General features: G+C 38.1%; 5 protein-coding genes across 13 annotated transcripts in view; 1 reads left to right on the forward strand and 4 right to left on the reverse strand.

The window, feature by feature from the left end:
* The window catches only part of LOC121371467 (pachytene checkpoint protein 2 homolog), a 17,583-nt gene extending 13,771 nt beyond the window's left edge, over positions 1-3,812 (reverse strand). The window contains exons 1-2 of the mRNA XM_041497388.1: positions 3,337-3,812; positions 997-1,162 (exon numbers count right to left, since the gene is read on the reverse strand). Of these exons, the coding sequence (XP_041353322.1) occupies positions 997-1,162; positions 3,337-3,425 (255 nt within the window). The 5' untranslated portion in view covers positions 3,426-3,812. The remainder of the gene's footprint in view (positions 1-996; positions 1,163-3,336) is intronic.
* Positions 3,813-13,212: 9,400 nt separating this feature from the next.
* LOC121391066 lies at positions 13,213-25,702 on the reverse strand. The gene is made up of 9 exons (XM_041522846.1): positions 25,624-25,702; positions 24,901-25,113; positions 24,317-24,366; positions 23,461-23,504; positions 20,615-20,857; positions 19,212-19,385; positions 18,292-18,402; positions 16,666-16,798; positions 13,213-15,178 (listed from the first exon to the last, which is right to left on the reverse strand). Exons 2-9 carry the CDS (start codon positions 25,077-25,079, stop codon positions 14,778-14,780), a joined length of 1,335 nt encoding a protein of 444 aa, XP_041378780.1. The 5' UTR covers positions 25,080-25,113; positions 25,624-25,702; the 3' UTR covers positions 13,213-14,777.
* Positions 25,703-34,409: 8,707 nt separating this feature from the next.
* On the reverse strand, positions 34,410-110,560 carry LOC121371482 (kidney mitochondrial carrier protein 1-like). Of its 7 annotated transcripts, XM_041497421.1 has the most exons (14): positions 110,285-110,560; positions 100,495-100,584; positions 98,953-99,008; positions 75,222-75,273; positions 65,757-65,893; positions 62,829-62,976; positions 59,998-60,092; positions 52,603-52,688; positions 46,217-46,321; positions 45,239-45,363; positions 43,688-43,748; positions 38,358-38,456; positions 37,336-37,416; positions 34,410-35,268 (listed from the first exon to the last, which is right to left on the reverse strand). In XM_041497421.1, the coding sequence occupies exons 4-14, from the start codon at positions 75,248-75,250 to the stop codon at positions 35,230-35,232; spliced, it is 1,005 nt and encodes a 334-aa protein (XP_041353355.1). In that variant the 5' UTR covers positions 75,251-75,273; positions 98,953-99,008; positions 100,495-100,584; positions 110,285-110,560; the 3' UTR covers positions 34,410-35,229. The 7 variants fall into 7 exon arrangements, with proteins under 7 accessions (XP_041353355.1, XP_041353346.1, XP_041353361.1 ...); XM_041497412.1 differs by lacking the exon at positions 100,495-100,584; XM_041497427.1 differs by lacking the exons at positions 98,953-99,008; positions 100,495-100,584; positions 110,285-110,560 and adding an exon at positions 83,907-84,227.
* Positions 110,561-118,026: 7,466 nt separating this feature from the next.
* LOC121391176 (ER membrane protein complex subunit 5-like) lies at positions 118,027-124,191 on the forward strand. The gene is made up of 4 exons (XM_041522909.1): positions 118,027-118,162; positions 120,412-120,464; positions 120,979-121,082; positions 123,639-124,191. Exons 1-4 carry the CDS (start codon positions 118,087-118,089, stop codon positions 123,721-123,723), a joined length of 318 nt encoding a protein of 105 aa, XP_041378843.1. The 5' UTR covers positions 118,027-118,086; the 3' UTR covers positions 123,724-124,191.
* Positions 124,192-131,447: 7,256 nt separating this feature from the next.
* On the reverse strand, positions 131,448-135,179 carry LOC121391279 (WD repeat-containing protein 53-like). 3 transcript variants are annotated; one of them, XM_041523079.1, is made up of 2 exons: positions 135,115-135,179; positions 131,448-132,905 (listed from the first exon to the last, which is right to left on the reverse strand). In XM_041523079.1, exon 2 carries the CDS (start codon positions 132,884-132,886, stop codon positions 131,864-131,866), a length of 1,023 nt encoding a protein of 340 aa, XP_041379013.1. In that variant the 5' UTR covers positions 132,887-132,905; positions 135,115-135,179; the 3' UTR covers positions 131,448-131,863. The 3 variants fall into 3 exon arrangements, with proteins under 3 accessions (XP_041379013.1, XP_041378967.1, XP_041378915.1); XM_041523033.1 differs by lacking the exon at positions 135,115-135,179 and adding an exon at positions 134,678-134,735; XM_041522981.1 differs by lacking the exon at positions 135,115-135,179 and adding an exon at positions 134,638-134,733.
* Between the last annotated feature and the right edge of the window lie 2,252 nt (positions 135,180-137,431).

The raw sequence follows: 137,431 nt of genomic DNA on the forward strand, positions 1-137,431 counted from the left end.
AACTTTATATTGAGGGTTGAAAATCACAATTGGTTATGTCCCCAGCCTTGGTTTTCAGGAAACAACTAGTTTTAACATTTAAAAAAGAAATAAATGTTTTTATAAAAAGCAATTTTATGAAAAGAAAATTCAAATTTGCATCCCTTCTATTATATGTAGGATTCTCCCCTCCTCCCCTCTTCTAAAATAACCCCCAACAAAAAAAACTCTCTTAAATAAAAGCATGAAAAATCATGGGACATCATTCATTTTACAAAGAATATAAAATGTAAGAGTTTATCTGTAATTATGTTACTTAAATGCACTGGCATAGCCAGAAAAGGGGGTCATGCACCTCCCTTAACACACACACACCTTAACTTTTATATTTACCTGTTACACCAAAACATGACTCATAGATATTGTGGGTGCCCTCCTTCCACATAGTCAGTATGGTATGAAATAGATGGTACAAAATTACTATGATTCACACATAAGTACCTAATATTTTTAATCTTTCTGAATTGTTTACATTGGTCACTTACTTTTTTCATTTTTGAATTCTATTCATTGTCAGTGTTAACAAGTATTCTAAGAGTACTGCTACAGCATTTTTTTTTTCCTACCAGGCCCCAAAACAATTTAATAACTCCTACAATCAAGGGCCATAACTTTGTGAAAAATTTATAAATTGCCATGAAAGTCAGGAAAAAACATGCGGAAAACAAACTTTCGTATCTCATAAATTCAAGGGTCATAACTGTCAAAAATTAGTAAACTGACATTAAAGTCAAACTTGATCTGCAACCATACATGATAAAGCTATACACACAATTTCAGCTGAATATCCCACGGCATTGTGAAAAAAACATCCGGAAAACTATATGTGGAACAGACAGACAGACCGGTACGGGACTAATAAGTAAATAAAGTTCTTAATGAATCTGATGCATTGGCCATTATATTGGATTTTTTTTTAAAGTATATACATCATCGTTAACAAACATAAATGGTTACCGTTTTGCCGTGTGATGTAATATCTGTGTCAGTTAAGGTCACAGACTTGACATGTTCAGAAAGAAACTGATCTGCGAATTCTGTGATTGTAAAGTCACTATACGCAACTTTCTGTTTGTGCAGCAGTTTACAGACATGGTCCTTCACTACAGAACTTTTAGCAGTGCTGGAAAAAACAAGTTAACATTTTTAAAATATTGGGGAGGGGGGTTTATCATTTTATTTCCAGCCCCTTGTTTACAATTAAAACACATGACAAACGTAAAACATGGGTTGTGTACGTAAAAATAATAAAGCAACACAATATAATTTAGGGTACTGGCTTCCACCACCCCTCCGTCCCTCCTGATCTCTCTCTAATCAATCAATCCATCTAACTATCCATCTCTCTCACTCCCTTTCTCTCTCTCATACACACACACAAAATGTTACCATGTAATTATTGATTTTCAAGCTTAATTCCTAAAATGTTAATGATGTAACCATTCTAATTAATAGTTTATGCATTAATTTCTAATGAGTTAAAACATTATAACATCAACATCAAATTTCAAATACATAGATAGACCTACAATATCGATAATCGAGCCTGTACAAGGAACAGGCAGGTAGGAAGAAATGTTTTATTTAGTGAGGCATTCAATTTCAACACATTTTAACTTTAAACTTATGTTGAACAAATACTTTTAACTTTATTACATAAAGAGGATACTATTTTTTAATCAAAATATAATCATTTACGATTAAGGTATTGTGCTACTTTTCGTTGTTAAATGTTACTTATTTTTGGAGATTTCAAAAATCTGTTCAATCAGAAGTATCCGGTATCAGGTCGTTTCATAACCATACCATTTCGTACCATACCGGTTCGTACCCAAAAGCATACCAGTTCGTAACCAGAGGAACATCGGCATACCAGTTCGTACCCACATTTGTACATATGTTATTTAATGAAAAACAAAACAACAAAAATCCAAGACAACTGCATTTTAATAATTAGCGATTAGAAACTGTCACGAAGAATCATATCAAGCGAAGTCAGCTTATTTGTTGATATATTTCAAACACATAGCATTTTTCTTTTTACATGACAAAAAACATTTTATGTACAAACATAATAATATTTACAAACATAGTAATATTAACATAATTATATAATTATATATAGAGATATTAAAACCCAGTACATTCATACAACTGTATTTATGGTAAAGGTAAATGTGAAATTAATAAAAACTTATATGTTGGTATATTTCTCAAAACTTTCAAAATGTGACTTATTCCCTATTTAGCACTGAGTCCTTCAATTATTGACAGGTGAAAGTAGCATTATGAACTTTTAAATCTGCATGACATGAAATATGCATACCGTTATTACACGGATTAATACAATCAAATATTAAATGGATTTATGACAAAAGAATTGCTCTTTGGCTACAAAAAGGTATGCTTTTTGGTTACGAAACGGCATGCTTCAGTGATGTACAGCACATAATTGCTCATTTAATGCTTATAAAAGATACTGAGTGATTATTACAACAAATGTTTTGCTAAATGTTACAATATGTTTGTAATATAACATTATAATTGTACAGGCATCGAAATAAGCATTGTGTCTGGTAACCCATTTACAGGTTGCCACAAAATATAGTCTGGTAACCTATAGGTTTCCACAACTATATGAAAGTTAGAATTGAATTCCTGTTACTACTACGCGGTCGTTCTGAAATTGTAACGGTGCGCGCGAACATCTGTACGAGAAACGAAATCCGGAAGTAAATTTGCAATTTTGTACGAGAAAACAAAACGCGAACATAAATTCATCTAGTGGATGCTGCTTAAACGCTGAGTGACTTGCGCGCGAACATTGATGCAATTCCTGACGAGATAATGAAACGCAGAAGTCCTGAATGCATTGCCTGGTTTACGTTCGGAAACGAAACTACCGTTCGTTGAAATTTTTGTCGAGAACGAAACACCGTTCTCAACTTTTCTAACATGTGGTAACCTCCCGGTAACCTGAACGACCATTCTCGACTTATTTCAATGCCTGATTGTGTATTTAAAAAAAAAATTAATGTTAGGTGTAATGTACATTATTTAATTGGTTACGAACTGGTATGCTAGTGGTTACGAAACGGTATGGTACAAACGGGTTTGGGTATGAAACGTCTAGAAACCGAAGTATCCTACCTTTACTCTTTATTATATAACGTTACTATAACATATCTGATGTTTGGTGATACCTGTGTGTGTGTGCCTGTAAAATGGGGGGGGGGTCTCAAATATTTTTACTGGTCTAAATGAACTATCCTACATCTTGATCACTTTTTAACTTGCCTACATGGATGAAGACAAATTTCAACATGATGTACGGCTGGTGCAAACAACGGAAGTGCATCACCCAATTCCGACACTCGATCAACCATGTTCAACAATCAAACTTCACTAATTTAGTGACTAAAACAAAAACGTGTAGCAATCATGTGTTCGAGTCTTCCAATTCCAGAAGAAAAAAAAACTTTTAATCAATTAAATATAAAACATTTTTACATTAGACTTTGTTAATTGTTATGTTTGACTTAATTTGGTGTGGTGGTGTTTAGTTATCGTTAAGTTCGTGTTAAACGAGCTATTTTAGATGAGAAAAACATTCTTTGAATCTGGCGCACGATTTCGATGTGACAATAAGCAGACTTGATTCGTATTTTGTTTCGCTTAATCTTTAAATATACAATGCGTTTAAAACATACGACAGATTAACAGTCTACCATAAAAGTCTCGCTTGTCATTAATGTTGACAATAAGAAAATATTTGATCGAGACTATAAAAAGTTGAACCTGAACCACAATTTGGAATCGTTTAAAAATATTTCTAAACAAAACACTTCGACTCGAGCTCACAATGAGACAAGACGTTGTTACTTGCGCTCTCGACTTACCCTACCCCACCTGGGGGGTATGATAGCTTCATTCCGCGTCGCGTACACCGGGTCACGGGCGACCGTGACTTTGGTTTACGGTAGTTCACCAAGGTAAACATCTACGGTCCGTTTTTTTAACATTTTGACATTTATTGGACCTCCGGCACAGCAATAAACATCACAATAATAAATATTGTGCCGGAGACGATTATTTCGATGAACTATAGTTTACGGCGACGCGGACTATAAGAAGAAGAGAAGAGGAGGAAGGAAGAAGGAACGTGCGCCAGGGGCGGCTAAGGGGGACCAAAGCGGGCGGCTCAACCGCCAGCGGCGGTCCCTTCTGCGTCGCCGCCCCCCACTACTTCACCGAAGAGGAAGACGACGCCACCGGCTGAGACTACCTTCGACGCTACGGCAGGCCCGCTGGACACCGCCGCCTCCTGTGTCTACTTCTACGCCCATGCCTGCTCCGGTGCAGCGGTCGACTTTACAGACCGCTCCCGTTGAGCCGCATGTGGATGTTGTTGGTGCGACGGCGGCTGGGAAGAGGAAAGCAACATCTCCTTCAGTCCATCCAGCGCGACAGCCTCAACCCCCACCCAACCCGCACCCCACCCCCCTGCTCGCAAGGATGACTGGCACTTTGCCTTGGGGAAACACAAGGCTCAGTTCCACGACTACACCACGGATACGGCGAAGCTGAGAGGCCGGTTTTCCAACCAGAACTGAAAGCCATTACCATGGCAGACGGATGCCACTATGAGCTCCACACACTCGGGCTACAAGAGAACAGGACGGGACTCATGGTGACCCACCGGCGCCAGAAGACGTACCGCCAAGCGATTCTACTGACAGACATGGATAGCCACACCATTCATAGAATCGTCAAGACGATCTGCGGCGCCGATTACGAAGTCGTCATGATAGACTTGGCCACGAAGCGACATCTGCTCCCGCCCATGAGTGTGACACCGCTCCTCCGCTTAGGCTCAACCTCTGCACCCTAACGGCCATAACGAGGCCACTCACGTGGACATATGGATCGGACTTTAAATATTTAAACCGTCGTTCAAAATTTTATGTCGAAATTACTTCTTTTTTAAAAATATTATTAAATAGTCCGATCCTCTCTTCTTTCTCTTATTTATTTTTGGACTGTCCTAAAATGCTCCAAATTATATAAATATTCTGCCGAGCAGTCAATTCTTTTTATTTTTGGCTCGTAACTTTTTTTACTTTTTTATTTATTCTATCAACTTTTTTACTAATTGCTATTTTCAAAATTCTGCCCATTTTCAACACTACCCACCAACACACACACACACACACACACACACACACCCCGAGTCAGGCCACCGATTTTATCGGAGATCGGACTCGGGATGAGCGTGTTCGAAACCCTTGTGGTATATGGGCACGTTAAACTAGTTATCATCATCATCTAAACAAAAAAAAGTTCGTCTTATTTATTTAAAAAATAAAACAAACAATAAGGTGTTGGTCAGTTAAGTTACCAAACACTTTTTTACAAAAACGACACAGAATGATGAATATCTTTATTTATCATCCATTAAAGGCTTTTGTAGGAGATACAGCTGGCACTATAATTTGCGATATCCGCTTCTTATAATCTTGATTGGTCAAATTTTAATCACAAGACAATGTTGTGTTACGTCACTGTGTTTCAGTGCTAAACCTACTATCAGTGACGTCACGCTACTGCCGTTCTGCTAGTTAACGAATCTACTGCTGACATTCATCCCACATTACTGACATTGTTTACAACTGTCGCAAATGAAAAGAATGATAAAGGATGATAAAAAGAATACCCCCTCGTGTCTTGTGATATCATCATTTATGAGCACTCGTTGATAAAAGTATAAAATCATCGGCAAGCCTCGGATTTCATACTTTTATCAACTGGTGCTGATAAATTATGATAATACAAGACACTCGGGGAGTATCCTCTATATACACTTTAGGGACGGTCCATAAATGTCAATGGTTTTTATAATCCTAACAATGTTAGGATTGTTAGACCCCCTCTCCCCCCCCCTCCCCTAATCCTAACATAAAAACATTGATATAATGTGTACGAAACATTGACCTTCGATGGACCGATGTTTTACCTGAAAAGCAATCCGAACATGGCTTTTACCCCCTCCGCCCCCCTTCCGAACATTTTCGGATTGTGAAGCACATCGATATTTATGGACCGTCCATTAGTTATGATTATCAGATGCAACCTCATTTGTGGGCTTACTTGAGTATTACTTGCTCTATCCAGTGCTCCACAATTGATGCAACTAAATATGTGGTATGTACTATTCTGTCTGTGGCATGTTGGATATATGAAAAGATCTGTGAATGCCACATTAAATTTGTTTAAATAAAAAAACATTTCTGAACACCCCCCCCCCCCCCGCTCGTGACCAACAAGCAGGATTTTGATAACGGGAATATACTTCAAATCCATCTTCAAATATGAAAATTTCCAATCGACGGGGGGGGGGGGGGGCCTTCAAAGGCTCAAGACTGGACACCCCCCCACTAAAATTCCTGGATCCGCCCCTGATTTTAAATAACGTCCAGTTCGCTTGTAACGCTCAAATTATAAGAAAAGTCACATGATCTGGCCCTATACATAATGTACCACAGACTAGACTTCGTGTACATCGTACGAGTTAACTTTATTTAGACGGCGGCAACCCCCAGTACTAACCAGTTATTTGCAAGTAAAGGCACAAGTAAAGGTACAGGTAGATCTACATGTAGATGTACTCCTTTCTATACCCGGACTCAGCTAAAGATATTTTAAAGTGAGATGCAACTCAGACGATGCACTGATGCTATCTATAGTTCAGACATTTTACAAATTGCCGCATTAAAACTTGCGATTTTCAAGTTTATTTATAGGTGTAAAATTAGTTCTCAAAGTCGCCAGAGTGCACCATATGAAGTCTAAATGCCCCCAGACCCCCCTACAACACTCGCACATTCGGTGCTCGACTGTAAATTTAGAATCCACATCAAAAATGGCTTGGTACGTCCCTGATAATAACTAAACAAAAAAACATTTTTATAAGAATTTATTTTTCTAAAGAACAACTAAATTCAACAATATATCCATGTTTTAAAACAACATATAAAACTATGAGTGCAAACACACAGACATAATCGTGTAGCACAGTGCAAGCAGTTCGTTAACAGGACAGCTAGGAAATATTAATACATATACCAACAAATATATGTAAAGATTATTACACCAGGAACTGTCACCAACAAAATTAATAAGGAACTGTCACCAATAAAATTAATAAACTTATAATAAAAATAAATTGACACAGATTATATATATATATATATATATATTCTCACGGAAAAAAGTTCCTGTGCATCATTAAAATTTAAGCAGGACATATTTTTAAAATTTAAAAATATTGTGATTTATATAGATGTACTATTTATCTGTTAAAAGTACGGTGATCCTCTCCTGCGCCGTCGGTGATGATATAACAGAACAACGTACTGATGTACGGTCATGGTCGTACTTTGTTATCACCTAATCAGTTGCTTTCAGTTCTTCCACTGATTGGCCTTAACTTAGAGATGCATTAGGATGTTAAACGTATCATTTCCAAATGATTCCATATGTGCACCCTCTTAATACTGACAATTTGCCGACGTGGCGTCACGTGTCGACTCCCTAAACATGGAAGATCCCTAGTACCCCATAACTGTCGAGAACATCTCCGCAGATATTGCATAGTGTTCTGATGAACACCAATGAATACCAAAATTACTAGCAACAGCGTTTGTGCCGTTCTAAACTCAACCATACCCATCGTTCGAAGGAGTCCATTTTTGGGGAGGCGTGGCATCACACTGACGACGATCAGATACCAACAAAAATATTTTTCTGAGTGATGAGAATCCATACAAGTTTTAAGTCCAATGATAAGAAAAATGACGTCAAACAGGAGCACGTGACCAAGAATGCTAGTAATGCAACATGTGATCACAAAGTATGAATAGTTCGTGCAATTGACAGGACACCGCTGGAGTATCCACGGGAGTGATTACACGTTCAGTTACTGAAATTTTTATAACCAGATTTCAAGTAAATTATATTCTATATGCAATCATTTGCTGCACAGGAACCTTTTTTCGCGAATATATATATATATATATATATATATATATATATATATATATATATATATATACAGGAGTTTGCACATGAACAATTGTTAAATTTGAATGTTGATTACCAAGTACATTAATTTCGTACACTGTTAGATTATCAAACTTGATATAATGAATGAAATGAAGAATAGATGGATAGATGGATGGATGGATGGATGGATGTTTAATGACACCCCAGCACCAAAAAAGACAAAACAACAACAAAAAACCACAAAAAATATCAACTATTAGGTGTTAAACACATTAAAAAATAATTAAAAACCAAATTTAGATTATGAATTTATAATTTATATAACTGAACTGTTTATGTCAGTAAAAAACGGTGTAATTAAAATTAGGGTTATGCAAACTTTTGAATTTCAGTGGTCTCTTAAAGGGACATACCTTAGTTTTTAAACACTGAGGCATATTTTTTTTTACTATTTTAGCCGTTTTTGATAACTGAAATCATACGTTACTTAAGCTTTTATGGTTTATTTTATCAATTTCTGTACATTCGAAGTGTTTTTGGCCATCCTGGTGTTTTTAATATCACAAAATGCATTTCTCATACATGTATCTTTAAAAACGCACATACGTCTGAAAAGTAACAGTTATTGAATCAAACTTTAGTCTATTTTGAGAGGGCATTTCACCATTTCAAAGTCACAGACTCCTGTTTCGATCAATTGTAACTTAATCCAAATATGTTACAGGTCTGTAGATTAACTAAACTTAGTGTTAATTTTCACGTCTTGAAAATACTAGGGTCTGTCTCTTTAAAGCTACAGCAATGTCTAATACAAACAGAACTACCATTAATAAAATCAAATTGTTTGCTATCAATGGATTTGTTTTACCTACCTCAGTGGTCATTGATTTATCTGGTACAGTGTATTTTTTATGTAATATAGATTGAAAATAACAGTCAACCTGTCAGCAATGGAAGAAACATAAAATGGATGATTTATTCTAAATGCTTAAATATTAAAAATGTACCTGAGATTGCAACTTTAAAATAAAATGTATAATGTACTGATGTTAATAAATAAAATAATTACATGATGACAATTAACATACATAGCAAACGGACAGGAATGTTTGATTAATGACACATTGGCACAATAAAAAATGAACAAGCATTCTGAGACTACTGCTATTTAAAGCAATATATGCCTCCTAATGGGTCCAGAAAATTTTCATATCTTCCAAATTCAAGGGCCATAACTGTTAAAAACTGGGTAAATCCCCATAAAAGTCAAACTTGATTTGTATCTCTACTGGCCTCGGTGGCTTCGTGATTAAGCCATCAGACATAAGCCTGGTAGGTACAGGGTTCACAGCCCGGTACCGACTCCCACCCAGAGCGAGTTTTAACGACTCAGTGGGTGGGTGTAAGGCCACTACACCCTCTTCTCTCTCACTAACCACTAACCAGCTAACAACTAACCCAATGTCCTGGACAGACAGCCCAGATAGCTGACGTGTGTGCCCAGGATAGCATGTTTGAACCTTAATTGGATATAAGCATAAAAATAAGTTGAAATGATATGTATCTCTATTGGATAAAGACAAGTAATTATATAACTGCACACAGTAAGCATTAGCACACTTACAATGACACGTCTGAAGAAGCATCAACATTTGGGGCCATTCAAATATTACGTAATGCTAAGGGGGGTGGGGGGGTGTAAGTCCAAGCACTGTGGCATTACAAGGGGTGGGTGGGGGGGTATTGAACAGCATTACGTAACACAATTTTGTTTTCTCTTAAACCTGCCATGCCATGACAACAATATATAATGTAGGTTTTTACAGGTAAGTGTAAACCCAAAACAATTATAAATCAAGCTGAAATGCTTTAATACACCAGACATTTTAATATTGTATTGATATGTTTTTCCAAAGAGATTCTCGGGATTCAGCTACAGCAATATGTCACTTTAATGACATCATTGTAGTACACATGGGTATAAATAAACATTGCCACTTGCTTTGTCTGTGTGTTGGGGGGGGGGTGGGGGGGGTATCTGAGCGTTACGTAATATTTTGGGTGTGTATGGTCTAGTGTTACAAGGGGGTGGGTGGGTGGGTGTCTAATTTTGACAAAAATAGCGTTATGTAATATCTGAACCGCCCCTTAATATATGCAACTACATATAACTTGATATAACTCATACACATAACCATACAGAGGAAGAATAAGATAGATATAATTAATATATAAGGAAGAATCCAGATGGATATATATTATTAATGAGGAAAACAGTACAAAGAAGAATAAAGACTTGATACATTTGATAAACAGACTCACAAAGGAAGAAGCAATTTACTGACCCAGTATCATTAATGTAAATACTGTACGAATCAAAACAGACATAGGCAATAGGCAACTATGTAGTTGAAGAATCAATACTGGTATTATTAATATATGGTACACAGCTGTACAGATGAAGAATCAAATTTTATATCATTAACATAAGTTACTATACTCCAGAGGATACAATAGAGATACAAAGAATCAACATACGGGTATATATATATATATGCAAGTACATGGGAAGAATTAAGCCTGATAAAATTAATTTACATATAGATACAGAGGAAGAATAACACATACTGGTATATAGGCAACTACATGGGAAGAATTAAGCATGATAAAATTCATATACATATAGATACAGAGGAAGAATAACACATACCGGTATATAGGCAACTATATGCGAAGAATTAGGCCTGATAAAATTCATATACATAAATATGCAGAAGAAGAATCAACACATAGGCAACTACATGGGAAGAATTAAGGCTGATAAAATTCATATACATATAGATACAGAGGAAGAATAACACATACTGGTATATAGGCAACAAAGTGGGAAGAATTAAGTCTGATAAAATTCATATACATATAGATACAGAGGAAGAATCAAGCTTCATGACATTAATATACAATTTGCTACACACTGGAAGAATCAGCATTGATATAGGCAACTAGTACATGGGGAAGAATCAAGATTGGTATAATTAACATAAGTGTCTACAGGATCATCAGTAATGACTGGTATAATTCTTATATGTAACAGTACATAGAAAGAACAACCAGTGATGTAAAACACATATGGAATTCAGGCATGGTGGAAGCAAGTAGACATTGGGTGGGGGGCTGACTGACACTGAGGAGCCGACTGAGATCGAGGATACAAAGCAAAGTTTCTAGAGGGTATGTCCCCCAATAAAGGTTTGAAAAGTAGATGTCCTGAAACGCAATTTCCTGCATTCTACAAGCAAAATTCATCTCTGCCTTAAGATTTACTACCATTAATATTTTTGATTCAGAATTATTGAGGGCGATAGAGCCCCCCCCCCCCCCCCCCCCCCCCCCAGTCCCCCCTGCTCGGTCATGCTTGGAATTACAGTTGGGGGAAAAAAACAACCCTGTTCTGGGGTGTAGCCAGAGAGGAAAAAAATCCCAAGACAAACCCAGACCTGTAAAATAAAATATCCGTGTCATGGGAAAAATAAAATAAATCTGGGGAAATTCCAGACGAGGCAAGTGCCTCATCTGCCTCATGCTGGCTACGCCATTGCTGTTATAATATGCAACTACAGTAGTGAAGAGTCAAAGGGGAAAGTTAGTATAATTAATAAATATATCAATACACAAGTGAAACAAGACCAATAACATATATACATGTCGTTATATCGAAATTGCTGTTGTATCGAATTGTCATGAGTTGTCTCCATTGCCAAAATGACGTAACAAAAAATACTACTTAATATTAACTGATGACTGAATAGCATTTAGATAATTAATGCATTGCAATCAGTATTAAAAACAACAAATACACGAACATATATAAAATGGGTTTTTTTAAAAACATTAAATATATTAAACAACGCGCATTCACCGTCAGTCTGATCATTCCTTGGTTAAAGACATCTACGATTGGTACCTGTTTCGTTTACAAAATATCATAAAAATAGAAGACTTTATTGTTCGAAGTTAATCCTTTAATTGGTTGACAAAAGGCTTATTTTCAAAAGTAATACATGTCTACAGATTTAGCAGACAACGGTAGCTCGGACAGCATTTGACACTTGGTGGCTCACTACAACATGAAAGATTCTAAGTGGCAGTGTGTGTACTGCCAGCGTGCTACGGTATCTGTGATATATTTAACATACACTTTCAATGAATACATTGATCAATGTACTGAGACAGGAAAAAATAATGGACGGATGTGAGACCATCGACATTAATAAACATTCAATAAATATATTTGTATAGAATATTTACAAAAATAAAAATAAAATCAATATATATCACATGACAGAGACTGTGTATATTAATTAATAGTGTAAACTATGTACATATTTTTTGACACATATGAACATGTACATGCATTTTACAATATTAAAAATAACCTACCGGGTAGAAGACTTCATGTACTCAGATGGTGTAGCAAAGTCATTTATTATACATATGGTTAAAAATAATGTATATAATATATATGTTCTAACAATACCACATGCAATGATAATGTCATAGTTCTATAGAATGTCTTTATGGTTTAGTCAAATTTACAATTTTTTTAAAGATGATGAAAATAACACTGGAGGAAACAAATGTGGAAAGCTCTAAAGGAACAAAACCAGATAGAGTTTTTAGGAAGTGTTAAAATGTGGAATTCTGGGAAAATCTAACCTTAGGATATGTTAGTCAGTCAGTTGTCTTTAGATACCTTTTAATGTATTGTACTGATGAAATGTCTGGGTGATGGTATCATTTTTGAATGAAGACATTCATTGCAGTTAACACGAATGGCTAAAATATTTTAAAGAATATCCTTATTTATTCTCTTACACAATGTATACCAATATAGCAAGAAATGTGGTATATTAAATGCATCATTTTTAATTCATATTTTGGCATGGATAAGCCATCAGACATAAGGCTGGTAGGTACAGGGTTTGCAGCCCAGTACCGGCTCCAACCCAGAGCAAGTTTTAATGACTCGATGGGTAGGTGTAAGACCACTGCACCCTCTTTTCTCTTACTAACCACTAACAACTAACCCACTGTCCTGGACAGACAGCCCAGATAGCTGAGGTGTGCCAGGACAGCGTGCTTGAACCTTAATTGGATATAAGCACGAAAATAAGTTGAAATGAAATTCATATTTTGCAAATGAATTAAAATTTACAATAGCTTCTGGTGTGCCATCAAGTGCTGGCTATACAGTTTTGTTTTGGGTGTTTTTGTAACACTGCAAAACTAAACATCATTATTCAGTCAAAAATCCTAACTGGGCAAGCAATATGACTACAACGTCATTTCATTTGGCAATCTGAGCATTTTCCTCTCTTCATAAAATACTTAACCTAGCCTCTCAACCTATGTGCATTCATCTACCCCCACTCCCACTCCCACCCCCACCACATAGCAACAAACTGTCTACAAACAGCCAATCAATGGTTAGCATCTTCTATTGTGTCCTAGTATGAAGATTAAAACAAAAAAGAGTCAAGAATTGCACAATGGTTGTAAGGAATCTGGTTTTATTCATGTATAAGAAGAAATTGTATTTCTACCATAATGTTTTGTAACATGTAAAGGGATCGAAATGTTGCCATCCCAGCCAGGTTTTGCCGGTCAACATCACCACACGGGCCGGGAATATATTTTTGCCTACCGGCAATTATTTCGCATTTATACTTTATGGTCATGTTTTGGTCTCGCAGGTTTTGATTTGGTCCGATAGAATTTGTAGCTTACCGGATAAAATATTCAGCAGGAATTTAGCTTACCAGACCAAATACTGTAGATCCTGAAATTAAAGCGATCATAATATTACTGCGAAAACTGCGAGTTCGCATTATTCACATTAATAATATTACGCATTTATTTCTATGTGTTGTCTATGTGTCACATATTAAACACAACCCCCCAAAAATTAAAATTCTAATATACATTGCATTTATAAAACAGAACTGGCAAACAATTCACTGTAGGCAAGACAGACTAAATATTGAATAATCCAACAAGTTATGTGTCACACGCGATTAAAATTATAATACATTTATAAAACAACTGGAGCATAATTAAACATAGATGAGACAGACTAATTGTCCAATAGTCCAGCCAGCTGCCAGCCATGTGGGACGATTGCAGGGTCTTTGGCCACCCTGTCAAAAGCCGACACGCTCCATCGCGCATGAATAGGTTTTAGCATGCTAATATTGCGGTCAATCTTTTCTTTGTCTTTACTGTTCAAGTTCCCTGCAACTGTGTTGGCATACAGTTGTAATGGTACATGTATGCTAATGTTTAGCCAGATTTAGGTAACTATACATGTTTGCCGCAAAAATAGGTTTTAAGTTCATTTCACCAAAAACACTAAGGACTAAACAGGTTAACTGATGTGTACACAGATACGTTAGTAAGTTGATCTCATTGAGGACGCCTGTAACTTGGATTTAACCAAAAAGTACACAGTGTTAGGAAAGTTAATATTTCAAAGGGAGGCCACTAGCATTAATTTCATGTCAGATTTTAGTCTGCCCACCATCACTCACATTAATTTAGGGACACGTTAATTTCAGGATCTACAGTATTCGGCAGGAATTTCAGCCAATTTCGACCCCGGATGTATCCCATTATTATTATTAAATCATTCCCTGTGTTGAGATGCCCAGCTTCTTCTGTAACTCAAGCGTGGTTCTTCTAAATTCATCCTCCATGGAATACATCTGCTTCAGATCTTCTTCAAACTTATTGAATGGAACGGGCCTGTTCACTGCTGATTTTGCTCGAGGTTTCTTGACATCTTTCTGGACAATTTCATCTTGAGCGGACCAGTATGTATCACAGGATGGTTCTGTATCCTGCTCTGGTGGAGAACCAGTTTGTTCTGGTGGAGAACCAGTTTGTTCTGGTGGAAAACCAGTTTGTTCTGGTGGAGAATGCTCTATTGCGTTGTTCGACCGATTTCCATCCTTTGATGGGAATGGCACTGGGTAGGTCGTTTCATACTTCAGAGGTCTTTCACATCTTTGTGGAAGGGACACTGAAAAACATTTTTTTTTTTTTTAAAATCTCTATTATAACTATTTGCTATCAGAGATAAAAATGCCCTTGAACAATTTGCTGCATCTTAAAAAGTAACAGGTTCTACATGACACAAAAATCTGGAATTCTTAAAGGAATGCTTGCGCAAGGCTTTTGGACTGGTATGTAGATTCGATATATAATGCACATTATTGCTTGATATCAACAAGTATATTATTATATTTAATTAATAAAATGGTTAAATGGGACGGCTATTATATATAACGGGCGCAATCATTTTGTACCATCCCAGTGAATAGGCACCCTGGTGAGCCAGTGGTTACGTAATACAAAATAAACCACCATTGTCAAAGTGTCGCAATAACTAAATCATGTTTTGTCCATGCAATAACATCACAGGGTATTGGGATATACCTGTCACCACTAATGTAAATCATTCTGTAAAACTCTTGTAGACTTTCCCATCTAAAATCACACAACTGACTAATTACATAGTCCCAAAGAAAAGAACATTATCATTTGGGTATTATGAGTGGTCGTTTTTGCTCTAACATACTCTACCAATAGGTCAAATAGTATGCATTTTTTCTTTGGATTTTTTAAGAGAGAACATTTCGTTCTATTAATGCAAATTGAAATATATTTATTTAAATAGTTTATTATATTATCAAGTTATTTATGTTGTTTTACAAGTCAGGTTGATGAAAGGGAAGCGCCTTGTTGTAAATTACTGCATTTGTTTACACTGCGCATACAGGAGTTGGTAGGAGCTGATGTCACTTCGCCCCAAGCTAGAGTACCGGATGCAATGAAAACAAAAGAAAATGGCTGCCCCCAGTTAGCAAGAATAATCATGTTTTGTTATAACTCTAAAATTATGTGTTTTTCGTTTCTTTAAGTGTCAATATGTGTTGGTGGTCCAGGTATGCATCTTTCAAACATATAAGGCTCATATTTGAGTTTAGTTCCCCTTTAAAAAAAAAAAAATCCAGAGAATTTTTTATTATTTTTTAAATCTTTGATGTATAACAAATTGTACAGTAAAACTTGTGGATTACAAAGAAAATGTATCAGAAGGTACACTTTCAGGTAAACCATTTCATTTGGCATAACCCGTTACAAATATATCACTAATAAATTATGTGAAAAGTGACAATAGTGTAAAATATTTTTAAAGTCTTTTTTTTTTGGCAAGAACAAAAAATGGGTTACATAAAACTAGACTTGTGCCAACAACATGCGAGTGAAACAATTGTTCATGCAATTCAGAGGGGTGTTAAAAAATAATGTTTTCTGTAGTGAAATTTGTATGTTGAAACATGTTGAGACCCAAATTCTGAAATGAATCGGGGTTTTTTTTTTTAATTTAACACTTAAGTTGTTTAAACCTTTAATTACAAAGTATATTACTTCATACAATCCACAAGTATATGGAAAAAAATTTTTTATTTAATAAACAAAAAAAAAATCCAATATGCTACTTACTTTGTTCAGCACCATGTCCAGCACTTCTTGGCCTTGACCTAGCATGGTCTTGTTGTCTCTGTAACACAGCACTACACGGTCGAACCTTCTTAGTTTGCGAATCAATCACAGGCCCCATTTCAAACAGGTTAGACTGTTAGACGAAAGACAGAAGAATTTATTAAAGGGACTGTTCTGATTTTGCAGATATTATAAGATATTACTGATTGTGTCTTTTTGGTGACTAAAATTATACATTAAATAAACTTTTTTTTATTTAAAATATCAGTGTCTATATATATCCAGTGTGTTTGTGATTGTGTGCTCATGTTTGTTGCAGTCATTTTTCATTTTACTTCGTAATATATATTTTTTCCATACATACAAAGTTATTGGAAACATTAGGAAGACAACAAACACAATCAGGGCTTTAGACTGCATCAAAGTCACAACAGTAAAGGGTGTTTTACAGACACTGATATTCTAAACAAAAAAATTATTTAAAGGGACATTCCTGAGTTTTCTGCAATTTTTAAGATGTTATCGACTAACAGAGATTTTTTAACGATTGTAATTACATAACATATATATTTTTCTGCATAAAATATTAGTGGCTGTATATTAAACGTGTTTCTGGTCGTTCTCATATTTGTACTAGGTTAAATTTCATTTTATTTCCTAAAATCCAGTTTGGGCTTCTTACAAATATCAAGATGACCAGAAACACATTGAATATACACACACTGATATTCTAAACAAGAAAATATATTTAATATGTAAGTTTAATCGTAGAAATATTTTATTAGTCGGACACATCTTACAATGCAGCAAACTCAGGAATGTCCCTTTAATTTTTTTGGTTTGTTTTTAAAACCACAAATATATAACACAGCGACAAAGACACTTTTTAGGGGGTTAGGATATCACAAACGTTATGTAGACTATGATAATGAGATCAGGGTTTTTTTTATCTGACAGGGCTGTGCTCTATGTTTGCTGTCTTTGTATTTATTTATTTTAAATATGAGCTAGCTATTAAGGTCAATGACAGTCACTTTTCGGACCCTTGTTTTGGCTTTGTATACAATAAATAAAACATATCCAATGGTGATTTTTTTTTTGTATGATATATTTGACAAAAGGTACTTTTAATTTTTTTCATCTTTTAAAACTTAAAATTAATATTTTGTACAGAATTATAAAAAATAAAACAATACTGACGTATGCTGCTGTTTATGCAGAATCAGGATGAATACAGATCTCTGTTTTATGTAAACAAAGAATTCTATTGTATTGGTTAAAAATCGTTCATAACCAAAATTCTATTAATAACATGTACAAATCTTTAAGACTTAAAATGACATGTATTAGAAATTGTAAGAATGGGCTGCATATGTGAAATCTCTACTTTATTAACTTGGATTTATAGAAGCCTGGAATAATGAGGATATATCATATTTATCTCCCCAAGTTATCAAACAACGCCTTAGAGATCAGTACTTACAAAATGCATTAGCGAGGTTATCTGATATACAAACTGATTACAAAATTTCATCCAGTTCCCATCAGCCTCGAATTGAAAAATATGACCAGTGTGTTACTGACAATAGTCTGATGTTCACGTTTCTGCACATTTCAAACACCCACCTGAACATATCTGTGTGGGTTGTCATATGATTCATGGCTCTTCCACTGTCTGACATTATTACCCTGTCTACTGAAGTTGTTGTATTCGGTCTCACAGGTGGATGCTGGGGCCTGCCAAAAATAATAACATTATCACTTTTTTAATTAATTATTATTAGTGGTTGCTGTTAACAAAAATTTTAAAAACATACAAATCATAGGTCTTTGGGGAGGGGGGAGACTTATTGTCAGCATATAAAAATAGCCCTGGCAAAAAGCAACACTGTGTAAATAACAAAATAAAGGTCATTTTTTTGGAGGGAGGGTTGGGATGGGTCGGAGTTGTCTTTTTACCATTATTACCCCAGATCCTTAACAATGCCAATGTTGGGAAGGAAGGAAATGTTTTATTTAATGATGCACTAAACACATTTTATTGACAGTTATATAGCGTCGGACATATGGTTAAGGACAACATGGATACTGAGAGAGAAAACCCGCTGTCGCCACTTCATGGGCTACTCTTTTAGATCAGCAGCAAGGGATCTTTTATATGCACCATCCCACAGACAGGATAACACATACCACAGCCTTTAATATACCAGTCATGGTGCACTGGCTGGAGCAAGAAATAGCCCAATGAGTCCACCGACGGGGATCGATCCCAGACTGACCACGCATCAAGTAAACGCTTTACCACTGGGCTACATCCCGCCCCAAGTGAATGTTGGGAGGCCTTGAATCATTGTCTTACAATGTACAACAATCATAAAGTTATAATTTACGACTGTGTGCACATATATAAAGAACAGTTTTATAACATTTAATTTTTTTATACACTTAATGGTTAGTAAAGTTTTCTTTCTGATTTTTGCAAGGTACATAGAAACAATCACGTACTAATTTAACCCACAAAAAACTGAACACTTAAGGTCATGTACCTTGCTATTACTATTGTTCATAGTGCAGTTTCTACTGGCCGTGGGCTGGATGAACAATTCTTTCAGTGTCACTTCAGCCTCCTGTTCCCTGTTCAGCTGCGGACGCTGCATGCCAGCTGACTTGGAGCGCGTTCTCTGTCTGTTACCGCTTGGGGGACGACGGACCAAACTCGGCTGAAAGAACAAATTTAACTCCAATCAAGCATAATTTATAGGACAAATAAAGTTCAGGTAAAGTTTGAAGTTTGGTCTTTGATATACCAGTCGTGGTGTACTGGCTGGAATGAGAATTTGTTACAGCCCAAGTCTTAGGGCCCGCACCATTTTTACATTAGTAGCGGTGATCAATCCACCCCAGACCGACCACTCATCAACAGAGTGCTTTACTATTGGGCTTCCAGTTAAAGAGTCTTGAGGTGTAGTTGCCAAACCTGAACTTCTTGTCTTCTTTCCTTCTTCTTTTTCTGTGTTCAGTTTCTTTATGCTTCTTTAAATTCACATTGCAAGTTTTATTTTATTTACAGTTATATGGCATTATATGGCGTCAGACATGTGATTAAGGACCACACAGATATCGAGGGAGAAAACCTGTTGTCGCCACTTCATTCGATGAGCAGCAAGGATCTTTTATATGCACTATCCCATAGACAGGATAGCACATACCACGGCCTTTGATGTACCAGTCATGGTGCACTGGCTGGAGCGAGAAATAGCTCAATGGGCCCACTGATGAGGAACGATCCCAAACTGACCGCGCATCAAGCGAGCGCTTTACCACTGGGCTATGTCTCACCCAAGTTGGTTGGTGCGAAATGATTTTAATCAATGATCAATGATTATATTCCAGCCAATTTCCAACACTACTAGATCCCCCCCCCCCCCCCCACATAGCTTTACATAAAGTTGTTGTCAACCATACACACACACCCATAGTTGTACAAGTCATTCTTAACATTAAAAAACAATTTGTTTTGTTTAAAGACACCACTGCAGCACATTGATTAATTAATCATCGGCTATTGGATGTCAAACATTTTGTAATTCTGACACGTAGTCATCAAAGGAAACCCGCTACATTTTTCCTGATGCAACAAGGGATCTTTTATATGCACCATCCCACAGACAGGGTAGCACATACCACTGCCTTTGATATACCAGTTGTGGTGCACTGGCTGGAACTAGAAATATTCTTGACATATGCACACACATAGCTTTACAAAAAAACACCCTACCCTACACCTATACAAGAACCATTCTCAACTTGCATCACTGAACTACTTTCGTCCACAGAAGCTTTATGATTATTTAAAATTTCCCAAAATTAAACTATCATTTATGAATTTTTCTAAATTTATTTTTCTGATTCCTCTCCTCAGCCAACATCGTTGGCCCCAAGTGCTTACCTTGTTGGTAAACCTCTTCAGAAACTGCTTGTCGACCTGGTCTAGATTATTTCGGCTGTTCGTGCGTCGGTGAAGAACAAACTGTGACATATCTTTCTGGTGTGAATCCATTAACTCCTCCATGTAGAGTGATCTCCCTTCCATGTACAGCTGCTGGCGCTGTTCGATCTCTCGCCGTACCATCTCGTATTCCCTTTGTAACAACTTCAGCGATAATCTCTCCCAGTGTTTAACAGAAGATGTCTGTATTTAAAGAGGATGTCTTGCATTTTTAGCAACTGTTAAGATTTTGCAGACTAAAAGACAATTTTAATTATTAAAATTACATATTAATTTAATTTTCTTGTTTAAAATATCTGTATACCAATGTGTTTTTGAGTGCCCTTATTTGCAAATGCTTCAGGAAGGAAATGTATTATTTAACGACGCACTCAACACATTTTATTTACGGTTATGTTGTGTCAGATATATGGTTAAGGACCACATGGATATTGAAAGAGGAAGACCGCTATCGCCACTTCATGAGCTACTCTTTTCGATTAGCAGCAAGGGATCTTTTATATGCACCATCCCAGGATAACACATACCACGGCCTTTGATATACAAGTTGTGGTGCACTGGCTGGAACGAGAAATAGCCCAATGGGCCCACCGATCGGGGATCGATCCCAGACCAACCGTACACTGAACGAGCGCTTTTACCACTGGGTTACGTCCCACCCCTGCAAATGCTTAAAGTTCATTTTATTTTCCAATACATGTTTCTTCGTTTATATGAAATTATTGAGAGATACAATCCAGTTTGTGCTACTACAAACATTATGATGATCAGAAACACATAGAATATACAGTCGGTGTGTTGTCTGTGCCGGAGTGTTGCTTAACTTTAACTGATTGATATACAGTCGGTGTGTTGTCTGTGCTGGAGTGTTGCTTAACTTTAACTGATTGATATACAGTCGGTGTGTTGTCTGTGCTGGAGTGTTGCTTAACGTTAACCGATTGATATACAGTCGGTGTGTTGTCTGTGCTGGAGTGTTGCTTAACGTTAACCGATTGATATACAGTCGGTGTGTTGTCTGTGCCGGAGTGTTGCTTAACTTTAACTGATTGATATACAGTCGGTGTGTTGTCTGTGCTGGAGTGTTGCTTAACTTTAATTGATTGATATACAGTCGGTGTGTTGTCTGTGCTGGAGTGTTGCTTAACGTTAACCGATTGATATACAGTCGGTGTGTTGTCTGTGCCGGAGTGTTGCTTAACTTTAACCGATTGATATACAGTCGGTGTGTTGTCTGTGCTGGAGTGTTGCTTAACTTTAACCGATTGATATACAGTCGGTGTGTTGTCTGTGCTGGAGTGTTGCTTAACTTTAACCGATTGATATACAGTCGGTGTGTTGTCTGTGCTGGAGTGTTGCTTAACTTTAACCGATTGATATACAGTCGGTGTGTTGTCTGTGCTGGAGTGTTGCTTAACTTTAACTGATTGATATACAGTCGGTGTGTTGTCTGTGCTGGAGTGTTGCTTAACTTTAACTGATTGATATACAGTCGGTGTGTTGTCTGTGCTGGAGTGTTGCTTAACTTTAACTGATTGATATACAGTCGGTGTGTTGTCTGTGCTGGAGTGTTGCTTAACGTTAACCGATTGATATACAGTCGGTGTGTTGTCTGTGCCAGAGTGTTGCTTAACTTTAACCGATTGATATACAGTCGGTGTGTTGTCTGTGCTGGAGTGTTGCTTAACTTTAACCGATTGATATACAGTCGGTGTGTTGTCTGTGCTGGAGTGTTGCTTAACTTTAACCGATTGATATACAGTAGGTGTGTTGTCTGTGCTGGAGTGTTGCTTAACTTTAACTGATTGATATACAGTCGGTGTGTTGTCTGTGCTGGAGTGTTGCTTAACTTTAACTGATTGATATACAGTCGGTGTGTTGTCTGTGCTGGAGTGTTGCTTAACTTTAACTGATTGATATACAGTCGGTGTGTTGTCTGTGCTGGAGTGTTGCTTAACTTTTAACTGATTGATATACAGTCGGTGTGTTGTCTGTGCTGGAGTGTTGCTTAACGTTAACCGATTGATATACAGTCGGTGTGTTGTCTGTGCCGGAGTGTTGCTTAACTTTAACTGATTGATATACAGTCGGTGTGTTGTCTGTGCTGGAGTGTTGCTTAACTTTAACCGATTGATATACAGTCGGTGTGTTGTCTGTGCTGGAGTGTTGCTTAACTTTAACCGATTGATATACAGTCGGTGTGTTGTCTGTGCTGGAGTGTTGCTTAACTTTAACCGATTGATATACAGTCGGTGTGTTGTCTGTGCTGGAGTGTTGCTTAACTTTAACTGATTGATATACAGTCGGTGTGTTGTCTGTGCCAGAGTGTTGCTTAACTTTAACTGATTGATTGATCGATTTCTTCATTCACCAATTCATTCAGCAAGTAAAACTTGTAACACAACTGAATACTTAGTCTTGATTATTATCAGTTATATTCAAAGTCTGTTTTGTTTAAAGCACATTGATTTACTAATCATCGCCCTATTGGATATCAATCATTTGGTAATTTGACATACAGTTTTAAAGAGGAAACCTGCTACATTTTTCAGTTAGTAGCATGGGCTCTTTTAGATGCATCATCCCACAGACAGGACAGTACATACCACAACCTTGGATACTCGAGTTGTAGTGCACTGGCTGGGACGAGAAATAGCCCAATGGACCCACTGACCGACAGGGATCGATCCTAGACCGACCATACATCAGGGGAGCGCTTTATCACAGGTCTACGTGCCGCTCCCCTGTGATATTCAAACAAAGGCTAACACAAGAGAACAACCTACCTTCTCAGACTGAGCTGTCTCCACAAGATCACTTGGCTGGATACCTAAAACAACAAACCCAAATGAAGAGAAAAATGACATCTTACCCATGTTCGAAATAAGCACTTGTCCGTTTGTCCTGACAAATGATAATCTGCTGGGACAAGCAAAATGTACCTCAAAGGTTGTCCAGTGGACAAGTAAAAATTTATAATACTGTTTCATTTTCAGCAATCAAAAACATTGTCCTTGCACTTGAATAAAACAAACAACTTATCTGGACAAGTGAAAATATTGGTGGACTTCTAGATTTCTAGGTTGTAGCTCAGTGATAGATTACCCATACGAGATGTGCTAGGTTATAGGATGATAATTATAATGTGGGATTTCTGTTTTGAATTAGTAATCAATAAACCAAGGGGGGGGGGGATGTGTGCATATAAAATTCACATAATTTTTGCCCAACTTCAACTCGTGTAATTTATCTGCATAAATTATTTTCTAGATACGCACTATAAAATGTTATACCAATGATTCTTTATGAAATTTACTCTTTGAGACTATACACTAAGAAAACAATTCCTGTCACAATATTAATCCAGTTTACAGAAGCGTACAATATCTGATAAAGATGTGGAAAGTCTATTAAAACGTGTACAATAGTATAGTGACAAAATTCTATATGAAAAAAACTACAATTTTGTTTACTAATAATAGTCTTTTAAAACTGTTACAATAGTAACGTTGTTTCTTTTTTAAATTAATAACCAATGTAATAATGGGGGTCTAAGTTTAACTTTAATTTGGGTTTTTTTTAACTCTTGCACCTAGTGAAGGCATGACAAAATTTAATATAAATTTTTTAAATAAACTTTACCAACAATGTTTGCCAAGTGTAAATTTGCAGTTTTGTCTCCTTTCCAGGACCTGAAAAAAGAAAAGGAATACCAGCTGTAACAAAGGTTGCATTAAAAACATTTCTACATACTTAACTTCTGTGTACTGTAATAACTTCACTCTTAAAAAAGCAAGTAAGGAATGGTCCAGTTCCCCCCAAAGAAACTTTAAGGGTGTCTGTGTTTATACAAATCAATCCGTATACGAATAGAAAGTATACAAGGTAGTTAAAATCTGTAGAAAGGAGATATGTGACGACAAATATACCATTGAATCGATTGATACCTAGCAGGGAGAAATTCCCCACCAAAGAAAAATATGAAAAAGTGTATTTGCTTAGTCATGGAAAACATTTACTACAGAAGAATTTTTTTTAAAAGTATATTTGCATAGTCGTGGGGAAAAAACATGTTCCAGTGTACAGTATACCATTGAATCGATTGATACCTACCAGGGAGACATTTCCTACTAAAGAAAAATACAAAAAAGAGTATTTGCATAGTCATGGAAAAAAAACATGTTCCAGTTTACAGTATATTGTGGTCAGAGAGAAAAACTTCTCACCTTCTGATGAGGGACACAAGAACATGCAGCTGATCTTCCATTTGTTTAGTCTCAGCTTGACTGATCTGAAGGTCGTGACGAAGTCCCTCGATAATTGTTAGTAGCTGGCCAGTCGACAGGCTCTCCATCATTTGTCCTTTCATCCTCGGGTCGATGCAATTACTGGTGACAGCAGGCATAATGACTCAAATTATGTAATGTTGAACTTCCAGGCTGCAAAAGTATTTAGATATGCTGTTCATATGTAAGATAATATATATAATGATAGAATAAATAAGAATGGCTCAAAAGTAATGTTGAATTTCGGGGCTGCGATGAAGTATTTACAAAAGAATAGCAGGTAGGGTAAGGTGTAAGAGAAAAAATAAGAACATTCTTTAAAATATTTTAGAAATTCATGTTAACTGCATCAAACGATAAAGCTATATACAAACATGTGTGTTAGGGGAAGGGGTGGGGGTGGTTGGGGGGGAGGGAATGAGTGCCAATCAGAGACCCAAGAATAGTATTTTTCCATACAAAAATTTTCTGGATCTTATGAATATTACTATTATGATATGACGGTGACTATGGCGTTTTAATTAATTTTATGACCAAATTCCAATCGCATTGCTATGCACAGAATGTGAAAAGACACTAGAATTAGGGCAGAATAGCACTAATCCCAAACATGTTTTATGAACATATATATTATAGGTACTTCAAAACCAAATCAGTTCTCACAATAAGATCAAACTGTTCCGTATAGCTGTCAAAATATTACACTGTTTAGCATTTTCGTTTCTTGGCGTCCATGTTGTTTACATTAGTTGCCTCGCACCAAATTTGCAACTTCCGGGTTGAAATCTTTAAGGAGTAAAAGCGAGCGCGGCTTTGAATGGTAGTAATGTGTTACTGTTTTTATTGGTAAAATATTATTATATACGTATAATAAATTCAAATTCTTTTATTTAGTTTTTCCATGTGTAGTTATCTTTCTAAACCTTTCGAAACAATTTGTTTTTCGCATGCACGGGGTTCGGTCTAGACTAACTAGAGGGTCAGTGCGGAAACCCACATGACATGCAGCAAGGTGTAATTTCCTTCTGCTCACTAGGGCCTCCACAAAACAATCTAATTAAAATTAGCTCCACTATTACATGTGGATCTAACACCAGCCAGTTGGAGCTCATGTCCACCAATCAAAACCTTACTTGCAGAATCCTGCCAGTGATTTAAAAATAATTTGAAAACATTCCGAATTATCCTGAGGGTATACGACATGTTTCGTGTGAATTACGAATGCGGTAAAACATGTTTTATTTTATAAAATAAATAATTTGTAACGTAAAACTGAAGACTGATTTAGTTTTTTATTTATTTTATAAATAAATAAATAATTTTTAATGTAAAATTGAAGACTGATAACCCACCCCGTACGTATTGGTATGGTTCGCTGTACTGCGGCCACTAAAATAGACTCGCCCAATATTTTTAGAATTTGTATGCTCCCAAATAACGTTATAAAAGGCGAAGTGTGATATTAACCGGCCTCGGTGACGCAGTGGTTAAGCCATCGGACTACAGGCTGGTAGGTACAGGGTTCGCAGCCTGGTACCGGCTCCCACCCAGAGCGAGTTCTTAAGGGCCTAATGAGTAGGTGTAAGGCCACTGCACCCTCTTCTCTACTAACCATTAACCAACTAACAACTAACCCACTGTCCTGGACAGACGACCCAGATAGCTGAGGTCTGCCCAGGACAGCGTGCTTGAACCTTTATTGGATATAAGCACGAAAATAAGTTGAAATGAAAATGAATGAAATGGTCAATATTATATCAGACCTAATGTCAAAAGCAAGAAAACACTACATTAGTCAATGGCAGGCAAACTGGGACCTGTCAACCAATACATGGCACTATAACATCAAGCCACTGGTCAACTCTATCCGACCTAAACACCCAAACACTTATGTGGATAAACTAATCACTAAACTATGCATAGGTAAATCTTCACAGCTCAACAGCTGCTCTTTCACCAAACTAAATCCTGACTGCGAATGTGGCACCCGGGAGGATATGAAACACTACCTCCTGGATTGCACGCTACACAACAGCCAGAGAAGACTAATGATAGAATCAATAACCGAAGCCAACCAAAATAAAACAATTACTCCTAATTTTTTACTTGAATCCTGATAAATTCCTCAAACTCAAAACCTTCAAAGCAGTATACCAATTCGTCCTGTCCACCAAACCAAAATTATAAAAGCCACGTGCCACTCACCGTGCCAGCGTTCGATCGGCGCGAACCACCAACTCGACCGATCGCAGGCAGGATGGGAAGCCGTAGCGCACCCACTGAGCTGGCAAGTCATTTAGTCAAAAGCTAAACAATTAGAAAAAGATCTAAGGGAAGAGCGACCTTCTACACTCAACCGACACGCACTCCAATCTGGGAGACCAACGGAGGGAAGGTGGCGATCTATATCTAAGATAAGTAATTAGTATACCTGTGACTCCCTGGAAGGAACATCCACCCTACGCACTCGAACAGACTAGGTATTCCAACCCGGGGGGAGAACGATGAAACGACAAAAGTACAACCATATGCCTAAACTAGTTAGCTGATATAAATGCAGCTATAAATTAACAATTGCTCAAAACCTCCCGCCTGTACATCTCTTGGATGGAAGAGCGACCTTAAGCACTCGACCAACAAGCACTCCAACCAGAGAGATCAACGGCGGGACGGTAGCGAGTGATTACTAACTACTAGATATGACAATACTGACAATACACCTGTGACCCCTTCGCGGAACATCCACCCTTCGCACTCGACCAGACTATGTATTCCAATCCGAGGGGAGAACGGTGAAACGACACAAGTAAAAGCATATACTAGATAGCTGGCATAAAATAAAATTATTAATCAACAATTATTCAAAACCACCCGCCTGTAAAACTCCGGGAAGGAAGAGCGACATTAAGCACACGACCGACAAGCACTCCAACCCCGGGGTTCAACGGCGGGACGGTAGCGAATAATTAATAACCATTGTTAACCTTACTGTAAATATTTATTCAGGTTCTGAAACTCGTGTGTTGCAATTGGTGTATACCACTCCCAAATGTTTTTGTGGCCCTTAAAACAAACAAGATAGGATACCACTAATTACCACTTTCTCTTGCAGCATTCTCACTGGTCCAATCCAGCCAATCGCGAACAAGGAACCTCACATGTAAATAAACTGCACAATTGTGTTTTGCACTCACACCATGTCTTTATTACTGATGCATGTAACCATGATTGACTAAGGTAAGTCAACTAGGGCAACTGAGGAAATAGCAAGCAGGAAAAACAAGATTGACTTAAAAGACTAACCAAGTAAGCCTACAAAATTATTCTACATTACTAACAGTTACCAACATATAGATACCGTTCATTTTGCCTCAATCATTTCATTTCTTTATAAAATAATTATTCAGGTGGCGGGAATCAAAAGATTCTTAATTACTTAGCTGTCAACTATACAACTGCTACTAGATACTTTAACCCTATTTTTCTTTCTTTCTTTCATTGATTGGTAATAAAGTTAAGTATGTCAAGCATTAGGCTTTTTAAACCAATACCTACACTATAAGGGTTCCACCCTTCAAATTAGATAGCCAGATTAGTCTAACTCCCCCTCCGTCATTGTGTTCAATGCTATATACAAAGACGGAGGGGCATGGGTGGGTCATGATGACCGTTGAATTCACTGGAGTAGGGAGTAAGACAATAAGTACAACCTTAACACCAAACTAGGATTTACATACAGACTACACGCTCACTGCAACAGTACACAGGATGCATTGACTAATGATAACAATGCATCCGCCCCCCATTTAATGGCCTAGCACGTGCTCTAATAAGGAACCGGACAAAAGAATACCGTTCCGAGTACACAATTGCAATGCACCCGGGGGAAGCTGAACAAAAGAATATCGGCCTCCCCCACCCAATACTTGCTGCTGGTAATAACTTGGTACTTGGTGATGCCTCGACCAGAAGCGGTCAGGCCCTTTATAAGGGCCCGATGGGCAACCTAGGGAGACACCACAGCATCGTAAAGGTCTAAAATTAACGAACTACTCTCGATTCACTAATATCAAAACCTATATTAGCTCGGCCATTTACCTTTCGACCGACCGTTCAAAATTGCGCCAAAATTTCCTCAACAAAATTCTCTTTGGCATTAACGGCTCCATTCAAATTCCATAGCACCACCACCACCCCCACCCGCCTGCTACCGATTCAATCGGGCTGCTGGTGCTCCCTTGCACCTGCCAGTGCAGGCGGTCCCTCTTTCCCCTACCCCCACCTTTCCTGTCATGGACAGGTGTGCGCTACAACAGCTTGCTCTGAATGTGCACGTAAAACCCAATGACATGAAATGACAGGTCAATATTTAAATTATTATTTACAGACGAAATGTTACCTGGACATTGGGGACTACACAGTGTTGTTAGTTTTAAATCACTGGCAGGATTCTGCAAGTAAGGTTTTGATTGGTGGACATGAGCTCCAACTGGCTGGTGTTAGATCCACATGTAATAGTGGAGCTAATTTTAATTAGATTGTCCACACAATATTAGACTGAGTACTCCAGGGTCAAAGTCGATCCGGACCCGAGTACCCGACATTTACACTAGACGATAATGAGACTAAAATAGCATTAGGCCTATGAATCTTTATTCCAGCGCTGAAACCGGCCTCGGTGGCGTCGTGGTTAGGCCATCAGTCTACAGGCTGGTAGGTACTGGGTTCGGATCCCAGTCGTGGCATGGGATTTTTAATCCAAATACCGACTCCAAACCCTGAGCGAGTGCCCCGCAAGGCTCAATGGGTAGGTGTAAACCACTTGCACCGACCAGTGTTCCATAACTGGTTCAACAAAGGCTATGGTTTGTGCTATCCTGCCTGTGGGAAGCGCAAATAAAAGATCCCTTGCTGCCTGTCGTAAAAGAGTAGCCTATGTGGCGACAGCGGGTTTCCTCTATAAAAAAAAACAGTGTCAGAATGACCATATGTTTGACGTCCAATAGCCGATGATAAGATAAAAAAAAATCAATGTGCTCTAGTGGCGTCGTTAAATAAAACAAACTTTACTTTTTCCAGCGCTGAAAGTGGATGCTAAATCATGCCATTGTATTGCATTCCACACATTTTACTTTTGTCTCCCCATCCCCTCCCCTATGTCTCGTATCGCATTTGTAACAAACATCACGCTCTCACGCAATGTTACTATAATCTCACACTTTTTCTAAAAATAAAAATATTTTAAAATTGTTATTTATATTTTGGAGCTGAATGGAATTATATGCTGATTATGCAGGTCTCTGAATTCGTTACCTATTAATAATAATACAGCATATTGAACCTACCCTCGGTTCATAAGGCAAGCGCTCTATTAACAGTGCCGGCGGTGCGTATTTGAAGGTGGAGGCGACTGTCGGTGCGATGGCCCGGCCCGGCCCCACAAGACTGTAAAGTTTACGTTTCGAAACTCTTATGGGGGCTTCAGGGGAAGGGGGGGGGGGGGGGGGGGGGGGATGATGAGCACAGTAAAGTTTTAGTGTATGGCCGTCGCCCCCCACCCCATATTGTGCAAGGTGCAATACAACCCTCCCCACACTTTAAAAAAAAAAGGGAGGTACGTAGACCAGTGGTAAAGCGTTCGCCTGATGCACGGTCAGTCTAAGCTCAATCCCCGTCGGTGGACCCATTGGGCTATTTCTCATTCCAGCCAGTGCACCACGACTGGTATATTAAAGGCCATGGTATGTGCTACCCTGTCTGTGGGATGGTGCATACAAAAAAACCTTGCTATTAACAGAAAAATATAGCGGGTTTCATCTCCGAGATTATTTGTTAAATTACCAAATGTTTGACATCCAATGCTCAAACAAAATTAGAAAAAAACTTTCATAAAAGGATGAACGACAATGGTGACATAATAGTCTGATAACTGTGTATGGGGTGGCAATAGCCCGTGTAAACTCTGTAAGAGCAAGACGGACATTTCGACAGTTAACTATAATGCTCTATAACTGTCCGTCTTTGCTCTCTTACGGTCAGAGTACTCGGTCACAGGCTAGGGATGGCACCTGCTAGGAATCTGCCGGGGATGGGGGGGGGGGGGGGGGGGAGGGGGCAGACTACCCACCCCAACTCGAGGACGCAAATATACGGGTTTTTGGGTCATATTGTATATAAATAAGGCTAAAAATATGGCTTGTGCTCACACACATCTATGGAGGTTTTTACCCCCCCCCCCCCCCCCCCTCCAATATAATGTTCCTACGGGCCTACTTCTACATATAAATGTGGATACTGCGTTACTGAAATACAAGGTACATACACACACAAGTATCACTCCAAGGAGAACATGCAGTTATAATTATAATGAATAACAAATATAGGAGTATAAAATACATGTAATGGTATAAATATAACTATGCACCTGTCGTACTAGACCCATTTTAAGGCAACACGTACATGGCAAGGATCGGGATCCAGCTCAGTCAGGTAAAGCACTCGCATGATCATAGGATCGAACCACCTCAGAGGACCAATTCTCTTAATGGGTTTTCCCACGTCCAAAACAGTGCACCACGACTAGTATATCAAAAGCTGTGGTATGTGTTGTCCTGGCTGTGGAACGTGGTAACAGATAAAAGATCCCTCGCTGGTAACAGACAAATGTAGCAGGTTTTATCTAAGACAAAAAGATTACCAAATGTTTGACATCCTGTAGCGGATGATTAAATTAATAAATCATTGTGCTCTAGAGGTGGCGTTAAACAAAATGTTCTTAACTTTTAATTTTAGGTTACTAAAAACTGTTTATTTTGCGTTGAATCCAGTGAATCTAACGTAGCTAAAATTAAGATATATACGTAAGACGATTTGTTAACATATTCATTGAATTTATTTCCATGGTTATCAATTGAGGTTCAAGCATGCTGTCCTGGGCACACAACATGCTCATAACGGGAACCTGTACCAGGGTGCGAACCCAAAACCTACCAACCTCAAGGCTGATGACAGCTAGTCTGTATAAACCACAAACTGGTTTTTATACAAGCTAGTGGTATAAAATGTATCTCTGATAACGTATGTTATGGCTAGAAACACCCCCGATGTTCCTTTGTTGCTCCTAGTACAAGACCCACATGGCTAGTATCCAAGTAGTTTTCATTCCATTTCATTTGGGGGGTGGGGGATGGGAGTGGAATGAATAATTATTAGAATTGGGGAAGACAACCCCCCACACTTCCAACAATAAAAGCAGTAAAGCAACAAGACTCATCTAATTATATGGTACCATAGCGTGTGTAAACAAAGTCCAAACAGACATGTCTTTAGGTTTTGTCCCCATCCTTCCGACCGTTTGTGCGACACAACTTTTTCCGGATTTTCTTTTTCTAAATACCTAAAATATTCAGCTATATTTTGTATATCGCTTTATTATGTAGTTACACATCAAGTTTGACTTTCATGGGGATTTGCCCTTTGCCATTTATGACCTGATCATGTTCAACTAACAATTTATTCAAGGGACATAACTGTCAAAAATTTAATTTATCTATATTTCACATTGTTATTACCCTTTAACTTTGAATTTTTGTGGGGCCCAGTAGGGGATGTATTGTTTTAGCAGTATCCCCAAAATGCTTGTTGTTCCTAGGAAACCAACTTTGTTGTAGCCTTTTTCTTTGTAAGACTACCATTTCTTCTTTTTTGTGTTGGTTTTATTGCTTTATAAAATTATATTTCAAAATGACCGAAGTAATTTTTGAATGGCATCAAATATGATGATAGCAGAAACAATGTTCCTTGTTAATATCAATAACCATTCTCATTCATCATTTCAAAACATTAGAATGTAGTTGAGACCATGACAACAACACTTGTAGGTTTTCATTTAGATAAAATGGGTTTATTCACAGCTTATCTCTTTATACAAGGCTGATACACAAATGGCAGCCATTTCCAGAAATGACATGGGGATGAGTTGGGCGAAGATCAGCGTCACCTGAAATGCAAATGATGCTACTACTATCCATACAACCAAGGATTTGATACCAATTTAAAAATACCATGTACCATGTTTACACAAAGGTCAGTTTTTCAGCATTTTAGATCAAATCCAATCTACTTATACTTATTTGAAATAAAGACCCAAAAGGCTAAAACCAGATTTTTAAAAATATTTTACAATTTAGGTTAGTATTTTATAATTTTTAAAAAATATTTTCAAAAATAATATATTTGTAAGAAAAGAAAAAAAAGGAAACGGCAATCATGTTTGAAAACCACAAGTTGAGTTAAGGCAGTTTTTAATAGCTGGTCAAGTTGTGGTATTTGTAAAAAAAACAATATACAGTGAAACCTCTCAAAACTGAACCCTCTGTATACTGGAATTCCTCCAAAACCAGACATTTTCCTAGGTCCTTTTTTAAAAATTCAGTACATAAAATAAACTCTCTAAACCGGATACCTCTTAAAACCGGGCATTTTACTTGGCTACGAGGGTGTCCAGTTTAGAGGTGTTTCACTGTACAGGTATTTCTTAATATTGGATTAAAATGTGTGTTACAGGATATGTGTTACCCCAACACTCACAAGTCACAGGGCTCGAAATTAACAGCAATACCAACAGCTGGCTGCGATATGAATTTCTGTAGGTCAGCAACTTTACCGATAGCAGTGTTTTGCAATCCACTGAACAGATAATTGTGTGTTTTGTAACTGTGTTTATTCGTTGCCGAGTTACTGGTTTATAATTGATGTATGTGAGCATTTTGTGTGGCAAAAAACTTTTCAAAATTCTTAATTTCCAACCCTGCTCACCCGTCAGTTTCTGGAAAAGGCTACATAACAAGCAGAGAGATCATAGACATGGATGAACAAGTCTGCGTACACAAATAAAAACACGTAAACATGGATAGTGAAAATATATAAATCATAAAAATATCTTCAAGACAACCTATACTAGGCAAACTTGCCAGTGATTAAAACATCTCTCTCTGTCTCTTAAGTATTATAATGACACTAGCACACTTTGTGTCATAACAATGTGGCAAGATATATATAGACTATTATAAAACTTCCCTTTCAATTCAAGGGCCTAATCCACCACTCCCTTAAGTTCTCTTAAGCAATATTGCAACATCTCTGCAAGTCTTTTTGCATTGCACTGCAGTTGCGAGAGTTTAATGAATTAAGCCCAAAGTTTACATCAAGAATCAACAATTTGCATTTGTCACGATCTATAAAATTATAAAGTTTGCCCTTTAAAGGCATATTGTCACAGACCACTGACCTATTTAATGGTTTCACAAAGTATTACCTGAACAAAAATAATTTGATTTGTCCCTAAATGTACTTTATTCAACCATCTTCATAACCACCATATTCCATTTAAAAATAATTGAATTATGGCAATGGTCCATAATTCAAAAACTAAAATTGCCGAGAGGGTTGACATGGATTTCACTCCATCATGGTTTAGTTAAGGTGATGCAATAGCTAGATTTTGTTTCCAACAATTAATGTAATTTTTAGTTATTATCCATTTTTAGAGAAATAAGGTCCTTAAATCCGTGACAATATGCATTTAAGTTCACTGTTCTGAGATTCTGTGAAAGTTTCGAAGTATTTCTATTTCTTATACACAGTGATAGATATTTGTTTAATTTTTGCTTCAACATTGGCAGTATTCACGTATGGGGTTTTTTTTGGCACCGGGTCCTTTTTAACTTTTGTCCAAGTTATTTTATAAATGCAAAAGCAGCCCATTCGCACTAGCTGCCTATATGCTATACACCTGCATGCCAAAAAAGAAAACAAAAGCACAACAGGCCAAAATCTCATAGGCATATTCTAGCGTGAGGATTTAGCTTCAAAAAAACAATCAAATGTATTAAAATCTGCCCTCAGCTACTAGATATGCACAGCAGAACAGTCTTCACAATTCGGAGCCACAATGGAGTGAGACGAACGCACGGTGACAGGAAGTAAACTGTTTAGCGAGACCTTTCATAAAATGCCAGAGGAATGTCTCTGCCTCCAATATGTTTTACAGAACCCGACCACGACATTTTGCTTGGACCATGGCCACTGGACTCCATAGATTTCAATCCACTTCGACGAGTTCTCTCCCCTTCTTCTCGTAAATGCGAATGAAATCTTTTTGGGTCTCCTTTTGATTTGAGCAACAGGCATACCACGGTCTGTAATCACAGCGTATAGCTTCAAGGGTCGTAGTAACTGAAACACTAAAGGGAGCTAACTCCAGCTGCATCAGTTCAATTTTTTCAACTGTTCATATGTCATAAAGAACTGTTATGGGTCAAGGAAATACAACAAGGTTCATGAATAATTCATTTTACTTTGCATCAAAAAAGTGTTTGGATCATTAATTTTCTATTTGATATCAGTACCTAACTGGAGAATAACCAAAGACTACGAAAAGTAGAGTAAAGTTTGTTTTGTTTAACGACACCACTAGAGCACATTGAATTATTAATCATCGGCTATTGGATGTCAAACATATGGTCATTTTTGACAGTCATAGAGAGGAAACCTGCTACATGTTTCCATTAGTAGCAAGGGATCTTTTATATGCACCATCCCACAGACAGGATAGCACATACCACAGCCTTTGATATACCAGTAATGGGGCACTGGCTGTGACGAGAAATAGCCTAATGGGCCCACCGACAGGGATCGATCTCAAACCGATCCAACGCACTACAAGGAACTATGAATTATCTGTCCCGAGTGAATGAATGTAGTAAACCAGAGCCGTTGACAAGGGTTTTTCAACATTCATTCACAAGGCACATATAATTCTTAACTCCTCATAACAAACTGGTTAGTCTCTTTATTACCCATTGTTACTTTAACTGTTTTTTAATATAAAAATTCCACTTCTATCTACAACATGGCCAACAGCCATTACGTCTTATGATCTCACCCGCTTTACATGACGTAATGTAAGTGACGTCATGGCATAACAGCATCCTTTTTACAGAAAAATGTTTACCATACAAAATAATACGACTGTGGCTCCATTAGAAAATCATTATTTTTCTATGCTATTGAATCCACCGATTATAAAAAATATACCATTTTATGTTTATGAAACAAACAAGTCAACATTTTTCTATACATCTTTGTAGATCATATAAGGTATGGGTAATCCATCTCATGAATGAAAACATTATATGAATGAAAGTAAAATTTCAACTGTGACAACCAATCAAATGTTATGATTTTTAAGTTAGCCAATCAGTGGCTGTAGTAGCAATCTGCACACTGAGCAGAGATCGAAAAAAATATTACCCCGTATATTTTGAACCCATATGGGTAATAAATATAAATATAAAGTCTCCAACTCTCGCTTTCTTTAATGATTTCACATGCAAGTTTATTAAAATAGGACACATGAACAGTACCTTTTCCATATGTGCATTTCCATGTGTGGGGGAAAAAGTCAATTGATGAGTAATTTTCCCCACATGGTGACGTCATAATGCACAATGATTACAGACAGGACAGATATGGAAATACATATTTTTGTGCATGCTCTTATTTTATTATGGTTTTAATAATATGTAAGAAATAGAGAATATGTAGTTAATGACGTTGGATATCTGCTTTATCCTGTGAAGGTAAGAATGGGAAATCCCAAGAGAGAGAGAGAGAGAGAGAGAGAGAGAGAGAGAGAGAGAGAGAGAGAGAGAGAGGGGGAAGGATTGAGGGATTGAGAGAGAGAGAGAGAGAGAGAGAGAGAGAGAGAGAGAGAGAGAGAGAGAGAGAAGAAAAATATATTTGTTATTTCAGCCAAATTGTACGATAACCTAGAGGTCAAATGAGCGATTTTGTAATATAGCTATGTGTGTGACATCACATGAATGACGTCAAAAGTCATATCCTGTTAGTAGCAGGATATGACTTTGCCTTCACCCGTCATCGTATTCTGTCAACTGGTGGTTGCAGGATACATACTGCTCTATGATTTCTTTATGTTCCTATGCAGGGATTAGCTATAGTAATCTATTTGCTGCCAATAATGCTACCAGCTACTTGTAGTCTACATCAGCAAATATATCACACTACTTCAGTGAAAAATATTTATTTTAATCCCCACTTGCCCCTATTTTAAATATTTTTATCCCCAACCCCCAAAGAAAAAAAGGAGGAAAATTATCCTTTAAACATATATCATGCTTGATGTGTTTTACTTTTAAAGTCCTGAAAATATAAAATAAAAAATAAAATTTTGAAAACAATTTTGATGAAAATCGAACATTTATTTTGTTATGACCTTATTTTGGTAACTGATAAATTTCTAGGACAAACCCTGTTTGTGGTATGATTTTTGTGAAATTCTGTAAAAGATACAATGATATTCCATGGACCTAGTCGCACCCATGTTGGGATAAATCCTTTATACAGTGCCATTGCTCCTTCAGTCTTGATAGTCTGGGGGTAAAAAAGGAGAAAAAAGAGAAAAATTAATACAGGGAATTAGCTATTGTTCACTAATATGATTAAAAGCCTATTCATCAAAATTATTTTTGTCTGTGAACCTTGCTTACAGACCTAAGGCCCAAATTCCATGAACGTGATTTTGCATACATATATATCGATACACTGTAAATGTTTAACAATCTGCATATAAGAAAAGAAAGAAAAGAAATGTTTTATTTAACGACACACTCAACATATTTTATTGACGGTTATATGGCGTCAGACATATGGTTACGGACCACACAGATATTGAGAGGAACCCGCTGTCGCCACTTCATGGGCTACTCTTTTCGATTAACAGCAAGGGATCTTTTATATGCACCATCCCACAGACATACATACCACAGCCTTTGATATACCAGTCGTGGTACACTGGCTGGAACGAGAAAAAGCCCAATGGGCCCACAGACAGGGATCGATCCCGGACCGACCGTGCAACGAGTGAGTGCTTTACCACTGAGCTACATCCCACCCAGAGAGAGAGAGAGAGAGAGAGAGAGAGAGAGAGAGAGAGAGAGAGAGAGAGAGAGAGAGAGAGAGAGAGACAGATAGACAGAGAGAGAGAAACAGAGAGACAGTGAGAGACAGAGAGTGAGAGACAGACAGGGAAAGGTGGATGGAGGAAATGGGAGAAAACCTACTGTTGCCAAAAGCAGGAAGTGATATTTTATACACACTTCCCAAAGGCAAGACAGGGCAGTATCTACCACAACATTTGATTTGTCAACAATGAAGTACTGGTTGGGCAGGAAAAGCACTCCATGCAAACGCAATCAATCCTGTGACCCATACCTCCTCAGGCAAACGCTCTACCACAGAGTTGTTTCCCACCTGTAAATGTTTAACAAGTCATAAGGGCACTGTTTAATAATAAACGTTTTTAACATTTATACCTGTGCAAAACAATCGAAGGACGATGAGTATATAGCCGGTGTCGCTACTCCGCTAGTGCATAGAGCCGTTTTGAGCTTCTGCTGGTTCATAAGCCGCGTCTGAAAGACCAAAAGAGAATTCTTAAAATGAAATCCAAAGAATTCTATGTCAGTCATGACATCTAAACGGACTAATGCATGAGAGAAACAAAACATCCACCAGTATTGTTGTAAACAAAATTGAAATTTAGATTTTCTTTTTTCAAAAAACTATTCTAGTTTATAAACATTTTAAAAAGGCAGAAAAATTAATAATAAACATTGTGTTTTATGTAATAAAGAAAAAAAACATACACAGCTTAGCTTATAAGACATCCTACGAGACGGAAAATGAAATGATGAACATCGTGTTTTATGTAATAAATGAAAAGAAATAAAAACAAATGCCTACAACTTATTAACATATTTTACAATTTTGTATTTTGTAGAAATACTTTTACATTCTGACATTTTTCTCTACTGTATGAGATGCATTTAAAAAAAAGTTATTTTGAAATCTTTTTTTTGCAAAATAAGAAAATGTTACCAAAATCTATGAAAGTAATTTGGCTCTTGTCGTAAGTAAAATGGAATCTCAAAGTTACAAACTTCCTTTTTCTTTTCTTCTTTTTGACCAGGGGCCTCAAAAACGTTTTTTTAAAATGAAACAAGATAATAAATTGTTATTCTGACATGCAGAAATACAGTGAGAAATATCAGACTGCAATTATGTGTCATACAAAATTAAAGAAAAAATAAATATTACATGATTTTTTTTTTTTTAAAGTTTAAACTAAGTACTACTTGCTTGTTTATGGTGGATGTTATTACCCTAACATAAAAACACAAAGTAGCTATCTGCACACAGTATGATCCATTTACAAGTAGTATATCATTCCCAAAGATGTGAAAATAAAATGAAACTTAACTCAATTGATTAACAAACCAATCAAATGATAACAGAGATTTAATTACAAACTTCCCACAGTTATATGATATGATTGTAATTGAATGATATCGTGAAAAAAACACCTAAATAATATGACATTTTATTATTCTTCAATAAACCTCAGAAAATGATGTCATTACATAAAACAGGTCAATGAATCTTATTTTCATGATTTTTAATAACAGAAAAATTCTTTGTAATTATAAAAATTGATTGTAAATTTTTTTGGTGAATTTATCAGTAACTATAACCTTCAAGTTGAATTTTTAAAAATCAATCGGCCTTTTAGTTAAGATTTGAAAAACAGTTCCAATTAAAAAAAAAAAAGAATTTTTTATTAACACTAACAGTTGATCCAGTGATCTCCAAATTCTCCGTTACTTATATTTTGGTAACAACCAATGAAAATTGATATCCCAAGCAAAGCGAGTTTAACAGTAGGGATGTTATAAATACTGAGGGACATAACTCAGTTGTAAAGTGCTTGTCTGATGCACAGTCGGTCTGGGGTCGATCCCCATCAGAGGCCATGGTATGTGCCATCCTCTCTGTGGGATGGTGCGAATAAAAAGGCCTTTGCTACTAATGGAAAAATGTAGTGGGCTTCTTCTGTAAGACTATTTGTCAAAATTACCAATTGTTTGACATCCAATAGCCGATGATTAATAAATCAATGAGCTCTAGTGGTGTCGTTAAAACTTTATTATAAATACCCACAAGCTTCACAGAATTTTTCAGATAAGTGAAACAAGGTACGGTAGCTTTACAAACAAAAATTCCTGCAGAATTAAATATTTTGCCTACCATAAACTTTATAAGTACGCTGTGATGAGCATCCATAGGTGCAACTATATACCATTGCTTTAGGACTTATTTTTGTTAAAAACACGAAACTTTGACATTAAATTTTAAAGCAAAAGTTGACCACATTATCAGAAAAGTAAAACCTTTTTCTGATTCTTGCCTTCTTACTTCATAAAGACGAAACATAAATGTGTGAAAATAAAAAATAAAAATTAATATTTACGTAACGTTTTTAATAACAAAACCCTCTCCCTCCAACCTCCACTCCATAAAACTCAGCATTTATTCAGTGCAGATACCTACTTGATGAATGAATATTAACATTTTTAAAAAATTATTAAATTGCAAAAGATTTAATAACATGTAAAAACAATCTTAAGATTAATGACAACGTGAAGGGCAGACAACTTAGCTAAAACCCACTACCGTTGCAGGTCGGTGGGCGTGTCAAGAAAGCGGGGCACTGGCCAATCCTAGTCCGGCAAGTGCCCTCTCGCCTCCATGTTAACGGTGCTCGTCCAACCAGCTGTCGGCCATTTTGGAAAACTGGTGCTACACCTTCAAAATAACCAACGAGCTCATAATGAAGACAGTGGTTCCAAGACCACTTTACAAAATTATCATCTACGTTCTTATCAATACAACTTAGCAACTAATACCGTAACATCTTAACAATGTCGTCCCCTACTGAAAAAAAAGAAAAATGGCTACCGTTTAGCAAGATGGTCATTTAACAGTGCAAAGTGATGTAGATGAAAACTTCAAGTGATGTAAGAAATGATAACCCTCCCTCCTGCATTATTACAGCTATTAAACATGGCAGCAGTTTTGTATATACATGACTACACACAAACAAAAAAATTAACAGCAAATACATGATACCGAAAACAAAGCAGACAGGCACAATAATGATAATTGATCAAACAGATTCACTTAAAAGCATAATTTTTGTCTAACATAAATAAAATTGAAGGCCCCGATGGTGTAGTGGTTAAGACATTGGATGTAAGGCTGGTAGGTTCTGGGTTTGCATTCCTGGTATCGACTCCCACCCAGAGGGAGTTTAACGACTCAATGGGGGGGGGGGGGGGGTGGTGGTTAGATGTAAGGCTACTATACAGACTTCCCTCTCATTAACCAGCAACAACTGACTCACTGCACTGGACAGACAGTTGAGGTGTGTGTGTGTGTGTGTGTGTGTGTGTGTGTGTGTGTGCCCAGGACAGCATGCTTGAACCTCAATTAAGCACAAAAATAACTATAAATGAAATTAACGTAGATTTACTGGTAAACATTGGTGGACAACAGATGACAAAGGTCATGGTGACCTAGATAATTGGTAAGCAAAATGCAACTTATTATTTCTTCAATGAGAACCTATTACAGGCTACTCATGACACATCAGCTATTTGCTCATGTTAGCTTCATAGTGTCTCCAGGAGAAGGAAACTGTTCTAGTACATGCAAACTGTGCCTGATTAAAAGATGGGATAACATTACATGACTTGTTTTTTAGCCATAATTTCAGTTGCAAAGGAAACAAAAATTACGTTCGAAAGGCAAGGGATAAACACACAAAAAATGGCTTAAGCAAAAATGAAGATATTTCCAATCCCTCTTCCCCTTCTCTCTGTCTTGATCTCTTATCCATCAATCCATCCATCCATCTTTCCATATGTTCTTTTCATGTCCATCAGTCTACTTTTCTTTTGCTCTTTCTCACTTTCTCTATTGTCTTTCCCACCCTTTTCTCTATCTGTCTGCCTGTCTGTTTGTCTGTCTGTCCATCTCTCTTTCTTTCTTCTCCTTTCTCCCAATGCATTTTTCTCTCTATCTATCTCTCTCGTTTACCCACATCTCCCAGGGCTTTAGATCTCAGTGGGGTTTTTTTTTGGTTAAAGTACAGCTGAACATTTCAGTGGTTTTGACATTAAAGGTTACAAGGTCAGCATGTTTCAGAGATAAAAGTTGGTCACATTTTTATCCAGAACTCCATATTATTAATTATCTCAACAGTGTTTCTGGGTTTTTCTCTTCTTTGTCCAACACGTTCCATATTCTTATTCATTAAAACTTAAAAATAAGGTTTTGGCATACATTTTACGATCCAAAACATACAATACGGTTTTAGCAGATACTTTGCATACATTCTGAATGGGGGATGCCATTTTAGACCAATGTGCAATCTAGGGCCTCCACGTTTTCAAAATATTGGACTCGAGTACTCGAGGGACAAACTCAACTCAGACCAGAGTACCCGACACTTACACTAGATGAGAATGAGACTAAGGAATAATGTAAAACAGCATTATGTATCTTATATTCCAGTGCTGAACATGGATGCCAAATAATGCCATTGTATTGCATTTTACATATTCGACTCTTTGTTTTCCCTCCATGTCTCATAACCCTATAATGTAACCGGCAGCAATCATATGACAAAGTGAAGTAAAAAAATATAATTAAATGATAGTGTTCTTCCTTGCACAGGTACTCGAGTCCTGTGAACTGACTCGAGTCTTGCTAGACTCGACCCGTGCCCGAGTACTCGTGGAGACCCTAGTGCAATCCTACCCCTCAGTATCAGATTACGAGTATTAAAATTCTGGATTTTGGTTTTTTTTTGTAACCCACTTTCATCTCGTTTGTAGTTAATTTTGGCGTGATTATTTTATGTATACTTATGTTAAGCACAGTGCTTATCGCCTTGACTTTGGTGCAATCTAAAGCCCTGTCTCCTTCTTACTATCTCTCTCTTTCTCTCTCTCTCCCTCTCTCTCACACACTAGTGTATCTCAGGGATTTATCCAAGCGTTCTGTGGGTTTGAACAGAGACCTCTTCCCTCAAACATGTGGTACTGAAAATTCCCAATATATAAACTGAATTATGTCAATTCTAATAAATTAATTTAACAGTAGGGAATTTTTTGTTTCAGTATCGCGTCGCAAGTTTCAGAAAGAAAGAATTTTTTTCTTTTATTTAACGATGCACACAGATATTGAGAGAGGAAACCCGCTGTCGCCACTTCATGGGTTACTCTTTTCGATTAGCAGCAAGGGATTTTTTATATGCACCATCCCACAGACAGGGTAGTACATACCACGGCACGTTTCAGAGATCGCTGCACAATTTTAAAACATTAAACAATAGTTGCTAATCAATTTTCATTTGACTTGAAATATTGATGATCCAAATTTTTGAAAACAAAATGTTCCCTGAACAGTGGTGTACTGCATCATTTAGTGGCCTGAAAAAATATCCGAAATATAATTTACTCATGCTAAATTTCCCAATCCCATCAGACACTGGATCACAGCGAAATATCGTGGATAAACCCCTGGACACTTCAGCACACAGTTTAATTAATGGCTATTATTATTTAGTGTCGATTACATCATAATGAAATATCTCAATGCTGATGATGAAACTAGCAGGGTACATGTTATCGTAATGAATGAACGATGGAGTGTAAAGTAATGTTCCGCTACGTCCGCTAAAGAGCAGTTAAGACACGGAAACATGAGCCATCTGTGGGACTACATCAACTGAATAACCCACCTTGACCACATCGATCGGGTTTGAGGCTATGGCTCCTGCCAAGCCAGCCAAAAAACTTGCTCTGAAAAAAACAAAAATTTGTTTTTATTAAAATGAGAAGTGTAATAAAAGAAAAGAAAGAAATGTTTATTTAACGACGCACTCAACACATTTTATTTATAGTTATATGGCGCCAGACATATGGTTAAGGACCACACAGATTTTGAGAGGAAACCCGCTGTCGCCACTACATGGGCTACTCTTTCCGATTAACAGCAAGGGATCTTTTATTTGCACTTCCCACAGGCAGGATAACACAAACCATGGCCTTTGTTGAACCAGTTATGGATCACTGGTCGGTGCAAGTGGTTTACACCTACTCATTGAGCCTTGCAGAGCACTCATTCAGGGTTTGGAGTCTGTATTTGGATTAAAAATCCCATGCCTCGACTGGGATCCAAACCCAGTACCTACCAGCCTGTAGACCGATGGCCTAACCACGACGCCACTGAGGCCTGTGAGAAGTGTAATATGTTTTTACAGTGAAACCTGTCTGAAAAGGATCACGCTGGGGACCTAATATTAATTTGATTTAGACAGAACTCAGTGTTTAGAGGGTTGTGTTTTAAAATTTAGAAAATTCAGGACCATTAAACTTGGCCAGTTTTCACAGGATTCTGGTTTGTTCAGGGTCCGATTTAGACAGGTTTCACTGTACTTGTTTTCACTTTCAATAGAGGAAAGAAACTTAAAGCCATCATTATAGACAAACTGAAGAGAATAAAATATTTTCTTTAAAAAATACTTCTAGGCTATGGTTGTTTAAGTTTGCACCCAATAAAAAAAATCCCTAAGAAATGGACCATAAACACAGATGTTTTTCACAGTTCGAACAATGTTAAGATTAAATTCCACCTTCCTTTCAACTAGCATGAACATGAAATCATTGACAAATTGTGTACTACATGATGAAGTGATCACACTACTTCATTCACAATTTTTGCAAACTAAATGTGATTTAACAGTAAATTACAGCGATATGTTTCAGACTCGATGTACTGCCATGACAAATAACTTTTAAAAGAAGCACAAAAACAGACTCTCGCTACAAAATCAATATTATCTGGTACATGTTAACTCGGTACCCCCAAAATTCCACTTTTTTCCTTTTGCCTAAAAAGAAATGTAACATGGCATTTACCCACCTTCCCCATTTGAAAGAAAGAAAAGACATGTTTTATTTAATGACGCACTCAACACATTTTATTTACGATTATATGGTGTCAGATATATAGTTAAGGACCACACAGATATTGAGAGAGGAAACCCGCTGTCGCACTTCATGGGCTACTCTTTCTGATTAGCAGCAAGGTATCTTTTTATATGCACCATCCCACAGACAGGATAGTACATACCACGGCCTTTGATATACCAGTCGTGGTGCAGTGGCTGGAACGAAAAATAGCCCAATGGACCCACCAACGCCTTCCCCATTTGAATACTGTTTAAAATTGAGAAAAAACACCATCAATATTCATGGGTTTACAGACTAATGGACATTAGTGAACTTACAAGAAATGTGTTGCTACAGTATCTCCTAAGAGACCTGACTGGATTATGCGTTTCTTGCATATATCGTAAGCTGGAAGCTCCACCCCACACACAGTTGCAGCCCTTTGTGCCGTGGGCACCACACCCTGAAAAACAAACATTGTTAAAGATTAGGTCAATCTACATACAAAATACATCAATCTCCAACTGGGAAATACCTCTTCAGATTGATTGTCTGTGCTGAATATCTACTCATCACTTTCTAATGCATACCCTGTTAATATGTGTGATATTCTAATTGAAAAAGAACTTTCAAAGGAATATTTTATTACTTTATATTTGAGCTATTTGGTATCTAATGTAGGCCCTGTTAAAATGTGGATATTTGAAACACGTGGAGAGAGGAAACCAGCTGCCACCACATCGGCTACTCTTACAAAAAAGCAGTAAAGAATCTTTTGTAAACATTTTTTCACAGAGATTGTTTTGCTTAATAACATCACTAGATCACATCGATTAATTAATCATTGGCTACTGAATGTAAAACATTTGTTACCACTTGGTCTTCAAAGAAATTTTTTCCATTAGAAGCAATGGATTTTTTTAATATGTACTTTCCTATGGACAGGACAGTACATACTACAGATATGATATACCAGTCGTGGAGCATTGACTGGGATAGGTAAACCCTCAATGGGTCTGTTGTGGAGATTCAACATTATGACCAAAGGACCTAAGCATTCTACCAATTGAGCTCTATGTTTATCGTTTGTTAATTTTAAACAGTATGTAACATCATCTCATGGAAAGGAATTTCTATAGGCCTACCACCTGTTTGCCAATCCACTTATTTATTGAATAAATCCTGTTTATAACAAAAAGAAACAAAAAAACACACAAATTCCACCCAGCTTTTCAACACCAAAGAACAGGAACAGTTCTCAGGGGTAACACAAACATACAAAATATCACCATCTCCCATAAAAGGTGAGTTCTTACCCTCCACAGCCCGGGAACTCCCTCGTTTTTATAGATGTTTTGAAAGGAAACCATCATGCTGCTGTGCACCGGACTTCCAGAGACTCCCGCAGCCTGCATCCGAACCTAAAACATATTTAGAAAATTTGTTTCTAATTTTCATTATTATTCATACTTACCTAGTACTAGCACAACAACAATGCTATACGACCCTGAGTTATAACCTCCACTGCAGAATTATCTCCTCTTGCCTGATGTATAACCTACGCACATGGGTAGACCGTATATCCTCGTTATCGATTCAAAGTCCGGAATGACTGAATAAAAAAAGACCTCCCTCGGGGCGGGTGGGAGGTAACAGTTGTTGTGCTAGTACTAGGTAAGTATGAATAATAATGAAAATTAGAAACAAATTTTCTAATAGTCTTATTCAACTTACCGTACTAGCACAACAACAATGCTATAACAGACGTGATATAACACCGTTAAAGCACGAGAATTTAACATTAAAGGGAGGAGGTAAGAAAACAAGGAGGACTTACCCATTCAACCAGTAGTGTTTGTCTCAAGTAATGATACAGTGAAAAGCAACCCACATCATACGAGGTATAAAATGTCAAAGTGACTTTTAAATTGAAGAACTACAACCCCAATTAAAAGTAAACAAGTTAACAAGGTGAGGAAACCCGCACACCAAGTAGTGGTAAAAGAACTACAACCCCAATTAAAAGTAAACAAGTTAACAAGGTGAGGAAACCCGCACACCAAGTAATGGTAAAAGACACTCGACTGCACCAGATAGTCAACCATCCACCCCCCACTCTCCAAATAGGAGGTGGAGAACTATCTCCCAGAAAGACTGCCGCTAGTGACCGGTCGAAATAAGGGTCGCCCCCTACTCGTGGCCCTGCGCACCGAAATGACTTGCTGCCCTGCAATGACTGACTGAATCCGCCGAGTTCCGTCCGGACCAACAGCCATATCACGAAAATAAAAATGTCCAAGAATCATGGAAATTAGGGGAAGCAGAAATCGCCCGAATCTCATGAGGTCGAATGGAGAAATTCTGCAGAACATGATCACCCGCCTTCTCATATGCCAGTTTGATGGTTGCAGCAATCCATCTCGACAAAGCATTCTTCGTAATGTCTCCTGGTTGGCGTGTGAAAGAGATAAACAGTCTCTTAGTGTTTTGCTGGAGATTTCTAGTATGCTCCAAATAGAATTTCAAAGCCCGCACCGGACAAAGAAGTCTATCAGAATTATCCGCAGAAAGCATACAAGATAAACACTGAATGATGGCCGGAGGAAACTCTTCCCCTGGCACCTGGTTCTTAGCCACGAAAACAGGATCAGAGTAGTGAAAATGGACGACCAGTGACTTCTCACTGTTTGAACCTTCAGCTGTCTTTCTTGGACAAGAGCCAGAAAGTACTCGGCCAAGTCATTAATAGTAGGCGACAAGGGATCCACGTCCCTCTCAGTGGCCCAACGAACCCAAGCGTGCCAGTGACACTGGCAGACCCTCTCCGTAGACTGGCGCTTCGAAGAGGAGACAAGCTCAGCAACCCATTTAGAAAGCCTCGGTTTCGGAGGGAAACCCCGACAACCGCCATGCGTGAAGTCGGAAAACCTCCAGCTTCGGATGCCACTCTGTCCGACACAGTCTCTGACTGAGCAGATCGGGTATCAATGGCAACCGCACTGGCTCCTGCACTAAAAGTGACAGGAGCGGAGGAAACCAGGCTTGAGCTGCCCAACTCGGGGCTACGAGCGTGACACGACGAGGTTGCTGTCTGATCTTTGCTAGAACCTTGCCAAGCAGAACCGGAGGGGGAAAGGCGTAAAAATCCAGTCCCATCCAGTCCATGCTCAACGCATTGTACTCCAGTGCCAGTGGGTCTGGTACCGGCGATACAAACACTGTTCAGGCGAGTGGCAAACATATCGAGTTGAGGACTCCCCCACAACTGAAGAACTCGATAAGCCACCGTCCGGTGCAACATCCACTCCGTCTGAACAGGGGAACGACGACTCAAAGCGTCTGCCAAGACGTTCACGGGCGAAGGAATGTGTTTGGCCGATAACACCACTCCCCAATCATCACACCATTCCAGAATCTCCTAGCCGCAAGACTCAATGACAGGGATTTGGTGCCTCCCCACCGATTGAGGTACGCAACAACCGACATGTTATCCGACCTCAACAAAATTCGACAATGTCGAATAACAGTCCTGAAATGGAGACAAGCACGATGCACTGCTTCCATCTCCAACAGGTTGATGTGACGACTCCTCTCTGAAGGAGTCCACACCCCTAACAGATGTTGATCCAAAAGGTGTGCACCGAACCCCTCGAGGGAAGCATCGGTAAACAGGACCAACTCTGGAGAAAATGGGTGTAAAGCAACGGCCTGGAACATACACTTGTCCACTAGACACTCTTGGATCGGAAGAATGAACCAAGGCCCCAACTGTATCACCAAATCCCAGCTGAGACTATCCCACACTCGGGACAAATGCCATTGAAGCGGTCTCTTGAACCGTCTGAACCGCACATTCAGCGCCGCCAGCGATTCGAGATGGCCTATCACAACACATGGAGCGTGCGCACCGACACACTTTGCTTCACCAGAAGACGTTGCGCCAACGTCATGAAATTGTGAAATCGTAAATCCGTCGGAAGAACGGACCCCTCCACAAAGTTGAAAACCATCCCGAGATAAGTGAAAACCTGCGTTGGCACTAATTCCGACTTGACCCAATTGGGAATAAACCCCAATCGGAGAATCATGTCGATCACGAACTCCACGCCCACGAGACATGCCGTCTGTGACGCCGCCGGAATTAACCAATCGTCCAAGTAATTGTGCATCCGTATACCCAACAGATGTACACGCCCCACCACTGCCTTTACTACCCGAGTAAAGACGTGAGGGCTTGTGGCCAATCCGAACGGCAGAACTTGAAACTCGCAAGCTCTGCCATCGTAGAGGAACCGCAAGTACTTCCAAAAATCCCAATGGATTGGAACATGCAGGTAAGCGTCCTTCAAATCGATGGACGCCGCCCATTCCCCCACCTGAAGCAAAGCGCGAACAGACTGAACCGTCTCCATCTTCATTGATGGAATAACGACGTAAGAATTCAGCAGCTTCAGGTTTAGAATTGGTCGCCACTCGCCATTCTTCTTCTGGGCGAAGAACAGATGGGAATAAAATCCAGGAGTGCCCAAATCTACCTGCTGGATGGCTTTCTTGTTGAGAAACTCGACAACCATCTTCTCCACCAGTACTCGTTTGTTGACAGATGGTACTGCAGGTAACCGGGGGAGGACGTCAGTGGAGGGGGTGATGAAAACGGAATTCTGTATCCGTTGCGGACAACCGACAAAACCCATGGGTCCAGATCAGGCAGTTCGCACCAACTTTGAACAAAATGGCGCAATCTGCCCCCCACAGGAAGATCTGCTAACGGAACCTCCGTAAGCAGATGTCGATTGTCCACGCACCCTCATCCCGGCTGCTTCCCACCCTTGGGTGCCTTGCCTCGAGTGGAACCACGAAAACGTGCTGGCTTCCCCCGAAAACGTCCCTGTTTCGATGAACCACAGCATTACCCGACTGCACGCCTGAATCAGAACCACAGGGATCTGATAACTGTCAAGAAAAGTCAATTTCTTAACAGGTGGAGGCTTAAAAGTAGACGCCGCCTGGCGCTGTACGAGCAGTTCGGGACTGAGCGGCAGGGACGAATTTCGCCGCTTCTTGGTCCATGACCAAGTTAAAATTGGTCCCCAAAAGTAAGATTTCCCTTACTGAGCGACTACGAAAGTAGGTTTTAACCACACCCGTTGCTCTCAGTACCGCTAGGTAGTGATTCCGACGCAGAAGTAGACTGTTGGCAAAAACACGCCCAGCAAGCTGAGCAATGTGATGAGAGGCTTTAGAAGCCACCAACAAACAACCCTTAGCCATCGGCGGAAGACCCGTGACTGCTTTATCTAACCCAAATAGGAACATACCTAAATGGTTATTGACTTGAAAAAGAAGTTTAGATAACCTCTCCAAAGTCTCTAAATCCGTGAGTGGTACACTGACATTAGGAGATGGGTGGCAGTCTGCCTTCACCCTAGTGTAAACGACCGCTGGATGTGAAAGGAAGGAAGCTCCCAATGTCTTATACGAAGAAGTGGACAAAACCTTCGCCGCAGACAACAGTTTTCCGGTAGCTAACACTGCCGGAAACTCTTCCACCACCGCCCCCAAAATACGATCGCTACCCGCAATCAAAGCATCAATCTCCGCAAGAGATTCATGCACCTCGTGCGCCAACGGCAAGCCGAAATCCTGTGGCGGAGCGTCCGTCGCTAAATGCCGGTTTCCAAATGAAATACCCTTGTAAGACTGAACAGCCTCCTCCGACAGAATTGCATCCGCGCACACCAGTCGGACCTATTCCCGTACAAAACCAAGAACCGCCTGGTAATCATAATCGCCGTCTGGCGTACCATCGGCCAAATTGGGAATCTCGTCAAGCACCGAACCTGGTGCCGACCCTTCCCCTGAACCACACACTGATTCGGAGGGAAAATCCTCTTCCAAAGAAGAATTTTTTTCAAATGACGCGCCATGCGCTGACCATACCGGAAATGAAACTGCATTGGCAGGACGATGCGGACGAGCCGAATCTGCAAACTGGTCCAACCCCGGTCTCGCTGGAAACCCCGGCGGTGGAGGGTCTGGTGGAGGGTCTGGTGGAGGCGATTCTCCTAGCCAGGCCATGAAATTCTCAAAAAGAGAAACATAGTCCCCCCCAAGTCCGCCCCTGAGTGCGACCCGAAACCATCGGACCCTGAACGAAAGGTTCCACCCACGCAGTCGAGGGATAACGCCTGGAACCTCTACTCCGATCTGACAGGTCCGGATTGACCATCGGTGTAGACACAGGCGCACCCAAGAAAGCTGCAGTTTCCCTGATCCCTGCCGAAGCAGACAATGGGACTGGTGGTGTCGGTTGAACCGGACCGTCAGGAAATTCGTACACGTACGAATCCTGCGCCAAATTCTGAACCCAACGTACCACGTGTGGATTAGCCAACCCAGTTGACATAGCCACATGCGAACGATCTAAAAGTTGATGACACTGTACAGGCGCTCCGACAACAGAAGGGACGCCCACTGGCGTCGCACCAGAAACAACGCTACCCGGCTCCGTGACCGAGACAACATTGTGAGACTTCGCGATTTCGCCAAGTGGCTCGATCACCGAAGTAGCGCCAAAAGACACGTTGGCCGAAACGGCGCCCTCAGACGCCACAACCAACCCTGCACCAAATATCTGGTGAGACAAACGGCGCCGCAAAGCGGACTTCATCCTAGAGCTAATCAACCCCTCCACAGAAGGACCGATAACCCTGCCCCCATCAGCAAGATGGGAGTCGGAACTGAGAGACACAGTCGTTCCTGCCACAACTGCACTCCCTCTGACTGACGCCCCCGTTACAACCGTAACCGGCGCCGCCTCCACCGACTGAGGAAAAAGCAAATCCCCAGGTGGAACGGAGCCTGACCTGGAAGAAACCTTCTCTGCTTCAGCCTGGGGCAGTCGTTTAAGACAACCCCCCTCGGCACACACAACCAACCGGTTGGAGCCCGAGGAAGCCGTGTCAGACATAAACCCCCTGTGTAAATCACCCAAAAGACCTCGTATGACAGAGTAAAACAAAATGACAAATTAATAAACAATTTAACAATTTGACAAAATTTTTACTACAGAACTCGAACACGACTGCAATGGAGGACTGCAAAATCAAAAACGAAGATATACGGTTTACCCATGTGCGGGTGTAGGTTATAACATCTGGCAAGGGGAGATAATTCTGCAGTGGAGGTTATAACTCGGGGTCGTATAGCATTGTTGTTGTGCTAGTACAGTAAGTTGAATAAGACTATATTATAATAACGGTTTACCAATGCTAAAATGACACAGCATATGTGTGTGTGTGTGTGTCAGTGTGTGTTTGTGCATGCATGTGTGCGATGTAGTTTGCATCGAATATGTCTTTTGGGTGGATATATGTATGTTATGTTTGTGTATGTTGTAGTTTACTTCGAGTACATTGTTGGTTTTTTGTATGTATGTATGTTGGGTACATCTATTGGTTTTTATGAGTGTGCATATTATATTGCAGACTTGATCAATATTACGACATGTTTCTGTTGTGAAATCGAACCTTAGTGCATGGTCACACTGTGTAAAATTCATGAAAAACCATTTGTATGTACAATTCATATCTGCAATGAAAATAACTAACATATGCATTTATACACGCGACTTGATGCAAAATTTATTTGCAGCAGCTAATTTTGAGTAGAAGTGTTGTGGTTTTTGTATGTTTTGGCTTACTTTGAGTACATCTGTAGGATTGGCAAAAGCACTGGATACTATTCCTGCTGTTATTCCACAAGCAACATTCATGCCTAAGGTCTCATCTGAAACAAGAACAAAATAAATACACGGTATACATTTTCTTAAAAATTACATTTAACATAAAAAGAACTCGACAATTCTAAAAGAACGTCACATTTTATCTACAGAATACTTCACAAGTCATATAAAAATTAATTTCATGTCACAAAAATGAAATAAATACTTCAGCACATTTTAAACTATAGCTTTTTGAATTTGTCAATAAAATGTCCAGTGCTTTGTCGATGAAATATCAAGTTCTTTGTAGATGCGACTTGGAAGTTCTTTGTAGATGTCATATTAAGTTTCTTTTCACAGGAAATAAAAAGTCCTTTGAAGATGAGACAATGAATTTCATCTATAAACAACTCCAAAGAACTTCAGGTTTCATGTACAAAGAACATCATTTTGAAGACTGTTTTGACCGGCCTCGGTGGCGTCGTGGTAGGCCATCGGTCTACAGGCTGGTAGGTACTGGGTTCGGATCCCAGTCGAGGCATGGGATTTTAATCCAGATACCGACTCCAAACCCTGAGTGAGTGCTCCGCAAGGCTCAGTGGGTAGGTGTAAACCACTTGCACCGACCAGTGATCCATAACTGGTTCAAAAAAGGCCATGGTTTGTGCTATCCTGCCTGTGGGAAGCACAAATAAAAGATCCCTTGCTGCTAATCGGAAGAGTAGCCCATGTAGTGGCGACAGCAGGTTTTCTCTCAAAATCTGTGTGGTCCATATAACCGTAAATAAAATGTGTTGAGTGTGTCGTTAAATAAAAACATTTCTTTCTTTGAAGACTGCTATTGCCACAGAGCAGCACACACTCTTTGAAAGATGAGTCAAAGTACACTGGTTGGTATGGAAAATCATGCAATGCAATCACTAACAATGACATATGAGAGATCAAAAAGTATCTTTCAAAGTACTTTTAATTTCAACATTTTATACAAAACAAAACAAAGGCCTCTCAGAATTGACAATGGCGAACAATCAGAGACTTTCCAACAGGTGGCGCTCGTGCACTATACACCATTCCTTTTTCTAAATTTGTATTGTCGTAAAGCACCGATCGGTATATCCACTCTATTATTCCCGACCTAATTGTGAGCATGTATGTGACTAAAGCGTAGAACGGCTAAAAATTAAAATAAATAATAAAAATCTACAAAATTCCGCAGTTGGTAGTGAAAAATAAAATAATGGAAGAATAAAAAAGAACAAAATAATGTCCAGCTAAATCGTGGGTTTTCCCCAACCACGTAGGCCCCTACCTACCATTCTTACAACTTTCTATCATATATCCACCATGCCAAAACCATTAAATGTGTACATATTTGACTGATAATACTTGAGTGTTTGCAATAAAAAAAAACGGTAACAGCATTTAATAAAGTTTTAATTTGTAAAACGCCACGCTCCATTCTTCGCTGTTTACTTCCAGGTTCTATTCAATGTTATTTGTTTACCATAGTTTGACACCCAGTAGCCGATGTATTTTTCGGGCTAGGGTGTCATTAAACATTCATTCATTCATTTACTATTCAATGTTTGTTATCGCGATTTAATATGAAGATATACGTGTTTAAAACCACAAATTATTCGTTTGCAGAGTAGAGTAAATTCAACCAAATTTGTCAACAATTATTTTTAATAAATTATTTCAATGAAAAAACCCAAAAAAACCCCAAACCTAACCCAAACAAAATAAATAAAATAAATAAATATATAAATATATATATATATATATATATATATATATATATATTCAATGCAAAATAAAAAAAAATAAAAATGTTTATATGTATACCAAAGGTGGGGAAAAGCCCTTTTTTACGGGTCTGGGGCCGATTCTCGATCTCTGAGACCGAAATTATTTTTTAAAAACGTGTTTTGCCGGTCCCACTTCTGTCATTCTTGTTGGTCCGAAGCACCTGTCCATTTCTATTATTGGAACAAATTCCTATCCATCAATTGGATCGGCCTGCCCAGACATCGGTATCTTGTGCATTATTTAAAATAATAATAAATAAATAGTGGTCAAACTGACTGGTGTTTCAGACGTCTGTGATTCTAAAGTTTGCCACAAGTCGGACCTACAATAGTATCAATTCACTGCCACTAGGCTAGACATTTGTCAAAGCCACTGAGCTGGTCACGGGATTAAACAGACGTTAACAATAACACCATTCTTGGTGAGAAGGCTACCAAGGTAATTACACTCCAATTAAAACAAAGGACCCAGAGTTTGCAACTGGTCACAATCAACACTTGTCAACACCTGTGTACGGAGCTCTGTCGGGTCGAGTGTCCGAGTCCGAGGCAAGAGGCTTTTGTGAAATACAAACCGCTTAAAATAGCATATAAATATACTGAAATAATCTATAAATGCATTTACTGTTGACTGTTCAATGTAGTGTATCAAATAATTATAAAGAATTTTAAAATTAAAAAAAGGTTTCCACCTTTTTTGTTACAAGTGGGAGTGAGCTGGAATAGCTAAACCGGCTATCTCTAGAGCCAGTAGAGGTCAAATGTCATCCAATCGGGGACACCGTTATTAATTGTTTTGTCTAAACGTGTGCTAGCTCACGCTCCAACGGTGTTATTGTTTATTAATTTTCAGGATACAGGACTGAATACTCGTACTTTTTTATACATATATGGGAGTTAAAATGCGCAACTTTATTCTTTATTTATTCCATTATGTAAAATATATACAATTTGGTTTTTTCGCTGATGTGATCAAATATTTTGTTTTTTTTTCAAGTTTTGATGTTTATTGTTTCGCGTTCATGATTCAAAATAAAAATATACAAATGCCACTATAATTTTGTTTTTAAAACACTATTTGGCAAATATCACCTTTTAAATGATTTTATAATTTTATTTGTATTCCTTTCTTCTTTTCCCCCCCTCCCTCCGGTAGTGATGACATCACATGGGACCGATTGACAATTTTATTTTTCCCCACCCCTGATGTATACATGTAATTAATTTTTAAAAATCAATAACATACATATATAATTACAGAAATAAATATTAAATTTTCAAATGATGAAAAATAAATAGGAAATTTTAAATATTAAATATCAATCTAATTAAAATTAGCTCCACTATTACATGTGGATCTAACACCAGCCATATATAGTTTTTTTGTTCTTAATTTTTTTTTTTCACATGCAAGTAGAAATATAACAATGCTTTTTCATACACATTTACATGAAATTAGAAATGATAGTGGTATTGTTTTTCAATATTTATAATTTGTTAATGTAAATAATTTAATTGGTGTGTACAAAATGACATAATCTGATAGGAATTCTGATTTCACTGAGCCTGTTTTAACATAAATCTATTTGACTTACCGGTATCTAAATTTTATACTTTTCAGTACTTATATTAAGAAAAGTCCAATGTAAATAATCTTTATTCAAGGTTCATACACTTATTTACCAAGAAAATTCATGACATTCCATGATTTCCACTGATAATGAAATTAACAGCAATTGAAAACTGCTTTAGACATTATACTATTTTTCCTCTCCAAAGGCTGCAAGAGTAATAAATTATAAATTAAAGAAACAAAATACTGCTACATGTATTTTACAAATATGGATTTCTAAAACCAGATGTAGCAAGAAATAATTATGACTATATATAAAAGTACACTTATGGTTTACTAATAGTTTAAAGTGAATAAAGGTACAACACCAATTAACAGTAATTACATTAATTTCAAGAGATGCATTACATGCAGTATTCACACATGGCTTGTTTCATGTTCAATGTATGATGAGTTACTTGCTTAGCATGTACATGTATTTGATAAACTGTACATAAACAATACCTATCTGGTATTTATATTTTCAGTACAACAGTGTGGGTTTTTTCAATGCCATGCTAGAATTTATCACAATGTTGTCAACATACTACCCCAAAAAGTAAAAGTATTATAAACTGTTATAGGCTTAAACAGTCACTGGAGTATAAAATGTTGGGATTTTGCTACATTTGTCCAAAATAGTCCAGTTAGGCAATAATTAAAAAAAAAGACAAAGAATAAAAAGAGACCCCCCCCCCCCCCCCCCTCAAAAAAATTACCTCTAGATTATAATTTGGAAAGTATTTTGTTATGGTTAGTTTGTTTTTGGGTCAGCAGCAAAAACAGTTTGTCCTGTTATGCCTCAAGTATTTAATCAAATCTCACATTGCAAAACAAGCTCCGCAGTCTCTTTAGAATAACCAATAATGAAAAGAAATTAATATTTTTTTTTACATCTCAGCACATTTTAAATTTGGTGCTAAACATCGGTGTTTCAAAAAAACAGCCTTCATAATTTTGACCCATGGTTTTGACACTTGGCATAGATACTGACTCACCAAGAAGGTAAACCCATGGCCATCACACAGGCTACTCCTATTTCAGCATTTTCATTTTCATTGGAGTTATTTGTTTACACCACCATCACAGCATCCTTTGGTAGTGTTTTTGTCAGTAATTTCAGATATGCTTAGTATAAAAAGAAAATGCATCCTACATACATATTGTGAGAATCCGGGATTACGATATTGCCAGTAAATTATTTTCTATAAATTATTAAGCTATAATTCAAGTTCGTTTTGTTTTAGCGCCAACGTGCATCGTAGTCTATATTTGTTTACATTGAACAGCGCAATTCTATGCGCCGAGTCAATAAAACAAGGCCTTGTTTATCGTATAACATTTATACACTTAATCATTAGTGTTTATATTATCAGTAGTCACAGATAACTTACCTTGTCAAGTGTTATTAAGTTGTTGAATTGGCATTTTTATACAGCCGCAAATGTAAAAAGATCGAAGCCATGCTTTTGTACGAGATTCGTTCTGGATTTTTGAGAGTTACTTCCGGGTTTTTGTCAATGCTATTTTTGACGTCTGTCACACTGTGTGAGTTAGGTAAATATTAGTCATTTCAGATATTACTATTGTAACTTATATCTAATTCGGAATGGATATGGAACTTATATTTATTTGTGTATATATGCTTAATTGTATTTATTTCGTTCCCATTATAGCATAGTAATTAAGGTATAAAGGCCTGTAGGGCCTAATGACGTTAGCCAGTAGTAAATGACGCCATGGTTTTCTAACCCGCACTGCGGGATTTACAAATTCTGCAATGCAGGATTGTACCCCGCACTGCTGGATTTTACCCCGTTTTGCAGAATGCATACTCGCTCTGCGGAATGCATAATTCTGCAGTGCTGGATATTAACCAGTATTGCTGGATTTTGGCGGGGGTATAAATACGAATCCCGCAAGGATTTGTCAGTTTCGGTCAGTCGTTCGCCCCGATAGGTGGGTTGGGTTTATTAACATAACACTAAATTATACGGGTTTTACATATGTGTATGTTATTGGGATAACTTGTAGAGACCAAACTCACAACCTTAATGATTAGATAATTAATAAAGATTAAAGGGTATTATTTTCGGTATTTATTATTCATAGAATTTAGGGAGATAGACAGCACCCATTACACAGAAGAAGTGTATGCCCCGGGTGTTGTGGTTTTTATGTGGCAAAGTTTAAGGCATATTATATAGGGAGGGATTGAGTTAGAGAGATGCCCATGTAGTGGAAGTAGGTCTGTGTACCCAGACAAAGTATTTAAAGTGTATATTCTTGCTGATATTGATGTTCTTGGTCCAAAATTAAGTTTGTGTATATCATAACGTTGGAGACTTAGTATACTAGGAATAATTATTATTAAGCAACTTACCTGTTTCAGGTGAATAAGACTCAGTCTTTTAAAGTAATTTAAGAATTGTGGTATATTTCAAAGCCTGAAAGTAACTTAGCCATGTTTATTCAATTATTTATGTGAATTTTATTACTGAATGAATCAGTGAACATACAGTTCAACTGCGAATGTAATTTGAGGTTATTGTTAAATAAATATTGTTGAATTTTAATCTTGTTGGTGATCTTTTGCCTTCATAGTTAGTGGTTATGGCCATTTACAAGGACACCCTCTAATCCAGGGTCGTCACAATATTACAGCTTACAAAAGAGATACCCAACTAATAGGCCTCCTATAGATAGATTAACAAAGGAACCTTTTAACAAACAGCACACTATAAGTACCCCCACCCCATCCCCACTTTCAAATACACTCCGCTGGCCCTGTACATAAAAAAAAAAAAAAGTGTTGTTTCTAAAACATTTTTTTCTTTTAGTCTGTGAAATTATTGATTAAAAATAAATAAATAAAATAATAAAATAATCGACAACAAACATGATCAATGCCATGGGGGGTAGGACGAACTCACCTAAACCCTCCCCATCACCAAAAAGCAGTGAACAAAACACACAAATAAACAAATGTCCACATAGCATACATAAAAGGAAGAAAATATAATATTTCAACTAGATTTTATTCAAATAATATATAAATAATTAATTTTGTTTTAAATCCACACACCGAGAATGGATAGGTGTTTGACAATGACATACAAACGCCTCGTTTTTCAGCGATTCACTGTTTGTTTTGTTTTTTGTTGTTGTTGTATTTTGTCATATACTAGATCCGTTATGCAGTCCAGACATTCTTTGTGCAATGCATCATTGTTAGAAAAAATATGACCACATTTCCTGTTCATACAGAGGTGGACAAGTAATTTTATATGACCACTGGCTTCAAATCACACTACTGAACAGCTGTTTAAAGCGAGACTCTAGGGTGTATAGTGACGACGCGACCTCTAAGGGGGAGATAATTTCTGGGTGTTCGCCATTGGTGTAAACCATTTATGTGTTATGCAACAAACAAATCAACGTAACCCATTTCTTGCTTGCGTAACCAGACCGGCCTCGGGGGCACAGTGGTTAAGCCATCGGATTACAGGCTGGTAGGTACAGGGTTCGCAGCCCTGTACCGGCTCCAACCCAGAGCAAGTTCTTAAAGGCTCAATGGATAGGTGTAAGGCCACTACACCCTCTTCTCTCTCACTAACCACTAACCAACCTACAACTAACCCACTGTTCTGCACAGACAGCACAGATAGCAGAGGTGTATGCCCAGGACAGCATGCTTGAACCGTAACTGGATACAAGCACGACAATAAGTTGAATGAATGAATGCGTAACCAGTCACAACCTGTTGAACGATGTCCTAAATTTAATGCACGACCAAAAAAAGAAAGGGTTACGCAAAACTTAAATTGTGCAAGCAATACACGAACAAAACTCTTGTTCTCGCAATTTTCAGTCTTGAAACAGAAAAAACAACAACATACATACAACAACCAAAAAAACATGATTAAAACTTATTTTAAACTTATTTGTAATTACCATTTGGATCCGGCACGAATATCCTCTTTAATGAATGATACACGCCAATTTTGATTGTTCCATACGTGGCCTGCCGCAACACTGCAGGGGCTAATCTAAATGGAAATCATGAACGAAAATGACAGAACATGTCCCAGGTATTTTAAAATGACAGGACATGTCCCAGGTATTTTAAAATGTGAACAAATATTAGTTATATAAATAACTTCTGTTAATTTTGTCAAAATAAATCATGTAACAATCTATCTTTGAATATACAGTGAAACCAGTTTAAATCAGACCCTCAAAAACCTGGAATTCCCTTCAAACCAGACATTTCTAACAGGTTTTTTAAAAACATCATAAACAGAACAAAACCGGCCACACCTTAAAGGAAGGGACAGTTAAGGCATTTGGCCTGGTATGCATATTCAACGATATATAATGCACATTATTGCTTAATATCAACAAGTATAATCGTATAGTTAATTCATAAAATGGTTAAATGTGACGGCTATTATATATAACGGGCGCAGCCATTTTGTACCATATCAGTGAGTACGCCCTCTGGCAAGCTGGTGGTTACGTAATACTTAATGCGTAACATCAGGAATGAGCTTAATACTAGAGAAACACAATGTTCTGCAATAATACACATCCCAGTAAGCCAGCAATAAGTATATCCAGCACTATATATATTATTTTCCAATACAAAATAAAATACCATTGTCAAAGTGGCTACACAACAAGTCGAAATAATTAACAATGTTTTGTCCATGCATTAACCTATGTACTGAATTGATACACAGAGTGTTTTCTTAGTTAATTGGTCTATGCTGTTAGTTGCTTCTACCTATGATTCCTGATTGGGTGGTGTGTATTTGATTGGTAACCAGACAAGCCAATTAACTGACGCTGTCTAGACACAAAAATACATACCGGTATTGTGGAATATTACTTGTCGCCCCTAAAATGGTAATGGACATGGTTTATTACTGTAAATAGTTCTGTAAAACTATTGATTAAGTAGACTTTTCCATCTAAAACCACAGAACTGACCAATTACGTAGTCCCAAAGAAAAGAATATTATCACTTGGGTATCGTGGGTTGTCGTTTTTGCTCCAACTTAGCATATCAATAGGCCTAATAGTGTACATTTTTCCTTTGGATTATTTAACAGAGAAAAATACCATAACCCCATTTTGTTCCGTTAATGCACTTGAAATATATTTAGTTAAATAGTTTATTATATTATTACGTCATTTATGCTGTTTTACAAGTCAGGTTGATCAAAGAGAAGTGCCTTGTCGAAAATTACTGCTTTTGTTTACACTGTACATACAGGAGATGGTCAGGAGCTGACGTCACTTAGCCCCAAGCTATCCCACCAGACGTAACAAAAACGAAACAAAATGGCTGCCCCCAGTTAGCAGGAATAATCATGTTTTTTTATTAACTCTAAAATTACGCGTTTTTCATTTGCTAAAGTGTCAGTATGTGTTGGTGGTCTGGGTATGCATCTTTCCAACACATAAGGTTCGAGTTGACCCTACCTTTAAAACTTAAGACTTTTCACTTGGTCTGGTTGAGATGGGTTTCACTGTAATTACTTGGGATTGTGTATGGTCCATACATTTTAGCAATATCCATATGTAATGCTTGGATTATGTGTAACAAGATTTGTATACAATAAAATCTCTTAAAACCAGTTTCTCAGTAAACCGGAATACCCTCATAACAGGATGTTTTTCATGGCCCTTTTTTCTCTTCCTTATCCATGTTTTTAGAGCAAATTCCCACTCTTCAATATTTTGCAGGGAACATTTTGTTCAGTATCCCGTCGCGACTCGCTACGCAGGTATCAGAGATCGCTTCACATTCTATAACATTAAACAGTAGTTGCTAATCAATTATTAATTGACTAAAAATATCGCTAATCAATATTTTCCAAATTAAATGTTCCCCATTTTGAGGTGTCCAATTTTCCTCATATAAATATTTTAAAGAGTGCAATTTTCCTCCCATCTTAACTGATGAGGAGTGCAATTTCTCTCCATGTCAATATTTTCAGGAGTGCAATTTTCCCCTTATCAATATTTTGAGGACTGCAATTTTTCTCCCAACCTTACTGATGAGGAATGCAATTTCTCCCCATATCAATATTTCAATTTGATTGTAATTTTCCCCTCGTCAATATTTTCAGGAGAGCAATCTTTCCCCATATCAATATTTTGAGAAGTGCAATTTATTTTCCTCCTGTGTTTTTTCAGAAACGACAATGTGTCAATCTAATTAAAATTAGCTCCACTATTACATGTGGATCTAACAGCAGCCCGTTGGAGCTCATGTCCAGTTGACCTTTCATTCGACCAATCAAAACCGTACTTGCAAAATCATGCCAGTGATTTAAAACGAATTTGAAAACAATCGGGATTATGCTGAGGGTATACGAAATGATTTGGGTGAATTACAAAGTATGCCTGAAACTAATTTCAATATACAATTTTATATAAAATTAGTTTCAAGACGAAAAAGAACCCCGTGATGGTATAGCCATAAAATCTGTTTATACTAGTATACAATCCAGAGTTTATTACTGCACTTTTCCCCCCGTTTTTTCAAAGTTGAAATAGACCAACAAGTTCGCCTATTGCATAAATAGTCTCGCCCGATATTTTTAGAATTTGTATGCTCTCGAATAACGCTATAAAAGGCGAAGTGTAATTGGTCGATATTTAAATTGTTATTTATAGATGAAATGTCACCTGGACATGGGAGTCTACGAAATGCTGTTAGATCTACTGGTAGACCAGGTAGAGCTAATTTTAATCAGACTGGACAATGTGTATACCCCGAGTATAATGCTTGTACTCCTTCCTCTTTGAATATGGTCACCAGTGCATGGATCATTCCACGGTACTTCAGCTTCGTCAGCCGCGAATCTATTATCTGACCCTGAACCTGCAACCGAGTTTTCGTCAGGTCGATAGGAAACGTACCTGAAAGAAATAGAGCACACTGATTAATTAATCAATTTGAAGGAAGGAAATATTTTATTTAACGACGTACTCAACACATTTTATTGAAGGTATACGGTGTCAGATATATGGTTAAGGACCACACATATATTGAGACGAAACCCGCTGTTGCCACTTTATGGGCTACTCTTTTCGATTAGCAGCAAGGGATTTTTTATATGCACCATCCCACAGACAGGGTAGTACATACCACGGACTTTGATATACCAGTCGTGGTGCACTGGCTGGAACGAGAAATAGCCCAATGGGCCCACCGACTGGGATCGATCCCAGACCAACCGCGCATCGTGTGAGCGCTTTACCACTGGGCTACGTCCCACCCCTCCTCTGAAGAGGAGACTTTTCAATAAGCAGCAATGGATCTTTTATATGCAGTTTCCCACACACAAGACAAGACAAGACAAAACATACCATGGTTGTTGATATACCAGTCGTGCAGCATTGGTTGCAATGAGAAAACAAATCCAATGCAGGGACTGGATTTGGGGATTTGTTTTTACGACATTAAAAATTATATAATCTAGATATTTTTGGATAACATTTTATAATTTTGATCTTTTATGATGTGCACAAAACTAACAATTAATCCCAAACATTTTTCAAGATAGTTGCGTGCAAAACAATAACCTCAATTAGCTCTGGCAGCTGTGGTGTGCATAAAAATATCAACCTCAGTCTCATCCACCTTTGGAATTGGCTTTGTGCATAAGAATAAAAATCAACCTCAACCATATTTAGAGCTGATAGGGTAGAAATAAATAACCTCAGCCATCTCTGGAATCAGTGGTGGCACAAAATAAAAATTAACCTCAACCTCAACCTCGACTATAACCATATGTGGAGTCATTTCAATGGATTTATAAACTGAAATGTAAGTGTAGGATGTTGTTTATCACTAGGTAGATATCCAGTATTATTACATACCACATTCTGCCGTCACCGATGCCAGTCCGCCATAGAGAAACGGTCGCCAGTCACTCATCGCGTGCTGTACTCTAGTAGATACCACACTTTATTACATACCACATTCCGCAGTGACTGATGCCCGTCCACCATAGAGAAACGGTCGCCAGTCACTCATCCTGTGCTGTACTCTAGTACATACCACACTTTATTACATACCACATTCTGCTGTGACCGATGCCAGTCCACCATAGAGAAACAGTCGCCAGTCACTCATCCTGTGCTGTACTCTAGTAGATACCACACTTTATTACATACCACATTCCGCAGTGACTGATGCCCGTCCACCATAGAGAAACGGTCGCCAGTCACTCATCCTGTGCTGCACTCTAGTACATACCACACTATTACATACCACACTTTATTACATACCACATTCTGCTGTGACCGATGCCAGTCCACCATAGAGAAACAGTCGCCAGTCACTCATCCTGTGCTGTACTCTAGTACATACCATACTTTATTACATACCACATTCTGCAGTGACCGATGCCAGTCCGCCATAGAGAAACGGTCGCCAGTCACTCATCCTGTGCTGTACTCTAGTACATACCATACTTTATTACATACCACATTCTGCAGTGACTGATGCCAGTTCACCATAGAGAAACGGTCGCCAGTCACTCATCCCGTAGTGTTCTCTAGTAGATACAACACTTTATTACATACCACATTCTGCCGTGACCGATGCCAGTCCACCATAGAGAAACGGTTGCCAGTCGCTCATCCCGTGCTGTACTCTAGTAGATGCCACTTTATTACATACCACATTCTGCCGTGACCGATGCCAGTCCACCATAGAGAAACGGTCGCCAGTCACTCATCCCATGCTTTACTCTAGTAGATACCACACTTTATTACATACCACATTCTGCCGTGACTGATGCCAGTCCGCCATAGAGAAACAGTCGCCAGTCACTCATCCTGTGCTGTACTCTAGTAGATACCACACTTTATTACATACCACATTCTGCCGTGACTGATGCCAGTCCACCATAGAGAAACAGTCGCCAGTCACTCATCCTGTGCTGTACTCTAGTAGATACCACACTTTATTACATACCACATTCTGCTGTGACCGATGCCAGTCCACCATAGAGAAACAGTCGCCAGTCACTCATCCTGTGCTGTACTCTAGTAGATACCACACTTTATTACATACCACATTCTGCCGTGACTGATGCCAGTCCACCATAGAGAAACGGTCGCCAGTCACTCATCCTGTGCTGTACTCTAGTACATACCACACTTCATTACATACCACACACCACACTTTATTACATACCACATTCGGCTGTGACCGATGCCAGACCACCATAGAGAAACGGTCACCAGTCACTCATCCTGTGCTGTACTCTAGTAGATACAACACTTTATTACATACCACATTCTGCCGTGACCGATGCCAGTCCGCCATAGAGAAACGGTCGCCAGTCACTCATCCTGTGCTGTACTCTAGTACATACCATACTTTATTACATACCACATTCTGCAGTGACTGATGCCAGTTCACCATAGAGAAACGGTCGCCAGTCACTCATCCCGTAGTGTTCTCTAGTAGATACAACACTTTATTACATACCACATTCTGCCGTGACCGATGCCAGTCCACCATAGAGAAACGGTTGCCAGTCGCTCATCCCGTGCTGTACTCTAGTAGATGCCACTTTATTACATACCACATTCTGCCGTGACCGATGCCAGTCCACCATAGAGAAACGGTCGCCAGTCACTCATCCCATGCTTTACTCTAGTAGATACCACACTTTATTACATACCACATTCTGCCGTGACCGATGCCAGTCCGCCATAGAGAAACGGTCGCCAGTCACTCATCCCGTGCTGTACTCTGCCCAGTGAAGACCGCGCCTCCTCTCGAGTAATCTTCGGAATATGACCTTCAATGTCTTCCTCACTGTTGAAAATATATAATAAAATAAATATAAAATATAATTTGTACTAACATAAGGGTTATACAGGGCTAACTCTGGCTATCGCCAAATTCGCCAATTGCGAATTTCAAAATCAATGGCGAATTTTATTTTAATTTGGAGAAATAATTTCATGAAATAATTGATATTTTGTTAGAAAATAACCGGATTTTCTGCAATATTTTAAGTTCAGTAGATAATTTGGCGAAATGTTTTCATGACCCAGAGCCAGCCCTGGTTATAGATAAGAAGAAAAGGAAGGAAATGTTTTATTTAACGATGCACTCAACACATTTTATTTACGGTTATATGGCGTCAGACATATGGTTAAGGACCACACAGATATTGAGAGAGGAAACCAACGGTCACCATTTCGTGGGCTACTCTTTTCGATTAGCAAGGGACCTTTTATATGCACCATCCCACAGACAGGATAGCACATAGGATACCAATCATGGTGCACTGGCTGGAATGAGAAATAGCCCAATGGGTCCACCGACAGAGATCGATCCTAGACCGACCATGCATCGAGCGAGCGCTCTACCACTGGGCTACGTCCCGCCCCTGGTTATAGATAAGATGTCAAATGTTAAAGTGTTAAACACTGAGGTGCCTCGGTCTTAGGATCAAACCTCATCCACCGACTCACTCTGTCTTTTCATCCCAACCACAGTCATAACTAGTGGCAGTATGTGGTATGTGTTGTTCTGTCTGTGGGAACATGCACATACATGTAAGAGATCCCTTGTTGCTAATAGAAACATCTACCAGGTTTCCTTTGAAGACTTTTACCAATTACAGTCATCAAATGTTTAACATCAAACAGCTGATGATTAATTAATCAATGTGCTCTTGTGATATCTTCATAAAACCTCAAATTGAATTCGGCATACCGGTATATATATTCTAATACATTTCCTGAAATTGATTGTTTTTTTAATTTTCAGAAGAAAACAAACATTGTAATAAATTAATAAGAGAAATTCAAGTTACCAGATTACCACATGAAAAGAAGGATGAGAATGGTACTCCATTCTCGACACCATCTGATTAAACAAACTCCACCAGGCTCAATTTGATCAACTGTGGTTTAGTGAAATACGAGCTCCAAGTGACAACACGGGGAGAACAGACAAATAAATAAAGTGTCAGTGTGTCTGTGATATAGCTTAATAATAACACAAACATATAATTATAACTTCAATAATGTGTCATAATCTAAAGGTTTGTACGAGGTTTGTATTTTGTCGTAATCTATACATGAGTTATCATACACTGTAACTAGGGTTTTTTTTTATAAATTGTTTTGTTTAACGACACCACTGGAGCACATTGATTCATTAATCACGGCTATTGGATGTCAAAACATTTGGTAAATCTGACTTGTATTCATAAGAGGAAACCTGCTTTATTTTTCCTATTTTATTTTTTATATGCACCATCCCACAGACAGGAAAGCACCTAGCTACATACCATGGCTTTTGACCAGTTGTGGTGCACTGGCTGAACAAGAAAAAAATCAGTCAGCTGAATCAGGGGTGCAGAAAGTATACTGCTCGCCAAATGCAAGTAAAAATTCTGATAGACCAGTTAAAAAATACAACTACCAGCCCGACCGTCTATCTGTCTTTTTGATTTCATTTGCTACATGATGTTGATTACTTATCAAGTATTCTTACTGTTATGTCAGTATATTTACATATACCATGTGAAGTGAAGATACTGTATACATTATAATAGTGTTAATAATGTATTGTTCTATAGACTGGTGGACTAGTAGAAAAAGAAAAAAAAACCTGTAATGCAAATTTTATACATTCCCAAACATTTTAATAAATAAATCAGATATTTTTAGAAACAAATGTACTACAGTGATAGATGAGCGATTCATAATTATGCAAATTTAATATTAGAGAATATTTTATCAAAGGGATAAATTATAAATTATAATTATAAAATATATTTTAATAACCACAAAATTATAACATAAATTTTAATGATAATAAAACATGCAAGTGCTCTACCACTAAGCGACATCTCACACCATATCAGAGAGAATGTTTTATTTAAAGTTAAAGTTTGTTTTATTTAACAACACCACTAGAGCACATCGGTTATCAATCATCGGCTAGTGGATGTCAAACGTGGTAATTTTTACACATAGTCTTAGAAAGGAAATCTGCTACATTTTTTTTTCATTAGTAGCAAGGGATCTAATTTTTCCATTGGAACCAAGGGATCTACACTATCCCACAGACAGGATAGCACATACCACAGCCTTTGATATACCAGTCGTAGTGCACTGGCTGGAACATTTCTTTGTTTTGTTTAACACCACTAGAGCACATTGATTTATTAATCACCGGCCATTGGATGTCAAACATTTGGTAATTTTGACACACAGTCTAAGAGAGGAAATCCGGTCACGTGATATACCAACGTCTGTGACATTGAAATGGAAACATCCCCACTAAAAATAGATTACACCGTGTCTGTTCAACGTTTTTTTTCTCAGACGTGCGTGCGATTTATGAAATACGAAAAATGCATTTTGTGGTATTACAAAAACCAGGATTACCAAAAAAAACTTCAGGTGAATGGAAATGTATATTCTAAATAATAAACAGTAAGTAAAGTGCAATTTTATTTGTGAAAAAATGGGTTTAATAGCGAAAAACAACGCCGTAATGGTTAACAACTAGCCGTAACTAGGGTGTGTCCCTTTAACTAGCTTTTCCTCCATCGTTCAACGTGTCCAGCTATTTTTTTCATGACCATGCACCATCAACTTTCGTTATAAAACACTACCTACATGTATGTTGCTCACGCCACCGACATATTTACAATTTTACAGAAGTTTGCTGAAATTCTCCAAATCCTGATGTCACGATATTTGGTGTTTGAAGCACATCACAGAACTTTTAAGGGTTGTTTCTCATGACATGACATGACATGACATTATATACCGATGCAATTTAATGACTTATGAAAAAAAAAAATGTTTAAATAATAATAATAGACAGGTGTCATGAAAATCTCTTCAGGGTCATTCCATGTCAGATCACCCAATGGGTTAAACCCTACCCGCTCCAATTTCAATGAAATTTGGTATATACGGTTATTTTGGCCAAAAAACCTGAAATTCCAAGTTTCAGCTTAATCAGACCAACAGTTTCCAAGTTATGGCCTTTTCTTTTTTTTTAATTTTGTCAAAAAAGGGCGTGGCCACCCTTTTTAAAATTGCCATAACTCAGCAACAAATGGTCCAATTTTGACAAATGAGGTATCATTGGAAAGGGGGAATTACAAGGAATCCAAATCTGGCATTATTCCTGACACTTGGGTTACTTTTGGGCTGATGACCTTTTGACCTATATTTTGACCTTGAAATTGACCTTGTGGGACACGTGACTTTGATATGACCTTTGATTAAAATTATAGCCCAACATGTTATCTACAACATATAAAAAAATTGGAGGTGGAAAATGTTTCATTAGTCAGCAATTGAAATATGTTTACCTGCTGTTGTTCTATGCTCTCTGTATAGACTGCATGCATTTCACTATTAAATGTATATGCGTCAACACTGTAAATGTCATGAATGTTAATGATACAATATAGTGTGGCAACTAGGCAACCAATTGATTAAGGAAAATAGAATCTATAAATCACTACTGGTAGTTTTCTTCATCTTTTGTTAATTTTATATATTATTGTATTTCTGTTTATTTGAGGAGTCTGACTACTTGATTGAAGTCACAAGCTTTCTAGTCTTTAACTATCCATGTTGAACAGACTTTGGAAGTTCTGACGAGATCATTTTGGCAGATACTGTAATTCCTGGATGAAGATGATGTCAAGGATGGGGTGTTTATAACACAAAGTATATCCCTTTCTGGAACCCAAACTTGTCTGCTTTTGATGGCCAGTGGAACTGCCTTGAAGGTCCATGATGGTGCATGAACTTGACGTTATAGTCTCCAAATTCCTCTGAAACTTCATCCACCAAACCAATCCAAGGAATAACATCATAGAGGCTGCAGACAAAGTTTTGCGCCTTTATTTCTAGTGGAATTTGTGAATCGTCATTACTATCATCGAAATTGCTAGTATCTTGAATTTGTACCAATTCGGGTGGATTGGATTGTAAACTCAGTTTGAAAACCTGCATTGTAGACTGATAATGGGACAAAAAGATGGTACTGCAGGGTTTTGTTTAACTAGAGCTCATTGATTTATTAATCATTGGCTATTGGACGTCAAACATTTTGTAATTTTGACATAATAGTCTTAGAGAGGAAACCCATTACGTTTTTCAATTAGTAGCAATTGATCTTTTATATGCACCATCCCAGAGACAGAATAGCACATACCATGGCCTTTGATATACCAGTTGTAGTGCACTGGATGGAGCAAAAAATTGCCCACTGACAGGGATCATTCCCAGACGTGTCAGCGCACCAAGTGAGTGTTTTGCCACAGGGCTACGTACTGCCCCTGCCATCTATTTAACTATGTACAATGAAATAGCATTTGTTTGGCATTTTAAAAAAGTTCCATATATATGACTATTTTTCTGCCATTTATTGCTGAATTGTGACAATTCCATTTTTTTAAATTCTTTATCCATTAAAAAAAATAGTTTTACCCTTCATTATTTATACATGTACTACATTGTAGGCCTATCACTAAATGCTATAAGTAACTTTTTTCAGTTGGGATTCTCTGCTGCTTACGGTACAGGCCTATGCTTGAAACCTTAGAAAATAAGTGTCAAATTGTGATGCAGTACCTATGGTGAATAAACAAATTATTATTTAGCAATCTTACCATAATGACTTGCTCAATGACATGATGTAGACTCAAAATTTTAAAGTACAAACATTCTTCACTTCATCAATAAGGATGTAAATGTACACACATAAGTGTGCCAGTAGGCCTACAGACCACAGATAGTAATTAATCTTTAAAATAATTATCAATACTAATTACATATATATAAGTAATAAGGATCAATTAGTTCTTTTGTTTGTCAGTTACCTACTGGAGATTTTCTGATACTTACATCTTAATGGATATTTGGAAATGGAGGGAAATCCGAGATCTAATGGATACACTTAAATTTCTTCGATTTTAGATATTCATGCAGCATGCACATGGGGTCCAAAGTCCATTCAAGGGGCCATAACTTCCTTTCAGTGTAGTCCCCATGGTAATATAGTTTAGCCTGTTCTAAACAATATGAGATGTTGGCACAAGATGTTTTTGATAATTAAGCAATATTTCAAAAAATTAATCTTAAATCTGTTGGATGCTGGACTATATTGTTAGAACATTCATGACATTTACAGTGTTGATGCATGTACATTTAATAGTGCTTAAATACATGTGCAGTCTATACACAGAGAGCATAGAACAACAGATAAACATATTTCAATTTGAAATTGCTGACTAATGAAACATTTTCCACCTCCAATTTGTTTATATGTTGTAGATAACATGTTGGGCTATAATTTTAATCAAAGGTCATCTCAAGGTCACATGTCCCACACGGTCAATTTCAAGGTCAAAATATAGGTCAAATGGTCATCAGCCCAAAAGTAACCCAAATATCAGGAATAATGCCAGATTTGGATTCCTTGTAATTCCCCCTTTCCAATGATATCTCATTTGTCAAAATTGGACCATTGGTTGCTGAGTTATGGCAATTTAAAAAAGGGTGGCCACGCCCTTTTTTGACAAAAAAAAGAAAAGAAGAAAAGGCCATAACTCGGAAACCGTTGGTCCAATTGAGCTTTCAGGTGTTTTGGCCACAATAACTCTATATACCAAATTTCATTGAAATTGGAGAGGGTAGGGTTTAAATTTCCTTTTTTTGGGGGTGATTTGACACGGAATGACCCTTCACCGCTATTCCAAGCCAATTGGAAAAAGTCTACTAATTACTGATTTTTCCGCGGAGTTCGACACTTGTAGCTTCTTTCAGACTGATTTGGATCTATTAATAGCAAACGCGATGACATTCTAGCCACTTTACCTAGTATCGGACAAAATGACTGCTGATATTAACTTTGTGACTGTCAAAGCATGCCAATACATAGCCTCATCTGGCTCATGCGAAGGTACCTATGCAGCTACCGTTAGATTGATTTAGTTTGAAACCCATTTTGCCTGTAACAAGAGCATGCACCATATGTTACATCGTGCCACCTTCATAAGAAAATTATGTTCTTATTACTATAAATAGCATTTTAAAAAAATTCTAATTTCCAACATATCAAAACTGACATTAATAAATTTTGGTTAATTATATCATGGTTGTAAAATATTTTACAAATATCAACTAAAGATCAATATTACATCAGTTTAAGCCTAAACTGAAATTGGTTAAAAAAACAAAAAAACATTTAACATTCTAAAGATTTTGACTCGATTTGATTTCCGTGGGTCAGTCGGGTTAGGACAAACTTTAATTTTTATTTTCGCCTGGCAGATTTCAAGTTAGTCTTAGCACACAAAGTATATTTTCATATTTTTGATAGCACATTTGATGGAGAAAAGCTATGAAAATTGCTCATCTTAGATTCTCGTTTGATTATTACTGGCCATTAACCTCAAATTTTATGCCCTGACAGGGATCGATCCTAGACCGATTGTGCATGAGGCGAGCTCTTTACTAGATCCCACCCCTGGAGGTATAAGCCCACTACACTGACAAACAAAAAATGTTTTACCCATATATGTAATGTCCTTTTATTGTATAGAAAGCACAGAACTAAGGTGGTTTCAGTACAAAATCATTCACTGTATACTTTGTTAATACCTACCTACACAAGATTGGATATATTGCTTCTCCTCTTTGTAGCTTTTTCAATTTAGAACTAGGGACAATTATTCATGTTTTGGGAATGTACTCTAGTCAACTCTATTTGGACAGAAGTTAAAAACTAGATTCAAATAAAAACAGGTACAATTATTAATTTTAATAAAGAAAATATAATTTTTGGCTTTAAAACTAGAAACAACGATCCTGTTAATATAATTGTTCTTGTTATTAAACACTTAATATTTAAAAGTCATTTGAATGCTTATGTGCCGGATTTAAACTGGATCCAAAAAGAGTTGTCAGATTATTATTATATTACTAAGGCAATTGCCTTTTCCACTTGTAAATTTGACTCATTTATAAAATTTTGGTCAATTTATCATAATCTGTTTCAGCAACAGTCTTAAGATGAACTAGTAGGTCTCGGGGCTAGCTCTGGCAACCACCAAATTCGCCTACTGGGAATTTAAAAACCTAATGACAAATATTATTCTAAATTGGCAAAATAATTTCATGATATACCGGTAACTGATTTTTGGTGGTAAAATAACTGGTTTTACAGATAATTTGGAGAAATGATTTGCTTGCCCAGAGCTAGCTTCATTCCTGCACACCTTAATGTCTTGTAAAGGAAAATCAGAAAATTATTTTATGAATATAAAAAAGTTTGAAGGCCTACTTACTTGTATGTGCCTATGTGAGTTATATTTATATAGAACCGATAAGAATAGTAGTACACTGTTACAGTTGTTACTACGGTTAATATTTGTGATAATTATATGTATGCATATATATATTTAGAATATGTATCTTTAACACTGCTGGCTTATCAAATTTTCTGTTATTCCAAATGTGGATATCATGTACTAAAAAAATGAATAAATAATTAAAAAAAAAAAGTTTTACCTTTTTCTTGACACAATTCTGCACAATAAATATTACGTCACTTGAAAATGTTTCTCCTTCCAGTTTTCATCACCAAGTGTCACAATTACTAATATACTATCACTCAGTTTTTGTCAACACAAGTCTCTGATCAAACAATGTGCTGAGGTGTCATTAAAAAGCCCAGTTAAACTCCTTTCTCAATGAGTATCATTAGTGGATGTTTTTCTTTTCTTTTCAAATCCTTAACAGAGCTCTGTCAAAATATTTATTAAAGTGTTATAAAAATAAAATTTCCTTTATTGATGATGATTGCTGCTGATCAAACAATGGGCTGAGGTGTCGTCAAAATAAACAAAAAATCCATTTTTAATAGTATCCAATCAATCAATGTGCTGGGGTGTTATTAAAATTTTAAAAATTCTTTCTTGATAACTGTCAATTAAACCATGTTCTTGGGCGTCTTTAAAAATTATAAATCCTATCTTGATAACTGAAGATCAAATAATGTGCTGGGGTGTCATTAAACAATCAATCCTATATTCCCTGAGTAGACGATAGCTGTGATGTGGTAAACTATTAAACGTTCCTGTCCTGTGTGGACTAGCCAGCACACCTGTACTGAGTAGGAAATATTTACCGGGCAGATTCGTACATCCATTAAGTTCTTCACGTTCAACCAATTACAGGTCAGAGAGAGTCAGACAATGTGTCCTGAGTGTGCGACTCTTTATAAAGTGACGTGTTATTACGGTTCTGAATGCTGGGATCTACTGTAGCGTACCACCTACAATCTGACGTGTCATAAAAACGCAACAACACCAACAGGATATTTAAAAGCTGTTTACAAACCGGTCCAGCACATATGGGATTGTCAGGGGAAATTTCCAAAACATTATCCACTTCAAAACGGTATGTGGGATTGTCATTAGCTGGAGGGGAATTATTGCTAACTAAACATATAATTTCAAAATAACAGAAGGAATGTTTGTTTAATGAAAATTAAAAAAGTTTGTTTTGTTTAACGACACCACTAGAACACATTGGTTTTTCAACCATCAGCTATTGGACGTCAAACATTTAGTAATTTTGACATATAGTCTAAAAGTAAATCTTTTATTTGCACTTTTCCACAGACAGGACAGCGTTTAATATACCAGTCGCGGTGCACTGGATGGAATGTGAAATTGCCCAATGTGCCACAAACAGGGATAGATCCAAGACTGATCCCGCATTGTCCCGCTTGCCTCCGATTGTTTAATGACACCCCAGCACATTTTAAAACATTAAACAGTAGAAATATCGCTAGTCAAGATTTTGAAAACAAAACGTTCCCTGATGACTACGCTCTCATCTGCTGAAATGTAGGAAATATTCAGAAATATTCAGCAAATAAAGCTACTTACGGCTTAGAATTTTAATGATTTCGACTTCATTTAATGTGGATGCACTTGCTTTTATTTTTGGGTATAAAATGTATCATTGTGGCTGTGGTGTATTGTAAAGCACTGCCAAAACTATTCACAAGGAGAAATTTAATACTAAAACAATACAAATATTACAAATATTTTTACAACACCATCATATGGAAAAATACTTACACCACCGACTCCACTTCCAAAATCACCATTTTGTCGTCTGCGTGTTCGTAATCTGTGAATAAAAGAAATAACATCTACCATGTCATCTAAATCCATATTACAGAGATGAAAATAACAGACAAAAATTCAGGAAAACATTACATGGCCTTCAAAAGTATCGAATTCCTGCAAACAGTGACCTTTATATCAAAGAACAAGAAAGAAATGTTATATTTAATGAAACTCTCAACACTTTTTTTTAAAAAGGTTATGTGGCATAGAACACAGCACTTGAACGACTACAAAGATAATTAGATAGGAAATAGGCGCGAGTGCAGGATTTCTGAAAGGGGGGAGGGGGTCCAAATGTGACGACTGATCTCTCCTTCCACACAGAACAGTTAATATAATCATGTTTCCCCTTAAAGGTTATGGTCGGTTTTCAAAAAGGGGGTGTCCACACACCTGGACCTCTCCCACCTCCCCAGGATCCGCTACTGACCCACTGCTGCCACTCCATGGGCTACTGTTTTCAATTAACAGCAAAACATCTTTTATATGCAGCATCCCACAGACAGGGCAGTACTTAGCCAGGGCTAGTTCTCCCACTCCCCAAATTTGCCAATTGCGAATTTTAGGAACAATTGGCGAATTTTGTTTATGCATTCTGTATGATGTTAATACATGTATGACAGAGTCTCAGAATCTATTGGTATAGACTTGAGACTTTAAAAGCACCAGGCCCAGTATTTCAACTTAGAACATGGTCTTTCAACTTAGAACACAGGTGTTTCAACTTAGAACATGGTCTTTCAACTTAGAACACAGGTGTTTCAACTTAGAACACAGGTGTTTCAACTTAGAACACAGGTGTTTCAACTTAGAACACAGGTGTTTCAACTTAGTACAGAGTATACTTTAACTTAGTACAGAGTATACTTCAACTTAGTACAGAGTATACTCTAACTTAGTACAGAGTATACTTCAACTTAGTACATGGTACTTCAATTTTATACAAGCCAGCTCTTGCAGTCGCCAAATTCGCCAAGTGCGAATTTTAGAAATAACTGGCAAATTTTATTTTTATTTGGCAAAATAATTCCATGTAATATTTGACATTCTTTGAAAAATAACTAAGTTTTTGCAATTTTTTAAAGTTTAACAGATAATTTAACGACTGTTTCCGCACGCCCAGAGCTAGCCCTGACATGGTAGTTCAACTTGGTGCATGCACACTTACAGCTGTGTGAATTAATGTTTGTTATTACTGGCAGGACACTGACATGGTCTGACACAGTTTCAGGTCACTGGTTTTGTGTCGAGGTAACCTGAATGTTTTCACCTGAACTACAAAGCAGAACGACTTGCCATACAAAAAAAAAAAAGGTACAATATATAGATCTCCTGTCAGCTGGGTCATATCCAAGCTTATTCATATTTGAAAGCTATCCCGTTATGGCACAGACCCAAACAAGTATTATTGATATAATCATACAAAGACCTCCACATAACAAACATATATTAAAGCTGACTCGGTTAATTTAATTCAGTTACATTAAATCACTCATGGTCATTTATAAAAATAGGTTTAGTTAACAGACACTTAAATACACATACACATACACAAGCTCGCTCTCATGAATGTTGGGGTTTTTTGTGGTTTTAGAAGATGAATATTTATTTTGCCTACCATGTCTAAAAAGAAATGGACGGCTTTTACTTCATGCCACTATTTTCAAGCCCTGAAATATATTACCCATCAAACCTCAGGAGAGTGCTCTACCACTGAAAAGAAGGAAGGAAGGAAGGATGGAAATGTTTTATTTAACGACACACTCAACACATTTTGTTTATGGTTATATGGCATCAGACATATGGTTAAGAACCACACAGATACTGAGAGAAAAAACCCGGTGTTGTCACTTCATGGGCTACTCTTTTATATGCACCATCCCACAGACAGGGTAGTACATACCACGGCCTTTGATGTACCAGTTGAGGCACACTGGCTGGAGCGAGAAATAGCCCAATGGGCCCACTGACAGGGATCGATCCCAAATTGAATGCGCATCAAGCAAATGCTTTACTACTGGGCTATGTCTCATCCTGCTCTACCATTGATACATCACACACACACACATCACACACAAACATCACACACACCACACACACACATACACATCACATACACCACACACACACACACCACACACACCACACACACACCACACACACCACACACAGACACACACACATATACATCACACGCACATACACATCACACATCACACACACACCACACACACACAGACACATCACATACACCACACACACACACCACACACACACCACACACACACCACACATAGACACACACACACATACACCACACACACACACCACACACACACCACACACACACCACACACATAGACACACACACACATATACATCACACGCACATACACATCACACATCACACACACAACACAACACAACACAACACAACACAACACAACACAACACAACACAACACAACACAACACAACACAACACAACACACACACACACACACACACACAGACATACATACATACAGACACACACATCACACAGACACACACACACACATCTCACACACCTCACCTCACACACACCTCACACACACCTCACTCACACACCTCACTCACTCACTCACTCACTCACTCACTCACTCACTCACTCACTCACTCACTCACTCACTCACACACACACACACACACACACACACACACACACCACACACACTCACTCACTCACTCACTCACTCACTCACTCACTCACTCACTCACTCACTCACTCACTCACTCACTCACTCACTCACTCACTCACTCACTCACTCACTCACTCACACACACACACACACACACACACACACAAACAGAGCTTAATGAAGCCAATATAATATTCCCGCTAAAAAGACGTGCACACACACACACACTCTGCATGGACAAGCAAATTTCCAATAAAATCCTAGATAAACTGACATGGATTTGCTCAAGCAAAACATAAGTGCAAAAAGAAACTAATAAAAAATATAATAAATCTAATATAACAGTGTTGAACAATCTACAACATCCAACAATTCAATCTGAGATAAGCCTTGCCTGGGTAGAAGAAGCTGTTAGGGTTTCATCCGAGAGCGGTTACGACGAGTCAAGAATGAAAGTAGTGCATTATGTCAGGGTTCTGTCAGCCTGGTCAACTATTGATTATTAGTTGTAGCGAGATGAGATGCCAGCCACCAGTGTTATCATTACAAACACGTATAACAGCCTGTACGGCACTTTCACGGTGACTGCCGTTTACAGTTAAAGCATTTTTTCCTTTCTTTCTTTCTTTCCAAATACCGGAGGATAAGTTTGTATGCTGGTCACTTTTGTAGATCAAAGTATTTTTTTAATGTTAACTTCAGATTAGATGACCATGAAGGCATTTAATTAATACTGGAATAAAATTCCTTAAGTAGTCTTTGATGATCATTAAAAAAAAATGTGACTGTATGACATTACAAAAAAAACAAAAAACAAAAACAAACAAACAAATGTACTGTCAATCGGTTAATAAAATGGCCTCAAAAGAACATTTTACTTGTGCAGATTATACAATAATCAATTACAAATGGGGGTGGGGATGGGTGGCACCTGAATGAATGAATGAATGAATGGTTTAACGACACCCCAGCACGAAAAAATACATCGGCTATTGGGTGTGGGTGGCACCTGAGGTCCAAAATAAAGAAAACATCATTCACTCACTCGCTCTCTCTCGCTCTGTCTCTCTCTCTGTCTCTGTGTCTCTCTCTCTGTCTCTGTGTCTCTCTCTCTGTGTCTGTGTCTCTCTCTCTGTGTCTCTCTCTCTCTCTGTCTCTCTCTCTCTCTCTCTCTCTCTCTCTCTCTCTCTCTCTCTCTCTCTCTCTCTCTCTCTCTCTCTCTCTAGCGAGAAATAGCCAAATGAGTATTGGTATATTGATCTATATTGATGTATATATCTATATTGATGCCCGACAGATGTATATTGATGTAATTGGTTTGCATTAACCCATCAACTTTCAATTGTATATTTGGCTAGAATATATACGAAGTTGGGCAGAATTTTTAGTTCATAGAACTTTTGCACTTAGAAATTTATTTACAGAATGGATGAGAGAAAGAAGACTCCATCATATGCGATTAAATGTGGGATAGGAAAAAGTACACCCTCAGTGGTGGAAATTTCAATTCTGGGACTTCTCAATTCTTTATTTAACTTTGAGGTATTACAGCCCATCAGTTGCAAAGTAAAATACAACATATGTGTACATATCAAGTGGAAGGTGTAACAACATTATTCCAACAGTGGAGAATGTAACAAATACAAAAATATATTCACAAAATACATTAAAGGACTCGCTCCTATGTGCCATTTATAATGGCATCACGTTTTTTAAATACTTTACATAGATATTTCCCCAAATTATATAATTCTTTAGTATTTTTGCTGAATAGCAGCTGTAGTAATTTTACCATATTTGGGTGAACCCTATATATATATATATATATATATATATATACAAAGCTCTTAAATGATTAGAGCATAAAATAAAATGAAACTCATCTTCTACTTGACAAGCCTCGTCTTAGGTCGAAATTTCCACCAGGGTGTACTTTTTCTATCCCACATGACAACATATGATAAAGAAAAAAAAGAGAAAGAAGTGTTTTATTTAACGATGCACTCAACACATTTTATTTACGGTTATATGGCGTCAGACATATGGTTAAGGACCACACATATTTTGAGAGGAAACCCGCTGTCGCCACTACATGGGCTACTCTTTCCGATTAGCAGTAAGGGATCTTTTATTAGCACTTCCCACAGGCAGGATAGCACAAACCATGGCCTTTGTTGAACCAGTTATGGATCACTGGTTGGTGCAAGTGGTTTACACCTACCCATTGAGCCTTGCGGAGGACTCACTCAGGATTTGGAGTCGGTATCTGAATTAAAAATCCCATGCCTTGACTGGGATCCGAACCCAGTACCTACCAGCCTGTAGACCGATGGCCTAACCACAACGCCACCAAGGCCGGTGCATATGATAAAGGGTCTTATAATCGATATCTCTTAATAGATGCACAGGTGTACATATGCATTATTCCCATCACTAACAAGCTGGTAATGGATTTGGGGGTAATCTGTCAGTAAATACCTGTTTCAGCAGATTTATGTTAGGAAACTCCCAGTACATGTACAAGCATGACATAGTCTGTCATTTCGGATAATGCGTGTACATACAAATATGGATTCATATGTAAATAAATTACCACTTCCATAATATACTCAACAAAGGGAAGGAAGGAAATGGTTTATTTAACGATGCACTCAACACATTTACGGTTATATGGCGTCAGACATATGGTTAAGGACCACACTGGAGCGAGAAATAGCCCAATGTGCCCACTGACAGGGATCGATCCCAAGCCAACTGTGCATTAAGCGGGCACTTTATCACTGGGCTACGTTTCGCCCCATACTCAACAAAACTAATGACCAGTAGATATTTTCGTCATTTGGTTTTCTTTATGGTACAGAATACATTTGATTTTGCATTTATAAAGATTTCATTTTTGCTCAATGTTAACAAATTGGACAAAATTGGGGCGGGATTCAGCTCAGTTGGTTGAATGCTCACTTGAGGTGCTTGTGTTGCAGGATCGAACTACCTCGGTGGATCCATTCAGCTGATTAGGGTTTTTTTCTCACTTCCAACCAGTGCACCACAACTGGACTAGTTGTGGTGCACTGGTTGGAACGAAAAAACCCACAATCAGTTGAATGGATCCACCGAGATGGCATATATAGCTACGTACTCAAAAAATACTAGTCAGCATTTGCATGTTAACGATTCATACAGAGAACATCAACCATTTCAAATTAAGCCAAGACACCTGACACCAACAGAACCTGCATATTATGAATAGTAATGTAGCATTATTACACTTGAAAAGCAATTTTGTCCAGCTATATATCCAATTATATATCGGAGTCCCACCACTTGTGGTTTGTATTATTAATATAAATCTCTCATTACTGCATGATTAATCTTCCCAAGGAGACCAGGTTATCTCCCAAAGCAACTAAACATATAAAAGAAACACACATTAACCCATCTTATGACTATGAGGCGGCCATGTTTTGATACGCCTTAATATAAACCAGTAAATCATTTAATACAATGGTGTAAAATTCATTTAAAAAAAAAAAAAAAAAAAAAGACAAATGGTACCGTACTTTATGATTAGAATGCACCAGAAATTCAGAATGCACAAAGAAGTTTGTTTTGTTTACCGACACCACTAGAGCACATTGATTGTTTATTAATCATCGGCTGTTAGATGTCAAACATATGGTAATTTTGACAGTCATAGAGGAATCCCGCTAGTTTTCAACTAGTAGTAAGGGATCTTTTATATGCACCATCCCCCATCCCACAGACAGGACAGCACATAACACGTCCTTTGATATACCAGTCGTAGTGCACTGGCTGGGACAAGAAATGGCCCAATGGACCCACCGACGGGGATTGATCCTAGAGTGACCGTGCATCAAGCGAGTGCTTTACCACTGTTAAACAAGATAACAACAAAAATGTTTTGCCAAGTCGTAGTTAAATATCAGGAGACGACACTACGCAGTGGCGGATCCAGAAAATCCATTTGGGGGAGGGGGGGCACCAGTGACATGAGGTGGAATGCCAAGGGAACTTTGCGGGAGGTTTGGAAGGAGATCGTAAAAAAAAAGAAAATTAATATATAATAAAATTATAACTATCGCAAAATTTAGGGGGGCCGGACCCCTGGGCCCCCCCTAGTTCCGCCTCTGTTACGTATGTTTTCATTTCTGTAGTAGAGGCACATACATGTATGCTCTGTTTTGTTTTAGTAGTACCCTCAAATTATTTTCTGGCAGAAAGTCTATTATAGTCCCATGGCCATTTCAATTTTACAAACATTATAGAAAATCATTAAAATTGCTTTTTGGCTAAAAGGAAAAATGACCCTAGAATAATCACGTAATTTGTGAGGCTTTTAAACCAAGTGCATCTTGAGGTATTGAAAATTATCAAGAATGACATTATCTATTATTAACAATGTCATCCTTGTTTTAGAATAATGGTTGGAATGTTTGGCATGGGTATTTTGTAAGGAAGGAAATGTTTTATTTAACAACGCACTCAACACATTTTATTTATGGTTATATTGCGTCGGACATATGGTTAAGGACCACACATATATTGAGAGAGGAAGCCCTCTGTCGCCACTTCAAGCAAGGGATCTTTTATGTGCACCATCCCACAGACAAGATAACACATACCATGGCCTTTGATATATCAGTCGTGGTGCACTGGTTGGAACGAGAAATAGCCCAATGGACCCACCGATGGGGATCGATCCTAGACCGACCGTGCATCACGTGGCACTTACATGTACATGAATAACATATTTTACTTGTTACTGGGACGCTCCAGCCAGTGCATCATGACTGGTATATCAAAGGCCGTGGCATGTGCTATCCTGTCTATGGGATGGTGCATATAAAAGATTCCTTGCTACTAATGGAAAAATGTAGCGGGTTTCCTCTCTAAGACTACGAGTCAAAATCAATGTGCTCTAGTGGTGTCATTAACAAAACAAACTTTTGTTACTGGGAATACAAATTATACAGTAATTTTTTTTTTTTTTTTTTTTTTTTTTTACATGGAACATTGTTTTGAAACTTTTGATTAGTGATATTTCTAGTCAATTAAAAATTGATTAGCAACTACTGTTTATTGTTTAAAAATTGTGTACCGATATCTAAAACTTACGTAGCAAATCATGGTGCGATACTTAACAAAATGTTCCCTGTATAAAGTTACCCTTTAATGAACAGTACCGGTAAGAGAAAAGGCAGTGCTACTGCAACTGGCAAAGCTGCAAGATATCTCTTATATGCACTTTCCCAGAGACAGAACAGTACATACCACAGCCTCTAAAATCATTTCAAACACACTCACACACACACACATTATAATTGTTTTCTAAATTCCCATGTATTATAAGCCTCAGCTTCCTGGTCTGAATTAACTGGCAAATTCCGTTCATTAGATCTAAAATGCTTCGCCTTCCATGCATTGTAACAGTTAAATATTGTTTTGTTTAAAGCCACCACTAGAGCACATTGATTTATTAATCATTGGCTATTGGATGTCGAACATTTGGTAATTATGACATATAGTCTTAGTGAGGATACATGCTACAGTTTTCCATTAGTAGCAAGGCAAGGGATCTTTTATATATGCACCATCCCAGAGACAGGATAGCACATACCACATCCTTTGATATTCCAATCGTGGTGCGCTGGTTGGGATGGAAAAAATATCCAATCAGAGTATGGGTCCACTGAGGTGATTTGATCCTACAATGCAAGCACCCCACGCAAGATCTGTATTGACTGAGCTACATTACGCACCAACCCCTAAACCCCCCACCACCACCTGAAGTAAAAAAAAGCAGCAAGGAATCTTATTAAAAGCACTTTCCCATAGACAGAACAGTAAATAACCACAGCCTCTAAAATCGTTTTCAAACAGTAAAACACACATATTGTTTTCTAAATCCCCATGTATTAAACACCATATCTCACTTTCAGTTAGATCTCAACTAGCAAAGTCTTCTCATCACATTACAACACTTCACACTACAATTCTTCTTCCACTTCAGTCAGCATGACAATCAGTGTCTAGCTCATATATACGACTTATGATTTCCTACGACTTCCGCCTTCCGCACGTGTTTGTAACAGAACACAGCAGGATTGTATGCCAAGAATGACTGAGTTTCACATGTATCCAGTTCCTGTGGGTATACACAACAGAGAATGGCAGACTTCCAATACAAGGTCAATAAAGTCCACTCCAGTCTGTAGTGCTGCTGCTCTGACTGCCGGCACAAACCTAATTGCTTAGTCTGCTACTGCAACCGACTAAGTACCTTTACCCCATCCCGCAGACTAATTACATCACCATAGTACACACACTGACATTGGCTGGGTTCCAGCAGGCAGATATTGTACTTCGCATACATGTATTTTCTTTTCCAGTGTTTTAATGTATTGCTGAGGGCCTAGTGGAAGATTAGCTTGTGCTAAACCTGTCACCCTCATTAAATAAAGTTATTATTATTATTATTATTATTGAAAGAAGTTAAGACCAAGACATATATATACCGGTACAACTCACAAAGTATATTACAATTGCCTGGATCAAAATGTTTAAATTACCTATGGATTAAACTACATGTATGCATATGTAGATCGTACGATACACACTGGGTTCACTGATCTAGGCTACTGCTTTGTCATATATCATATACAGGTGTATCAAATTATACCATACATGGATCAAATACCATATACAGGTGGATCAAATTATACAACAGGGTTTTATCACCTATGATTCTAGACTCCGATAATGGACATCATTCCCCACCATTTTACAGACGCTATGTTGTTTTTTATTCCCAATTTTGGAGTAAAAAATTCCCATATAAACATATAGTTGTTATATATATGTAGTTACAAATTAAATTACATATTTATTATGTAAAAGTAGATGGTCTTGTATACAAATATTTCTTTAAATATGATACTCTAATATCATTATAAAATAAACATTTTGATACAAAATGGAATTCATCTTCAATACCTCCACTGTCACACACACACACACACACACACACACACACAGACACACACACACACAAAAACCCAATGGGCCTACTAAGGAGGTTCGATCCTATGTGTCAAGTATCCCACGCGAACACTCTACCGATCAAGCTTAATCCGCACCTACTAGTACGAATTCATATCGCTGGTTACGCTGTGGGTATTACAGTATTAATAAATTAATTAAATATATTGGCTTCACACATATGGTTAAGGATCACGGAGATAATAATAAGAAACCCGCTGAATGGGCTACTCTTACCAAAAAAAACCCAGCAAGGGATCTTTTATATACATTTTCCCATAGAAAGAAGATTACATAGATAGAATTCTTTTTAAAATAAATTTTAGTTATAACAATATTTGTATTTGTAGTTCGTAGTTCAAAAACATATTTTATTCTCGCAGTGATCAGTTGAAATGTAGAAGTTCTCCTATGTGATCTGTGTACTCCATGTCGGTGATGTGGTTGTTGATCAGCTCATCTTACAGAGAGCGGATTCTGGCATCGATAGTGCGGTATTTGCCGGAGCTCGCCAGTGACCATCCAGTTGGTGCAATTTTACTTCCATTACAGACTGCTCACGTTTTAGAAGCCCTACCACCTCAAAAATGTTCGGATGACTATTCTGGACAATTTTGTTTATTTTATGATGCCATCCTTCCAAGTGGTTATTGGTATGGTGACTATCATTGCCAAAATGGTTCCACATTTCTGGTGACAATGGTCCTTCTATCCACATGTTCGTAACATAGTCCCATCAGTTGTGTCACCTGTGCACCTTGGGGACTGTCGGCAATTGTGTCAGCCCAAACGTCCTCAATTTTATCCAATGGAACCATCGGAAGGGCTGAAGCACGTCTTACTACTTTTTGTATTTCATCGTTCTCAGAATATTCTGTTGCCAGGCCTACCTTTTGTGTACGGCGCCAAATACACTGAGTATAGTGGAAGAAACAGCCTCTCAGTTGTGTAGTGGGAAATACAGTTTGAACAGCGTTATGGGCCAATCTTTCAAAATCCATCTGAAAGGTCCTCGGATTTAAATGGAAACCCAGATCATGGCAAGCCTCTTGAAGGTATTGAAGTGTCTGTACATATGTGTCTTCTGTGCGGTTTGGGAGCAGTGAATACACAAGGGGAAACATACGACCTTGGGACTCGGCATGTATGGTGTACAACTGATCGAACAGTTTGGGTGCTGAAGAAAATGTTCCATCTGATAATACAACATCAGCGTCACACAACAACTCCAAGTTCTTGTCAGTTGTGAAGATCAGTATTAGGTCTCCTCCTTCGGTTGCGGGTCCACTCTCCTTCTAAATTGATATCCTGTCTTGTCTGGGGTAGTCGGGGTAGGGTTTTGTGTCGCTGTCGGTATAGTATCATCTTGATGGCACTAAAATGTGGAATCTCGGCTAACAATTCATCAGGAACAACGTCATGGTTCTTCCTGAGATATCGGCATAAATCCATGAGTTTCGCCTTGAACGCATCAACGTGCTTAATAAATGGCACCGCCGCGTGGTTGTGCTGTATCTGGTCTGCCATCTGGAGCATGTTGTCCACAGTCACAACGTAGGCTCTGCATTGTGATGTAGTACACCTCCAGTAAATTTTCTCTCCACGCTTTCTATTTACGCGAAATGTGTGCTGGTTGTAACAGTGTTCTCGCTGCTCCATTTAAGCGGGGCACCCCACCCCGCTATTCCATTTGCCGCCATCCTTTCACATTCCCCGCCCTCCTTTATTTTTGAGCGCCCTCCTTTATTTTTGAGCACCGCTCTTTATTTTCCAGCACCTATCTCTGCTATTTCCAAATGCACTTTTTTCCACACAAAAAACAAGAATCAGTCTGCACACTGGACATCAAAGGAAACAAGCCGCGTTGTGTAAGAAAAAGCAATTGACGAAACATTTACGACAGTTACCGTAACGTAATTTAACAGTATTTTTAACAGCCTCTATTTTGTCCAATATCTGTATCCATTTGAGTGTTTGATAGACACAATAAAAGTTATATTTTATTTAAGCAATGAAAACATTTTATTTTTTACGGATTCGGCAATCTCCGATTGAAAAAACACACCTCTTATTTGGCGCCAAATTTGTCACGTGATCAGAACGGTCATTCTGACTTTTGTTTCCACTAACTATCGTTTGATATTTTGTCCTCAGTTGCAGATATAATTGGTTGAAACTGATGATTTTTACTTTCTGTTATTCTGTTTATTCAGCAGTTCTTTATAAAATATTGTAAACTTTTCATTTTGAGGGGAGGGATATGAACGCTTATAAAAAGAACGGAAGTGGCAGTGTTTATCATTAAAATAATTTATCTTAAGTGCCAAATAATATATACACCGTCTTTTATCAGCTGGCGATAATATTTTATCACAGCAATCGATTCATTCGATGAAGATGGAAATAACAAAAATTTATCTGACATTAGGAGATCACTTTACAAACATGTTTATTGTGTTTCGTATATCTTGAAATCTTTATTAAAAATAATAATATTAAAACTTTGATCAGTCCAGCAAAACCGGAACTGCCCATGAATGTCAGACCGATATCATCTTCGGTTCAATTAAAAGACGAGTCTTTTTATAAACCCCTTTGCACTTTTTTGTAGGAAAAATAAGGAGTATGTCTTTTCTCAAAGTCTACCAACACATAACAATATGGTAACCAAACTACTGCCCCCCCCCCCCCCCTTTTTTCTTTTTTTTTTTGCTTTTCGTTTATTGGTGGTGGGGGATTTTGGGGGATTTTTTGAAGGGTGTGGTGCCGAGCAGCCGCCCTCCTTTAATTTTCACCCAGCGAGATTACTGTTGTAATACAAATGTTGTCCGCCTCTTAACGTGTCGATAAAAGTCATTCTAACTTGTGCAGCTGCCATAATGTTAAATGTGAAATAGTTTTCCATTTTGATATAAAACTTTATATAGATTAAACCAGGAAAACAACCAATGCACAAGCGCCTGCTTAATATAAGAGAAAGATAAATTAACTGTCCAAAACGCACAGGTACCTACTCAAATTAATGGAAGCGTAATTACAAATTCTACCCAGGACAGTAATCACATAACATTCTATACCGTTGAAACAAACACGGTTCATACCACAAAGCAGAACATGCAAAACAATTAGATCCGTCTACTTCAGGGTTCTCATCTCGTTGTTAACAAAAAAGGTGGCTCGTAGATATGTCTATGTCCCGGGACTTTTATTATTCTACGTCCCGGTACTAAACAAAATAGATTTGTCGACTTCCCGGGCTGACACCAACGTTTTGTAATGCACAATACATAGAGGCTATTTCATGGGGGTTTACGAATACGATTTTTATGGCAACGTGTGAAAACTTTTATGGTGTCTGTATATCTATATATTTCATTGCTATGTATATAATAAATATATTTATTTGAATAAACATCAAATTACACCATACATGCAGGGCTCATGCGACCAGGTGAAGTGAGCCCAAACTTCGCCTTGATCTCGCGCTGACTTCGCCCTGACCGTGTGTCTGGAGCGATATCGAAGTCGCCTTGTCAAAACAGAGGCCACATGCTTGGCAACATGTGTTCATGGGTGAATGAATGGAATGAATGAATGTTTAACGACACCCAGCACGAAAAATATATTGGCTATTGGGTGTCAAACTATGGTAATGTAAAAAAATAAGTCGTTCACGGGTGACTGACCAGGAATTTGGAGATGGCAACGTGCTTAATTAAGGATAAAGTCTTTGAAGATAATACAAAGTCTGGAGCTCCATGCGGTAAGACGTGTTTGTTTCGCTTGTGCACACAGCACGTGCTTTCACGTGCTCGACTTGGGGGTCCTTCATTTCGTTGTTTTTGTCAGCGAAATGAAGTTTTCTACTGGGATGTATGCGGCCATTGGAACTGATTGAACACTGGAACGCTTCTCGTTTCGACAGCCTGCACCACCAGGATGGATTCCTTTTTAGCGAGATTCCTTGCCTCCACGTCATTTCTCCGTCTGATTGTCGACTTGTTTTGTTTTTTCGTGACTCATATGACGGCCATTCTGCAGAACGCCACGGTTGTTCGCGTTTAGTCTCTACATGTCCGACCCTGTCCTAGCAGCACTGGAAGATTGACCGCCCCACTCTAAGAAGAAATAGGAAGCGGGGTCGGCCCCTACTATTTTTCTAGACTTTACCTTGCTTTATAGTAATACCATCTTGTATCCTCCGGAGTCGGGCCCGTCCGCACCACTATACCAACCCATGACGACTGGACTATACCCTAGTCTGATACTCTCTCTCATTCAGACGGATCCGGCTTCTCAAGATCTGTATTCCAGCACAGCACTACACCTTCAACGTCTATCGACTGTCAATCTAGGGGTTTTCTTGACGGGATGCAACCCATCTCGTCCCTTTAAGCTGTGCACCCAAACGGCCTTAACGAGGCCACTCGCGTGGACATATCGATCGGACTTTAAACTTTTAAATCTGCGTTCAATATTTTATGTCAAAATTACTTCATTCTTTTTTTAAATATTATTAAATAGTCCGATCCTCTCTTCTTTCTCTTATTTAATTTTGGACTGTCCTTCTAAAATGCTCCAAATTATATAAATATTCGGCCGAGCAGTCAATTCTTTTTATTTTTGGCTTGTAACCTTTTTATTTTTTTCATTTATTCTATTAACTTTTTTACTAATTGCTATTTTCAAAATTCTGCCCATTTTCACCCCCCCCCCCCCCCTCCATCCCGAGTCAGGCCACCTATCTTATCGGAGGTCGGACTCAGGATGGGCGTATTCGAAACCCTAGTGGTATATGGGCACGTTAAACTAGTTATCATCATCCAAGGAAAATAAAAGAATGTACATGTAATCACATGAATCTGTAATTTGGTATTTAGGATCACATCGTCCATACAGTTGGTTTCTTTGAAGTATAAACAGTAATAACTTGTAATCAGTGTCTGCAAAAAGGGGCTTCACGTGATTTAGCATAAAAAACGCAAGTAATTTACAAAAAAATTTAGAAATAAATTCAAGTCTCCCTCTGGTTAAAAACTTCTCCCTCTCAAGGTCTGGAGGGAGAAGTCACTTCTCCCTAAAATTTAGACCTAGCTTGAGCCCTGTACATGAATCACATGTCATATACAGATGGATCAAATTACACCATAAATGGATCAAATACCATATACAGGTGGGTCAAATTATACCATACATGGATCAAATACCATACACAGCAGTGTTTCTGACGGAATAAAAATTTTGGGTGTGGCGCTATGAAATTGAATATTTATAATAATGATAAAGAGTCATTAATTTTGTCAAAAGGTCTACTTAAGAAAATAAAATCTCCACAAAAAACTGGGTATAGCGTCATACCCGTTTTACCCTCTGGCAGAAATCTTGTGGATCATATTATACCATACATGAATCAAGTACCATATACAGGTAGATCTTTTTTTGACATTTGGTCAAAAGAAAGTTAAACTTTGTTTTGTTTAATGACACTACTAGAGAACATTGATTTATTAATCATTGGCTATTGGATATCAAACATTTGATAATTTTGACTCGTCATCAGAGGAAACAGGTCTGCTACATGTTTTCATTAGTAGCACGGGGTCTATTACATGCACTTTCCCCACATACAGGATAGCACATACCACGGCCTTTGACCAGTTGTAGTGCACTGGTTGGAACGAGAAAAAGCCATATAATTGAATGGGTCCACCGAGGTGGTTCGATCCTGCGACACAAGCACCTCAGGCGAGCACTCAACCGACTGAGCTAAATCCAGCCCCTGGGTCAAAAGAAAGAAGAAACTTGCTGCTTCTACCAACAAGATCAGCAAGGGATCCTTTGTCCACTTCCCATAGGCAGGACAGTACATACAACTATGTTTGACATATCAATCATGTGGCACTGGTTGGGACAGAAAAGAAACATTAAGTCTATCAAGGGCGATCGATCGTGCGACCCACCACACCTCGGATGAGCGCTCTACCACCGAGCTACATCCTGACCCCATATCATGTGTTGACCAGGTGCAATACATTGTGAGCGATACTTCAACACCATACACAGGGCAAAAGTTATACAGTTGAGTCGGTATACCTATAAACAACACTATACCAGTACATAGGCACCTCCTGTTGTTGTCGTTGTTTTTTATCATTTTCATTAAATTTAAATGGAAAACCTTTATACAGGATTTTTTCCAGATGATACAGAGAGTAAAATTATATACCCTAAAATTATGCAAAATCAATGGACATATATTAATTTATCATTTTTAGAGAAAATTTGTCAAAGCACATGAAATGTAGTGTCCATTTTCAAAACATTTCAAACCTATGAATCAATCAATCAATCAATCAATCAATCAATCAATATTTTATTTAATGATGCACTCAACCCATTTTATTTACAGTTATATGGCATCAAACATATAGTTAAGGACCAAACAGATATTGAGAGAGGAAATCCACTGTTGCCACTTCATGGGCTACTTTTTTCGATTAGCAGGAAGGGATCTTTTATATGCACCATTCCACAGACAGGACAGTACATACCACAGCCTTTGTTAACCAGCTGTGGAATACTGGCTGGAACAAGAAATAGCCCAATAGGCTCACCATCAGGCGAGCGCTGTACCACTGGAATGAATGAATGAATGAGTGAGTGAGTGTGTGAGTGAGTAAGTGTGAGTGAGTGAGTGAATGTTTAACGACACTCCGGCACAAAATTACACACCGGCTATTGGGTGTCAAAGGTAACCTACCTAGTAGGGACACTTATGATCTGGGTTTTTTTATTTTATTACATAGCCTCAAATTATTATTTTCTGGTAGAAAGCCTGTTATAGCCCCATGGTATATATTCTTTCACACAATACACACAATGTCATGTCAAATAAATCAGTTCTAAGGCCAAACATTTCAAATAAATTTCTTTAAAGTATCTTCAAGATACATGCATGCATACACTTAGCACCTATCTATACAGGGTACTCACTTTTCACGAGTTTCAAGGACTAATAATAATGGCTATAACATCTACTGAAAGAGTTGACCAGCTTGATGATCTTTGTGCTGTACACTGTTATTTCTATATGCTGAATGTACAACCCAGTTATCACCTTCTAGAGGCCACCCAAGGACAAAATAGCAAGATGTTAAACCTTGAGATATATTGCACAATGCACATGCACAGGCACATGTGTAGATTGAATCGTTCATACAGGTCAGACTGGCCTCGGTGGTGTCGTGGTTAAGTCATCGGACATGAGGTTGGTAGGTGCAGGGTTCGCAGCCCGGTACCGGTTCCCAACCAGAACAAGTTTTAACTACTCAATGGGGGGTAAGACCACTACACCCTCTTCTCTAACAACTAACAATTAACCCACTGTCCTGGACAGACAGCCCAGATAGCTGAGGTGTGTGCCCAGCACAGCATGCTTGAACCTTAATTGGATACAAGCATGAAAATAAGTTGAAATGATATGATACAAGTCAAGGCACCATTCTAACTTGAAGTTGCAGGATAAAGCCAATAACTCAATTAAAAGTTAAAAAGTTAGTTTGTTTTGTTTACCAACACCACTAGAGCACATTTATTTATTAATAATCGAATATTGTATGTCTATAGTTTTCCATTAGTAGCAAGAGATCTTTTATATGCACCATCCCACAGACAGGATAGCACATACCACTGCCTTTGATATACCAGTGGTGGTGCACTGGCTAGAACAAGAAACAGCCAAACAGACCCACTGGCTGGAATCGATCCCAAACCAACCATGCATCAAGCGAGCGCTTTACTATGTACCGCCCAAAAATTAAAGTTAAAGTTTGTTTTGTTTAACAACACCATCAGAGTACATTGATTTATTAATCACACTACGTTTTTCTATTAGCAGCAAGGTATTATCGAGCTCGCACCCAGTCTAATGCTACACCGTAACAATATTTTCCCCAACTCGTACTCAGTCTAATGTCACACTGGAGCAATAGTGGTGCAGCAATAGACTGAGAACCGCTAAGTTGCGATTGTTTTTGTTGGATGTTTCCTCCTTTCAAATTTTATTTGAGATATTGATCCCACGTCTGCAAACAATTGATACAGGTAGGTTTATCATTAGTAATGTCAAGAACACTTATAGATTACTGATAAATACTACCGTATATTGCTGTGTATTAGCCGACTCCTTATATAAGCCGACCTCTTAGTCTGACCGGGTCAATGACCCTAAATATCAAGTACAAAATCATCGGCCTCGTGTATAAGCCGAAGTCATCTCTTGTCCAGTTGTACATTGTGTTGATTTCAATAATACTGTCAACAAGTAGACTTGTGCTTTTCTTTTTTATTATATTTTCCCCCTTTAATTATTACAGACATGGTAATCGTTATCGTAATTTATATCAGTATTACACCAAAATGGACAAAGCAAATTTGTCTGCTGATTTCGTTTGATTGTGAATTCTGTGATTTCGATAGTGCTATCAGTGTAGCAATAGCCAGGGAACAAGAACAGTGTTGTCCAAGTTTGTCACGATGTTATTTATGAATTTCATTTAAGTGGGGTACTAAATTCTCAGGTGGGATACCAGATTTTGAAATGTTAGTATCCAACTGGGATACTGCACAAAACTTTTAATCTCGAACACTGATTACAACTATTTTGACACATTGTAATCTGTATGTTTTACACAGCCATATTTCAGAAACAAATGCTGTTTATTCATTTTTAGTTAATGTTACTTATAAATATAAAATGTCAGCAAAATAGCTCAAGGTAGCAAGCTTATAAATATGTAAGTAGGAGAGAAAAAGGAAACTCATTATACAGAATTTATTGTGAATATTCATGAACAATGTATATATATGGCACTGTATATACGTGTCATGAATAATATTACTTTCTCCTTACTCATGAACAGTTTTTCTTGCTAGACTGGCAGTTAGTACATGTTAATGTAAGAAAGAAAGAAAGACATGTTTTATTTAATGACGCACTCAACACATTTTGTATATGGTCAGACATATGGTTAAGGACCACACAGATATTGAGAGAGGAAACCCGCTGTCACCACTTCATGGGCTACTCTTTCCGATTAGCAGCATGGGATCTTTTATATGCACCATCCCACAGACAGGGTAGTACATACTACAGCATTTGATATACCAGTCGTGGTGCACTGGCTGGAACGAGAAATAACCCAATGGGCCCACCGGCGGGGATCGATCCCACACAGACCGCGCATCGAGCGAGCACTGTATCACTGGGCTACGTCCCGCCCCTATGTTAATGAAAATGCGAGTGCGAATAATTTTTTACATGCTCATATACCACTAGAGTTTCAAGCATGTCCGTCCCGGGGCCTGTCTCTGGATAGACAGGGGCTTGTCCCGGGACAGAACAAAATTAAGCGGACAATTTTGAAATTTACATCCAAAAATCTCTAATATAATTAATGAAGAAAATTCTACTCATTAAATTTGGTCGCTAGATTAGATCGGGTGGTTAAAAAGAAATTAGATAAGATGGGGGGGGGGGGGGTAAAGTTGAAAATGGGCAGAATTTTGAAAATAGCAATTAGTAAAAAAGTTAATAGAATTTTTTAAAAAGAAGAAAAAAGTTATAAGCCAAAAATAAAAAGAATTGACTGCTCGGTCGAATATTTATATAATTTGGAGCATTTTAGAAGGACAGTCCAAAAATAAATAAGAGAAAGAAGAGAGGATCGGACTATTTAATAATATTAAAAAAAGAAAGTAATTTCGACAAACTTTTGAAAGAAGGTCTAAAAGTTTAAAGTCTGATCTATATGTCCACGTGAGTGGCCTCGTTAAGGCCGTTAGGGTGCACAGCTTGTAGGGACAAGATGGGTTGCATCCCGTCAAGAAAACCCCTAGATTGACAGTCAATAGACATTGAAGGTGTAGTGCTGTGCTGAAATACAGATCTTGAGAAGCCGGATCCGTCTGAACGAGAGAGAAAATCAGACTAGGGTATAGTCCAGTCGTCATGGGTTGGTATAGTGGTGCAGACTGGCCTGTCTCCGGAGGATACGAGATAGTATCACAATAAAACAAAGTAAAGTCTAGAAAAGAGTAGTAGGGGCCGACCCCACTTCCTATTTCTTCATAGAGTGGGGCGGTCAATCTTCCAGTGCTGCTAGGACATGCTCGGACATGTAGAGACTAAACGCGAACAAACATGGCGTTCTGCAGAATGGCCGTCATATGAGTTACAAAAAAAAGCAAGTCAACATAGTCAGACGGAGAAATGACGTGGAGGCAAGGAATCTCGCTAAAGAAGAATCCAACCTGGTGGTGCAGACTGTCAAAACGAGAAGCGTTCCAGTGTTCAATCAGTGCCAATGGCTGCATACATCCCAGTAGAAAACTTCACTTCACTGATAAAAACAACAAAAGTGAAGGATCCCCAAGTCGAGCCACGAAAGCATGTGCAGTCTGCACAAACACGTCTTACCGCGACGAGCTCCAGACTGGGAATGAAAATGAAGGGCTTTAGACTACACCAAAGCTGAGGCGAAAAAGGGGGTGCCCAAAATATGTATACCCAAATTAAATATAAACATGCTAATCTCCTACCGGCTAATCTCCTACCGGCCTCGGTGGGGCAGTGGTTAAGCCATCGGACTACAGGCTGGCTGGTAGGCAGTGTTTCTGCCAGAAATAAATTTTTGGGTATGGCGCTATGGAATTGAATGCAACTACAGTCAACAGTAGGGTATTGGGGGCCTCACCAGAAAGAAAATGGGTCGAGTTTAGGGTTAGGGTTAAGAAAATCATACAGTAATGATAAGAGTAATTAATTTTGTCAAAAGGTTAACTTTAAAGAAAAAATCTGCAAAACATTTTGGGTATGGCGCCATACCTATTTTACCCTCTGGCAGAAACCCTGGTAGGTACAGGGCTCCCAGCCCGGTACCGGCTCCAACCCAGAGCGAGTTATTAAGGGCTCAATGGGTAGGTGTAAGGCCACTACACCATCTTCTCTCTCACTAACCACTAACCAACTAACAACTAACCCACTGTCCTGGACAGACAGCCCAGACAGCCGAGGTGTGTGCCCAGGACAGCATGCTTGAACCTTAGTTGGATATAAGCAAGAAAATAAGTTGAAATGAAATAAATGCTAATCTCAAAACATTTCACCTCAAAAATCAATGGAATGTTAAGTTGTAGTTAGATTAAAATAACTTGGAATGCATTTCTGAACATGTACAACTTTTTACCAGCTATTATTAACATTACTGCACTAAGAAGACCTACATGTATCTATAGGTGTGCTCAGAACAGACAAAAAGTCTGTTGCGCACAAATTAGAGGTAGTACTAAACCAAATAACTTCCAGCTGGGTCAAAGTTCGAGGTGCACCCAACTTTTGATAGAGAAGTGAACACCCACAAGTCCTGTGATTGGTGATAAACATGAGTGTGTTGGTTGTAAAAAAAAAAGTTTCATCTGGGCAAAAAATTTATGCAATTTTATTTCATCTAGTACCACTGTGTCAAGCAGCCTTGTGCTTGAAACATGTATGGGTACCTGTAAAAAAATCGACTCTTAATTTTGTGCGGGACTAGGGTAGTCCTAGACACTACCCGTTATCTCAGAAATGAGCAGCTTGACCCCTTTGTTATACCAGTTGTGGAGCACTGGCTGGAACGAGAAATAGCCAAATGGGGCTGCAGGTTTGAGTTTTAGCCACATATGTTACTATTGTCATCTATGAGATTTCATTTGGTAGTTTAGTGTTTACGGCTGGTACATTGACAGGTGCTGGGTTCGCATCCTGGTACGGACTCCCACCAAGTGCAAAAGTTTTCTAATACGACTGTACTGAGTTTTCAGCCATTTTAAGATGTTTCCAACACGAAAATACATTTAATTAATATATAATCTTCTTCACCAAACAGACTGATAGTCGGAAGCATCAAACAGCTGAGGCAAACTCAAGACTGGGACCTAATTCACTGAACTCTCGCAACTTTGCGATATCGCAGTGCAGTGTTAAAAGACTTGCAAAGAGAATGCTTTGTTGTCTAGCAGACAGGCGGGACGTAGCCCAGTGGTAAAACATTCACTTGATGTGCGGTCGGTCTGGGATCGATCCCCGTCGGTGGGCCCATTGGGATATTTCTCGCTACAGCCAGTGCACCATGACTGGTATACCGTGGTATATGTTATCCTGTCTGTGGGATGGTGCATATAAAAGATCCCTTGCTGCTAATCGAAAAGAGTAGCCCATGAAGTGGCGACAACGGGTTTCCTCTCTCAATATCTGTGTTATCCTTGACCATATGTCCGATGCCTTATAACCGTAAATAAAATGTGCTGAATGCGTCGTTAAATAAAACATTTCCTTCCCTAGCAGAGCCTAAGAGAGCTTTGTGAATTAGGCTCCAGTCCCTTAATCTTTTTCACACTGCTTTTGAAAAAATGACCAAATACATGATGTATCATATGTCTAATAAGACTACCTTTTGGAATCTCAGTGTCTAACATTTGCTTCCAGCCTAAAATTAAAGTAAAGATCGGTACCTTCTACAAAATTAATTTCCAGTCAAAGGTTTAACTGTGAAACACGAGTAAATTGAAATTTGAACTTTATCTGTTATAGTACAGTGCATGTTAACATTATACACAAGTTCGAAAAACACATTTTCGTAGATCCTAAATTCAAGGGCAACAACTCTGTCAAAAATGGGTATATTGCTATAAAGTCAAACTTGATCTGTAACAGTACATGTTAAAACTATGCACAAAAAACAGGAGTGAAAATGGGCAGAATTTTGAAAATAGCAATTAGTAAAAAAGTTAATAGAATAAATAAAATAATTAAAAGGTTACAAGCCAAAAATAAAAAGAATTGACTGCTCGGCCGAATATTTATATAATTTGGAGCATTTTAGAAGGACAGTTCAAAATTAAATAAGAGAAAGAAGAGAGGATCGGACTATTTAATAAAATAAAAAAAATTAAAGTAATTTCGACATAAAATTTTGAACGCAGATCTAAAAGTTTAAAGTCCAATCGATATGTCCACGCGAGTGGCTTCGTTAAGGCCATTTGGGTGCACAGCTTAAAGGGACGAGATGGGTTGCATCCCATCAAGAAAACCCCTAGATTGACAGTCGATAGACGTTGTAGGTGTAGTGCTGTGCTGAAATACAGATCTTGAGAAGCCGGATCCGTCTGAACGAGAGAGAGTATCAGACTAGGGTATAGTCCAGTCGTCATGGGTTGGTATAGTGGTGCGGACGGGCCCGACTCCGGAGGATACGAGATGGTATCACTATAAAGCAAGGTAAAGTCTAGAAAAAGAGTTGTAGGGGCCGACCCCGCTTCCTATTTCTTCTTAGAGTGGGACTGTCAATCTTCCAGTGCTGCTAGGACAGGCTCGGACATGTAGAGACTAAACGCGAACAACCGTGGCGTTCTGCAGAATGGCCGTCATACGAGTCACGAAATAAACAAGTCGACAGTCAGACGGAGAAATGACGTGGAGGCAAGGAATCTCGCTAAAAAAGAATCCAACCTGGTGGTGCAGGCTGTCGAAACGAGAAGCGTTCCAGCGTTCAATCAGTTCCAATGGCCGCATACATCCCAGTAGAAAACTTCATTTCGCTGACAAAAACAACGAAATGAAGGACCCCCCCCAAGTCGAGCACATGAAAGCACGTGCAGTGTGCACAAGCGAAACAAACACGTCTTACCGCGTGGAGCTCCAGAATGGGAATGCTCATGCTGGGATTGGTAGAGTCTTTAACAGAGATGATGAACTTGTGTTTTCAGACAATCTTGTAACCATGCGTGCAGCCTTATTTTAGATCCAAAGACATAAATAAAGATTCTGGCGCCTAAATATTGTGGTTGTTTCAGTAATAAGAGTGTTATATCACTTAAAAGTTAGACAAATCATTTACTTACCAAATTACTGTCTTAATGTTTTTTTACACAGAATCGCTGTATTAGGTTTCACTCATCTGAAATTGCAAATAAAACAGATATATAGCAGGGGCGTAGCCAGAATATTTTTTAGCATTATGCACGCCAAAGGCATGTCTGAGCAGAGGGATTTGGGGAGCCTCCCCCCGTGAACATTTTGAAACTCAGGATGCTTGTAGATGCATTCTGAGCCTTTCCTGACCCATTTTTTTTCCATCTTTTTTTTCGAGTCAATTTTAAGAGGATATTTTATAGAACAATTACAGACAGCCTTGACCTATTCCCAGATTTTTTTCCATTAGGCACATGTGTACTGTGCATAATGGGGGCTACGTCTTTGTATAGAGGATTCGTCACAAGTGTTTTTTAATATCAACCTCGTCTACATGTATGTTAATCAGTATTTGTCGAGGCTCTGCCAAGACAAATACCGATTAACATAGACGAGGTTGATATTTTACATATTAAAAAACATGAGTAGCAAATTCTATTTATCCTATAACACTTCTAAAATAACATTTTAATTAAATTTTTAGTAAATCACAGTACTAAAGTCGCCGCCATCAGTAAAATGACATCATCACAATTAACACAAATATGTTTCAGGTCACCCATTTTAACTAAATCTTTGAAAACGTTATGCTCAGGTACATAGGTCTTGTTGGCTTGTAATTAGCAAGCAAATGACCCATCCACAGCTACACATTACCTAGAGATCTTGCAAATTTACATACCATTATTAACCGGGTTAATACACTAAATTATCACATGGGTTTATGACATGGATATCATGGTTAAGTTATAGGATAAATATTACTATAATATATATACAATGTATACTTGTATATATGTTTAAAATGAGATGATAAAATTTCCTTCATAAAAAAACAAATTGCAAAATTATTACAAGTGTATATCTAAGCAATCAGTACATGTGCAACTGGGAATGAAAAGTAAAATAAAGTACAGTGAAACCTCTCAAGACCGGACCCTCTGTATACCAGAATTCCCTCAAAACCAGACGCAGAGTCCCTTTTCAAAAGCCAAGATAGAACTTAACCTCTCTAAACCGGATCCCTCTTAAAAGCAGACATTAGTCTTGGTCCCTAGGGTGTTTGGTTTAGAGGGGTTTCACTGTATAGATCAAAGGCACTGGTATAGCCAATCACACTTCTCCCCCCCCCCCCCCCCCCCACCATCTTTTATATTTGTCTGTTGCTCCAAAGCATGACTCACAGGCAGTGTAGCTGGCACCCAAATATAAAATCCTTTACGCCTGTGATCAAAGAGTAAAAGGACCAATCATGAAATGCTCAGATGCAAATATATTGATGTCTTTTTCTTCTTCTTATGCATGACTGAACATCTGCGGATACAGCACTTGCTCACAGACACAATACACACTGATTTAAGTTTAAAGTATTCATAAAAATTCCGACAAAACATGCAGATGCCAGTGGCTGAATCATGCAGAACACCCGATGGGGCTGAAACTCATTACAGCATATTAGTTACTATAAATACCTTGAATCAGACCAGTTAGTGTGTAATTATAGAAAAACATTACAGCACACTTTCCAATTGGCTTTACATTTCCTTCGGCATCACCTGGAACTATAGAAGCATTCGTTTCATGTAAGGAACTAGTAAATTTGATGGCTGGTGTACACAACTGTTCAAAGAAAGTTATGTTTGTTTTGTTTAATGACACCACTAGAGCACATTATTTCTTAATAATCGTCTATTGGATGTCAAACATTTGGTAATTTTGATGTAGAGAAGAAACCCACTACATTTTTTCATTAATATCAAGGCTTCTTTTATATGAACCATCCCAGACAGGATATAGCACATAGCCTTTGATATACCAGTCGGGTGCACTGGTTGGAATAAGAAATAGCCCAATGGGCCCACCGACAGGGATCAATCATAGACCGACGGTACATCAGGCCAGTGCTTTACCACTGCGCTATGTCAAGCCCCCCCCTCACCCCATATGTTATGAAATACGGTAAAATACTCTTATAACGAACTGCAAGGGACCAGGAACATCTGTACGTTATAGCAGTAGTTAGTTTACCGAAGTTAGCCGTTTTCATTCAGGAAGTCGGCCATTTTGGATTTTTCAAATTTAAACACCATAAACACAAGAATTAGTGGGGTGGGTTTTTTAATATTTCATTTATTATCACCAATAGAAGTAAATATGCAAATAAATACAGCATGTTGAATCAAATGAGTGTTCAGTTAGTCACGTTTTAAAACAAAGTTGCTTATTTTTGTATGCTTAGTGTTGGTCTCATAGCCTGCAGGGCTACAGTGATGTAGGCAATCAAATGAAACGCAGGCGTAGCTACATTAACTTTACTTTGGAAAACAGTGTTATCGTGTCGTCATGATTGCACAACTACTGAATACTATTCAACATTTCATAACATTTGTGTTACCTACCTTCAAAACAAAATATCCAGTTATTTAACGCTAATTACAATGACTGTATAGTGAGTTTCATGTGTTAGTCGTATTGTTAGATACCAGCACTTAAACAAGTACACAATAGCAGTGAAGTGAGAACAGACGGTTCATTGCTCACTGTATTAATCTCTTAATTGATACCAATCTACTACGTAACGACAAGCAGAAGTTATCTGATTGGACTTATCAGTGCAGTCATTTTGGATGCATTGTTGCTAATGCTACTGATTGATAAGATGCAAGTGAGTTGTATGTGTCAGTCTTCTTGTGGGATACCGGCAAAATGTCAATAAAGCGATGCAGACTTACACAAGCGAACAATAGCAGGGAAGTGAGATCATACCATTAATTGTTCAATACATTACTCCCTTAATTGATGCCAATAGACTATATGTAAATCCACACGGACGTTATCTGACTGATCTTATCAGTATGGTCATTTTTGAGGCATTGCCGTTAATGCTATTGATTGATAAGATACATATAAGATAAAAAAAACAATTGTGATCGGTTTGCTGTATATGCACTAATTTACACTGAAATTCACAATTTTAACAAAAAAAATTGTTCGTTTTAACAGTTAATTTGCTATACATAGTTCGTTATATACATTAAAATTTATTACTAATATATAGGGGAATTGTTTTTGGTTTTTCAATTCGCTTTGAGCATGGGTATTGGGACTCCCTCCTGTACCCATGCCTGTATTGCCACTGTGCATGTAGTATCAAAGGGACAGTCCTGACTTTACAACCATTGTAAAATGTTTCCAACCAATAGCGCCTTTTCAATGAGGTAACATACAAATTAAATACATTTTCTTATTTAAATTATCAGCGTCTATTTACAAGGTGTTTGTTGTTGTCCTAATTGCTTATAGTAGCCCAGACTGGATTTTACCTCTCAATAATTTTGTACATACGAAAAAATGTATATCACAAATTAAAGTAAAAACAGTGCTACAATCATTAGTATACGACTGCAAACACATTCGATATACAGACACTGCAGTGTTTCTGTCAGAAAGAAATTTTTGAGTATAGCACTGTGGAATTAAATGCAACCAGTCAACAGTGGATATGGGGGCCTCCCCCAGAGGGAAACTGGGTTAGGGTGAAGAAAATCATACAGTAATGATAACACTGATTAATTTTGTCAAAAGGTTAACTTAAAAAAAAAAAAATCTGCAAAACAATTTGGGTATGGTGCCATACCAGTTTTACCTTCTAACAGAAATCCTGCACTGGTATTCTAATCAAGAAAATGTATTTAGTATGAAATAGACTAGTAGTTGCCAAAGCCAACAAGATTCTGTTGTCGCAAACATCTTACAATGGCTGAGTTTGCAAACTCAGGAAAGTCCCTTTTAAGATCAATTGTGTAATAACTTGCCAATACAGTCACAACTTTCAGTCCAGACTGAAGGCTCATTCAGATTGGATGTACAGATTTTCTGCCAAACAAATAATTTGAGGGTATATAATAAAAACAAAATGGGCGGGACATAGTCCACTGGTAAAAGCTTATTTCCAATGAAAGCATTCAGACTCATGTGGGACGTAGCCCAGTGGTAAAAGGCTCGTTCGATGTGCGGCCGGTGTGAGATCGATCCCTGTCGGTGGGCCCATTGGGCTATTTCTCGTTCCAGCCAGTGCACCACGACTGGTATATCAAAGGCCGTGGTATGTGCTACCCTGTCTGTGGGATGGTGCATATAAAAGATCCCTTGCTGCTTATCGAAAAGAATAGCACATGAAGTGGCGACAGTGGGTTTCCTCTCTCAATATCTGTGTGGTCCTTAACCATATGTCTGACACCATATAACGGTAAATAAAATATGATGAGTGCATCGTTAAATAAAACATTTCCTTCATACTCAATGTGTACGGTGCAGTCCGGTTTTTATTCTCTTATTGGAAATAATGACACCACTAGAGCACACTGATTTATTAATCATCGGCTATTGATGTCAAACATATGGTCATTTTGAAACAGTCAGAGAGGAAACCCACTACATTTTTCCATTAGTAGCAAGGGATCTTTTATATGCCCCATCCCAAAGACAGGATAACACATACCACCGCCTTTGCACTGGCTGGAACAAGAAATAGCCCAATGGTCCCACCGACCGGGATCGATCCCAGACCGACTGCACATCAAACGAGTGCTTTGGCACTGAGCTACGTCCCGCGCCTTGTGTATTTTAATGCTTGTAGCCATACATTACAGGCACCGGTCTCCTCCAGTCTGAATGAGCCAAAATACTAGTACCGGTAATAGTGACATGCTTTGGGAGCATGACTGATTCACAACCTAGTTTTAGCCCGTGTCAGGTGTGACAAGGTCAGTAAAGACAAGGCCATTCAATCCCATGCATGTAATGTGTGTGTGTGTGTGTGTGTGTGTGTGTGTGTGTGTGTGTGTGTGTGTGTGTGTGTGCCAGTGCTTGTGAATGACTGACACATGTTATGGGAATTATATTACAAAGATATGTGTAGTACAATGGTTTATGGCTTTACATGACAGGCCTGGATAATATCCAAGACAGATGTTAATAATAAATGTACAGTCTGGTGTTCTAAAATGTCAAGACACACGATAAACTCAAGGTTGCTTTCCACATAATCAATTCCCACTGGTAATATATCAACAAGTTTTTATAATATATGTACCGTAAAAGTGATACAAGGCTTGAAATAAGAAGTGAAAGTTAAAGTTTTTTTGGTTTTTTTTTAAACAACACCACTAGAGCACATTGATTTATTAATCATTGGCTACTGGATGTCAAACATTTAGTCATAGAGAGAAAACCTGCTAAATTTTTTCCATTAGTAGCAAGGGATCTTTTATATGCCCCATCCCACAGACAGGATAGCACATACCATAGCCTTTGATATACCAGTCATGGTGCACTGGCTGGAATGAGTAATAACCCAATTGGCCCACCGACAGGAATCAATCCTTGACCACTATAATACATGTAATAGTGATACAATAACAGGGAACATTTTATTCAGTATCACGTCATGATACCTACGCAAGTTTCAAAGATCGCTACACAATTTAAAAATATTAAACAGTAGATGCTAGTAAATGTTCAGATGACTAGAAATATCCCTAATTAAGATTTTAAAAACAAAATGTTCCCTGAATAGGGCTCGAAGTAGGAAGAAAAATATGGTCTCAGTGTTTCTGCCAGAAATAATTTTTTGGGTATGGCGCTATGAAATTGAATATTTAAACTATGTGTGTTGAATGCAACCACAGTCGATAAGGGCTATGGTGGGCCTCCCTCAGAAAGAAAATGGGTTAGGTTTAAGGTTAGGGTTAAGAAAATCATACATTAATGATAAGAGTCATTAATTTTGTCAAAAGGTAAATTAAAAAAAATTAAATCTCCAAACAAATTTGGGTAAGGTGCCACACCCATTTTACCCTCTGGCAGAAACCTTGGGTCTGCTGTTAGGTTTTTTTTTAAAAAGCAGGCCAAAACAATTATGGCCTGCTGAAAATAAGACAGGGTAATTGAAGAATTTGGAACTGAAAAATTAGAACCTCCAAGATGTATTTATAAAATTAAAAAAATTAAATATATAACATAGTCACAAGCTCAGCCTCAGCTAAATAGAAGACGAAATGATTGTACATACATCTACCTGTAAGTCTCTTAAACAATTACCTGCAGTGTTTTTGTAATTTTAGCAGGGGAATTTTTATTTTACCTACTAGGGTCCAAAAAATGGACTGAAACAATTTGAGAAAAATAGCTTACTAATAACCTAACACAAATAGCAACAGAAAGAAAGAAAGAAATGTTTTATTTAACGACACACTCAACACATTTTATTTACGGTTATATGGCATCAGACATATGGTCAAGGACCACACAGATTTTGAGAGGAAACCCGCTGTCACCACATAGGCTACTCTTTTACGACAGGCAGCAAGGGATCTTTTATTTGCGCTTCCCACAGGCAGGATAGCACAAACCATGGCCTTTGTTGAACCAGTTATGGATCACTGGTCGGTGCAAGTGGTTTACACCTACCCATTGAGGCTTGCGGAGCACTCACTCGGGGTTTGGAGTCGGTATCTGGATTAAAAAACCCATACCTCAACTGGGATTCGAACCCAGTACCTACCAGCTTGTAGACCGATGGCTAACCACAACGCCACCGAGGCCGGTCAAATAGCAACAGAAGGCAGGACTTGACCTTAGCGAAAGCCCGGAGTGTTTGGGCTACTAATTTGTTGTTTGGGCTACCAGATATCTAAACCCAGTAGTCCACCAGGCTACTAGATTTAATTTTCTTGCACATCCAGGTACTCCGCAATCAACAAGATGATTAAATACCTAAAACAACATGTTTAAATAAAAATTAATGATTTTGCTTTTTTCTCTCTCTTTTTAATTTATAAAAATTATGGAGTTACCAATTTTTACTGAGGACTACCAAACAGGTTATGGTCAAGGCCTGGAAGGGTGGGTGGGTTGTTTTTTGTGTGTGTAGGGTTTTCATTTTGATTTTCCAAAAATATTCCTTAATAACATTAGAGAAAAATTTAATGTTACGTTATTTTTTAATTTGTTTTTAGTGTTGTGGGGTTGGGAGGGGCTCTACAGGGCGCAAAGCAGCACTTTATATTTACTCGCCAACTGGCTAGTGAATGAAAAAAAATACTAGCCAACTAGAGATTGTTACTCGCCAGGCAACATAACTCCTAAAACATCCGTTTCCAAGAATCCAGAAACAAATCATCAATTAGGCCCTATTTTGTTTTACTTTCCTTTGTAAACCGTTTTTTAATTGGGTTACGCGATTCCGACAAGTATACCGACGGCTACAGTTACTGAAACTAGGACGTATTTTATTTATTTATTTATTTTTGTTCACGATATGCTATCGTTACCAACAACTTTCTCGAACGTTTTTTTAAAATTCATTTAGTATATTCCCGCCATGTAACATTTAGCTTAACTTTAGGTGCAAACAAATTGGCTGCGAAGCAATTGGTCCAATGCTTTGTGAAAACTCATTTACAATCGGAAAACCCCGATGTGTCACGAGGCTTTCCGAACACCTCGATCGTCAAGTCGGCCGGAGAGCTCCGAGTGTGATATCCGCAAACAGGGCAAAATGCGGAAGTGTATGTTTTACAGTTTCGATCATTAGTATATGTGTCGTCTGACTGATTAGTGAAATAAATGTTCCAGTGACATCTTCATTCTGAAAAAATAATCTACTCGCCAAAAGGCTAGTGTTTTGCAAATTTAAATCGCCATAACAGAATTTCACTCGCATAGGCGAGTGTTTCACTCGCAGTATTGCGCCCTGCTCTAGTCTAATGACTATATATGAAAAAAAGTAGCCTAATCCAAAATACATTGCAAAAGGCAATTTAAAAATAAGAGTCTTAAATATTACAACTATGTGATGATTAATTATAGAACATCCTTCTGAAATCTGAAAAATTTATTGAGTGATTGAATGAATATTTAACAACATCCCAGCACAAATGAAAAATCAGCTACTGGGTGTCAAACAAAAGTATATGATGATCAACATCAATTTAAAATTAAATTTTTTTTTAGACAGCTATGAAATAGTCACATTTACGAAAGACACAATGCAAAAGACGAAAATAAACATCATGGTCAGACCATGAAAACATATTAATTTTTAAAGAAACAAAATGTCACATCCATCTCAAATATATAATGTGGTTTTTTTTTTTGTTGGTTTTTTTTTGGGGGGGGGGGGGGCCAAAAATGCTTACAAAATCTCCCTAGTGTACTATACATGTTTAAAAACAACATTATATCCAAGACCCTAATGTTTACTTTCATGAGGATATTGCCATCCTGCACCACAATGACGAACAGCATATGTGTAATGTAAAACAAACTATAAAAAATTACATCCTGAAACTGATATCATTTTATATAGATAATGGTATGTAGTTTATGTGTACCACATTTCATTATCCATTTAGAAGTCCTTCTTAGGAAATGTATTTTTCAATTATGCATGATTTTAGCACTCACAGACCAGTACTTGATTAAGTGTGGTGTTCTATTTCAAAAGATGTCAAGTCCGTGACTACCAATGATCTATTTTGTTTTTATCACATACCATCGAATTATTTTCTGGCAGAATGCCTGCCTTTCTATTTATTGCTAGCTAGTGCAAGAACAGTTCACGAGAATAAGCTGACTTGACACATGTATGTATATACATTTAACATTGTATTATTAAATCAGAAATTAATGGCTTTAACAGTTAAATATAACAAATATATATGTATATATTTTAAAAGAGTTTAACATAAAAATGTTCACAAACTATTCTATCTTCCATGGACTGGAATAGACTAGCTCAAAGCACTCCAACCCCCCCCCCCCCATCCCCCCCCCACACAAAGTGATGTCATAACCATAGTTATTTTTTATATATTCACATACAAGATAGATTCCAGTGTTTTAACTAGTCCGAAATCAGTCCTAGATATGGGGGGGGGGGGGGGGGGGGGGGGGGGGGGGGGGGGGGGGGGGGGGGTTAACTAGCTTCTTTTTCTGTTGCATTTTCCTCCACTTTCTGACATCCACAAAAAATTATAATGTGTGTGCACTGGCCTGGCACATGTTGGTTTTAAAAGTTTGCTTTAATGACACAAATAAGGCACATTGATAAATTAATCATTGGATGTCAAACATTTTTATAATCCTTGCAGTCTTCACAGAAAACCTGCTACAGTACATTTTACAGTTAGCAGCAAAAGATATTTTATATGCACTTTTTAATAGACAGGACAGTACATGCCATGACCTTTGACTCATTGGGAGAGACACATGGGCCATTGGTTGGGACAGGGAAAAAGCCAATGGATCCGCCAAGGTCATTCGATCCAGACACCTCGAGCTTGCTAGGAAACAATATTGAATATCAAGTTGTTGGTTTTCTGATATATATATAATGGGGCCGTGCCAATATATATTATACACATTATATTGAGTTAGGACTACCACCTGTCCCCTTCAGTTATACCAATCCTTTAAACATATTTATAAATATACTACTCAAAAGAATTTAAGGGTCAGACGATATTTTCGACATTATTTTCTGAATGTCAATTATATTAGCTAGACCATAATGTCACGCGTGGTATTGTTACATTTTGACGAAAGTGGGTCTAAGCAACCCATAAATGAATTAAAATCCACTGTCATTGACACTGTCGACTAGTTCTAATGGCGAAAACATGCTTACATTTGCACGTAAATTAGGGCGAAAGCGAAAGGTCTGCTAAGTGCCCATAACTTGCTTTTTCACAAAACGCTCCATTTGCACGCTTTGCACGTGTATTCCATGTTCCCAATGCTGAATTTCCGTATAATTGGAGCTTGCGTTCGTGTACGGTGCACACTCCAAATTCGACAATGGTACGACTTCAACTGACTATCGAAGATCGAGGAAGGGCTATTGCTTGGCTTCAGGATGGCAATACGCAAAGAAATGTTGCTCTGAGACTTGATGTCAGTCAGAGTGTCGTTGGCCGACTGTGGCAACGGTACCAAGCAACGAATTCTGTTCGAAATCGTCCACGTTCGGGAAGACCCCGAAGCACTACAAATAGAGAGGACCGCTACATCACCAATATGGCTCTACGTCAACGCACAACCACTGCACGCCGATTACGTGACAATCTGTGGACTGCGACTGGAACTCGAGTGTCTGATCAAACCATACGCAATCGTCTGAGAGCCAATAATCTACGCTGCCGTCGCCAGGCTGTTCGACCACCACCCCTACCACGTCACAGAACGGCCAGACGTCACTGGTGCACGCTTCATCTGCAGTGGCAACGTGTTCAGTGGGGTCGAGTGATGCTCACTGATGAGTCCAGGTTTAGTCTCCAGTTCAACGACGGTCGGCTTCGTGTCTACAGACGTCCTGGGGAGCGCTTCGCTGACGTTAACGTTAGACACCGTCACCGGTTCGGTGGTGGCAGCATCATGGTGTGGGGTGGCATCTCTATCCACCACAGGACCCCCCTCTATGTGGTGGATGGCAATCTGAATGGAATCCGCTATCTGAATGAGATTATCAGGCCGTTGGTTCTCCCAGGCCTTCAGCAGATTGGCAGCGGAGCAGTTCTGTAGGATGACAATGCCAGACCCCACCGCGCCAGGGTGGTAACGGACTTTCTCAGACAACAAGGTATCACCAGGATGGATTGGCCAGCATATTCGCCTGACTTGGCCCCAATAGAGTCGCCTGGGACGAATTAGGCAGGAGAGTTCGGGATAACCATGCCCCTCCGGCCAACCTTCATGATTTGGGTCAACTTCTTATGGCAGAGTGGCAGGCCATTCCCCAAGAGTTCTTCAGACGTCTGATCAACAGCATGAGGCAACGATGTGTCGAGTGTATTCGCGCCATGGGTGGATTCACACACTATTAAACGAATGTTCTAATGTGTAAAATCCATGTTTGACAACCTTCAACTTTGACAGCATGTCATGTGACTTTCTTGTATACAGTGACGTTTATTTGTGGTTTTTTGTAAATATGGAACAATAAATAAAAAAAATTGTGTAGTTTACATCATCAATCTAATACACTCTGAAACTTATTTGGTTATAAATTTTTGACCCTTAAATTCTTTTGAGTAGTATATTAATAAAAATTAGACCAATGCCGGATAGAACCGAAGCGCGAAAACAGAATACATTACATTAATGATTAGCATGTCGGTTTATTTTTTAGCTAATATTTACACTCAGTAACACTGAACAGTAATCAAAAGTTTTAATATTATTTCGGGTTTATACTGTTACCTGCTTGTGTTGTCGTTTTGTAAACAATTCAGCGTGAAACGTGCGGTTAATCGATACTATTTGGTAAGCCCCAAAAAATACGCATGCAATCCCGGCACATCCGTTTTTTCGACGTCACGAATTAACGACAAACCAGCTGAGGCCCTATTTGGGATATCCAATGAAATCAAAAAAAAAAAAAAAAAAAAAAAAAAAATGTTTTATTTAATGACGCACTCAACACATTTTATTTACGGTTATATGGCGTCAGACATATGGTTAAGGACCACACAGATATTGAGAGACAGGGATCGATCCTACACCGATCGCGCATCAAGCGAGCGCTGTACCACTGGGCTATATCCCGCCCCCAAATCAAATCAAATGAGTTTATTCATAAATACATGAACAGTATTTAAATGAGTTGTGCCACGACTTAATTTATTACTAGATATACTATCAACATTAATTTTCTTACAAAAATAAATAAATCACACATGTGACGTCCATAAGTCAAGTCAAAAGGAAGTTTTGGCGCAATCACGACTGTTCTCATGAATTACTGTCGAAATTTTTGCCTTTGGCAGGGCTGTCATTTCCATGGCTGGTTAAACAGAACAAGATCTATAGGCCTAGTCCTTCCCACAGGGGACGCCTTTTTCATACTATGGAATTTACTATAAGTTATTTATTTCTGAGCCAATTGTTTTCTAAATTGCACTCAAAAATAGTTGGATTTCAAGCTCGTACGCAGGAGGGGGGGGGGGGTGCGAGGGGTGCGTACGCGCACACACACACACACACACACACACACACACACACACACACACACACACACACACACACACACACCATAGTCTACCGAGGTCCATCTGTGGATGTGTAAAAAAAATTAAAGTAGTCAGACGATGTGACAAATTTACTTCCCAGAATGCAGGAAAATGCATCTCCTGCATTCTAGATTAAAAAAAAAATCGGGGGGACATGCCCCCGCACCCCCTAGCGACTCCGGCCTTTGGACCGTCGATTACGCACCCCCCCCCCCCCCATAAATTTCTGCGTACGGGCCTGGATTTTTTAAATGTTATTTCAAAAACACTTTTACTTTTCTTCTTGATTGAAACATATTTTATTGCTTTTCAAAGAACAAATGGATAACAAGTTATACAACTTATTAGGCCTTCTCCATAATACATACATGTTACGACAGTAATATATTTTTGCAATTTAAATATGAACAGAAATAAATATTATTGAAAAAGTCAAAGAAAGAAAGATTTAAGGAAACAGAAAAAAAGACGCAATACAGTTTCCAATGTGTTCGATAATTAGAAAGCATGTTTGCTAAAAGAAAACACAAAACACAAACGTTGCATTTTCTTCGTACGTCAAACCAAACAGAAATGATTTACAAAAACAACATTTTTTGCAAAAGGATGGGACAGACTATAAATCTGTACAATTAAGGTTCGAGCAATGTCCTCGCCCACTACCTACCCGGGGTCGGGCTGCTGATTCTCTCTTGCACATGCCAGCGTGGGCGGTCCCTCCTCTCACCTACCCAAACCTTTTTCTGTCCAGTTCTGGACGAAGGAGCTGGTAAGTTGACACCTGCGCCCATGATAGGCGTGCGCTACAACAGCTTGATCTGAATGTGCGCGTTAAGCCCTATGACCTGACCTGACCGACCAGCCTTAAGGCCGATAAGGTTTTATCACTACACCATGCGCCGAGGTCCGTGCACAAAACGGAACTCATTGAACATTCATATTGTTGTGTTGACATGCACTTACGAATCATTGTCCAACCAGTCATGATAGGTTTTGCCAAAATATTAAATTATGTTAGGTAATACATTTTAAGTAAAGAAAATTAAAGTTTGTTTTGTTTAAAGGGACAATGTCAGCCGTAGGCCTATGTGTTGGACAGATATGCAAAACGAAAGAAAGAGAGAAATGTTTTATTTAACGACGCACTCAACACATTTTATTTACGGTTAGAGCACAGCTGAATTTCTAGTCCAATGGGAGCTTTATATTTGGTCACGTGAAGTACATTTATATCCCGATAAAGTACTTCAGACATTCACTTTATAAGCGGTATTGCTGCACGAGATTTTGGCTCTGCTCTAAGACAGTTAGAGGACGAGTAACAATACTTTATCGGCGTATAAAGGTAGTGTCGCACGAGAAAACGCTCGGCTAACGCCTCGCCTTTGTCTCGTGCGACACTACCTTTATACGCCGATAAAGTATTGTTACTCGTCCTCTAACTATTACTTATATGGCGTCAGACATATGGTTAAGGACAACACAGATTTTGAGAGGAAACCCGCTGTCGCCACTACATGGGCTACTCTTTCCGATTAGCAGCAAAGGATCGTTTATTTGCGCTTCCCACAGGCAGGATAGCACAAACCATGGCCTTTGTTGAACCAGTTATGGATCACTGGTCGGTGCAAGTGGTTTACACCTACCCAATGAGCCTTGCGGAGCACTCACTTAGGGTTTGGAGTCGGTATCTGGATTAAAAATCCCACGCCTCGACTGGGATCCGAACCCAATACCTACCAGCCTGTAGACCGATGGCCTAACCACGACGCCACCGAGGCCGGTAAGGACAGATATGCATACTAACAGTTTAACAAATGAAAAATGCGTCATTTTATAATTTTTTAAAAACCCACGAAAAAACCCTTACAACCAAACATTATTATTCCTGCTACCTTGGGCAGCCATCTTGTATTTGTTTTGATCGACCTCTTTTGGAACGAAGTTTGTTTTGTTTAACGACACTACTAGAGCATATTGATTTATTAATCATCGGCTATTGGATGTCAAACATATAGTCATTTTGGCAGTCATAGAGGGGAAACCCATTACATTTGTTAATTAGTAGCAAGGGTTTTTTATATGCACCATCCTATAGACAGGATAGCACATACCACGGCCTTTGATATACCAGTGATGGTGCACTGACTGTGACGAGAAATAGCCCAATGGGCCCACCGACGGGGATCGATCCCAGACCGACCGCGCATCAAGTGAGCGCTTTACCACTGGGCTACGTCCCACCCTTCTGGAACGAAGTACTTTACTTCATGTATTGCGTAAACTACCTATATGCACATATAATAAACAAACGAAGTAATTTAAGGCAAGGCGCTTTAAAATTATAATTTGCTTTGATCAGCCAGACTCGTAAAACAACATAAATTATGCTTAGTTAATTTAATCAAGTATATAAGCTTAACAAAAATTAAGCCAAAGAACAAAAATCCATACTATAAGTAGGCCTACATTCGAACAAAAATTACCAACCTCGATCGCCAAGTGTGTCAGTTTAGGTCATAGTGATAATTTCCTTCTTATTTTGTTGTTTTTTGTTGTTTTGTTTTGTTTTTTGTTGTTGTTGTTGTTTTGGGGTGAGGGGATGGGGTGTTTTTTTTTTTTTTTTTTTTTTTTTTTTTTTTTTTTTTTTTTTTAAACTACGTACACGTGCTTAGTAAGTTGTCTGATCTTAGATGGGACAATCTGCTTAACCGATAGTATTATTCATCATATGTAAGCACGGTAATAAAGCATTTTGTATCGTATCGCACCGCACCGCACCGCACCGCACCGCACCGCACCGTATTACGGAATTAACCCAGTAATAAGCCCCGTCGGTTGATAATGTCCATTACCATTTTAGGGGTTATAGGTTATTTGTTGGAAAACGTTTTAATTTCCTTGAACTGGCCTTGGTGATGTCGTGGTTAAGCCATCGGACATAAGGCTGTTAGGTACAGGGTTATGGCTCCCATCCAGAGCGAGTTTTAACGACTCAGTGGGTAGGTGTAAGACCACTACACCCTCTTCTCTCTCACTAACCTACTGTCCGGGACAGACAGCCCATTGGGCTATGTCTCGTGCACCACGACTGGTATACCAAAGGCCGTGGTATGTGCTATCGTGTCTATGGGATGGTGCCTATAAATGGTCCCTAGCTACTAATGAAAACATGTGTAGCGGGTTTCCTCTCTAAGACTACTAGTCAAAATGACCAAATGTTTGACATCTAATAGCCGATGATTAATAAATCAATGTGTTCTAGTAGTGTCGTTAAACAAAAACAAACTTTAAACACTATATCCTGTGATGTATACTCAGTGGCGTAGGAAGGTGCCAACTTTTATATTTACACACTTTTACACTATTATAAAGTAAATATAAAGCAAAATATCCAGTGATACCGGTACATATTATTTTTTATGTCCAGACGGTGGCGTTGCTACAAGACAATTGCATCTGGAATGCATTTAATTTGCCAAATGCATATAGGTCTGCCAAACAGAAATCACAGGTGTTTCAAAGGAACTAAAAGAATCAAGACCAATTAACTAAGTAAACAGTCGTCTTATCGTTGGACAGTTATTTCGTTTGGTTTTGAAGTCAGTTTAATTTGACAATGGTGATTTATTTATGTAGAAAAATAATGCATACTTATTGCTGGCTTACTGGGAAGAATATTAATTATTAGACCATGACGATCATTCCGCATAAATCAGCAGGGCCCAATTTCACTAAACATCGTAAGCCTAGTTTTGCACGTAAACGTAAATCTACGATTAATCCACAACTCTTATCACATTATATTATTATTATAATACAACAAATATAGTTAGAAATTTTTACGTAGAAAATTATATTATTACGGAAAATGGAGCATTTTATTGACCAAAGAAAACGAAATATGTGTATTTTAAACTATATTTGGTTTATTGTTAATAGTAACAAGAACTGTGGTTTAGCTGTAGATTTATGTTTACGTGCAAAACTAGGCTTACGATGTTGTGTGAAATTGGGCACAGGGACCTCTTTCACAAAACATCGTAAGTTTACGTCTGCATCTAGCAGTTATATCGATCATATGTTTACACGTGTTTGGCATATAGGCCCCTATATCACCCCATTACGTAAGATGGATCATTTCAAGGACAACAGAAAATGAAAAATGTGTACTTCAAACTACATTAGTGTTCTGTTAATAATAAAACGTATCACGATTTAGTCGTAGATTTACGTTTACATGCAAAACTCGTTTCTCAGGGGCGGTACAGTGAATATAGTGGTACGGCTCGAGGTTGCCAGACTCTCCTTTCAAATTCACCTGTGAAGGACAGACAACAAATATAACCCATAAAGAGAGAGAGAGAGAGAGAGAGAGAGAGAGAGAGAGAGAGAGAGAGAGAGAGAGAGAGAGAGAGAGAGAGAGAGAGAGAGAGAGAGAGAGAGAGAGAACTCCTGGTTCCTTCAGTTCAAGGGCCAAGACCTGATGTGACGCGCCAAGAAATTATACAGGCAGCGGATTCAATGGCAGTGACTCCCCCTAAATTCTGCGACAGTTATATACATTTTTGTTTTAATTTACGTTGGAGAATCCGAGGAATCCCTCCGGGAACGTTTGTAGATTTTTTTGAATGGGATGGAACAAAATGGCTGCGCCTGTTATATATAATAGCTGCCACATTGTTACCGTTTAATTAATTAAATATATCTATAAAAGTGTTGATATTAAGTAATAATGTGCATCAAATATCGTTGGATATGCACACCAGTCCAAAAGCCTTGTTTGACTGTCCCTTTAACAACACCACTTGAGCACATTGATTTATTAATATACTCTTCAAAAAAAGAAACGCAAAAGGGTACAAATGGGTTATAACTCCGATTTTATGTTTCCTACCGGTTCATGCTTTGTGAATATAAGGTCATTGCATGTCCCAAACACATTCCCACGGTTACATTCGATAAAACGCAGCTACTGTACAATAAAGTTCCAAAATGTGAATATTCGCAAAAACGCAGCCACGTGCAAACCATGTCACCACTGCACGTGCGTTGTCTGCACGTGCAACATGAACACCGACAGTATAAAAGTGCAGGGTGTTCGCTTGCCTGGCCTCTGTATCTGGCCGACAGTTGACAATCCAGGACATGCCACGTCTCAGTGAACCGCAGAGAAACAATGCCATCGGCCGACTAGACGCAGGCGAATCCAGAACGGCCGTTGCCAGGGCATTCCATGTGTCCCCAAGCACCATCTCCAGACTGTGGGACCGTTACCAGCAACATGGATCAACACGTGACCTCGCTAGATCCGGTCGACCACGGGTCACTACCCCCGGGCAGGACCGCTACATCCGGGTACGCCACCTTCGGGAACGATTGACTACTGCCACCTCCACAGCCGCAGCAATACCAGGTTTGCGCAGGATATCCGACCAGACCGTACGGAACCGCCTACGTGAGGTAGGAATTCGTGCCAGACGTCCAGTTCGAGGTGTCATCTTAACACCACAACACCGTCGACTCCGACTGCAGTGGTGCCAGATTCATCGACAATGGCCTCAACTGCGATGGAGACAGGTGTGGTTCAGTGACGAGTCCCGATTTCTGCTCCGACGTCATGATGGAAGATGTCGCGTGTATAGGCGTCGTGGTGAACGTTATGCGGCAAACTGCGTGCAGGAAGTGGACAGATTCGGCGGGGGTAGTGTCATGGTGTGGGCAGCCATCTCACACACTGGCAGAACTGACCTGGTCCACGTGCAGGGCAACCTGAATGCACAGGGCTACATTGACCAGATCCTCCGGCCACACATCGTTCCAGTTATGGCCAACGCCAACGCAGTGTTCCAACATGACAACGCCAGGCCTCACACAGCACGTCTCACAACGGCTTTCCTACAGAACAACAACATTAATGTCCTTCCTTGGCCATCGATATCACCGGATTTGAACCCAATTGAGCATCTATGGGACGAGTTGGACCGACGCCTCCGACAGCGACAACCACAGCCCCAGACCCTGCCCGAGCTGGCAGCAGCCTTGCAGGCCGAGTGGGCCACCATCCCCCGGGACGTCATCCGTACTCTGGTTGCTTCAATGGGCAGGCGGTGCCAGGCAGTTGTCAACACACGCGGAGGCCACACCCGGTATTGACTCCAGATGACCTTGACCTTGGTGATGTGTCCTATCACTTACTCACAATGGACTAGAGTGAATTGTGAACAATCCTGCAACATTTGGTAATTATCGGACTCACCATTCAATAATTAAATCAATTCTCCAAATGTTACGACAATGTGGTTTTGCGTTTCTTCTTTTGAAGAGTATATAAATTTTGGTTATTGGATGGCAATGTAATTTTAAAGGTTCTCTTATAAAATATTGTACAATAAATATGTTTGGTTAAGGGTTTGTTATAGAAGATGGAGATATTATAATTAGCAAACAATTACTTTCTTTATTGATTTCTTTAAATAAATAAATAAATAAAGATATCCGAAAACTTCCTCATTCGTACATTTATCCATAGGCGTCGGAAGATGAGTTCAATATTAATTCACCTTTGAAGGGGGGGGGGTGAGACGGGTAAAAAAAATCTTCAGCGTTTAAACCCCCCCAAAAAAAACTAGTAAACCAAAACTATATACCCTATGAGTGCCTCCCATTTTGTTCAATTGTCGTAATTGACAATCCATTTTTTATTTTGGTTCAGTGAATAGAATAGTAAATTGAATAGTAAATTATAATACTAACTATTTGTTCTAAATATAATATATAATTTATGAGTTAATTAGCATCAAATACTAAAAATAATATAGCTATCGCGACATGCAAATAGACGCACCCTTGGTGGTGAACAAAATGAATATATTTACAATTTAATTCTACGCAACAATGTGAAAATATTAGTTGCATATAGCTATTGTCGTTATTCGGCTCTGTAAATATCGACGAAGCATGATTCTTATTCTTTTTATTTAACTTCGAAATATGGGCTTTTATCATAACGTATGCGTTACTCTTGGACTTATAGCTCTTGCACACGCTGCATATTCAGCAGCACAACGTAAGTAATATGGGGACGAAGTTGGCTCTCCTTCAACTCGTCCCGCAAAACTACTCTGAAAATTGCGAGAACGATCAGTTCGTTCGCGCGTCGTTCATGCAAATCCGATTTTATGTAATTTATTTTCTGTTCGCGAATTAAATTTAGGACATCATTTATATAGAAATAACACTTTATGCAAAAAGGAAATGGAAATGGAGTACAAGAATTTGTTTTTAAAATAGCATAGCCCATGAATGAGAACTTTACTGAAATTTTCTATTTTTAGACTGTACCAATTCAATCCACAGTCTAATACCAACGATAACTCAAAGTGAAACTCCATTAGAGTTATAATAAAACACGGAATAGTGTCCTGCAAAAGGAAGTACGTACATTTTACGATTACACTAAGTTAGATCGAATAGACTCTGTCTTCTGAGCTGTCCACACCATCGCCTACCTGTTTCAACTTCCTCCACGGGTGGAGTCTATGTGTATTTCCCTGCACCCACCTGGCATCCTCGTCCTCTGACGCTAATAAAGCTGGTCTGATCCACGGCACTAATTAACGACCACCGGTGCCTCTTAACCTTTTACGGTTGGAAAGACAAGGACTGGGATGTGGAGGTGGACAGCAAAAGAAGTTGAAAGATAGGAGGAGTTGCCAGATTGGGAAGAAATGAGATGGACTTAAAAGGAAAGAGAGGAAAGGGGGCAGTGGGGAAAAAAAGTTAGATGGAATATATTCCAATTAATTACATGTATGAGATCCAAACATAGGAATAACTTCTAATAAACTAAAGTTTGACTCCATTGAATTAACAAGAATGTATGCTATGCTTAAAACTCCTTTAAATATGGTTTAACCTTTTCAGTAGATGAACAGTTTTATTAATACTGTTAAAAAAAGGGAAATATGAACTTAGCAAAATCAGTCAGTTCCGATGGTCTTATTTACCGAGCTCAACCAAGGGCTACCAAGAGCAAATGATAACTACTGAATGCAAGTGCAAAAATACAGAGAATTTATTCGTTCACGATTCAAGCAGGCGTATCGGCTCTCATTTTGGTAGTGGGGCAGGCTAGAATCACTACACATTTTTACATTGTGTACAGCTAAATTTGCAAATAAAATGATTAAAATAAATTGTAAAAAGATCTTAGGTTAGCACAATTTGACTGAATATTTATATCATTTTTGTGCAAATTTGAGGTTTTGCTACAGCAAGATCAGTACTGCACGGGGTGGGGGGGTGGGTGGGAACTGTCTCGTACGCTTATAGGTTGAACATTGCACAAAGTGAAATGTATTGATAAACATTACAATGTCAGTTATTTTTATAAAACAAAATAAAAAGTAAGTAAATAAAGTTAATCAGTGACGACAAATTAAATTTACAACTGATGACAAAATATAACAAAACAGTGATGGGCACAAAATACAGAACACCTATTTTTATCACGTGACATATTTGGCACCCTACATGCGCTGGGCATTTTTATACTTTTGTTCAGTGGTTTTACACTTGTGCTCAGAAGTTCTCGATTTTCTCTTGGTTGAGCTTGGTAAATAATACGACCCGTCAGTTCACCTCCCCTATCAGTGTATCAAGAATTGTTAATATTTAAGTGCTAGTAATATTCCTTTGAGTATTAATTTACTATTAGTATAAGTACTTAATATAAATTTACATGTACCTATTGCAAAAGGGTTGAGACGTAGCCCAGTGGTAAAGTGCTCGATTGATGCGTGGTCGGCTTGGGGTCGATCCCCGTCAGTAGGCCCATTGGGCTATTTCTCATTTCAGCCAGTGAACCATGACTGTTATGTGCTATCCTGTCTATGGGATAGTGCATATAAAAGATCCCTTGCTTCTAATCGAAAATAGTAGTGACATGAAGTGGCGACAGCAGGTTTCCTCTCAATATCTGTGTGGTCCTTAACCATATGTCTGATGCCATATAACGATAAATAACGTGTTGAGTGCGTCATTAAATAAAACATTTCCTTCCTTCCTATTGCAAAACGTTTGTTAGATGGTGAGACCACCTGGGTTCACGACATAAACCTGTGACAGAAAGATTTTGAAAAAACTGGCAGCTGTTTAACTACGTGAATGAATATTTAATGTATTTTGTGGATTAAAATATTTGGTAAATTTACTACAATAATACTACAATTATAGGGAGTCTACCAAATTTTAATACTTTATTATACAGGTTTATATTCATGTAATTCAAAACATTTGCTTTTGTTTTGTTTGCAGATCGTACTTACATTCGTTTAACGGAACAGGAATTCACCCGACTTCCACTTGATGTAAGTTTGTAAACAAATTATCTATTAAAGGTCAAATATAGCAAAAACCCAGTTAATACCCAACTAAATATTATTCATTACATTTTAAGAATTTATCACTAAAATAAAATTCATGGTTGGCAGAATTGGTGAATAGCAGCACTGCCCCTATAGATTAAAAAATGAACTTTGGCTTGCTCGATGACTTTGTTGTTGTGTTGTTGTTATGCAGGGTGGGATAAAGCTCAGTGGTAAAGTGCTTGCCTGATGCACAGTCAGTCTAGGGTCGATCCCTATCGGTGGGCCCATTGGGCTATCCTTGTTCCAGCCAGTGCACCACAACTGGTATATCAAAGGCCATGGTATGTACTATTCTGTCTGTCAGTAAATCAGTATTGACATGATACCGATACCGAATGGTATATACAGTATACCGCCCAGCTCTACAAACCAGTCAGACCGTGCAGTACTGTAATCATATTTAAAGATGGAAAGATCTTCAGGTTCCTATAAATATTAACTTCTTTATTTACAGATTTTGCTTCAGTGTATACTGGGCTTACTACTGACCAGTTATGGAGTTGTGCACATCACAGGGTATTTTAAAGAGATCAAAGCAAGTGCCGAACTGGAGAATAAGTACGTACAAAATATAATTCATTGTGTTATAATAAATGGTTGGATAAAAATCATGTTAATTGTTATTTTTAGCAATATTAGCATATTTGTGATGTCAGTTGTGTTTAACGACTAATTTTTTACAATGTGAAAATAATATCATCAATGTATCTCTCAAAACACTGACTGAAATTCAGTTAACCTATTAAAAAGGTATACATGTGTAACATGGTAATATGATTTATATTGTTTTATTCTTACATCAAATTTCAAATTAGTAACTGATGTCGCGAAAGGTTATTAAACTCAGTTGTTGATCATACATGATATTTGTCATAAATTCTTACTTGTAGGTAATAAATAAAGCATTACACTTTGTTTTATTCCTATATCTGATAGGTACCATAAAAACTGTATGGCACTCACACTCAAGTAATAATGTATGGATATACTGTAAATCAGGAAATGTTAGCAAGCATAAAATGTTAGCGAATTTAGCGAGGTCATACAAGATGTTAATATTTCATGATACAGTGTGACTACTTTAAAAGAGACATACAACAGACTTCAAACTCACAACAATGGTTACATGCTATTGACAACAATATTTAGTTAGCATGCACATTACTGTAATTTACTACTAAATTAAAGAAAAAAAGAAAGAAGTGTTTTATTTAACGACGCACTCAACACATTTTATTTACGGTTATATGGCGTCAGACATATGGTTAAGGACCACACAGATTTTGAGAGGAAACCCGCTGTCGCCACTACATGGGCTACTCTTCTGATTGGCAGCAAGGGATCTTTTATTTGCACTTCCCACAGGCAGGATAGCACAAACCATGGCCTTTGTTGAACCAGTTATGGATCACTGGTCGGTGCAAGTGGTTTACACCTACCCATTGAGCCTTGCGGAGCACTCACTCAGGGTTTGGAGTCGGTATCTGGATTAAAAATCCCATGCCTTGACTGGGATCCGAACCCAGTACCTACCAGCCTGTAGACCGATGGCCTGCCACGACGCCACCGAGGCCGGTACTAAATTAAAGATGTCTGTAAGCTGCATAACGTCAAGATTTGTCAAAAACATTGTTTCAGCTGATCCTACAACTTAAGTTTATTTGTTTTTTAGTTTCTGATATGATGACCTCGCTAAAGTGTTGTCGCTAAAATGTCACTTTTTGGGATTTGGCTAAATTTTAAGATCGCTAATGTTTTATGATTTACCATATCTTTAAAAAAATAAGTACATACCAACACTATTTTTTTAATATATATATAATATTTAAACTGAGTACAGACTAAATGATTAGTCGCCTACTGGTCAAACCCGAGGGGACTACAGGTAGAGCCTCCATCCATCTGTCTGTTCGTCCCATATATAGTTTTCCAGCCTTTTTTGTTTTGTTTTGCAATGCCTCAAGTTAATAAGCTGAATTTTTTTATATAGATTTATTATGTAGAGTGATAGTTCAAGTTTGACTTTAATATTGTCGTAAATTAAATTTATCCTTGTTTGACATACATGTAGTTATGGTTATTGAACTTAGGTCTCACTACACAGATAACTTCCGGGTGAGAGTTCATTCATCACGGTCCACTATAGTCCTTAAAATTTGTGACATATGTTGTGGTTCACATATTCACTTATAGGAATTGAGGAAGAATTAAAACAATATGTATGTATAATGGTAACCCTTCTGGCTGTATTTTGCCCATGTTATTTTGTAATATTGTGCATTGACCTTTTGGGACATGGATGTATAGCACAAGAGACAGCCGGAGTGAATCGGTTAATGAACCACCTGTTCGGACCAGTACTACAGCCAGATGCGGTCATATAGCAAAATACTAAGACAGAAATGTTCTCAATTTTGGAGTGAAAATAAATGCTTACATAATATATGTTTGCAATGGTGTATGTTGTTAGTGCCAACGAGAACCCGCTGTATTGGCAATCTTTATTTGAAGTTGAGCAATTTAACATCGGTTTCAATGGCAGATGACATCTGTGTAGAGAGACCTTAGGAGGTGTGTGGGGCTCTGTAGGGGACATTTATTACTTTAGCAGTACTCTCAGAATGCTTGTTTGATTTACAAAACACATAATTTTCCTATGCAGTGAAACCTTTCTAAATCTGCCCCCAAGAGTTTTGAGGGAATTCTGGTTTACAGAGGGTCCAGTTTTGAGGGGTTTCACTATATTTCTAAAGAATACATGCATACTGTGATAAAATGAAGGGGAAAGAAAAAGAAATAATGGCTTTAGAAAAGTGAGTCAGGGTATTTGTTAGAATAGGTTAGGCCTATAACAGATTATGGTGGGTTTTTTTTAAAAGATTGATCTTATAACCTAAGATATTTTATAACGATAATGATGAGAAGTTGTGTTTGCTGATGTTGTTTTTGTTTTAGGAGTTGGGAAATGCTGGGCAAAGTGAGTCAGGGTATTTGCTAGGATAGGTTAGGTCTATAACAGATTGGTGTGTTTTTAAAAGATTGACCTTATGGCCTAAGATATTTTATAATAATAATGATGAGAATTTGTGTTCACTGATGTAATTTTTGTTTTAGGAGTTGGGAAATGCTGGGCAACAGACAGGCGTTCTACACATTCAACCACCGCGGCAAGGCTCTGTACGCACACAATGAAACATAACGACATTAGCAGATGACTAGAACTGGTCAATGTTGATGGTGTGAAAGATGAGGGATGAATTAGTGTCCAATAGTGGGCGGCCATAAGACATATTCTTTCGATCAGTACTGGCAGGCCTAGCTCTGGGTCAACAGAACATTTCTGCCAGATCATCTATTAAACTTCCAAATTTTATAGATAACCAGTTATTTTGTAACAAAATATCAATTATTACATGAAATTATTTCGCCTAATTAAAATATAAATTCAGTAATTGTTTTTAAAATTCGCAATTGCAGGTTTTCTAGAATTTGTTTTATAAAGTCCACTAGCCGTCGGATCAGGGATTTCAACATTTTACTAGCCCCAATTAAAAATTCACTATCCCTTCTTTACTTGAAGTTAATACAATTTTACTAAATTTAAAATAGTAATAATCAGATATGTCACCTAAAGAGTGAGATAGAGCTTAAAACATTAACATTGGGGGTTGGGGTGGAGTCAGGATATTCATATTTACAAAATAGACGTAACTGCAACATTTGACCAAAAAATATTGACTAGCCATCGGGCATGGCGATAGTAGTAATTTACTAGCCCAACATTGAATATCACTAGCCATGGGAGTGGGGCTACCATAATCTAGAAGCCCTGATAGATACCCTGTTATTTTGTAACAAAATATCAGTTATTACATGAAATTATTTTGCCAAATTAAAATAAAATTCGGCAGTTGTTTTTAAAATTCCCAATAGGTGAATTTGGCGTGCGCCAGAGCTGACTCTGTTTGAGTGAACAACTTTAATCTTTAACCCAGTGCTATGCAAGTAGGACTTATTCCAAGAAATGACAAATAAGACATATTCTTTAACCCATTGCTTTAACCAATTCTCGAATTTTTATAAAAATCACTAGCCAAGCCATGGGATCAGTGATTATTATTTTTTTTACTAGCCATGATTAAAAATTCACTACCCCTACTTTTAAGTAAATACAATTTTACTAATAGTAATAATCAGATATGTCCTCTAAATGGGGAGAGCTTAAAAGCCCTTAGATTTGGGGAGATGATATTCATATTTACTAAATAAACTTAAATACAGCATTTGACAACTTTTTTCCACTAGCCATTAGGCATGGTGATAGTAGTTATTTACTAGCCTAACATTGAATATCACTAGCCATGGGAGTGGGGCTACCATAATGTAGAAGCCCGGACCTAGAAAATTACAAGTAACGATTATTCTTTAGCAGAGTACCGGGAAAATGTAGGACTTATTATTTAATTATTTAAACCAATACCGGGCATTACTAAGACAATTTCTCTGTGGCATAATGGCCCAAAAGTAAATTTCTGTTTTGTTTGAATCTTCATTCAGGTTAAAAGTGTGTGACTGTAAGCAAGATGTATGCATGTTTTTCGATATTATCAAGGTTGGGTCGAAGGTTTGATGTTGTGTTCAAATCTTAAAATTACTGACCCTAGATCCAGAAGATGCATCACTTTCCCACAGAAGACATTTTCAAATATGACAGGGAACATTTTGTTCAGTATTACGCCGCAATTCGCTATGCAAGTTTCAGAGGTCGCTACACAATTTTAAAAATATAAAATGGAAGTTGCTAATCAATTTTTAATTCACTACAAATATCACTGATAAAGATTTAAAAAATAAAATGTTCCCTATACTACAAACACTAAGGTCGATGACAGTCACTTTTCAAACACTTGTTTTGACTTCATACACAATAAATAAGACATATCCAAATGTAAAAAAATTTGATGTGATATATTTGACAAAAAAAGTTAAAATTAATATTTTGTCCAGAATTATGAAAAATAAACAAATACTGACCTGTAAACAGCATTGCTTGTTATAGAAATTTGACAGGGGTCAAGGTTAATAGACCAGTTTTTATTTTAATGTGGTGAAGCATTGTAATAATATAGCTAATTTTGAATTTGAATGACGTCGGTATTCCAATGACATCACTTTGCATCTCCTTACAATAACCATAAACTGGGTACATTACTTTTCCATTTTAAGAATGCTGGGAAAATTCCAATGCAAAATTACTATTGAAAATGTTTTGTTTGGACTGTCATCGACCTTAGGGCCTGTGCTTATAACACTTAGTCAAGTCTCAAATCTTCAATGACCTCGTATCATGATTATGATATATGCATACAGTTTGTATTACATTCAAATCTCAACATCTCTTGGACTAAAAGTTATATGTAAGCACTAGCCCTGAATACAAAACCACTGTTTTTATTTGTGAATTAGGCAAATGTGTGTAATTTAATAGCAAAAAAGCTGTCGTTGCCAAAAATATTTCACACTGCCCAATAACCAGGGTGGTGTCTTTCCATCCAATGTATCCACTGGATTGTGAAAGGCAAGCATCTGCCGTGTGTGTGGTGTGTGAATGTGAGTGTGTTTTTTGAGTCTGTGTTTGTGTTGTGGGTTTTTTGTGGGTTTGTGGTGTGTGAGTGTGTGTTAGAGTATTGTGTGTGAGAGTGTGTTATGGGTATGTGGGTGTTACTCTGCTAAAGGGACAGTTTACACCTTATTTCAACACTATACGGCATTTCTAGCTAATGGCTACTTTCATAAAAATTGTAGTTCTTGAATATTGATTTGTGAGGATGTATTTAGGGTCTCCACGAGTACTCGGGCACAGGCCGAGTAGCAAGACTCGAGTCCGTTCACAGGACTCTAGTACCCATGCAAGGAAGAGCACTCTCATTTAATTATATTTTGAAAAGTTATTTTGCCTTTTCATAATAGCAGTTACATCATAGGACAATAAGACATAGAGGGGAAACAAAAGTCGGAATGTGTGGAATGCACAGTGGCATTATTTGGCACCAATTAAGATGATATAATGTTATTTTACTTTATTTCTTATTATTCCCATTATCATCCAGTGTCGGGTGCTCTGGTCTGGGTCGAGTTTGACCCTTGAGTACTCAAGTCCAGTATTTTGGACTCGTGGAGTCCCTAGTTGTGTTTTTTTCTTCTTTCTGGAACAGTTGTTTGACATGTCTTTGATGGCATGCACAACTTCTGTTGTATATTTCATCTGTATTACATACCAATGTAAGAATAGATATTGCTCATGTCATAACAATCACTCAATATCTAACTAGTGTAATATTGGTGTGACGTAGATCACTTGCTGACCCAGTTCGCAGAAAAATAAAGTGTAGTAGGTCTCATCACCTGCTTGCTTCTGCGTTGCGTCTTGTTTGCAGTTGGTTTGTAATAAATAAAATACTAAACTAGCTTGTCTGTCATACTATTTTTATGAAACTTGTGAACAGTGTTCACTCATTTAAAAAAAATGGTATGACAGGCAAGCTTGTTTAGTACTATATATATATATATATATATATATATATATATATATATATATATATATATATATATATATATATATATATATATATATATATATATAACCAGGATGTATCAAGTGAGTAAATTAATTCATATTGTCTAGGTCTTTTCTGCATATAGCATAGGGATAATGTGTTTATAAATTTATCTAAGTGTACATGTTTGTGTATTTGTACAGAATGGATAACATTTTACTGTTGCATGTCTTCAAAATTTTGTTTAAAATGTTTGCACCATACGTACATGTTTGTCATAAAAACATTTCTCAGACTTTAACAAAATAAATCTGTATATTAAATGTTTTATAATTCCATTGTTGTTTTTCCTTTTTATTTGCCCGTTTAATTGACGGGTAGTTTTATGGTATAGCATAGTCCCTCTGTTAACTTTTCGTTTCCAGAGCATATCCTTCTTACATGGTCATATAGGATCATCAAACCTTGATGTGCGTATTATGTATGACACCGATACTACAATAGAAAGAAAGAAATATTTTATTTAACGACGCACTCAACACATTTTATTTACGCTTATATGGTTAAGGACCACACAGATAATGAGAGAGGAAACCCGCTGTCGCCACTTAATGGGTTACTCTTTTTCGATTAGCAGCAAGGGATCTTTTATATGCACCATCCCACAGACAGGGTAGTACATACAACGGCCTTTGATATACCAGTCATGGTGCACTGGCTGGAACGAGAAATGGCCCAATGGGCCCCACTAACAGGGATCGATTCCCGACCACACAGCGAGTGAGCGCTGTACCACTGGGCTACTAGTAAGTCCTGCCCCTAGTTTTAATAAGTGTTTTTGAGGTGCTTTTCAAGGAATTGTTACTAATAGCAAAAGAAGGAAGTTAGCAAAAATATGCAAGTTAGTCGTCTTACATTTACAATTAAATGGAGCAGGTTTGTACTATGGAAGGCCTGTAGTTGCATGTGGGGGGGGGGGGGGGGGGGGGGGGGGGGGGGGGGGGGGGGTACTTTTTTGTCATACTTTATATAACCACAGATACAAATCTGGCTTGTGCCTACCCCCACTGGAGACTGCTCACTCACCCCCTCCAGATACTATTCCTTTGGGCCATGTTTTTCCCTTTCCAACCAGTGCCATAACTTGTATGTCAAAGTTACAGATTATGTTAAGGACATCACTAGAGCACATTAATTAATCATTGGTCATTGAATGTCAAACATTTTTAATTCTAAATTGTAGTCATTAAAGGAAACCTGCAATTTTTTTTCTATTTGTAGCAAGGAATCTTTTTATGTGCACTTTCCCATGCAGGACAGCACATACCACATTATAAGGCATTTGTTGGAATGGATCCAAGGACCTAGGGCAAGTATTATGCTTACTGAGCAAGATCCCACCCCAGCATAATGATAATTCTATATATGCGATTATATGGATTAGGATTGTGATCATTCATGTCCTGGGCACACACCTCAGCTATCTGGGCTGTGTCCACAGCGGGTTAGTTGTTAGTGAGAGAGAAGAGGGTGTAGTGGTCTTACACCTACCCATTGAGTCGTTAAAACGTGCTCTAGGTGGGAGCTGGTACCAGGCTGCGAACCCAGTACCTACCAGCCTTATGTCCGATGGCTTAACCACTACACCACCGAGGCCGGTGCCTCTTGTCCAATGATCCTCTCAGTAGAAAAGCATGTCCCCCACCCTCCTCTCCATTTCCAACCAGGGTGTAAAAACCCATACATCAAACACTGTAAAATATGATGTCCTTTTGGTGCCAAGTTGACTTCCTGTAATTTTAGACTTGAGTGTCATGATTACCATTAATAACTGTGGGGTGGGACGTAGCCCAGTGGTAAAGTGCTCGCCTGATGCATGGTCAGTCTAGGATCGGTCCCCATTGGCGGGCCCATTGCGCAAATTTCTCATTCCAGCCAGAGCACCACAACTGGTATATCAAAGGCTGTGGTATGTGCTGCCCTGTCTACGGGATGGTGCATATAAAAGATCCCTTGCTACTAAAGGAAGTACAATATGTTAGACATCCAATAGCGATGATTAATAAATCAATGTGCTCTTGTAGCGTCGTTGAACAAAATAAATTAACAACTCCACTTGTATCAAATACAAATATGTATAAATATGGCCTTTCACTCCACTTGTATCAAATACAAATATGTATAAATATGGCCTTTCAGCCATTTGTATGGGTTCGTCAGTTCAGTGAAGATGTGACGTCATTTATAAAAGGAGAAGAGTAGTACCGTAGTGTGTGTGTATATATATATATATATATACACATATAGATATAGATAGATAGATAGATATAGATAGATAGATATAGATAGAGATATATATATATATATATATAGATTTATTTTCCGGGGAGCATGACAGTGTTCTTACACTTAAAAAACCCATAAAATCCAAGGACATTACCAGGACATAAAGATGCAAAAAAAATAAACCACCAGATTTTTGGCCTAAATTTCCAGGATAATAAAATATGTTTTTTTCAGGACATTCCAGGCCTGGATTTTAAAAGAACAAAATTCAAGGACATTCCAGGATGCATAAGAATCCTCTTGGAATCATCGTTCGCCAATCTAGACAACCCCCTGCATAATTCTTGCACAAGTATGCACCAGTTTCCCCAGCCGTAACATGATTCACTACTTTTATTAAAGAACAACAAAATTGGTTTTACTCAATTTATTAAATGAATTTGTATCATTCAACTGCTGAATCATTCATTCATTTAAAATATATAATTTATATAAAAGCACACAGATGCATTATAAAACAAGTGAGGTATAGTTCTACTTTCAATATGCTAAATATTTTGTTTATTTTTTAAACAGAATACAGAGTGAATTTTGTTCACATTTGCTACGCAAATTTCCGAGATCGCTAAGCAATGCTACACAATTATAAAATGTTAAATAGTAGCTGGTGATCAATTTTCAACTGATCACCAGCTGTCACTAGTAAAATTTAAAAAACAAAATGTTCCCTGGTATATTCTGACTACCTGGTTTTGATCAATATCTGGAGCTTGTAACTCGAAGCAGTCGTAAATATTTTGGTGTTACGTGTTTGCCATGATAAAGTGCTGTTACAGTCGAAGGAAACATTTAGTAGTATAACCAGAAACAAACATAGCTTTGGTGTAAAACATAAGTAAAGTTAGAGGAACACGACTGTAACTCGAAAGACTTAATTATATATTTACGACAAGCCGATGATTAATAAATCAGTGTGCTCAAGTGGTGTTATAAAAGAAAACAAACTCTTCTCTTCTTTTTTTTTTATATTACAGAAGCAGAAGCAATTGCAAACAATGCATTTGTTTTATATAACATAATGATCTAGTTAACATTAGGGTAAGAAACATACCACCCTTCGCCTTTATAATTATCCAAACTTATGAAACATTACATCCATGGTCTGGTTTGGAGTACAACTAAAACAAAATTTGGAAATCTGGAAATTTACGCCTGTCAAAAGTGAGGAGTACAATTACACTTGGTTCGTATTACACACCTAACTAAAATGTAGTACTGCTTTCCGACTACCTTTAGTTTAGTAGGCCCTTCTGACTGCTTCGAGTCACAAAGCCCTGGCCTCTAAAACTTGCAACGACGATTGCTTTGTTCCCTTGTCTAGTTTTGTTTACACATTAAACGTCTTTTGTTTACACATTAAATTAAATTTAGATCATGAAATACATGATCAAGATGGGTTATGCAACAAAGAAATGTTTTCTAAATTTATTTTGCATAATCCAAAAATGGTTTGTCACTTTTCAAGTAAATATTCAGCCAGACTGATTAAAAACATCATTTTTATTAAACTCGTATTATGCACTGCACACGTGTGCTTTTTAAAAAATGTACTGAATTACAAAAGAAACATGACTACTAGTATTTTAATATAAGTATATATATACTCTTTAAAAAAAAGTAGGGGAACCTGTTAATATCAACTATTAGACCGTCACCGAACATACATTTTGACCACAGACATCCTAGTAAAGAACATTCAGGTCTGTTTATCAACACACCGAAACACATTCCATAGTTTGCATGTGCATCACGCAGTTGGCCCATACAGGTGCGTGGGGTGTCATTCTCGATTTTGACAATTTCCAGAAAGGTTGATTAATCACTGTGGAACATTATTTCTGTCAATCTTTTTCATTCTGTTGATCATACAGTTGTTATTGTTTTGTTTTTAGTAATTTTTATTGTTTGAATTTGCAATTTACTGATATAAAATGTCAACTTTCAAATTTCACTTCTGACCCCAGTTGTCCTTCAAGATCTTTGGTGGTCATAAAACCTACTGTAATACTGAACTACCAGTTGTAATGTTTGCCCAATTAATTCACTATTATCATATAACCATTCCCCACAGCTAATATACCTTACAAGTTTGGCAACTGTAAATTCTTATTAGAGTTCCCCTACTTTTTTTGAAGAGTATATATCCCCCCATAAAATTAAATTGGTAAACAGACTGTCAAAACGGATTTAAAAAGTTTACACGGCATTGATAATTATAAAATACACAAAAACTAATGGGATTGAGAATTAATAATTTTAAATAAATTAAAGAGAAGACTAATTAATATTTGCATTTCTTTTGTAGTTTAGTATATTTAATAAATTACAATACATAACTGTAAAAGTGCAACATGTTGTGGTTTTGACCAACTTTCGGATCACTTTTAAATGATCTTTCATAAAAAAAAAACAACTGTAAATGTAAAACTGAACCGGTCAGTTCAAAGGCAAAAGTTTTACGACATTCGTTTGATCAGCTACTACAACAAATGACTGTCCATTCTGAACGAAGGGCTTCAGCCAGTTGACCTTGTGAGAGTGAGGTATAGACGATACTTTACACAGTTCGGAAAGTATACTATTTCTGCTTTCCAGTGGAGAACTGTGTCCATTGGTTACCGAATCACTCTCGTGCTGTTCGTAATCCCCAGCTTTGCTGAGATCCCACAGAACAATGTGTCGATCGTTCCCACCCGACACGAGAAACGAATCGTCAAGGAAGTGAACCTGCGACGCTCCTTGATCGTGCGCAAACAAGCTGAACACTTCTCTGATGTGCCTGTGTGAAGTGTCAAACACTTCGATCTGCCCGTTCTCCAGGGCACATGCAAGGAATTTTCCGTTCGGCGAGACGTCGAGATGGTGAATTAATGGAGGGTTGAACATGTACCCCGACGCATCTGTCGGTGTACTCTGCAGCTCCTGCATATTGAGCTGGTTTAGTGCTTTTAATTTCGCGAAATCCCAGTGAATGAGCTTGCAGTCTAAGCCTCCGCTAAACAAATGCCACGGATGGCTAGGACGGAAATGCACGGATGAGCAGATATTTGTGTGTTTGTGTCGCAGCGTCTTCAAGACCTTCCACTCGACTAAATTCACGACTTTTATTTCACCAGAGTCATCGCAGGCAGCCAGAAGCTCTTCCTTGTCATCCAGTTGAATCTGGTTGATCTCATCCCGGTTGGAGCACAGCGAACGCACGGGGATCTGCATGTCTCCGTCTGTGTCGAACACGAGGATCTCGTCTCCAAACGATGCATACAGTGTCGACGGGGTCTTCTTTGAGAACAGCACAGATGTGCAGTCCTTCTCGTCTCGGACGAATGTGTGGAGCAGATCTCTCGAGGTCGACCACAGACAGAGCTCTCCGTTCTCACCTCCCGATGCAACCCGGTTTGTAGTCGATAAGTCTACACATAGAACAGATGATGTGTGACCTCCGGTCAGAGTTTGTGCCATTTTGTTATTCTGCAATTACCTGCAGAGAGAGAGAGAGACGAGAAATATATTTAGACATAGATGTGCAGAGGTTATTTTAAGCAATAAAGCTGAGAGAGAGACAGGGAGAGAGATACAAAGTGTTACATGTATACATATGTATGTTTGGTTGATTGGTTATGCTTGTGTGTTAATTGTAACTGTATTTTAACTGTGTTATATTAAATTTTAAATCTCATTTGGTGTGATTGTTGGTTTCATGCTTAAAGGTTATTTCTACAATAACTAAAGAGACAGAGGGAGAGAGAGAAAAAAAGGGAGGGGTGGGAAGGATATCTATAGAGATAATACTTGCATTTTACCATAAAAAAAACCTTAATCAAATGGAGCTGCAACTATTTGGCACAAGAAAGAAGGAAGAAATGTTTTATTTAACGACACATTCAACACATTTTTAGCTACGGTTATATGATCAGACATAATGTTAAGCATCACACTTTCTATGTCTGTTCGCCCATTGCGCTATGTCTTGTTCCAGCCAGTGCTCCACAACTGGTGTAACAAAGGTTGTGATATGTACTATCATGTCTGTGGGATGATGCATATAAAAGATCCCTTGCTGCTAACTGGAAAGAGTAGCCATGAAGTGGCAATAGCGGGTTTCCTCTCTCAATATATGTGTGGTCCTTAACCACGTCCAGGGAACATTTTGTTTTCAAAATCTTGTTTAGTGATATTTCTTGTTAACTAAAAATTGATTAGCAACTACCGTTTTATGTTTTAAAATTGCATAGCACACTACAGAAAGAAACCCAACAGCACCCACATTCAGCTAAGCTTCGGCAAACTCCGGACAGCAGAATTCTAAGTTCGCCAACCTATATCGTGACGTTGCGTCACATGATCGCCCACTCAGCCATTCCGTCTACTAGGCGGAATCGCCCAGTGGGCGATCACGTAATCTACGTCACGAAATAGGTCACCGAGCTTTGTAATTCTTGCGACGGAGTGTCACGAAGCGTAGCTGAATGTGGGTGCTGTCGGATTTCTTTCTGTATTAGTGATTAATATGTGGATTTTTTTTAATCAGTTAACTCGAAAATGATCGATGTAACGGTATTTGACGTCAAACATAGTATTGTTGTGGTATTAGAGCGGAAATCTTTGCCAACTTTTTGGTTGTCGGGAATTGCCAAAAAAATACATAGCTTGGTCTTGGACTGTAATGAGAGTGTGTTTATGTCCAAATGTCCGTCTAGCTCTCTTACAGTCAGAGTACTCTGGCTAAGAAAAAACCTGCTACCACTATGCAATGGGCTACTCTTTCTGATTAGCACCAAGTGAACTTTTATATGCAGCATCCCACACACAGGATAGTACATACCACTGCCTTTGTTACATCAGTTGTGGAGCACTGGCTGGAACGTGAAAACAGCCCAAACTAAGCCAGAGGGCCCACCGAGAGGAATCGATCTTTGACGGACCACACATCAGGCGAGCGCTATACCACTGGGCTACGTCCCACCCACCCCACCCCACCCCACCCTATTTGGCAAGAACCTTGTAGGATAACCAAACTGATAAAATATTACACTCAATCTTCATAAAGTAGATGCCATTCTCTTAAAACGTCTTGGGATGAGACGATATGGAGCGAAATTATTTGGGGTTCAGCTGTTTCAAAACGAACTGCTAATGAAGTCTGACTGATGAGTTCGGCGAAGATATAATCAAGTGTCAATAATATTAATCTAACAATATTTGTTACATACCAATACATTAACAATTTTGTAGATGATAATTAAAATTTACAATTTCGACTCGGGTTTCTCGTGAAATCAACACAAGGTGACAAGGGCGACAACTTTACCTGTCCTCTTTCTGGACTCGATGATTTAGACCACAACTCCACACAGCGTCATAAATTTGCATTATAAACAAACTTGCAAGTAACAAGGCTCTAAGTCAATTTTAAAGGTTTCTAGACGTTTCGTACCCAAACCCGTTCGTACCATACCGTTTCGTAACCACTAGCATACCAGTTCGTAACCAATTAAATAATGTCATACATTACACCTAACATTAATATTTTTTTTAAATACACAATTATAATGTTATATTACAAACATATTGTAACATTTAGCAAAAAATGTGTTGTAATAATCACTCAGTATCTTTTATAAGCATTAAATGAGCAATCATGTGCTGTGCATCACTGAAGCATGCCGTTTCGTAACCAAAAAGCATACCTTTTCGTAGCCAAAGAGCAATTATTTTGTCTTGTAATTTGGTGTCGATTCCACATGCAGCGATGGTGTTTATTTTTATGCATAACTGTTCCGAGATATCGATCGGAATATTTCGCAAGACCGATCCTCTCTTCGTACGTATATATGCTCAAAACAAAAACATTCATACACGCACACGTACTTACGTGCGCACACGCACGCACATATAACAAAAATATAATAAGATCTGATATCCCATGTTTTTGGAATGTGGACTTTTTTTTAGGTCTAATAATGCCTACATTGTCCGATATAATACATTTTTGATAGAAGAATACAACTTTTTGTTTTAATTTATCCATTTGCTTTAACACATATTTAGTATCTGTCGCAACACGTCCAATCTGCTTTTTGCTTAGTCCGAACGGACGTAGAAAGTAATGTGTTTGAAATATATCAACAAATAAGCTGACTTCGCTCGACATGATTCTTTGTGACAATTTCTAATCGCTAATTATTAAAATGCAGTTGGCTTGGATTTTTGTTGTTTTGTTTTTCATTAAATAACATGTACAAATGTGGGTACGAACTGGTATGCCGATGTTCCTCTGGATACGAACTGGTATGCCTTTGGGTACGAACTGGTATGCTTTTGGGTACGAACCGGTATGGTACGAAACGGTATGGTTACGAAACGACCTGATACCAATTTTAAATAGCATAGATCGCACATATATATTTTTTTTTTCAAAACAGTGTTCCCGTTCTTGTTATGTCAAGCCAAACTGGTGTGTGTGTGTATATATATATATATATAATGTAGTATCATATATTAATAGACTACACATCTTATAGTATACAAATATTTCAAACGAAAATTTGTAACTAAATGTTATTTATAGCATGGGAGACCAGTTTTGGTGAGCCAAAGCACTCTATTCTAAAGCATATCAATATTTATAAACAGAGTTGTTATCCACATAGCTACTTTTTTATTAGCATTTTTTGGCTTCAAATGAGCACAAACTGGCTGCTATGTAAAGTTTCCGTATTTGTCATGAACTGTAGCATGTATCAGCCGTACCGGCCTCGGTGGCGTCGTGGTTAGGCCAATCTAATTAAAATTAGCTCCACAATTACATGTGGAACTAACACCAGCCAGTTGGAGCTCATGTCCACCAATCAAAACCTTACTTGCAGAATCCTGCCAGTGATCTAAAACTAACAACACTTCGTAGTCCCCAATGTCCAGGTAACATTTCGTCTGTAAATAATAATTTAAATATTGACCAATCACACTTCGCCTGTTATAACGTTATTTGGGAGCATACAAATTCTAAAAATATCGGGCGAGTCTATTTTAGTGGCCGCATTACAGCGAACCATACCAATATGTACGGGATGGGTTATCAGTCTTCAATTTTACATTAATTTTTTTTTTTTTATTTATAAAAAAACCCTAACTAAATCAGTCTTCAGTTTTACATTACAAATTATTTATTTTATAAAATAAAACATGTTTTAAGACATTCGTAATTCACACGAAACATGTCGTATACCCTCAGGATAATTCGGAATGTTTTCAAATTAATTTTAAATCACTGGCAGGATTCTGCAAGTAAGGTTTTGATTGGTGGACATGAGCTCCAACTGGCTGGTGTTAGATCCACATGTAATAGTGGATCTAATTTTAATTAGATTATGGTTAGACCATCGGTCTACAGGTTGGTAGGTACTGGGTTCGAATCCCAGTCGAGGCATGGGATTTTTAATTCAGATACCGACTCCAAACCCTGAGTGAGTGCTCCGCAAGGCTCAATGGGTAGGTGTAAACCACTTGCACCGACCAGTGATCCATAACTGGTTCAACAAAGGCCATGGTTTGTGCTATCCTGCTTGTGGGAAGCGCAAATAAAAGATCCCTTGCTGCCTGTCGTAAAAGAGTAGCCTATGTGGCGACAGCGGGTTTCCTCTAAAAAAAAACAGTGTCAGAATGACCCTATGTTTGACGCCCAATAGCCGATGATAAGATTAAAAATCAATGTGCTCTAGTGGCGTCGTTAAATAAAACAAACTTTACTTTACTTTGTATCAGCCGTGAATATTGTTAACTACATGACCTGATTTGGTGAATGAAACGTTTAGTGGTATAGCTTACAGCTATAACTTTCCAAAACAAAACTTTTCAGTGTTTTATCAAAACATGTATAGCCTATCTTGTTCAACTAGACATGAACTTACACTAATGTATAAAAAATATTTTTAAATATTATAAGGCAAATTACAAAATGGAGTCCTCAAGAATCATTTATTAACATACACCATTTATGGCGTCTTG

The sequence above is a fragment of the Gigantopelta aegis genome, chromosome 1 (assembly GCF_016097555.1).
Source record: "Gigantopelta aegis isolate Gae_Host chromosome 1, Gae_host_genome, whole genome shotgun sequence".
In the NCBI taxonomy this organism is placed as follows: Eukaryota; Metazoa; Mollusca; class Gastropoda; order Neomphalida; family Peltospiridae; genus Gigantopelta; species Gigantopelta aegis.

Bases quoted from the DNA above. Each gene is read 5' to 3' on its own strand.
- LOC121391279 (XM_041523079.1), bottom strand. From the start codon at position 132,886: ATGGCACAAACTCTGACCGGAGGTCACACATCATCTGTTCTATGTGTA.
- LOC121371482 (XM_041497412.1), bottom strand. From the start codon at position 75,250: ATGGTGATTTTGGAAGTGGAGTCGGTGGT. The intron at 52,689-59,997 runs GTAATTACAAAT...TTCTTGTTTCAG, and splicing joins ATTCGTGCCGGATCCAAATG to ATGAGACCTTAGGCATGAAT. The intron at 45,364-46,216 runs GTAAGAACTCAC...TTTGTTTTTCAG, and splicing joins GAGTTCCCGGGCTGTGGAGG to GGTGTGGTGCCCACGGCACA.
- LOC121391066 (XM_041522846.1), bottom strand. From the start codon at position 25,079: ATGCCTGCTGTCACCAGTAATTGCATCGACCCGAGGATGAAAGGACAA. The intron at 23,505-24,316 runs GTAAAGTTTATT...TTGTTGTTTTAG, and splicing joins ACACTTGGCAAACATTGTTG to GTATCCAGCCAAGTGATCTT. The intron at 15,179-16,665 runs GTAAGTAGCATA...AATGTTTTTCAG, and splicing joins TGGACATGGTGCTGAACAAA to TGTCCCTTCCACAAAGATGT.
- LOC121391176 (XM_041522909.1), top strand. From the start codon at position 118,087: ATGGGCTTTTATCATAACGTATGCGTTACTCTTGGACTTATAGCTCTT. The intron at 118,163-120,411 runs GTAAGTAATATG...TTTTGTTTGCAG, and splicing joins TGCATATTCAGCAGCACAAC to ATCGTACTTACATTCGTTTA. The intron at 121,083-123,638 runs GTACGTACAAAA...TTTTTGTTTTAG, and splicing joins AGTGCCGAACTGGAGAATAA to GAGTTGGGAAATGCTGGGCA.